The following is a 144179-nucleotide window of genomic DNA, read 5'->3' on the forward strand; positions in this document are numbered from 1 at the left end:
CACGTCCTCTCGTCCTGACCATACATAGAATCAGGCAGCCGTGATATAAATATTGAGTTGAGACATTTTGGCAGGTGAAACTGTGACCTAAATGCTGAAACTATGAGCAGTGCTGATGGGTGTTTCTTAGAAGCAAGAGAGAAAATACAACTAATTTAGTTACTGTAATCTTTTTATAGACTATCTGAGCAGTCTGGTCGGCTGTGCCATCAATCACAGATGGTGAATGGCTTCACCGGCTGGAAACTGAAGTTTGATGTGTTACACGTGTGCTGAGAGAAGCTGCTTTGGGGCGATTCTGATGGGAAACAGTGGCCATGGAGATGCTTTACCATTATTGCTTTAATCGTTCAGTTTCCTGCAGACATTTAAATGTTTTTGTGCTTTTATTTTGGAGGGCTTGATTCTAAACAGCAGAGAGGTGATGTGAAAAATCATATTTACAAACAACAACGGTTCAAACATACTAGGACCAAGACTTATCCTGTTTCCCAGTGCTGTTTTAAACTGAACTATAATCCTGGTTTGAGTTTGCTGTTTCTTTAGACTGAAAATAAATCTGTTGCCAGTTTATTAGTTGCACTAAAGTAAAATTCATGCAATCCTATAATAAATCTCTTTTTCATTAAGGTAATCAGGTCCAATTTTTTTTAAACAGTTATAGAGAGATGTTGATTTATTTTTTTTAGTCATTTTAGAGGCTGTAGTTTGTGGAGCTGCCAAATATTTTTGTGTTATACTTAGAATGATTTCTAGTATTTAGATAAGTCACACTGATATGTATTGGTGGTCAAAATAGTTGAAATAATGCTTAAAAGACTGAAAAAACATGGTTCACCTACTGGAAATGCAATAGTGTTTGAATTATTGGAGATCAAATTTAATGTAGTTAATATATATTCTTTTTTCCTTGTTTTATTTGAAATTTGTAGAAGTTATTTAATGTAGCAGCTTAATTTATGTTCATTTACTTTTAATATTTATATTAAAAGGACAAGGTCATTGTGACCTTACAAAACATGTTTTTGGCCATAGCTCAAGAATTCTTATTATTAATACAATATTTCACACAAATGTATAATTGGATAAACTGATGAAGTGACGACATAGAGTGACTCTGAGGTGACTTTTATTTTCAGTTTTCACTGGTGAGCGTGTTTCCAAACAGTAACTGACAATCCTGCACAGTAAACCTTGAAAATTACCATATACAATATTTTACTTTTCTTACTTGAGTGATAAAATGCTGAATATAAAAAATAGTCTGACATGAAAAAGAAAGACACTATTTATGACATCACATTTTGAAATACCATCCAAAGTTCGTCTTTAACACATTATAAATATCTATCCATGTGAAAGTTAAACCTGGACAGTGGATTGCTCTAGATTTGATACGTTTAACCACACAGAAATATTTACACAGTTCGATATGACGCAGCTGCTCACTTCCTAAAACATTAAAACTTCTGTCATAGCAGGTCTAATAATCCACCTCCATAAATATGCTGCATATCGGCGAGAGTTTATAGAACAGACTTGTCAGCAGAGACTTGAAGTTGTCTTTTCATTGTGTGTTCAGAGATAGAGCTCCATTATCTGCGGAGGTCCCAGCACACTCGAGCTAAAAGCATGACCTCACTGCACTGTGGGAAATGTCCATAGTGTTCTGCTTCCATAGCTGTTTAATTCAATCATGTTTTTCTCTCTGTCTCTGTGTAATGATAGGGATTCATGTGGATGTGGCTGGGATTCCCAGTGACTTTTAAAGGAGCACTCCCCTGAAAGCTTTCTTTTCATTATCAAACAACAAATCCCACCGAACTTTAAAAAAGGTGGTTCTGAAATATTTGTATGTTTCTATTTTGTGGAAGACAAAGCTATAATCAGTATGCATTCACAGCTGTTACAGTGGATTCTAAAAGCACAATTTCACAGCAAAAATGGACAAAACATCTCGAGAAACTTCTGAAACTAAATTTACGCAGCATAATCCAAACACGAAAATCAGTTTGGTTTTTTTTTTAATAAATTGATGCAGCTATAATCTGCACCTTTGGCACACCATTAATTCAACATCTGAAAACAGCTATTAAAACTTGCTCTCCATGGATTTGTTGTTTTATGCATTTGCCCAATATTGCATCATTAGCCACCATTTTATCACTTTTTGCAACAGCTCTTCTATGCACGTTGCAGCCATCATTGGTCCAATGCTGCACTGGCCTATATGGGATCTTTGTTCACAAAATTCGACAATCCTTGCTTCAAAAAGCAATCTACATTCTTCTGGAAGTGGCAAAACCATCTTGCTCTTGAGCCTGTAATCTCTTCAATTTCTTGAATTGTTAAGAACACACGCCACTTTGACTTTAAAGAGAGGAGTGTTGCACACATTTAGCAAAATGACTGCAGCTGGATTCTCCCTGTCTGTCTGTAACAATACAACAAAAGACAAAGATCTAGAGTTTATGATCAAGCACAAGAGCAAACAACAGAAATTTAAAAAAATGTCAGGAAGTCAAAAGACATTGGTTGAAATAAGCTTTTGCTCATTTCCTGTTTTGTTTTTCAACAAACAGTATCACACCATTCACCATTTTCTGGACATTTTTCTCTATTTTTTTGCTATTTTTTAAATAATCCTCCCCTTTTAAAAAAACAAATTTTCAGGGAATTTCTTGTCACCTTTTCCTAATTTCTCACATTTTGTGGAAAGATTCTTGCCAGGATGGTCATTGCCTTTCTTCCTCCTGTTTTCAAAATAAAACTGCTATCAATCCATGTTTTAAAGGGTTAATACTTCAAACCCCGAAATGGCTGTTTGTATATTGATTACTCATCCCGTGCTACGTTGAATTCAGAAAGAAAACTTTGTCAGATGCTCAATGCTACTTCCCAAACATACTTTTGCTAAAACATTATGGTTAAAAAACTTTTGCAAGAACAGCGCAGGCTTGCAACTCGTCCACGTGAGAGACTGTTCATGCTAAAGTGTTTTTAACAGTAAGGTTTGGCAAAAATGCATGTTTTCAGGAAGCACTGAGCATAAGAATAGATAAATGAGACACGGATTATATTGCACAAGTTGTGTGAGAGATTGAAAATGGGTGTTGCGATTTAGTTTGGCTGTTTTTAATTGCAGAACTGTTTCACATCAATTCATCAAGAATTTTCTCCGTTTTTAGCATCTTTGTTTAATGTGGAGGCATAAGAGACAAAGTTTCTCGACAAATTTATTGTAACATGGGGTGAGTAACAGCTATACAAATTTTGGCTCTTGGTGAAGAAATGGGACTCATGAGGTGCAACTGGGACTGTGAAGGTTATTGTGGTCAGCACTGAGACAGAGAGGTTGATTGAAGTCTGTGGGTATTTTAGAGCTCTTTGTGTTTAATTGTTATTTTGTTCCCTAACTGCGTGTCAGGGAAGACCAAATGTTATTCTTTCCACCTGCCTGTACTTATATTTTCTCCGTTATTGTTAGTAAGATCACATTGTTTGTATTATGCAAAGATTTAAGATTGCTGGGGAATTAGACTTCATAAACCCAATCAAATTGTTCGACCATGAGTTATGAATTGTAAATATGAACCACATTGCCGGCACGACATCTCATAGCAGAGGGATTTCCGATAACATGCCTGCTTCACACGCTCTGCCCTCTTCGGAAGTATGACGCAGTTTCTGCAACAGGTATTGAAAAGGATATCACCTACGTCAAACCTCAGAGTCCCATTATGAATGTTTGACGCTCCATTTAGTTGGAGTATTCACTTATAACACACACTGCACTGTACAAGGTCAGGGGGCTGGCAGCGGAGACAGGAAGAGATGATGTCACTGCCCGGGGAATATCTCTGAATCCTTCCCGACTTGGATGTTTAATTTACAGCACATTAGCCAAAGTGATACCATATTGTTACCTATGACCTACTTTAATGTTTAATGTGTGTTTGTGGTAGAACATATGGCACTGAACATGACTGGTGCTGCTACATGCAGGGTGACATAACTCAGCTGCACACTTTCCATTTAACCTCGATTTGTTAGCACCGACAATAACTGCATATATAAACATGGTATTTGCATTTTTTAACCCTTTTCACGCTGATAGCCATTTACATGTCTTCAAACATAAGGCCTGAGCAAAAATGATATTGCTTAAAAATGAATGTTTTTGCCTTTATTTCATATAAGACAGGTGAAAGGAGAGGAGAGAGAGAAGAGGGATGACATGCAGCAAAGGTCCACACCTGAACTCAAACCAATTTGCGATTGAGTGGTCAGCATCCCTGAGACTCCAAGACAAGATACCCCAACTACATTAACTTTAAAGTAAGGATCAATGTTTGGTTATTCATTTTCTGTGAGTAATCCATTATATTCTAAGTTTCCCAGTATGTGATCCACAAAAGCTGGATATTATTTTGTGCATAAACGACATGGTTAATGCCCCCCTCCCTGAGGAGCTAGTGCCCCATGTTGATGTAATAACTTTATGTCTGCCAGGGCACAAGCAGCGCCCTGTGCACACCAGCGTAAACAGAGCTTAGTGACACATTCACTCGAATGCAAAATGTGAAATAAACAGTCACTTTTATATATAATAAATAGTCGTGGCAACAAGTGTTTTTAGAGGCAGGAGAGTGAGAACCCGCTAAAACGAGACTTTGTAATGCTCTGTATGACGGAAGTGTGTCATGAAAGCCAAGGTAAAGACAGGATGTCATGTGTTGTGACAGTGTCACACTGTCAAGGAGTGGAGTTTAGGGACAGGTAAAACTCTCACCTCTGACTCAATCAAATATGAGCTGAGGGAGGAATCAGCATACATTTGAAAGGCTGTATGTTAAGGATCCTTAAATACATGAGCATTAAACATGCAATGTGTTAAGCTTGGCCACATGCCCATCAAATAGGGGGCAGCATTTGAGCTGAGCACAGCTGCGTGTCTTGCGTCTGTGCTGATTGTGTAGGTGCGACGGTACATGCTAGCAGGAGTTTAAGGGGCGCCTCGGGGTGTGGGGGGACCTGGCTTGCCCGCTTCTGACGCAACGGAGTACCCAGCTGTCTTCCAGAGATAGTAAGCTTCCCTCATTGAGGCTTAGATTATAAAAGACAAGACCACATAATGAAATTATTATTTGTGCATAGCTGTATTTCACAACAGGACCAGTTTACTTTGGCTGACAAGCTGTTGAAACTTACAAAAGTTACCATATATTGAAAAAAAAATGTACACAATGGCTTCATCTTCTTAGAAGATTGTACAGCTTTAGACTGAGTCAGTCAGTCTTAGAAATAGTTTACAAAACTCTGATTGAGAGTTTGCTAATATTCCACTTGACATCATAGTTTGGTCATGACTTCAGGCCGATGAGTCAGCTTGTTACGATACTTGGCGTGGCCGGAAAAGGTCATGACTATCTTCTCATCCTTTGTTCCCTATGAACTCTGGAGGATGCTACGGCGCTCCTTTGGCAACCGCCAATATTTTTTTAAAGTCTTTTATTCCCAGTTTAATCAACACTTTAAACTCAAGGACATAAAGCTTCATATCACACACCATAGTGTTTTGGGGTCAGTTCTGTTATTGGACCCTTTGTAGTATTTATGCAGAGTTAAGTACATTCTTAAGCCGCATTTCCACTGCACAAAAAACCCACTAACACCTGCTAACATCCGGCTTTTTAATGCAATGGGAATGTGTACATTGGTATTCACACCTGGGGTAGTAATAGGTATTTATTACCTCTAATTCAGATTGCTGCCACTAATTAACTTCCTTCTCTACCTAAGCAGTGCTCAATTATCGATCCAAATTAGTCTCCTCTGAGTTTAAGAGAGAGAGACTGAATAAGTAAGAAATATATAAAGACAAGAAACCACCTGAAAGTTTTCACAGACCTCTGTCCATGCTGCATTTTACTGTGTGCCTGTTCTCCAGCCTGTGCATATTGTTGAATGGACACACCAAAATAACCCCCACGCACACAGAAGGCGCACTCGTCTGCTGCAGTGCCGTGTACACAGCTCTCCTTTACTGGCAATGGGAAAGCAGTCTACAGCCTATTTTAGGAGGTTTAACCATGTTTAAAAAACTTGCATGCATGTGCTAATTTTGTTGGGAAAGGGGTATCATATTACATGTTTCCGGTAACTGTCTACTCTGCCAAAGTGTCTGCAAATATGTGAGGATCTATCAAGCTCACTGGGACTTGCTTAATGAGGCTTTCTAGCTGCTGATGCAGATACACGATAGCTCAGTTGAGCTCAGACCTTTGTGGAACCCAACATAAATATCTATTTATTATTGTTGGACCTAATCCAAGTTGTCAACAACAGCTCAGCTGGTGTGGTGCAGTGGACCATGGTGAACTCTGATTCACAGCAGGGGAACTTAGTGGAAGTGATTATCATGTGTGAGTTAATTATTGCGTTTCAGATGTGGTAAACACTTTTCTATGGGTGGTTCATAACCATGCTCAAGACAACAAGTTTAAGGACGGACTCTTTTTGTGTTATAGATCTTGTATTGATTTCTGAGTTCATACTTTTCACTACAGCCCGTTTGGTGTTCTGTTGCCATATTTATTTTATCCATATGTCTGAGTACACACTTTGCAAAACACCAAAGTTTTGACTCCTAGTGTAAAAAGAATAACTCATATATTCAGGCCATCTAACTGTGTGGCTTTTTGAACCCTCTGTTCAGACAACATCACTAATCTGCCACGTGCCGCTGCTTGTTGTCTCATCAGTAACTGCGGTTAAACCAACACTGAAACTGTAACAGTAATGAGGAGAACAAAAGATGAGAGAAAGCGCACAGATAGTTGGAGACAGACAGGGCCACAAGGATAACCATCTCAGTCTAATCATCACCAGCTCTGTTTAAATTTTGGCTGCAGCCTAAAAGGGGGAATACTTTCATTAACCTTAAAGTCAATCCACCATGAAAACAAACACATTAGCTCCCCACTCTATGACTCACTGCCCTTTCACATCGACTACGAATGTAAGTGCTGCCAAGGTTTTTCCTGTCCGCCATGCCTCGCCCTTCCTCGCTTTTTGCCGCCACCACTGTGCTATCTCGCTTCAACTTTTAACCCTCGGTGCTGGAAGCTGGATGAAGCTGAGACTAAGCGACCTTATCATTTTCACAGACTGCACGAGGGATGGGAATGAATATAATTATCAGCTAGACTGTATCATATCTATAAAACATGTTTTTATACATATTTTTTAGGATGATGAGGCCTCAGTCCAGCTGGTTGCCTATATCTTAAATGTAGCCAGGGGTTTTTAAAGGTCCCATATTATAAAAAGTCAGATTTCTTTTTTTTTTTTTTAAATTTAAGCATGTGTAGGTGCTGTATAAATACTGTGAAATAGCAAAATGCTCAATCCACACAGAAATGCACACGGTCTGTTTTCAGAAACTGTGCCTTTTAGCCGTTAGGATTTTCATTAAGTTGTGATGTCACAAGGGTGCCTGTGGCTCAGTGGATTGAGCAGCGCCCCCATTTATAGAGGTTGTATATTTGCCTTGGCCATTTGCTGCATGTCGCCCCCCCTCTCTCTCTCCCCCTTTCATGCTCAAGCTATCCTGTATATTAAAGGCAATAAAAGCCCCAAACAATATCTGAAAAAAATTTAAAAAAAAAAAAAAAAAAAAGCTGTGATGTCACAAATCTTCTATATAGACTGTTTTAAACTTGAGACATAAGTAAACATTATCACGGGATCCTTTTGTTTTTCCTGTTGGAGTGTTTAAAATGTGAATGACATTAGCTGAGTAGTAAAGTAAACATGCTGTTGCTTAATGCATTCTCAGTGAAACTATAACTTTCAAGATAGAAAGTGCTACTACAGTGCTGTTACAGTCAGAGCATTTTGGGAGGGGGCTTAAAGAGACAGGTGTTAAAACATAAGCCTCTTCTACACTGCCTGTTCAAGGCAGGTGTAATGTGCCATTATGCCGCCCTGCTGTTCGGGATATAATGTACAATCAAAAGGTGGGACAGCGTGGTATCACCTTTGAGCTGGGAGCAGAGGTAATAGCAGCCCCAAAACGAGGTTTGTTTAAAGCCGGAAAGACCATGGGTGGGGCGATTGTGACATTTTGACGATACGTTATGTGTGCGACCGACCGCGGGAGATTTAAAAAGTGGCTTTTAGTGGTTAGCAGCAAATTCAAAGAAAACTAACAGTGGCTGTAAATGTCCGCAAATTGAGAAAACAATGAGATTCGACAGCTCCTCCTCCTCTGAGCAGAGAACTAAATCAACCGCCATATAAGAGGGACGGTAAATGATTGTCATTGATATACTAATGCCGTTGTTATTTTGTATAAAGGTCTGCTGACACATTGTGTAAAATGCAAGTGAGGCATAAAAAAGGGACCTCGTAGCAATCCTACAGCACAATCTCTGTGTAAAAAGGACTTTAGTGTTTCAGAGACTGACTTTAGGCTATATTCAGGCAGACAGTTGGAGAAATTTAATGCCGTTTTTGAACGTGAAAGCATGTAAAAATGTTTTAGTAAAACCCCAGAATACAAGTATGAATCTTGAAATGAGTATAATTTGGGACCTTTGATGAAGTTATTCAAATATTTTAGTCCTAAAGGAAAACTTTCTCCAGCATAAAACAATGAGTCAAATTGACAAACTTTTTAAATCAACCATATCCATGCCAGCCTGTGGATATCCTCATATCAAACCAAGCTTAAGACGATTAAGACACAAAAAGAGATCAGAGAGGCAGTGGGAGGCAGCCAGGAGGAGGCTATGGTGGCAGGCTTTTTACCACGCTTTAGGGGATTGGCAGTCGGTCTTAAAACTTTTGCCCTCAGATGTGGTCAAAGCACACATCATAAACTTATCCCAACCTTGGCCCCAAGCTTAACTGAAACCATGTATAAAGCACTTCATTAGTAGAGAGTGGTAGGAGTTGTGCACAGCCTGGGTGCTGGTAGGAGACTCGTTTCAAGAAAAAAAGTCCCACATTCATCTGATTGTGGGATATTGTGACCTTTTTTTAAACTCGAAAAACAACAACACTTTCTCTCATAACCAAATCTTCCCAGAATTTCTACAATACAGTTGCTCATCTTCTCCCAGCTTTAAAAAACAACCCCATGCGCAGGTCCTAAGGGCTGATTTTAATTCAGCGATAGACTCAGTCAAAGTCATACACAAACACTCTAGTAAAACAGTCTAATCTGTTGAAAAAAGACATATCTGAAAACTAATAATTTACACGACGATGCAGGCCAATGTTACTCCAGCATGTTAATCAAGCATGAAAATATAAAATGTGCTGATTAAGAGGTCACCGTGTTATCATAGAAAACATACATGTGCAATCACACAGTCTATGTGCTATCAGGACTCTGTCTTATGTCACAGCAGCGGCGGTTTCACATGATTCAGAGCTGATAACTGACTGTGTCAGCTCTGTCATGTATAAAAACACCGGCTGCATTTGCAATAAGTGACAGTATGCATGTGATTATCTTTGGGTAAATATTTTAATACGGCCATTGAAACCATATGATATGCTCTTACCGATTTGATAAGAGGGAGAACTTATAGTAGAGCTGCTCCTGTGCTTTTTTTTTTTCATCATGAGAGTGGAATAATACAGACTTTATATTCTATAGTCCCATAAATATATGTTTTAGGATGATGGCAAGGTGAAGTGGAGCGCTGCTCAACATCAGTACAGCCTTACATTATTTGTCGGACAACAAGTTAGACAGGGAACAGTATGAAAACAGTTGGTAAAATGTGAATTGTCTCAGTGTTCTTGTATGAAGGAGACTAAAGTTGGCTAATGCTGTAATTCTGGCAGTGGTATACCAATGCTGCACTGCCTTAAATGGGAAACAGAGACCCAGACCTGTGCTTTACTACAACATGGCTCTGATTAAGACCAGATTGGTCTGCCTGTGGTTGGTTCTGAGCCGCAGCCAATTCTTACTCAGGAACAAGACTGTTAACGCTGTGGTATGAATGCATCGATGTTACACTCTCCCCCCTTTCAGCAACTTATATCTGCTTTAGCTAAGATCTCAAGGAGTCCCTGTCATTGCCATGGATAGAAACATAAGTACTGACTATTTTGTGTTCCCATCACAGAAGTCTGGAAAAAAGTAGTGCTGCAAGTAACAACTCTTTTCATTGTTGATTATTTTGTCTTTTTATTCTCATATATTGATCAGTTGTTTGGTCTATAAAATGTCAGAAAATGGTGAAAAATGTAGATCTGTGAGAGTGATTACATAGATATGAATAATTTGTGAGGCTTATTCCAGCCATGATCAGGTTCATATTTCCTGTATACATCCTGGTTTCTTCTCCAGCTAGCATTATTTGGCTTTCTGATAAACAGAATATGGTGTTTACATGCTCAAACACATAAACAGGATACTCCAAAACTTGTTCATAAATGGGTTTTTCATGTTCATGTAAACATACTCAGTGTTTCTTAAAGCCCAAGATGACGTCCTGAAATGTCATGTTTTGTCCACAACCCAAAAATATTCTGCTTACTGTCACAGAGGAGTAAAGACACAAGGAAATATTCACATTTAAGAAGCTGAAATCTGAGAGTTTTGACTTTCTATCCCAATAACTTACTCAAATTGATGAATTGATTATCACATTAGTTGGCAATTAATTTAATAGATGGCAACTAAACACTGTAGCTCGAGAATTTAAAAAAATCAATATCTAACAAGACACAACAATAAATGGAAGATTTATAATATTCCACTATTGAAGGATGCATTTTTTTTCTCTATCCTGTTATCTCAAAATCAGTTGTTGACGATTGCTTAAGAGAACTTTGGACAGTTTTTTCAAGAGAATATAATAATTATCTCGTTACCAATATAATTATATCAAGATAACAAGATAAAATTATAACTTCCTTAAAATCAGTCTTTCTCATTTAAGGAGAAGACTCTCAGGGAAATGTATTTCAGTGATCATACTGCTACCTTTGGCTATACAGATGGCTATCTTACCATTTTATTATAAACTGAAATATCGACACAAATACTAATTAAACTGTCAGGACATCTTGTACAGACAATCATGGTCCCCAGAGGAGGAATCCTACTATTACCAGGTCAAACTGAAAGTTGTGTTAGCCACTCTACAGTGTCTGTGCACACTTGCATGACAAAACAATAAGTAGAAATAACAAGAATATTTACTCGATATCTTGAGAAAACAGGATTGAAACAATTATTGCAACCAGGGTCTCCCAGCTTCTGCACCAACTTATTTTACTGTACATATTTAGCTTTTTTAACTGTTACTGCACCATTATGAGTTTTGATGTTGTTCGGTTGCTGACTGTTACCTACTTTCTCTCTCAGGACGACATGCTTTCAGAGCCTCTCACGTCTCATCAGCAGCTCTGGTGCATCAGTTACACTTTGTCTCACAGGGTAGTTTTAGGAATCCATTTGCAGCTCAGATGTCACACAGGCTGCAGTATGGTAAGAAAACATCACACTTGACCCGATGCATTAAAGGTTTCCCCTCCATGTTTAGGAGGTGATGTCTGCTACCATCTAGTGGCCAAAATGAAAATTTCATCACACAGATGAGAGCAGCTCGGGGAAAAAACTGTAACTTTAGTTTTGTTGAAAAAAGACAAACACTTTTTTTCGCAGTAACCTTACAACCTAATATATTTAAACAAGTTAACTTACAGCATATCGTCTGCCTTCAGTTCCAGGGGCAAACATCCTTTGATGATGATGATTATTTTTCTACATTACAATTTCTTAGCTCTGGACGCTCCTTTTATTTATGGAACAACAAACAAGCCATGTAAATGAAAACCATCGGCTGTAAATGATGCAAAATATTAAACAATACAGGTAATATAGAATATGACATGTATTCAGTATCTTATGACAGTAGCGGTGTATTTCAGTGGTTCTCAATTGGTGGGCCGCGGTCCAAAAATGGGTTGCAGGTCCCTTCTGAATGGACCATGAGGGACTCATGAACGTGTCAAGTTTGTAAAAAACAGCACCAAGCAAGAACAGTGAATTTCCTGCACAGAGCTTCTGTATTTTTTTTCTCAATTTTTTTTTATTTCTCGGTGTTCTAAGCCAGCTTGTTGTTTACTTTTTGTGAAATCAAAATGAATACATGGTCATTTATAATATGTGGACCTTAAACTAATGACTAAGGATGAATCTGGACTGCAGGACTGAACCAGTTGGGAACCACTGGTCTGTTCCATTAACACAAAATGTATAAGCAATTATCACAGTATAACAGAACAACCAACAGTTCATATATATGTATTTACACACAAAACCAAACAAAATACCCAAACAAAACAATGGTCTTTTTGTTTTAAAATGTTTTATGGAATGTTTTTCCTCGTGAATAATAAACTTTGCAAATAATATGTAAAAGAAATCCTGTAAAAAAAGAAAAAGATATCAGCTCTGCGCGCCATGTCCCTCGTGCCTAGCCGTAGTTTACGTCATCAATGTATGCCGACGTGAGCAGCATGGAGCAGCTGAGGCGTTTTTGACCTTCCAAAATCATTCCTTCAAAGTAGTTTCGGTGAGTTAATTCTGTCTTTACACCGAGCTTTCACTGTTTATCTTTATAAACATCAACTAAAGCCGATTTAGATTGTTATTCCTGTTTCTGTTGAATGAACGCTGCAGTAAAATGAGAGCTAGCATTAGCTGCAGCGAGGCTAATTGTAGCCCTGTTTGTCATCCTCCTGTAAGCAACGTGAATTTGACAAAACGGTAATGTTATTACTTTTGCAAAAAAAATTTAGCTTTAAATTGATGTGAATACCGATGATACAAAAGTCAGCTCAAAGTCTGAAATGTGTGTTTATCACGCATTTAACTAGACTATGTAAACTGTTATCCTTCGCCATTGATCCAACGCAATCGCAGTCATTTATTGTGTGATAGAGGCCGGTTATTATGACCTCCATTATCATGACATTTGCAAAAGAGCTGCTAAGTCTCTAGCTGCTCAGCATGTGTCAGATAAAGTGTTAACTTTCCTCGTCCTTCTGTTCCACAGGATTGAATACAGCTCTCCACCATGTTGGTCCATGCTAGATGGATCATCGGCAGAGTCATAGGGACCAAAATGCACAAAACTGCCAAAGTGAGAGTCACAAGGCTGGTGATGGACCCTTACCTGCTCAAGGTGAACTTTTTAACAGTGATCATTCACTGCTGATGCGTACAGGAAGGACAGGTGGCATGAATAAGCGTACTTTACTAACAAGAGAATACCAGATATAACTTCAGTCTTATTGTCATGTTAATTTTACTCTGTCACACATAAGACACAGAGAGGGACCGTAGAATGATAAGGCTGGGGTAACGTTTGAAATTTCATAAAACTGGTGCCATCACAATACCTGAGGTTTGGTACAGCTGCCAAAAACAATCCTTTAATTACATAGGCCAGTAAGGATAGCAAAAAAATAAGAGAATCAATATCAAAACATAAGAGTTGATATGCTTTTTTTTGAACTAAAAAAGACACACCACACACACACATATATATATATATATATATATATATATATATATATATATATGTATGTATGTATGTATGTATATTCACACATACATAGATACTTGTACATATGTGTGTGTGTGTGTGTGTGTGTGTGTGCGCGTTTATTACATATATATTGCATTAATTAAAAGTCAGACAAAATAAATACGTTTTCAGCTATTCATTGACCTCACGTCTCTCATAGGTTTTGGAAAGATACGCTATAATTCTGAAGAATAGTTTACAAAAGCTGCAATGCTTATTTTCTCTTGTGGAGAATTGTGTGTATTTAAAAACCCTGCAGTAGAAGATCTGAGAGCTCATGAGGGATTATAAAATTGCAGAAAGGCTGCAATGTAAAAGTGAATACATTTGATTGGAAGTAATATTGGGAATCTGTATGAACGTATGTTTGGCTGTAAGACAACTCATACAAGTGCTGATAGAGAGGAGATATTTTTAGCTGCCTCTAGTTTCCACACAACAACCACCACGGCAGCTACGGCTCCTGTTACTGTTCATAACACTACAGCCGCTCCTGTGTCTGTCTGTAGCTGTCTGAACCATGTATTTTCTCTTCAAGAGGAAACTTGGAAACACGGTGCACATTTTATGATGTTTTAACTTTTAAAGACTTGTTGTTTACAAATGTGAATTTTTTTTCTTGCTTATTTTTGTTCCTTTTTTATAAATTAAATACATCGGGTTGTTTGGTGGTCAGTCAGACTAAGTTTGCTGTTGGGCTGTAGTAACTTGTGAATTACATTTTTTTGACAAATAATTATTACTCATATCAATCAGTTATTAAAATCACAATAAATAATCTTGAATTATTGCCATAATAGCCAAGAACATATTAATTTGCCCACTTTGCTTATAATTTTTGAATGTAATTAAAATTCTGCACAAGTTGTTGATTCATGATCATCAGTGACTGATTGCTGTACACTGACTATGTATTTAAATGAGTGTAATGTTGTTTCTTCCTCATAGTACTACAACAAGAGGAAGACCTACTTTGCCCATGATGCTTTGCAACAGTGCACTGTGGGAGATGTCGTCCTTCTCAAGGCTCTGCCTCAGCCCAGGTCCAAGCACGTGAAGCATGAACTGTCTGAGATAGTGCATAAAGTCGGCCGGGTGGTCGACCCACTGACAGGAAAGAGAGTTGAAGCTAGTGAGTATATGGAGCCTCTGACTGACCTTCAGCTCAGCCTGGGAGAGGACGCGACGTTATCAGAAAAACTGCAGCAGCTCAACATCTCTGCCGCCTCCAGTGGAGCTGAATCCCCACCAGCACAAACTCCATCTTCATGATGGAAAACGGCTGTTTTTTCAGTAATGTTATCTTAAATGTCACTCTGCAATTTTGTTTCTGTTTCAGGTGTTAATGTAAATATAAACGTATAAACCTGTCATCAATATATACAAATGAATGTGGAAAATACATTTTCTTTGCTACCTGCTCAGGTAGTTTTGAATGAAAGACACATTTTTGAGGAATTTACAATAAAATGACAATAAGAGGGCATGGTGTCTTTCACAAACATGTATGAAATGTGGGAGTCATTACTCAGGGCCCCAGTGGAAGGGAGGGTCCTCGAAAAGCCTGGCACAGAAAGTTAAGCTTTGTTTGCAATTTTCTAATTCAAAGTAATTAGTGCCATATCTAAATTAAAACTGGCTAAAGAATTGGTATAAAAAATATTGGATTCTTCTGGGGCTTCTCTTACCCTTTAAGGCACAAAGTGGTTAAATCTGCCCAAGCAATAAGATCTATTTGTAAACACAGCTAGAGACAAGCGTGGGACTCGGCAAGAAAGGAAAGTGAAAAATATTCAAAAAGTGTGAATTGTGAGAATTTGGTGCTACGCCCCTGCATGGTGCTCATATGCGTTTACTGTCAGACCTGAGATCTATGATTGAAAGACTTTACAGTATCATTATAGTATCAAGTAATATTAAAATATTGCTACTTTTTCTTTAAACAAGGGATGTTTTTTTTCATAAATCAGCCAGTCATTGAAATGTTCATGTGTGTTTGATAAAGCACAATGAACTTTATGAAAATGTATGTAGGCCACTCTTTACTTTGAACCCTGTGTAAGTTATAGTCAGTTTAGTTTGAAATAAATAGTATTTAGAAATCGAAGGAAATTAGAAGTCAATAAAAGCTATATATCAGTCATGTGTATTGTTAAAAGCCCACAGGACAGTTCATTTTTCATGTGAGGGGAGGGCGTGGTGCTAAAAGGTGGAGGCATGTCAAATACTTTTTTAGACACCAGAGAGGGACTCATGATTTTTAGTCTGATTTTTATTCTAAGTTAAATTTAGTTTCCCTCTGCTTTTTAAAGAAATGGGCAATGTTTTCTTTAAAAGTTGCTAAAAATAGATGATTTATCAAAACCAGAAAGTAAAAACATATATATATATATCGCTATTAACACATGTGGGACTAATGCTTCCATGAAAAATCTGAGCTTCAAATATTGATATTTAATCAAAATAATTTAAAATTTTGCCAAATTCTTTTTTTTCTTTTTTGCAATTTCAAGAGTTTTGTACATTTTTGCCCTCAACTTTTAATTATCAAGCATCAAAGAACACGTTTTCTAAATCTAAAAACTAATTCATGATGAAAGGAGGGTCTTGCATTTTCCCCAAGTCAGTCAGAGAGGCTCAAGGAAAAACATTTGTCGCTTTGGGAAGAGTCAAAAAACCAAAACAAAACTTGGTGTACCACCCCAGCCACCCATCGCTCCTTATAAATAAAGAACAGTCCCTAAAAAGTAAAGACGGGCTTACGTTAATGTAAGTAACGTCAGCTGCACCGGGAGCAGCCCGGACTGCGGCTGCAGCCGAGTCAAACAACCTGCAGCTGATTACAGCTTTCACGGGAAAGATGGCGACCCGAGTCCTTCAAAGAGTGGGCAAAGGCCTGAAACAGACGAAAAATGGGCTCCCGGCGAACGGGCAGGTCACGGTTGTCGTAAGGTCGTGCTTTTGTAAATGTTACTTTTCAGTGCAGTTGTAGAAATGCGGCTAAAATGTGTTTAGCTTACGTAGAGTTTGACGCCAATGACAAAGTCCGGCAGGCTAGGTTGCTAAGCTAACGCTACGCTAACGTCGGGACGCTGGCTGCGTTCAGATCTCATGTAACGCAGCTAGCATTAGCGCCGTAGCTCCAAACTTGCTAACTTTCTGCTAATGCTAATTTTTATCCTGCTACATTACGAAGTTGTAAACCGACTTGTGTCATCACTTAACCTTACGTGCTTCACAATTTTGTGAGTGGAGTTAAAGTTGCTGTGTGCAGAAATAATATGAAAACACAACTGAGTTTCCGTCAGTCTCAAACTTCAAGGTCAAAATGCAATGAATGTCTGTACAACACTTCTTGTTTTGATTAGTGAATGGCCCAGTTTCTCACTGCGGCAGGTGTTGTTAACAGCCAAACTGTGTGAAAACAACCGAAATGCTGCGATGTATTCAAAATGTAGCTAAAATGTGACAACTGTGAATGCATTGTTTAAAACATTGTGTTGTGTTTGGGTCAGCTGGCAAACTGTCAGAGGAGTTCTTCATGATAAACAACAGCAGCGACTGCATGAAGTAGGCTATTTGTTAGCACTTTTGTATGTTTTTTTTAGCAGTCAACGAAATACTATTAAGGAGGGAAGGCTGCTTAGGAGTCCATGCAGACTAATCCTCTGGTTATGTGCAGTATGCACGGCTTATAGCCCTCTCTGTTGTTCTTGGTTGCTTCAGACATCACTGATTAGTATACAGTGCAACCTTGTGTATTTACACAGACCTCAGTTTTATTAAAAGGCACAAGGCAAGGCAGTTTTATTCATAAAGCACTATTAATAACAAGTCAGTTCTTACATCGAAGGCACACTATTAATATGCACAGAGGTATAGGCTGGCCAATACTGGATTTTTTAGGCTGATATTTATATCATTGATATGAATATATAACATTACTTATTTTAATCTCAAACAAGTAAAAATGTCAATAGTGTTAACACTTTTTAAAACTTTTTTTCATAAGGTTTCTTTTTAAAATAATTATAACCAACATATACACTGAGCAAGACATTGTTTAGTTGAAAAATAAACATGGTTTTGCTCTATGGTGAACAAACTATATGACAGAGAGTTTCTAAATGACCTCAAACTATTTTTTTTTTGGAAATTCTTCATAAATGTCTTATTTGAATTTGACCAACACACAATGAGACCAATTTATCAACAAGTCTGATGTCTTATTTGTAGATCTAGCTCAAACACAAACCACATATGTATATTAAAGAAAGCAAGACATGATTTAAGTTTGTTGAACTTGGACACAGTTGTTACAGATCTCAGGTCAGTTTGTTCCAGAGAGCAGGGCTGATCAGAAGCAGAGCAGGTTCAGTTAGAAAACCACCTCCTGATGGCCTGAGATCTCTGACTTGCCTTCAGTCAGAAAGCAGGTTTGAAATGTTCTCAGGAGCTATTTTAGAGACTTACAGAATTACAGCAGAGTACAGGCAGCATAATTATATGCTGCACTAGTTGGTCAGCTTATCTGTTGTTGTTTTCTGTTGCTGGTTGTGTGTATTCAACATTTGTTTGTTGTGTTGCCTTAGGAGCCTCTCAGCTTTCCGTGAGGACAGCTGGTTCAAGTCCCTGTTTGTTAGAAAGGTCGACCCCCGTAAAGACGCTCACTCTCATCTGCTCGCCAAGAAGGAAGACAACAACCTGTACAAAATACAGTGTAAGTGTTGTTTGACTTGCTGTGACTGTTATGGTGATGCGGTTAAAAAGATTACCGACCGTATTATTTTCATTGTTTCGAGATGGATTTAAAATGTTTTTCTCCTCTTCTGTTAGATGGTGTATTATCCACTCACGCTGTGTTGTTTTTTTGCAGTTCACAATGTCAAGCCTGAGTGCCTTGATGCTTACAATGAACTTTGGTACGAAGTCGCTGTCTCTTCTTTGACTTTATTCAGATGTTTTGTCAATGTGCTGAATTTATAAACCCTGCAGATTTTTTTAACATATTCTTTGTGTTGTGTGTGTGTTTCATTAGCGCGGACGTCTTGCCTTCCATTCACGCTGACCCCGAATACTCTTGTGAGCTTGTGGGTACCTGGAACACATGGTACGGAGAGCAGGATCAGGCAGGTAAGGGCACGCTTCGAGCTGCAGGTCTGAAGGCTGCCGTACATATATTCATAATGATTGATTGATAGGCCATTCAATTAGGTAGTCTAGATAAAACATAAACTTCCTTTTTCATGATAGAAAATGTGAATTCATAAACACAGACAAGATAGTAACGCTCAACAGATAATGAGTTGACAACAATAGTCTATCACAAATTTAACTAATTTGACATGCCAAACAGCTCTTAGATATGAGGATGTTGCTTATTTCTAGTCTTCATCATTGTAAACTGAATATTTTTTGCCTTTGGTTTGACAAAACTACAATATAAACTAAAATGGATGAGTTGAAAAAAAGAAATAATAGCAATAATGTCAAATCTAAATGCTGAAGAAGGGCCTCTGGCCTGAAACATCTGTGTGAAAATAAAAAAAGTTATTATTTGAGTGCCTTCCGGATCTTTACTGCATTGATATCCACTTTGAGGAATCACTACTAACTCCTAAAAAGTTTAATTGTGTCTTATTAGTTGTGTCTTATTTTTAGTTGGGAAAAAAATCAGCAGAATCATAGCTGACGGAAATTATTGTTAGTTGCAGTCCTATACAATATTTGCAGAAATGATTTAAACTCCTGATTGATGTGAAATATGTGAGACACACACAATCACACAAATCAATGCACATATTACAATATGTCCATTATATTATATGTACATTATACAGTCAAGTTTTCTTGAAAAATGCATCTAATTTTCGCACAGACCTGTAAGAATGCTTCTTTTTTCACTTTGCTGCTGCTGATGGGGACATTTCTCCATGTTTGACTCTGCTGATGTAAAGAGACTTTTCTGATTATTGCAGTTTCTCTCCTCCCTTGTGACACACACCAGCACTTTGACAGCTTTTATATTTTGGTTAATTATAGCTGTGACTGTATTGGACTTTTCCTGGCCGCTGTCCATTTATTCCTTGAGGTGACGTTTTTCATTCCTCAGTTGTAAACTGCCTCTAGTGTTACAGCTCAGTAATATTAGCAGCCTCAGTAAAGATCGCCTAAAGGCTGCATGAATAAAACATGTTCACATGGAAATGATATCCAGTACTATGCTGTGAGAGATTTGTTTTTTTACTTTAGGAAACCCGGTGTGCTCTCTCGGGGAGATAGCTCTCTCTCTCTCTCTCTTTTAATTTTTAACATGTTAAGTGTAATGCATTTCTTTTTTTAATGGTTAATTTTTCATCTTAATCACTGGTAGATTCATAATATTATTAATATAATATTATAATATTATCATCCTGCACCGTGTTGTGTTTTTGGTACCGATCAGGTCTAGCTGTGTCCAGCATCATGTGAAGTAGCAGAATAAATGCTTTTGTACATGATGGAGGGAACTTTTGCATTGTCTTGTTTTCATTTTACTAAATTACTACACGTGAATATATCATAGCCAGTGTTGTTGTGGAGTTTTGGGTGTTTGTTTTTTTTTTTACTGCAGCATTTTTCAGTCAGAATCTCACATTTTACCTGATTTGACCTGACTTCTGTTGTGTTTGCTCATGGAAATTTACAATAGACTGATGGCTGATACACTCGATCTCATCATGCCAGCTCAGATCACAGCCAATCTAGAGACTCTGCAGTTGTTAAAAGAATACTTCACCAACAAAATGACCATTTGTATATCACTTACTCACCACGTTATGTTGAATTTGTGAAGAAAGCTACTCTTGCACATGTATATTGTGAACGGAAAATGTAAAAAAAAAAAAAAGCTAGAGGTTGGCTATTTTAATAACAGCAATACTATTTTGACAACTTGTGCAGTATAATCCAAATCTAATTTTATTTAGTCATATGTGCAGTTCTTCCTTAACATAATTTTTTTCTAAAACATTACAATATAAACCATTTGGCTCCCTAGAAGCGTGCCCTGAGCATGAGCGTGCTTATGAGCTCTGCTCAAGCAGAGTTTAAACGCAAGTGCAAGAAGTGCATGAGATTGTTTTTACAGACATGGTGTAAATTGTAATATACAGAAAATTCATGGGTTTGGGAAGTGATAAATGAGACTTGGACTGTACTGTGCCTTTTTCGAATTATTTGTTTACCATTTGAGAAAAAAAGTTTTCTTTAAAAATCCAAGGTTACATGTGTGCAGTAACTGATATACAAATGGTCGTTTTTCAGGTGAAGTATTCCTTTAATGTAAAATAACATCTTGCCCAAAGAAATATAGGCACATCTAGATACACATTCAAGAGCTGCATTATTTTTGGCTCTTCTGCTCCTTCTATTCTAGTTCACCTGTGGAGATATCGGGGAGGATACCCGGCTCTCACCGAAGTCATGAACAAACTCAGGCAGAATAAGGTAACGGGTGCTCGGGTTAGTTCAGTCTACTGACAGTTGGTGACCTGTAGGCCAACGTTTGTGGCATTGCACCCCTCAAATAAGATCCGCTGACCACTTTTGCACCCATAATGTTTCACCATCTTTGTGTGTGATTTTCCAGCTTTGTGATTTTAGTTTTGGTGCACAGAAATGCTGTCGTACATTGGTAGGTGCAGTTAATGGACCCAAGCACCTATTGTATGTTTGTGTTTTATCTTAGGAAGTTTTTTTTTTTTGTTTGTGGTTATTGTAATTAGGCAGTTTGTCTTAAATTACAAAAGATTGTTCAAAATGAAAATAACTACAATATGTGTAATATGCAAATACATTTTAAACTATTTGGTGTCTTGCCCACATTAATGTTACCCATTAAAGTGGGCATTAACTATTTTAAATCAACAAGTTACTGCTCACAAACACAGGAAGATGACTGAGGTTAATTTCTTTTCTTTATATATATAAAAAGAAAAGAAATTAACCTCAGCCATCTTCCTGTGTTATATATATATATATATATATATATATATATATATATATATATATATATATATATATATATATATATATATATATATATATATATGAGCAACTGCAAAACATACATTTTTGGCAAGTGACAGTATCAGATATTACTCAAGAAGTTAAGATGTAATGGAATAATTAAATCACTTGTATTCCAGCAAATCGAACTAAATTAGATCATACAAAAGCTGATTGTGCTGTGCATTGGATGTGGATGCTAAACCTCTGAAACAGATGACAGAGATGATTACTATTACTATTATTATTATTATTATTATTATTATGGATGATAGAGGTATTATTGTACCCTAATTAGAAGGAGAGAAGAAGTGATTTTTTTGTTTCAGGTGTGTAAAATATTGATGCACTAAAATGGTCTGAGCTCAGCTGATATTGTGCAACCACTCTAGCTGACTTTATTGACAGATTTACGGACTAATGTGTTGCTGTTGTTTGTCGTTGCTGTAGGAGTTCATGGACTACAGGAAAGAGAGAGGGAAGATGCTGCTGTCTCGTAGGAACCAGCTGCTGCTTGAGTTCAGTTTCTGGAACGAACCCGTCCCTCGTCCAGGACCCAACATCTACGAGCTGCGATCGTACCAACTCAGGGTAACTCTTGGAAATTTATCAGCATCCTCTCGTTATGCATAAATATATTTTTCTCCTCTGCTGTAGTAAACAGTCAGACATCTTATCTTTCACATCTCTCCATTCTTCATCTTCCTATTTCAGCCAGGGACGATGATCGAGTGGGGAAATTACTGGTAAGGCATAATTAAAAAAAAATAATCCTTATTCTTTTTACATGTAGAAAAAGAAAGTCATCAATTTCAGTTTGTTTTGATAGTTATTCAGAGAAGCTCTCGAGCTTTCTCTCAGTGTTGTAGTAAATGAAGAGCTACATTTAGTATGCACATTTTTAAAATTTCCTCACCACTATTTTATTGGTTTTACAGATTGTAGCAGATGAATATGAGTCAACGGTACTTTTTGGCTACGCAATCTATGCATGACACCGACGCATGATAAGCAATATCACACATAATTTTTAAATCTCAAATAATTTACCTATGTACCCCCCATTCAATATGTGTGTTTATGATCAAATCAGTAATGACTGGGAAATTTGTTCTGTTAATGCAATAAAACCGAACATGCTTTAAAACAATTCTGACGTTACAACATCAAGATTTGATGTTTTGATTGGAGAGAAATTGTTGGGATATTTGAACATTTAAAAACCTGCAAATTAGTGCTGATGGTTTTAACTGTACAACCCTTTAATTACTTTGTGTTTTTTATGTAACGTAACGCTCTGATGCTCTGCAGGGCTCGTGCGATTGAGTTTCGCCAGCAGAACCACGAGGCGGTGGGAGGCTTTTTCTCACAGATTGGAAGTCTGTACACAGTTCACCACTTATGGGGTGAGCATTTTCTTCAAGTTTATGTCCATAATCTGCATTTTAGGGATATTTACAAATGCATCATTGTATTGCAGATAATTGCATAAATGTGTTTAAAATGTATGTACCAGTTTACTGAGTGCATATTTGAAGTCCCCTCACGTTTTTCTCCACAATTTTCTGTGTTGCTATTCAGATAACATATTGTGTACTTTTTAGTTGATGAAAGTGATAAATATAACTTAATTATCCAACTTCTAATTAACTTGTGCAAATGTTTCAGAGCTAAGAACTTTTATAAGAGTGGATATTAAAGGTATTATACTTGGATTTGAGTCAAAATTGTATAAATCTAACATTATCTTTTTATTTTCTTTCAGCTTACAAAGACCTTCAGTCCAGAGAAGACACCAGAAATTCAGCCTGGCAGCGTGAAGGCTGGGATGAGGTTGTTTATTACACAGGTGAGTCTTAGTTCGCTGTCTTATTTCTGCTTTCTTTGCACTGGACAGTATTACCAAACATTAACTTTGAGGAGAATCGTATCATGATTATGGTATGATCTCCACACGTTACCATTTTTCTAAACTCTGTTGTACAAATACGTGATTCCCATCAAACTGAAATGAAAAGAAAAAAACAACTAACAAAATATGTTACTGATGTTTTCATTTGTACAGTTTGTTGTAGAAAGCATCAGTTTGTTTAACATAAAGAAAAACAAACTTAAAGAAACAACTGTGTTGATATCAGGTCATTATTCTCTCATCCTAAAACTAGCCACAAGTTTGGCATTTAGGTGGTCTTGAGGCCTCATTGAACATAGGACCTTAATGATTTCAATGCAGAAAAAATACAACAAATTCATGACTTATTAACAAAATTAAATAAGGCTGGCTGTTAATTTGTTTTTTTTTTGTTGTTTTTGTGCATGCAAACAATACTCCATGACACTGAAATCTGTGGTTTCTTCTCCCCACAGTCCCTCTCATTCAGCACATGGAGTCTAGAATAATGATTCCCATGAAGGGTTCGCCCTTGAAGTAACCACAAACAGCGGGGGAACCTCTCGACAGCCACTGCAACTGTCGCACTGACCTGTGGAGAGTGTAACCAACAACCATCGGAGTGTGCACTGCCAGGGAAATCTGCGTAACATCCACATGCTGTTTCTGTTTTTGTTTTTGTCTTTGTTTCTTTACTCCCCTTTTTTCTGTTTGGGACTAGAATGTCTTATTTCAGGTGACGAGGTCAAATCACCAAAACCGCATCTGTTACAGCAGTTACTGTGTTACCGATCCATGACTTTGTGTAGACAAAATATAATTTAACATGCCCCTCCTATTGACTGTCTCCATCTTTCAAAGAGTCCAATTACAAGAGCCTTTGCTTATTTTATATGATGATATTAAAACATCAGTGTTTGAGTGACGAGATACCAGGAAGAGGTCACAGGGTCCGAAAATGTGTGGCGGTCTTTCAGAAAAATGGCTCATAATCCTTGTTACACTAGCAGATAATAACACAAAGAACAGTATCTGCCTCCAGTATCTCATAACAAAAACACGGTCAGAAGCTCACAGTATGATTATGAATTGGATAAGCTTCTTTAAATGTTTCAGCTGATGGTCAGTTTTGCAAAGAGGAGCAAGCTGCTTACAAATGACTGTTTTAAAATAAGACGATGAAGCTGATTGTCAGAGATGTAGGCCTGCTTCGTACGGCCACAGTCAGACTCCAGCTTTATATTCAGTAAAGGTTCACCAGGTCTACACTCATTGAGAAAATGTGATTTTATGTTTACATGGCTTTAATCCCGCCAACTGATTAGGGTGCGTTCTCACCATTTCTACCAGAATCATTTGGCTGGATGAAAAGGTTCATAACGACACTGGTACAAAGACGCACAGAAATAAAAGTTCACAAATTCACCACTGAGTGTTGGACTAGTCAGACCAGGAAGCTAGACTTTTATGGAGAGCACAGTCTTAATCCCCGCTGGATACGTGATGTCCAGTTCTCAGGGTGAAGTTGTGCTGATTTGCCAAAGGAGTCATTTTCCAAGTTTGTGTCTCCTCCGTTAAACTGACCACATCTCCAGATTCTTACCTAACTTAAACATCATGACAACGTCGGGCTCTTTTAGCTGTGGAGAGGGGGGACAAGATGATTGAAAAGATTTTTTTTTCTTGCAGAACTAATCAGTATCTACAAACTGCTGTACACTGACTGGTTTGGCCTGTCCCGCAGTCAAGCAATTAATGCCAACCGGGTGATTGTGTGCTTAAACTGAGATTAACCGGGTTTTTTAAATGGTCAGATTGTAGATAGTACATAGTGGGTTTATTGACCAAGCCAGAGATCTGGTCGATCCTGTATCTGTCAATGACGTGGGATATTCTTAACTATCTTGTATCACATGGACGGGAGAGGAGTAATATCTCAACGTGCTAAATGTAAGTTGCAGTGCTTTAATAAGATTAGTTGTACATATTGAATAAAATTCTGATGGGGGGAAAAAAAACTCCTTTTGTCATGTTTTGTTTGAAATGGTAGTGCCGTAAAGACATTTGGTTTTAATTATTTAACTTTATTGAAAAGATAGTCAGACATCATAGAAAGCACAAATTGTCAAAAAGAGAAGTGAACTGAACAATAAAGAAAAATCAAGCAAACATTTTGTATAAAAAAAACAAAGAACACTTCAAAATCATGTAGAACACCAATTACCACAGCAGGTTAAAGTGATATATGATCAATATAATTTTCTTGTTACATATTGAAGAGACTTCATTAAACAAAAAAAGAAAAAACAAACAAAAAAAAAACCAAGATCATGAGGTTTATTATAAAGTTTAATGAGTTACCATTGCTTTCGAAATGATCAATAGCATCTTTGAGATTGAATCTCACAGTGGGACCAGCATAATTTAAAATATATCATTCCAGATCTGACAAAAACTCAATAGGTTGAGTACAATTTTAAAACAAAAGTATTGATGTTTCAGGTTCAGTTTTACAACATGTACATTTTTTCATCTACATCAGCAAATCTTACAAACCCACAACATTTTAATGGTAGAAATTGTGCAAAATCTTGAAATGAATTTCTCTAATCTGGTTTGAAATGCATAATCTTCAGAGGCACAGTCACGCCCTCCGCCATTCAGTATCACATAAACAGGGTACAAGGTAGATTTATGTCTCTTTTTTTTTTTAACGTGGTTTAATTGTGTGTAAGATCGATTTCACTTAAGGCTAGATTGTCTGTTTAGGAGAAACACATTGTCTCATATGTTTATAAGTACATATTGAATTTTTGATTTCTATCTGTGCAGTTCAGATATTTTCATGATATTTCCATATCAGACACTCGCAAAGCGGACGTAACATCCTCAATCGGCGCGTCGTCTTGGGTGTGACTTATGCTGCCTTCAGGTTGTGTCGGAACTCTCACAACCCTAAAACGTACATGACAGATGCAAATGTATTTTTCAATTGATTATCCTTGAGAACGGCAGTTTTCCTCCTAAATACCTCATGTAAGCAAAAAGTCCATCAACAGCTCAATGTAAGAGAAACATAACATTTGTTGCATTTGTATTGTATATGTATTGTAGTAACAGTTTGGATTTATTTGTAGAACATAACCACAACTTTAATAAAACACCAACTTGCATGCCATCGCTGCAAGAGTTAATGTTATATTTAACCGGTACATCAACCAGAATCACTGCTGTTAAGAAAATGAACTTTTTTCACTTTGTTTGTTATACTTTTCGTGGCTGCACTGATGCTGTACCTCTGGCTCACCTTGATTGTGGTCTTGGTTGTGCTGTTGCTGTGGTCCTGTCTGAGGCTGTGCCTGTGTTGTGGGCCTTGATTGCGCAGATGCTGTGATCCTGCTCGACGCTACCTTCCACTGCTATTATTATGCATCATGCCTCCACTGTTAATATACACACGGTACTCTTATCAACACCTACAATATTTGCATGTAACATCATGTTATCATAGAGTGCATTTAGTAATTTTACGTGTATCACTATTGTTATATGGTATGTTATTGTTACCAATATTGATGTGTATCTCTCCCCCTCTCTCTTCTCCTCTCTGTTTCTCTTTTCACTTTGTCATTACTGTAATTTAATTGTTATTTACTACATCTATTGCACCTCTGTCCGTCCTGGATGAGGGATCCCTCCTCAGCCGTTCTTCCTGAGGTTTCTACCATTTTTTCCCCCTTTACGGTTTTTTGGGGGGAAGTTTTTACTTAGATGATGTGAGGATCTAAGGGCGGAGGGCTGATGTATGCTGTAAAGCCTTCTGAGGCAAACTGTGTTTAGTGATAATGGGCTTTAAAAATAAAATTGAACTGAATTTGAAGACCTGTGGAGGGAGCTGTGTTTTTAAAATCTGTTTAAAGTGAGGGGCATACAACTTTAAATGGCTGTTTTTTGTATTTATTTAACCCTGTTTTTTAAAAAAAATCACCATAGTTACACCATTTACCATAGCCTGAATCTGTAAAAACAGAAATTATCACTGTAATTTCAATTTTTCCATTGGTGCCCGAAGACATTATGTGGGATGAGATGAGGGCTTCATTTAGAGAAAAATGTAACTATATCTAAACTTAAAATAGTAATATTTCATCAAAATCATTTCAGTCCACGTGTTTCATTTAAAATATTGCAGAAAAGTAACAACAAAAAAACCCCAAAACAAAAAATATATTTGCACTGACTAACCAGCATGCACGACAAGAATGAAAAACCAAGGCTTTTTTCAACTCCAGCATTTCCTCTTTTAACTTTTAACTTTCAGTCACCAAAGGATAACTTTTTAAAATCTTACAACTGCTTTATGGTTCAGAAAGGTGTATTTTCATTCCAAAACATGAGGTTCATGAAAGGGAATGAAACTAAGTACTGAGGTCCCGGTAAGCAACAATAAAATAGGACACTAAAATCTAAAACCAGCAGAAACAACAAATAAATACAATGAAACAATACAATGGCGTAAGATTAATTAAAAAAAAAAAAAAAAGCGCAATGAGTAAAAAAAAAAAAAAAAAAAAGTAAAAATGTATATTACAGTACAAGTATTGTTGCCCATGAAGTTTTACAGCTTCTGGGAGGAAGGCTGTTTCTGGAACGTGGCTTGAAGAAAAATATTTGTAGTTTTGGGAAAGGGTCAAGAAAAAGAAAAAAGAAAACAAAACCACAAAGTCACACACCAGCCACCCCCTCCACTGATAAATTAAGAACAGTCCCTTAGAGTTTGGATTTATGTGTTAAATCTATTCTACTGAAAAGAACCGAGAACAAAAAAAAGCTAATTTGAGAAATTTAAACCATGCATAGTTTTCATAACTTTTAATTTAACATCTTAAAACACATTTTATTTTTTCACCTTACTTTTAAGGTCAGTTTTGAGTCTCACGAGTCCCCCCTCCTCTTCCGTTATTCTAAAACGGAGGGTATGACGCTTTCTCAAAACCTGTAGTTTCCGAGCCCGGACTGGTTACGTGAAGGCAGCACGAGAACACGTGTTGGAGCCTTCTGGAAACCGACCCTCCTTTCCAGAGCGTCTGAGCCCGAGCAGTGCGGACTCCACACCGGCGATACTTTTTACTTTTACTTCGCTGGTTGAGCTGCTTCGCCATGGCTGCCGTGAAAGCTCTGAACCCTAAAGCAGAGGTGGCCAGGGCCCAGGCCGCCCTGGCGGTTAACATCAGTGCCGCCCGGGGGCTTCAGGATGTGCTGAGAAGTAACCTGGGACCGAAGGGGACCATGAAAATGTGAGCGCCGCCGGAGCCCTTTGTGCAGCATGCTTGCTAAGCTAACTTTGCTAGCTAGCTAGCTAGCGTAAGATGCAGTTCACCGGTAGACTGTAGTCATCCTGCCAACACTTGACTGCCAATGTATTTAAATATTGCAAAGCTTCACTGATCTGGTACTGTGTAATCCTCCGCCACAAAGTGCTAAATCGGAATTTCTGACAGTTTTTGGCCTCCGCTGGCTACCGGTTAGCGGATTTTCCCGGCGCACGTTGCCCTGCCCAGTCATCGTCACGATCCGCTGTGACAACCACCAAGCTAACATTAGCATGTTAGCATTAGCCGGTCAGCCGATTACGCTAAGATCGTCAAAATTAATCTCTGTTTTTGCTACTCAGATTCACGAACTGTCTATTAACGCTAACTTAATCGTTAACTGGTGAATGATTTAATCACTTGTAACAGAGTTAACGTTAGTTTTTCTAAAGCGTCAGCAGGATTAATTCAGGAAGTTTAGTTAGATAAGCGTTACTGTATTTCTGTCAGTAAGCAGATATTTAGCTTGGTTATGACTGACAGAAAACTCTAACTTTTCTTGACTATCTGTAAAACAAATGTATGGGATGCCATTTTAGTCCATAGTAACTAATAAATGGTAAATGCCAGTTATTAGAACTGTATCTCTATACAAAAATGAGTATGACATAACTTAATATGACTAGATTAAATAAATACATAAATGGGGCAAAAAACTAAAAATAACTATATTTATTCCTTTTATTGATGTATTTATTTATTTATCTATTTTATATTGAGTTATAATGGCATTCCATACAGTGTGGCTGACTGTAGTTTGCAGGGATCAGCTTTTGCTTTGGTCAGTCAACATTAACCCTTCTCTGCCTGTTTGGATCCGCAGGCTGGTGTCTGGTGCAGGAGACATAAAGCTGACCAAAGATGGAAACGTCTTGTTACACGAGATGGTAAGGAAGTGCTGAGCTGTGAAATGACACTTATTTTGTCCAGCTATCCTGTCCTCTGTTGTGTATTATTGTTGGAGCGACCACACCTCTAATTCATGCTGATGCCATTTAAGCCTTTGCAGATATATTAAGCACAGTCCCATATCACCACGAAACAAAAATAATACTTATCATCTTTCGACTGTGCAGCAAGGACTGAGAGGTGCAATAATTCTTTCTAGCATTGGCTTAACTGTGCAATAATTGGTGAAATAATTCAACTACAGCAATACTCAGCAATACATATGTTGCACATATTGTATATATTTCTTATTCTCATTTTTACTTATGTATATACTCTGTTGCACTTACTAGCATTGTACTCCTATTTTATATTTCTAACTTTACATAGTTTTATGCACAATTTTGTCGCATAAAGCACCTACTTTCATGTTCTTTTACATAAATAACATTCTCAGCACATTATTCACGTTCATTCATTTGAAATCTTTTTCATACTAGAGTTACCATTGTAGCACGTTAGACACTTTTTATTGTTATACTTTACACACTTCATACTTTTTTATTTCTATTGCTATACTTTTCTATGCATTACATTTATTATTTAAACAATCTGGGTTTCTTGTTAATTAGATAGTGAGAGCAAGGTACCTGAAGTGTCATTTTGTTACCGTATTGTGGTACAAAACCACCAGTACATTTTTTGATATAGAGACAAAATGAAAGTTATTAGCACTAAAGGATTCTCCTGCACTCTTGGATGTGTGCTGCAGTTCACACTTTTGACAAGACACCACAGGCTCTGTGAAGTTATTTGACAATAATCGATGACAACCAGCATTACTTGAAGCTCTGTTTTCCTTTTATTAAATGTGAAGGGGTCTTGCATGACAACTTGCATTATTTGTTGTACTTTGCAGCAAATTCAGCACCCGACGGCCTCGCTCATTGCAAAGGTTGCCACGGCGCAGGATGACATCACGGGAGATGGAACCACCTCAAATGTCCTCATCATCGGTGAACTCCTGAAGCAGGCTGACCTCTACGTGTCAGAGGTAAAAGAGGAAGGCTTGCTGTTTAAAATATCTATATTCAGAGGCATATCTTGATATCCACGCTCAGTGTACATCTTTTATTTAACCTAAATTTGCATGTGTATCTCTTCAGAGTGCATTTCAATATTCAGTTGCTGGAGCCGGATATGTCGCCTGTTTGTAACTCCCTTTGATTTTGTGCTTCAGGGTCTTCATCCAAGAATCATCGCTGAGGGCTTTGAGGCGGCGAAAGAGAAAGCCTTGGCTGTTCTGGAGGAGGTGAAAGTGACTCGGGAAATGGATAGAGAGACGCTCATCAATGTAGCACGCACCTCCCTCAGGACCAAGGTCTACGCAGAGCTTGCAGACCTCCTCACTGAGGTGAGACAATAGCAAGTGGAGCTCAATGTACCCAAAACTGAGGGTCAGCAAGTGACCCCAGAGCTTCAAACGATGATTGTTTTCTTTGCTATTAATACTCGTGATTCACTAGTTCATCCCTTTGGCTGTAAAATGTCAAAAAAATGACAGATGTCACTTCTGAGGCAGTCAGATTGTCCCTTTGGTGGTGAGCTGATTACTTCCTGTCGGGTGTGTGTGTGTGTCTGCAGGCTGTAGTAGATGCTGTGCTGGCCATCGCCAAACCTAATGAGCCCATCGACCTGTTCATGGTGGAAATCATGGAGATGAAGCACAAGACCGACTGCGATACACAGTGAGTTTTAATAAAAAGTCATGACTTGGAACAAGAGGCACTCAGCCCTCCTGGAGTCTGACCCCTTTTTCCTCGAAGCAGATTTTTGGGGTAAAGACTGATGAGATACCTTTAATGCCCTCGTCCCTGTTTAACACCACACATGAATAAAATAAATACGAGGGCTTTTAAATACTCTTAAATTCATAGCTCACTGTAAAATAGAAATAAAATATGCACAATAAAACAAAAAATCACAATGAAATTTGGACATTAGCGGGGAAATTACCAATCGGGCACAGTGGGAGAAAGGGTTAAAAGCACCTGTGAAAATTGTGCCGTTATATTTAGATATGCTTTGTGCTCGGCTCATCTATGCTAACAAGATAACCACATTTTGTAGATGCTTAAAAGATGTGGCTGCAGACTGTCACGATCTTACACAGACATATTACATTGTATATAGTCACATCTTTAGCTCGCTCATTAAAGCAAAACGCTTGATAACTTGTTAGATAAAATATAGCTAAATCAAAAGAAATGATCCTAATGTCTGATCAGCATCTTAGCCAGCTTTGTGTGGTCCTTAAATCTGTGGTAATGTTATGTAGATTGGTAAAAAAAAAAAAAAAAAGACAGTTTGGTTGCTGACATATTTTTAAGATGACACGAGTTATTGTTTGCCAGAAAAATCAAGGCTATCTCTCTTTGTTTATCTTACATCTAACACCCGCACCACACTGCCTGCGTGTGCATTGCAAAACCTTTTGGGTTTTCTTTTAAGTTCCTTTGTTAGCAGTTTAGAGCAGCCACACCGCCCATGTGAGCAGCGCTGCTTAGCTGCGACTCAGCTGCAGCACATCTAGAGTTTCAGAGGCTTGATAATTTTTCGTGCAGTATTCAGCAAATAAAGACAGTAAAAATAGCCTTTAATCATATTGACATTATACCCTCTTTCACTACAGTTTTAATGTCTATATCTGAAAGACGTACAAATATATCTGTTTTACTCAGTCTCTCCTGTTTGAAAGTACAAGCCCTCGGTCTGTATTTCGATGTTTCTGTCAGCGACAGTCCTTTCAGTTGTTGACACAATCATTTTTGTGAAATATTGGTTTGACTCTGATGTTGACAATGCTGTGGCTTGCACTGTCCTATAAATTCCTGCAGTATTGGCTTTTAATTGTGGAAATACAGTGGTTACGGCTCTGCAGCAGTACTGCTGCAACAGTCCACACTGGACACCACAAGCGTGCCGGCTGAGCCGTGAGGTAGCTATCAAGCATTGCTCACGCATGCAGCATGTCCCAGGCGTAACAACACGCTGCCACAAAGTAACGTAAACTGTAAAAAGAAGCTAACGTTAGGTCAGCATCATGTTCATGAATACATGGTGGACTTAACTGATCCTCAGAGAGTGAAAGGGGGACACGTAACCAGCTGTGCATGAGCAGTGTTGACTTCCCCCCTTTTTCATTGAGACCAGAAGCTTACATTTATCACTCATTTTGCCCCGTTCATAAAAGTTAAGTAAATGTGTCTGGCATAACTTCACCCTCTTCCGCGGTGCGTGGAGAAGGGAAACTCCAGCAACACTTGTCGTACTTCAAGTAGGAAATATTATAAAAGCCTTTGCAGTGCACAGAGAACACCCAGGGGTGCTAGCGTAGCTCCCCCTGGTCTCTTGAATCTGTGCTACAGTAAATCTGATCTGTACCTCTGCATTAGGAGAGTCCGCTCCTCCCCTACATGTATTCAGCGGATCAGAATAAAGTTATCATCACAGAAACTGACATAAATACACAGTGAATTTTTCATGAGTCGATAATGGTGAATGGCAGTTTCATGTTTCCTCTGTGTTATTTGGAGTATTGACCTCTGCTCTCTGGATGCTCTAGCCAAGGAGGACATCGTAACCCCGCTCAGGGTTAAGAGGAATATGCCTGTATTATTTAGAATAACTTAATTGCTATTACGTTGTTCTAAATACTGCACGTTTTGCTAGAGATTTGATCCCTTTTGTTTATAAAAGTAACATCATGAATAAATCCTTCCGTCACATTTTGTTCCATGTCACGCTAATTTTTTCTCCACTGTGTAAGAAGACCTGTAAATAAGGGGGCGGGACTTTGGAATCAGCCAATGGTCAGTGATGCAGGGGTGTATAGGTGTGCCAGACGTCTGAAGGTTGTTGCTCCTTTTCTTTGTCAGGCTGATCAGAGGTCTGGTGTTGGACCACGGTGCGCGACACCCAGACATGAAGAAGAGGGTGGAGGATGCCTATGTGCTGACCTGCAACGTCTCTCTGGAGTATGAAAAGACGGAGGTCAACTCTGGCTTCTTCTACAAGAGTGCTGAGGAGAGGGAGAAGCTTGTGGCTGCAGAGAGGAAGTTCATCGAGGACCGCGTGCAGAAGATCATCAACTTTAAGAACAAAGTCTGTCCCAATGGGGAGAAGGGCTTCGTCGTCATTAACCAGAAGGTATGCTTGAGAAAGAATCATGCAGTATTGGTATTTTAACCGTGGGGCTCTTAAACTGTAGTACTTTGTCTCCCTACAATAGTACAGTTTACACTGTAAAGTTCAAAATGTGCTTTAAAAAACAAAATGAAGTGAGAAATACGAGGGTGATGGAAGCAGAACCAGTCGTATAAAAAGTGAAGGATTACAGGGAATAAGCAGACAAAGAAATGGTAGATGTTTACAGTCAGCTGTCACACCTTCATAATATGTAAACAATGCTGTCTAGAAACTACAGCATTGAGCTGATGTCATCAGGTATTAGAAAAGTAATGCCTTAAATGGCCTTTCACAACCAGCCGAAACAGAGCAATACTTGCTTGGCTTTAATTGCTGAGGCTGTGCATCATATATTAGCATCTTTTGCTACTTAAAGACCCCATCAGTAATTATTTTCACGAAGTTACAAGTCAATTTCATATAAGATTTAAGGCGAGGGTGGCCAAAATGTGGCCTGCAGGCCAACTGCGACCTACTGCCTTTTTTAAAGGGCCCTTTAAAAAAAAATAAACAAAATAAACATGTTTCTGATGAATTGCACTGTAGTGTATATAGCCCACATTTCAAAAATGTCTTCATGCACACCAAGTTTTTTAAAAATCTCGACATGTTTAAATGAAAATAAAAGCCTTTGCAGTGCACAGAGAACACCCAGGGGTGCTAGCGTAGCTCCCCCTGGTCTCTTGAATCTGTGCTACAGTAAATCTGATCTGTACCTCTGCATTAGGAGAGTCCGCTCCTCCCCTACATGTATTCAGCGGATCAGAATAAACTTAATATCGCTGAAACTGACATAAATACACAGTGAATTGTTTCTTGAGTCAATTAATGGAAGTTTCACATTTTCAATGTGTCGTTTAGGGCATTGACCCGTTCTCCCTGGATGCCCTTGCCAAGGAAGGCATCGTAGCCCTGCGCAGGGCAAAGAGGAGGAACATGGAGAGGTAAGAAAGTAACATGTTTTCCCTTTTTGTTACGAATACAAGTCTCTTTTTTCTGGAAATGGAAATGTTAGAGTTGCTCTGTTTTGGGGGGCGAGCAACCGTGTAAAAGTGGAAATTACTGCATTCTTTTAAATTTGGAAAAAGAACAAACTAAAGCGAAAGTGGTTTAAGATGTGTAGTTTAAAACATCACACAGCATCTAGAAACTATGAGGTAGCTATAGGTGAGCTGTTCCACTGGCTTTTGTTTTTACCATCTTCGGACATACTGATAGTAATAACACTGTCAGCAGTTTACCGTCATTATCGAGACTGCTGTTTTTTTCAGAGGGCACCTTGAACACATCACAGTGGTCCTGTTTCATTAACGCCCCTTCCCATTGAGAAAAAAAAAACACTACATCTGGTTTGTGTCATTAGTGGAAAAGGTTAAATTCTGCATTCATTCCCAGGATAAGTGACTGCAATATTCATGGGTATTTATTGGCTTCAGCTCTCGCCTGCAATGATGGAGACACGACACCCAGGTGGACACACTCATTTCTGCCCCTTTCCTGGTGCGCCTGCTAACACCGCTGTTACATTTTCACTGGCGTCCATGCTGCTTTCTTATGATTGATAACCTGTTCTCTGGCGTGTTCATGATGTCGAACATGACACACCAGGAAAAAAAACAAAACAGAAAGGCACATTTGTCCACGGGCTATGAGAAAGAAGTCTATCATCTATTTTTAGCAGGCTTTCCCACATTAAATAAAACTGTTATATATGCAGTAATCTTGGTGGATGATGTCATTGTATTCACCGATTCTGTGGTGGATTTAATTTGTAAAACAACAGAAGCAACTGTAAACAGTTAAATCATCCCGTACCCAGAAACCAGGGATTACCAGAACCACCGAGGATGCCGTAAACTCACTCACTGCAGTTTAGCACACGGGGCTGCAGTGTGGAAACATGGACAGTTAAAAAGCAGCAGCCTGCAGTCTAACAAGAGGCAAAAAAGGAGTAAATTCTAATCGTATTTCACCTTGTGTTATTTCATGTGACAGATGAATGAAAACCGTAAAACAGTCATACTTTACTCAGCCACAAGGGAGGGCCCTTCAGCACAAATGAGGGACCAGGGTATGGTGTGCTTTACTATCATCAGTACAATGTGTCAATTGCATCTCGATCATACTTATTATGATTTTACTGGAGAAATGAAAAAGAAGAACTTTATTTGTCATCATATGAACAAGCATACAGTGATACTGTAAACTCTATGTGGTCCACAATATATATAAATAATTTAAAAGTAGTCACAAAGTAAAGACAAGGCACTAATAGTTAAATAGACACAACAGTATTAAGTAATACAGTATGAAGGGGGCAGCGTGGAATCAGTCACACAGGATTTTATAGTGATTTGATTCATCTGCTCAACAACTGCAGTGTGTCACAAAACGTATTTTTGTTGGGGCATGGCACGTAATTCCAGTTTTACATCACTAGCACTTATTACTTATTTGTGACATCTCCACCCGTCTGGGATCATTATGGAAATATTTCCCAATTTGTGAAAACCAGAGTGGAAATGATGGGTTTCAGCCTCTGGACATAAAATGTAGTTATACTATCATTTGCGCTGATGCTTAACAAACGTTGAGAAATCCATTTGAAGAAGAGGCAGAGATGAACTTACTTCATTTTAACTTCACGAATGAGCCAACCCGATTCCCTTACATCAGGACACGCACCCCCGCACAGACAGCACTCTCTTTCCACAGCTGCATGATGTTTATCATAAATCAAAAATCTGCGTTATGCACACGGTGTGTTTTTCCTCCGCAGGCTGACCCTCGCTTGCGGAGGCATTGCCATGAATTCAGTTGATGACCTCACACCTGAGTGCTTGGGACACGCTGGGTTGGTTTTTGAACACACACTGGTGAGTGTTAATCTTGGTTTCTCTGGTAGTATTCTTTTATTTATTTATTTCATAAGATTTTGAGAGGCTATGTCCTTGCTGCAGCGGCGGCGGGTTCAATCCAAGTCATCCCCTCTCTCTCGCCCTTTCACATTTAAGCTTTCCTAGCTCCAAAAAAGGCAAAAATTAATACGATTTGGAGGCAGAGTTGTTAATGACCCCATTCCTGTTTGCAGGGAGAGGAGAAGTACACGTTCATCGAGAAGTGTGGGAACCCTCGCTCCGTTACCCTGCTGGTGAAGGGACCCAACAAACACACCCTCATACAGATCAAAGACGCTGTCAGGGACGGTTTGCGGGCAGTCAAGAACGCCATCGAAGATGGTAAGACGCTAAACCTAAAGTTTTAAGGTGTTTTCAAGGCATTTTTATGTCAATATTTACTGCTTGAATGCTTTTTATATTTTATCGCACATTCGGTACCATTTTTTAACACTTTAAAATATCAAGTTAGAAAGTAAATGTAAGTTTAAAGTACAGTACTTTTGTCCCTCTTCATAGGGTTTGGTTTTCCTGTATAAAACGACTGTAAAGCCCCTTCAGACTTTATCCTCGTGTTACTAGTATAAACAATATGTAGACACATGGAATAATGTACAAAACAACGTAAACTTGGACACTCTGCTGCCATTGTGGCCGTTTAAATGCCATATTCCAGATCTTCTTTTAATAACTGTACATTTAAGCCATACCATGTTTATTATCGCATTTTTTTATTTTGTGTTTTTTTTTTTTTTAAATGTTAACTGGTTTGCATATTAGTTATTTGTTTGCTTAGTGATTGTTTTGGGGTCTTTGTTCATGCTCGGTATGATTGAAAATTAAGGGCTCCCTCAGCTGATTTCCAGAGTCGTAAAGTTTTGAATGAACATGTCAGACGTCTTAAGATCCAGTCATTCAGTTCATGACCAGAATTTATAAGCTCATCACCCTGTCCTTCAGGACACAGCAGCTCCAGTCATTTCTCTTTATTCTAATCATCCTGATGTTAATTTTATCATAAAACTAATAACTGACAATTGGTGTCAGTTTATTCGTTGTGTGGTAAAATGCAGTTCTCATTTGCACAGCGAACACCCAGGGGTGCTATTGTAGTTCCCCCTGTTCTCCGAGCTCTGTGCCACAGTGACTCTGGTCTTTACCTCTGCGTGAGGAGAGTTCAGTCTCTCCTGCATGTATTAGCTGATCAGAACAAACTCCCCAAACCTTTGTTTTTGAATCCACTGTTTCAGTTTGCTTTGAACACATTGTCCTTGTCTTACTGAGCCGAGGTGATTATGCTTTTGTTTTTTTTCTGAAAATCTTTTCCTCTTTGTCTTTCAGGTAGTGTTGTGTCCGGTGCCGGTGCGTTTGAGGTGGCTGTGGCCGACGCTCTGGTGAAACACAAGCCCAACGTGAAAGGCAGAGCCCAGCTGGGAGTCCAAGCATTTGCAGATGCTCTCCTAGTCATCCCCAAGGTGAAGGATTTTTGAATTCCTCCCCTGGCTTTCATGTATAATAGAAATCTCCTGCTTCTGCATTGTGCTAATACTGATATCTTTCACCAAAGTTATGCATTAGACAAGGAAAAAAAGGTATAAATGAATCTGTTAGCATCCACCCTGTAGTGACCTCTGTGGATTTTAATTATGCATCCTCCTTTGCAGGTTTTGGCCCAGAACTCTGGCTACGACCCACAGGAGACCCTGCTGAAGCTGCAGATGGAGTACAAAGATTGTGGACAGCTAGTTGGAGTGGACCTCAGCACAGGTCAGAACCGCAGCACACGGTTAACAAAAGATTGTGTTTCTCAGTGTATCGACAGAAGTCCACAACAAACATGCACATCAGAATACCGCTTTTCATTTTCTCTAAAGCATCAGTAATATTAGTACCACAGAGGTGGAGCGGGACGTCCGCTAATCAGAAGATCAGCAGCTCGATTGCCGGCTGCAGTAATGTAGTGAAAAGACTTCTCCGTCCACATCGTGGTACATTTAACGGTCTCACAGACCACAGCCGGTTACAACGCCGCCTCTGTTAAATGGTACATTATTACAACCTCGTCCGCCGTCGCCTCATTTGTAGCTGTGCGAAACTTTTGACTCCGCCCTTTAGGGCTATCTATTGGCTGTATCCACGCCAACATCAAAGATGCATGGAAGTATGTCGGCAGTGAGGTCTGCAATGTTTGAAACCGGCAAATCTTTTTTGTACACAAAGTGAGTATAAATGGGCCGTATGAGTTCCTGTGGGTGGAGAAGGAGAGGACATCTGAACAAGCTGAATATATTTACAAAATAGTACTATTACTTATTACAATGTAGTGATACCTGTATAAATGGGGAGTAGTTAATTTTGTCAGGTACAAATAAATACCGGAATTAACTGACACCTGTATAAATGTAGTAAAATGCAGAGTAGGTCATTCTGTAAGGTACTAATATCTGTCAGAATACTAATCAGAAGACTAATTCCTGCATAAATGTAGTTAAATGTGGAGTAGGTCGGAGCGGCCTCTCGCTCAGTGAGTGGAGCGTGCGCCCCATGTAGGCTGAGTCCTAAGCAGCGATCTGGGTTCGATTCTGGCTTGCGGTCTTTTGCTGTGCGTCATCCCCGTTCTCTCTCCCCCTCTCCTGTCACTCTCTGACTGCACCATAATAAGGCCAAAAAAACAAATCTTTAAAAAAATGGGGAGTAGGTCATTCATTCAGGTACAAATATGTATTAGAAAGGATTACTACCTGTATAAACGAGGAATACGTCACTTTTTCCAAGTAGGAATATCTACTAGAATAGCCTACTCTTGTATAAATGAGGTTAAATGTGGAGGAGGTCATTTTGTCAGGAACAAATATCTATCAGAGGAGCCTACTTCCTGTAAAAAAGGGGAATGGGTCATTCTGTCAGGTATAAATCTCTCAGGGTTGATTAGAGTAGAAGTAAGAAATGTTTTTAGTGACAGAATCATCCTGTCTGAGTATCACGAAGGACACCGTATGAGACAGACACTTTGATTATTTGTTCCTCTGCAAGGCTGCGCATTTGTATCGAGTGTCACTCTTATGGTTATCTTTTTTTAAGTTAAGTATTTATTATGTCGCTGTTTGAGTTGCATCTGTTATCAGCCCCCAATACCTGGTTGCGCTCTAATGCTCCTCTATCACAAGCCTCTTAATCCTGTTGCTCTTCAGGGGAACCCATGGTGGCCGGAGAAGCAGGCGTTTGGGATAATTACAGCGTAAAGAAACAGCTTCTTCATTCATGGTGAGCTCACACATTTCTAAACTGCACAAAACCAATTAAATATGTGAAATTCTCCTCGTGCGCTGCTCCATCAGTCTTTGACTCGGCTCATTTTTCCGTTACAGCACGGTGATCGCCAGCAACATCTTGTTGGTGGATGAAATCATGCGAGCTGGAATGTCTTCCCTCAAAGGTTAAAGGTCAGCTGAGGAAGCTGCAGCCGTTCTCATACTCACAGGGATAGTTGTTTAGCTGAAGGTTCAGTCAACGTGTCCCCACTCTCGGGACTCCGAAGCACCCCAGTCTGATGGACGGCCCGCTGAAAACCCCACGGCATCCATCACCGCGTCTGTCAGAAACCATTGTTATACTCGTCATGGTTTTTGTTTTTTTTTTCATGGATTTGTCAAAGGCTCCCTCTGATTGGTTTATTTATGAGATTTTGTTAAAAGCACTGACCTCTGCCACTCAGTTCTGTTTCTACCCATTAAAGTTTCTTGGCTCTTGAAAAAACAGTCTGTTGTTTGTCTTTGGAGAGTTGTCGGATCCAGTGGTTGACTTGGGAGAGACAAATTGGGTTTCAACCTTAAAAACATGCGCAAATGACCCGAATCGCATCCAGACAATTCAAACAGTTACTCGGAACCAGTGGCTGGAGGTAAGTATACATTTTTGGTACTTGAACTTGAGCATTTCCATTTTTTGCGACTTTGATTCAACATCATTTCTTCGCGAAAATATACTTTTTATTCCATAAAAATACAAGCTGGAAGATTTAATGCAAGACTTAAAAGTGTAAGCAATATGCACTGTTGGAGATTGGACTGCCAAACACTCGGCTTCATCTCCACCAGCATATTTATGCTTCTCACCAGGTAATGTACAGAAACATAAATCTGCTCCTTTTAACAGGAATAAAATATTTTCTTTAACAATTCATCACATACACAAACTCACGGCCGTGAACTAAAAACTAGCTACTATGTTGCTTGAAATGTCATTTTCTAGTAAGTTTATGCATGTTTAATTTGTATTTTAAATTTCCTATTTAAAAACTACTGGATGTTTGTTCATTTAGAACAATCATACAATGAAACCACTGTATTTGAAAATTACTTAAATTAATAAAATATCTAGGATTTATTGTACTGAAATGTCAAATTATTTTACAATATTAAATGTTCTTGAGTATTGAAAGTAAAAGTACAAGTAAATGCTTTTATCAAAGAAACATGTACATACCCTGAAAATGGAGTGTACATTACACTAGAAAAAAAAAACAAGGTCTTTGTTTTTAGTAGTAAGTGACTAAATGCTTTAGGGAAATGTAGTGGAGACAAAATGGAAGTTGACAAAATACAGATACTTAAAGAAAAATACTTAAATGCTGTAATGAAATGTTTTTACTTTGTACATTACTCTCCTGGTAACATGACGACGTTTATCAGAGGCGGAAACTGTAAAAACAGAAATGATGGATTTTCATTGCTTCGGTCAGAAAACTAAGCCTGATCTTAAAATAGTGATACTTGATCGAAATAACTTTGCTCTGTATGCCTCATTTGAAATTTTGTCTTTTTTTTAAACTCTAGGATTTCATCTTCAGCCTCTAACTTTCAAACATCAAAGGGTAAGTTTCTAAAATCTGATAACTATTTTGTGGTGGAGGGAGGCTCGTTCACTTTCACAAGTCACTCAGTGAAAAGCATTTATAGCCTTTGGTAGGACAAAAATAGATAAAACTAAGTCAAACCCCAAACACCCACCTCTGATAAACTGGATTTATTTGCAAAACCTATAATGTGTTAAATCTATTCAACCCAAAGTATCGAAAACAAAAAAAGCTAATGTGAGAAAACCATGCATAGTTCCATAACTTATATTTTGACATTTAACACCTCAACTTTGTGTCATTTACTTAGTGCAACTTAATATCGTTTCTGCAGAAAAAAAAATCCATAAAAAGAAATTAAAGTTTGTGTGTTGAAGTTTAATAAAAGCGGAACCTTCCCTTTTACACGGAATCGGAAACCGTTTGTCGTTACACGCGTTTCCGTTGCAACGATGAAATGTGTCCGACAGAGAAATGTATCGGCTGCATTGAGTTTGGGAAGTTTTGCTGCTAGCTAACGCTTAGCTTGTATTTTTGTGTAGCGCTAAATATGCTCGTAACGCCACATTGATGTTAGCTGAACGTAGCCTGCAGACATGAACGTTAAAGCGCTGTGGTTGCTGTCGGCGCTGTTGTTGCAGGCAGCGGCGGGTGAGTGATCGCCTTTACACCTCTGAGCATGCCAAAATATCAGCTGTGCTAACTTTAAACCAACGTGATGGAGAAAAGTTTCCTCCTGACACACAGATGAGATGCTGAGTTTACCAGGGGGAAAGATGTTAATGGGAACCAGTGCAGCTGATGGGAGAGATGGAGAAGCTCCCAGCAGAGAGGTTCAGCTGCAGCCTTTCAGACTCGACAAATGTCCCGTCACAAACGCCGATTTCAGGTAATTAAACGTGCAACTTTTTATTAAGATGCTTTTTATAACGAGTTCAAAAAATGCTGTAACAAAAGCACCGACCTTCATTCACCACAGAGACTTTGTGAGAGCACAGAAGTACAAAACTGAAGCTGAGACGTTTGGCTGGAGTTTTGTGTTTCAGGACTTTGTGTCCGAAGAGCTGAAGAGCAAAGTCACGCAGAGAATAGAGGTACTGTCGTTGTTTATTAAGTAGCGATGATGTGCAGACGATGAAGAAACCTCCGCTGACACTGACTTGGTTGCATAAGAATCAATTTATTACAACAAAGTTCAGCATCCACCAGGCACCATGGTCTGCCTGGGAGAGGATTCAGGACCAATGTGAATCTCTCTCTCTCTTACAGCTCATGCATGTGTCTTATATAGGTACAAGCATCTACACATTTATCAGTAAACATTACTTCACCTATTGTGTTCAATCACAAAAACCCCAAGGGGACACATTTCATGTAATTTAAGCCGGGTGCCAGTACTCCGGACATCAGACCCCCAAGGCCTAACCATCCCTTAACCTCTGATCTCAAGATAAGACGCATATAAACAGAGCATAATACACCTCAGTACTGAGATTAATGCTGTGATTTAGACAAAAATAACATCAGTCAGAGCATTATTGTTAGTCTGACATCAGTTGGCCATTGAGTCATAGTTGATATGTTTTGTCTTGCTAGATAATTCACATGATGTAAACTGCAGCCTCATTTATTTATTTATTTAATTTTTTTACATTGAAAGTTTCATTTTCATTTATTTTATTTATAAGGACAACACACAATCAGCGTTTCTGTAAATGTGCCAGTGTTAGCCAGCTTTTCCACTGTAGTCCTTGGACATGAAGCAACAGTATATAGCTTTTTGGCACGAATAGTAACGCACGCAGCGTGAAGCATCAACACACACTTAGCATGCAGACATGCGGAGCAGCAACAAGAAACAGCAAAACAGCATTAGACAAAAGCAGAGATAAAATACAAGAGTGCTTTAATGCAATACAGTGGTAGAGTTAAAATATATTAGAAACTGTTTCTGTGTTGTGAATGACGTCTTTTCTTTCCCGTCCAGTCTGCTCCTTGGTGGTTGCCTATAGAACGAGTGTTTTGGAGACAGGTGAGATCATCTGTCTCCTCCTTTGTTTTTTGGAATATCTCGTAGCATGCCTTCATTGCCGACCATTAACTCCTATAACGCGCTTCTGATTAGCCTGCAGGACCTGGTTCGGGCATCCGGGAGCGGCTGAGCTTTCCGGTGGTTCAGGTGAGCTGGAACGACGCTCAGGCCTTCTGCCGATGGAAGGGCAAGAGACTGCCCACGGAGGATGAGTGGGAGTGGGCTGCACGAGGAGGGCTGCAAGGTACGCAGTTTAACACTGAGAGGAAATGCTGTTTGTGCCAGAGTTCTTCACCTTTTTGACAGCCGCATCCACTTTCGACTGACATCCATTAAACTGTGTTGAATTGTGTTTTATAGTTTTCATGACCACCTTCCTTCTTTTATCTCGTTCCCGCCTCTTGTGTTTCAGGTCGGACGTATCCGTGGGGAAACAAGTTCCAGGCCAACAGAACCAACCTGTGGCAGGTCGGCCTACAACTATAATGAATGTTGAGTAGAGGCATTGCTGCTTGTTATTTACTGTATCTTGTTAAGTGTCCCTGAGTGCTTTGAAAGGTGCCTATAAATGAAATACAGTCATATTATTATTAGTCGCCTTAACACAGTTCATTGTCCTCTTAGGCTTTATAAGCAGGGTACCCAGGGTGATGGAAAACCGGGAACAGTCATGTAATTTCACAAATACATTTTCCAGGCCTGGGGGAGTCTTGGAATTAGAAATAATCACCGTATGTTTTGGAAAAGTCATGGAATTTTGTTATGTGTAATGATATTGTTACAGTAATCTTCCTTTACGTAATGTAACATAACAGCAAATCATTTTCTGGAGCCGACGAAGTAACATAGCTTTACGTTATGTTTCCGTCTCGTATGTTTCTCCATTTTCTCCCTGCGTTTCGTCTCTCCCTCCATGTATGCCAGATAGCTGAAATCATGTTTGAACCGAGTTTGAATAGGATATATTTGGGGGAAAAAAAACACTGGTCAAGTGAGCCAATTTATATTATCGGTCCTTAAAAAGCCACGCAGGGTTCCAGCACATTTTTATGGGCAATAAAAATGTGTGGGAACCCTGTAAAAGGGATTCACCAATATGTTGTTTTTTTTAAAAACTAATCATAGCTCATTTATTTCTGTAGAAAATTATTTCAGCTAAATACAAAATTGGGGTGCAAAAGTTTTTGAGACCTGCCTGACTTGACTTTATTGCTAATTTTTATTAACTGAGAAATGTATAAAAAAATTGCTGCAGCAGGAATAATGTTTGTGTGGTATGATTTTACTCTGTCAAACAAATAATGCTACATGAATACATGAACTCTGGTAATCGAACACAAACACTGTAAACCAGCATCCTCTCAAAGACTAACTATTGTAGTTCTATTGTCACATGAAAAGTTCATGAAACCGTGTAAAAACAAAAGCGTAATAATTGGCTTCTCTGTATGTTTTAGGGTTCATTTCCAGATGTTGACACAGCAGAGGATGGATACCACGGCGTCTCTCCTGTCACAGCATTTCCTCCTCAGAACGGTTATGGTAACTGTCCCTTTGTGAAGTAAAGAAAAAAACATTAATGAGACGATAAAGAGAGTCCTGGGAATGAGTCCTAAAATCCAAAAATTGATTAGCATTTAAGCACTTGTGGTTCCTTCGTCTCAAAGTCAGTGGTTTTTTTGTTAATGGGTTTTTGATAAGAAGCCTTACGACATCAAATACGTCAATAAATACCCCAATCGTTACCTCTGAAGCTTTTATGCGTCTTATGAAAGGCGGTTGCTAACAAGTGGCAAAGTAAGACTACGGATTGTCAACAAACAAAGACCAAACACAGCTTTACAGCCTCGCAGCCGTGGCAACACTTAAAGAAATCCTAAAAGTGGTGTTTATTGTGAAGATCATCTTACTGAACAGAATGTGTAAGTATCATCAGCGTTTGTTTACCACAGAGATTATTTTCTGCAAGGATCCAAAATCCAATGGAAAAATCCCATAGACTTTTTGCCGAGGGAACCAGGGCGACATTAGCTTCTGCGTTGGCCTACAGAAAACGTCATCCCTGGGCCACTCTGAGATTAGAAGTGCTACATGGTAACAGATGTTTTTAGTCGAATGCAGTACACAGAAAAGATGTTACAGAAATATTGAAACCAAAGAGAACGTGACGTACTCGGCTGTGACGTCTCTCGCTTCCGGAAGCGTTTGATTTATCGTATCTCTATAAGGTCAAAGGAAAACCCGTGCAAATTATTATAAAAGTTAACTCTTCCTGCAGGACTGTATGACATGATGGGAAACACATGGGAATGGACATCGACACCCTTTCCAGCTGCACAACCAATGTACGTGCTGCGCGGTGGCTCCTGGATCGACACGGTGGATGGTTCAGCCAATCATAAGGCACAAATCACGACCAGGTGAGTTATAAAAAAAACCCCAAAAAACTGTGTTTTAAGACTTTGAGCCCAAAGAGCAGCTGTGCGACAGTCCTGACTGATGGTTACGACTCTGTGTCCCGCAGGATGGGCAACACTCCGGACTCTGCCTCTGATAACTTGGGATTCAGGTGTGCTGTGAGCGATGGACAGAAACAAGGAAAGAAAAAAGACAAAACTGAACTGTAGCAACACACAGGAAATCAGAAATGTTAAGTGATGGACAATAATTTTCTTTTGAACCAAACAAAGATAAAGAAAAAAGCAGGGGACCAATTAAGTATCAGTGACTAACAGTTCATTTCAGTGATGGTGACAGGAAGATGTGACACACTGTATTTCTCCCATGGAGAACTTAAACATTTTTTTATGAACTTCAAAAATGAATACTAACACCCTAATATTCAAGAAATAAATGATTTTGCAAAGAAAAAAAATTTGTTACTTTTTTTCCAAAACACAGTAGTGCACACCCTAAAACAATAAGACTGCCAGGCAGGCCTTACAAGCAGGACTGAAGAGATTCACTGAGGAATTTTACTTGACTAGAGGAAAAAGGACACTGTTTGACTGGCAGTCTTCCCTCTTCATGCCGGGATCTCTTTTGCTGACTGTTTTTACGTGACCGGAGAGTAAATCAGTTCGTCGGTTTAGTCACAGCCTCCTATAATCCCGTCTTTGTCTCTTTGTTTACTTTCTCATCTCGAGTGGCCAGCTGAGAGGTCGTTCAGACTCACTCTGTTTAACAACACAGATAAGAAGTTTTTCCCCTCAACCTCCAGTCTTGTTTAAGTATCGAGTTACTGCATTAAATAAAGAAATGATAAAGTGCTTTTGAGCTGCCCTCACAATCCAGATATTATATAAGTGAAGTGTTTTTAGTGACTTTGACAAATATTTACACAAGTCAAAATCAGAGCAGGCAGTTTTATTCTTGTTAAATACAATATGCGGAAAGGGTTGTGTTATTTTCAGATAGACAATTGGAAATTTAACATGCATTTTAGAAAAAAAAGAAGCAGCAAATTACACAAAAACTACTCCAAATTGGATTTTTTTCTCCCTTTTTTAAATGCCCTGAAATGCAGCCTCTGAATACTGATCTCATGATTTGACACTGCTGGTTAAGATTTGCTGAAACGTGTTTGTCGCATCAGAATGATTACACAACATCACCTGATCTACACGATATACTTTCCCCACATGCTTTCAATTAGGTTTGACCTATTTGGAATAAAATGTAAATGATCGGAGATGATGAAGGAGGAAAAAAAATCCAGTTTCACTCTGCAGACCGGGCCCATACACCCTGTGACAGCTTTTAGAGAGACGGTGAGAAGAAACACCTCAGCTCGTAAATCTACACAACAGTGAACCACTTCCTGTTGCTGCACATTGAGTAAAAATAGGTCTGTTATTAAAGTTTATGAGATCACATGAGATTAGGTACATAGCTGAGACAGGAACGTGACTGACAACTTAAAATGTGACACTTTAAAGCCGGCAGAATATCATATCGCCCTCTGATACAAGGAAAGAAACAGGAATTTTACTTAACAGTAAAGTAACCTGGAAAATAATTTAAAGCTTCCTCTTATGCCCCATTTAGACATAACAAAATATTCAGTTACAAAACAGGATGTCTGTCAATGACTCATCTTTGCTCATGTATGTGGGTGATTTGTCACCAAAAAATTACCCTCCTAACTGTAAGAAATAGCTACAACTGGTGTTTTCCCCCTGAGTGTTTCGATTCCAAAAATAAATTATTGACTAGGCAAAGGAAAATTTAAGTCACAACACAGATATTCAACTTGCCTTCCATTGAAATTGACTATAAAGATATGCCTATATAATTACAGCAAAGATATGCATGACACATCGCACTGCAGTAAAAAAATTAAAATAAAACAAAATCCCCAGAGTCCCCAAAGTCCCCAGAAGAATATCTCTCTGAAAAGAAAGGAAAAAAACATGTTGCTGGGGTGTCCTCGATCACATAAATTCATGCAGCACTAAATATTACAAAATTACAGAAATTCTTGTCGGTCTTTTTACATAGAGCACTCATCCAAAATAAAAGATTTCTATCTTTAGCAACATGCATCCTAGTTTTTTAAAGTTTATATTAACAACATTGATATAAACATTTAACCACTGGGATGTTATGAGAGTATGCGGAGGACTCAAATGTAAAGCCTGCATTTTTTTTTCTGCTGCGACTATAAATATATCTGTTTACTCTGGTCACCGTCTCCTCTGCTCTATATATTCACTTTCTTAATAAAAGAGCAGTTTAAATTGGGTATCATGCGTCACTCCTGAAAAATCTGACTTATCTTAAAGGATCAAACGCCCTCCTCCCTTTGTTCCCCTGCAGCTCTGGTATGTTTGCACGTCATGTGTTTAGGTAACGCCTGAAAGAGGAAGAAAACTCACGCAGGCCACATGAAGCCACAACCTCCAGTGACATCACATCATGTCATGTCGCGTCCCTGTGAAGACACATGCAGATCAGGAAAAACAAGTTTAGAGGCATTGTTTGTCATTCTCCCTTCTTAGCTCTGTCTTCTTGCTCTTCGGTGTTTGTGTACATCCTGACAGTAACCTCAGCTGGTTTGATTGAGTCTACTTCTGCGTGCGACTTCTGCCAAGCGGGTCATGGACTACTCTCAGCCTTTCTCAGCCCTCAACGAGAGGCTGAGACCTAAATTCACCACCAGCGACCAGCTCTACTCGACTCTGAACAGACTGGAGGGCTCGCTCAGGAGCAGATCTTCATCTTACCGACCTACAGTTCTGCCACCTGAACCAAAAGCCCCTGAGACCATCACAGAACCAGAAGATCCAGAGGAACCTGAAGACGACTCGGAGCAGGAAAGCTCGGTCTCTGATGAAGGAAACTGTGCTGATCTGTTGAACACGTCATGTCTCATCACTGAATTAAATTTAAAAGATTTTGGAGAAGAAGAGCTTGTTGACGAGAACAGGTGCACGTCCTCAGCTGAGGAGAAAGACAATCCGGGTGAGCTGACCTCAGAGGGGACAGATCAGTCCAAGTTGGTGGCCTCGGACAGTGAAGGTGGGAGCTCCCTCCAGAGGAGCTATGTAAACGGGACTTTACCAGACCTGATCAAGAGTGGCAGGCCGCTCAGCAGACGGCGGACACTGGGACATGTTTCAGACACGGTAGGATAACAATATTTCTATATCTGTCCAAAATGAAGGTATGTCTGTGTCTTGGAAGATGAAAATCTCTTCTGCTAAAACAGGCTTGTCAAACAAAACCTGTTATGCAGGGAGGAGGCAGACTTCCAACTGTCATACAGGAGTTTATTTACAAAGATACACAAGATAAAAGATGCAAAGTCCCCAGAATGACAAAAAAATCTTGTCCCTCGTCATAATGAAATATGATCAAAATGAGTTTGACGTCAAAGCGCAGGTTAATCCACTCTGAGGTGAACAAGTTTTATGATTTTACACCCGCTGATGGCAGTTTGATTTGTGGTTGAGTGTAAAGATGGAAACAGTGTTGGTGGGAAATGTTTTGTGCCTGACACTGGATTCATGTGTGCATATTTGTTTGTAAGTGCTGATTAACGTCTCAGCTGGTGCGACTGGATTTCTTGTCTACAGTTTCACTCAGGAATCTAGATTAGCAGTTTCTGTTTACATTGTGTAAAAAAATGCCACAATGTACTTTCTGTGTGCGGGCATCTAATTATCTCTGCAGCAAAAAGTTGTTGTGGAAAATGTACTGATATGATGTTTATTGTTTGCAGCTGAAAGAGGTGCGCAGGGAGGTGGAGCTGTCTCGGAGACGGAGCATCAAGCTCAAAGCGCAGGTGGACAAACTGCAGGAGAGCAGAGACGGGCCGGGATGGAGCCAACACAGAGAGAGGGTAAAGGTTTTACACAGTACCAGGACCTTTATGGTGCAGCTGCAGAACTCTTATTATAAATGCTTTCTGTTCGGTCTGATCTCAGGTCACAGAGGAGGTTCTGTCAGTTCTCCGCCTGCTGCGCCCGCTGACAGAGTCCGAGTCCAGCCAACCTGAACCCCCTCATGGGGAAAACAGCCTGGATGCTTCACTGGCTCAGCTGCAGAATGTGGCCCGCGAACTGGCAATCTGCCACACCAAACAGGTAAAGGCAACACCCAGTCAGATAAAGCTGCTTACCTCTATCATATTAATCTCAGCTTGAGTTGATTTTAGAGGCACGTCCCTCAGAAGAATGTTTGCTTTGCACAAACATGTGGAACCAAAGAAAAAACATTTCTGTATAAAACTATGGAAGCATATTTCCACCAGTGTGGATAAAAAGAAACAAATAAAAGATCCTGTCAGGTTATTGTAATGAAAAACTTTCTCAACATAGTGACTCAGTATTTCAAAATAATAACAAACTTTCTTAAAATAATAATGTAAAAACGATAAGAAACGATACTAAGTCATTGGGTCAATATTTTGAGACGATTTCTTATTATAATGACTCAACAGGATCAGGTTTTATGAAAAAAGGGAGATTTCCATAAAAATCTGACTTTATTAAAGTGGAAACAGACAACTTTTATACCCCTTCCCATCCTCAGCATGTCTAAGTGGTTATGTTGTTGCCGCAAAGTTGGTGTGTTGCAAAGACATCCGGGTCACTTTATACTTTCCGAGGAGCCCTGCAGCTGCCATAGTTCCCACAGTTACTTTAGTTGTTCCGAAATCTGCCTTTTCTGCTTCTGGGGATAGTAACTGCAAATAATTACACTGATATTCTTTAGTTACCAGGGAAAACAAAAGCACGACCCTGTTCCTGTTGTGAAGAGGATAGTGCACAGTGTGGTTGCACTTTATTTGTGCCTTAATTTTACTGAGAGATGACCGACACAAAATGCATAGTGAATGTGAGGCCTCATTAGCACAAACTCATGACATTTTACATTGCATAAATCATTCGACTTGTGGATTTTCCTCTGCTTATACGAAGCAAAAATAAATCACACACAGGACGTAAATTATTTTCTGGGGGCTTAAATGTCTTTACAATTGAATGTTTCTAACCTGTGAAATAAAAGTAAATGAAGGTCATGAGATCTGTGTCGCCACAACATGTAGTGACATTTCTGGTAAGCTACGGCCCACACAGAGGTCTGTGCAGAGGCGTGACGTCAATTTTACAAAGACTTATGAATCCTTTTAATAGGGAACGAATCTAAACGCTGATAGTGTCATTATTCTTTAGCTAATACAATTAATATTTACGTCATAAAGGTTGAAGAAAAAAAACATTGTCTACTGTCCATTTCGACTTTTACCTGATACAAGTAGTGGCATTTGCTATATTTAAAGACGCATTCAATGTAAGTTAAAAATGACTCAGTAATACATTTTTGGCAACGCAGACAGCTATGATATAATCCCTGAGGCCTGTATCTTGACATACTCAGTCTGGAGGCATTTATGCCCTCCTGCTGAAACATCTTCCTCGTTGTTAAGGTGTTAAAGCTCAGCTATGTGGCCCGACGGGTTTACAGGTGTCAGTGATCTGAGTCTGTCTGTTCTTCACTGTATGTCAGAGAGTCACAAGGTGTGTGACTGATGGTGGGATTAGATCAGAATCCTGTAAAAATACAGATGAGACAGAGTGAAGTCAGTGTGGTTAAAAGCAGATATGTGATAATTACATAACCTCCCTTCTTTGTTCTTTCAACAGTTCAAGTCTGGCACAGACAAAGGAGCAGAGGACAGCGCCATTCTGCAGCAGGCGTTACGGGACAGAGATGAGGCCATAGAGAAGTGAGACATGATGCACACTGTCACCTCCTCTAAATAACAGATTTATCAAGATTTAAGAGGAAAAAGGGGAAGCTGTAAGACGTTAATTCATCTTGAGCAATGCGTCATTCTTTCTGTTCCACTGTGCAGGAAGAAGGCGATGGAGGCCGAGCTGCTGCGGAGTAAAACGGAGATGATGTTACTGAACAACCAGCTGCTGGAAGCCGTGCAGAAACGTCTGGAGCTGTCGCTGGAGCTCGAGGCCTGGAAGGTAAAACCTGAGACGAGGTTTAATTTAACGAAGGGACAAAACCTGTGAATAAACTGATCAGGAAACTCTGCAATCAAACAAATAAAAATCAAACATAAATTAAAATATGGAGTTTTATTAGGTTAAAAAAGAGTCCATATGAGAGTCTAGAGAAGTAGGGCACAGAGTACACACACACACACACACACACACACACACACACACACACCTTAATTAGTGTTAAGTGCACACGTCACAATCAGGACTCAAAATGCATTCAGCTGTTAAACACACACACAACACAAACCTCAATTAACATTCACACACATTATTTCCAGTACATGCAGCGTTAGTGCCAGCTGGTATCCTGCCACGGTGTTTGGCCTCAGGCCCACGCGTTCATCCGCTGGGTGCTCAGCCTCCTGCAGGGTTAAACTAAAACAACACTGTACTTATCAAATGTTGTCAAGTTTACCGGGGAGAGCAGCAGTGTCACAAAGTGTTGGATATTTGGAGCTAAAATGCCCAAATATTTGTGTCAAAATTACACAATTTATATTGATCAAATACTTCTCTAGATACATTTTTTTCTAGCTTTCAGTGTGATTTAAAAATGGGTCACTTCTTAGAACAATATCAGAGTCAACTTGCATTCAAGTGTTAAAATAATTTTTTTTTCATTTTTCTTTGTCTTTTTTATTGTTACTTTATCTTTCGTAAAATAGTAAATAGTAGTCTTTTTATAAATTTTTTTTACATACTATACATACATTTTTATGTGACTTTTAAATGATATACTGAGTTTTTTTTTACTTTTATTGACCCGCCATAAATGAACATGCTATACTATGACTTCTTCTTTTTCTTACTTTGATAACATACATTTTGATGTACTGAATGTTTTCCAAATGTTTTATACATGTTATACTATGACTTTTTTGATATGCCATACTAAAATTTATGTACCTTTGGGAACTAAGTTTAAATATTCATTTTTTTAAATGACTTTTGTGACTTTTTTGACATGATTTTGTACAACTTTTTAGATAGTTTCTTCAACATACTGTACCAAGACTTTTTAACAGTTTTTCCCACATGCTTTTTCAATTTTTTTTAGGCATGCTATACTATGAAATTTTTCGACATGTTTTATCTAAACTTTTTCAACATGCATACAAACACTTAAAACGTTTTTTGAACATGCTGCTCTATGGCTTACAGTCCTACAGTCAAAGGCTGAAATTTATATCTTGGTGAGTTAAATGACCCTCCTCTACTTTCCCAAAAACAATCCACCCCCCTTTTTCTGACCACTAATAACTAATAATTTATGAACAGTCTCTATTTTGCCAGTGACACTGATGTGAACTGTTCTAAAAACAGCCATGTAAAAGATAAAACAAAGATCACACTCTCTCAGGTTAAAGATCTTGCTTTTCAACACATTCATTTCGCCTCTTGTTCCCACTTTACCTGTTTCTTATCACTGTTGCAGATTTTTTAAGGTCAGCGCCTTTTGTGCTCTGACAGTCTGCTTGTTTTCCTTTGACACAGGAGGACGTTCAGCTGATCGTCCACCAGCAGCTGCAGATTCAGCAGCAGGCAGAGCAGGCCCAGAAGAAGCCCTCCCGCTTGGGCATCCTGAGGAGAAACAACAAACCGCCCATCCAGCGACCAACCAACTTCCCTTTGTCTGTGCCCGTCCCTCCCACAACCAACTCCAACCAAATCTTCGTGCCAAGATCTGGGAGTTCTGCTGCTATAGCTCCCAGCACACCTCCTTCCTCCCAACGCACCTGGAGGGACAAGCTGAGGAGGACGAAAACCAGTCGTCAAGGAGACCAGGATGGAGCGGGGCAGGAGTCAGACGGCAGGGGTGATGACGGCTTTCAGGTTGTATCACTCGATTGAAATAGTTTGGACTTTGCACTGAGTGCATTCATTCTGATGCACAACACTCACACTCAAAGTTTCTCTGTGCTTTAATCAGAATTTAACACTTGTATGTCTGAGTATGATTATTGACATCACAGCTAGTAGCTAAATGTTGTCCAATATGAAGCTTACACGAGTGTGATGTGGAAACAAACACCAAGGCTGCGGTCAAATAGTCTGTTTCATAATTGAGTGAAATGACCTACAAATATCTAAGAAGCAGCCATGACAAGCACCGATTGAATTCTCTAATTCCAAATGTGCACAGGGTGTAGTGTAAAAGATGAGATTATAGCAGTCCATCTTCGGAGCATTGTAGTTTCATCACTGAATACCCACATCAGTCACATCTGCCGTCATGTAATTATATAGGACATTTTTAGCACCTTGGGGAGTCTTTTCTGAAGTACCTATAATTTTTTTTTTTTTTTTTTGACTATTTTGACTGCAGCCTAAAAATGCACTTCCTAGTAGTTTAAGAGACGTCTTGAGTCCTGCAGTTAAACCTCTGAAATGAACAATATTATTTATTCATAGATTCTGGATTCTTTAATAAGGAAAGAGCAGATGTCAAGATGTTAATGTTAAATTAAAATGATATCAGACAAGTTATTATTCCAAGCACAGTATTTCTTAAGTATTTAAACATGTTTGGAGGGATCTTTCATTTATTTTTGGGAAAACATGCTTTGGATCTTTAATGTAACTAACTGTGATTATGAACGAGCCATGCAATTGTTTAATACGTAACACTCTAATGCATTACTCAAACAGTCCAGTATGTAGGATTTAGGAGCATCTATTGGCAGTAATAGTGTATAATGAGTATGAGTAGTTTATGTCTAAACACAGAGCAGGTCCTCTTTGAAGGACACCGCTATGTTGTTCTACAGCAGCCCAAAATGGAAAAATCAACATTTGCGTCAGCCGCCATAGTTCTTAGATATGCTTGGTACGTGGGAGAATTTTAAGTTCTGCAACCTCACCACTAGATGACACTAAATCCTACACACTAGACCTTTAATTTCCTGAATATTTATGTCATGTTGTGAATAAATGTAATTGTTATGGAAAAGCTATTTTAAACTTCCTGCAGAGTCAGACTGCAGTTTGTCACTTTAGTCTGCACTTAAAAATTCAAATGAAAAACTAATAAACTTTGTTGCAGATTTATAATTTTATTGTATAATATCAGTTTGTACATTTTCAATAATATATAATCCACTCCTATATGCTTCTTGCCCACATTTAAAATTTATATATGCTATTATTTAGAATGAGCGCCACTACTGTGGCAACATATTCAACAAACAGACGTATAGCACAGCAAAGTTACATCTGATGACAAGAGAAAAGGCATGCTCATAGTGAAACAATGTACAATCATGAACAGATGATCAGTCTTAGCACAGCTTTTAAATGATTACGTTTACATGCGCACTTACATTACACTATTATTCTGAAAATGACAATACCCTGAATTTGATGCGAGCCGTGTAAACAATTTATTCTGTTAGATATTCCGAATTAGGCCTTTCTGAATTAAGCATTTTCTGCTCCAACAAATCCGCCACCGGTGGACAAATCCTATTTTGATGCAAAGAAGCAAAACGGCACAAGCAGCTCCAAGTATTCCATTTTTATGTATTTTGACATGATAAACTCCATGTTACCACGAGTTTATCGGCGTACGTACGTAAATTAGTGGAATATTCGTTTTCATGAGAAAAGTAAACAGCTTAGTAGGAATATTGTTGTTTTCAGAATTAGGGCAAAAAAAAAATTGAATATTTTGTGCAAGTAAACGTAGTCGCTGTGGTTGAATAAATTCACTTTCCTATGTTGTTGACAGAGTTCCCCCTTTGATGGACTCTTGTCCCATTACAACACTACAGAAGCTGCAGCAGGGCCTGCATATAAACGTCAGCGACACACAGCAATCTGTTTAAATGTGTAACAAGACAAATCTGCTCTGTTTTGGAGGAGGCTGAGGGAATACTTTTCCACCAATTGGAGCTTTAAAAAAAGAATTAAATCAGAAGTTTCACTCAACTAAATTCTGATCATTTAAAGCATTTTAGACTTCAAACGAACATAAAACACTGACTGTTGTAAACATCTAGTGCCATGAAGAGATACACCCTCATTTGTTAAAATTCCTTGTGAGAAAATTCACACAAAACTGGCAACCCAGCTGCCAATCTAATGTCTGCTAGGAATTATTGTAGAATAAAAGTTTTTTTGTTGTTGTTTTTCAAGTTTTACGGAAATGGAAAAGGAGCTCTCAACAAAAGAGGCACACATTTACAACACCCTGCTTATTCATACAGATGGCAGTTTCACTACTGAACAGTACTGCTTAAACCCATGGGAACAGAAATGATATAAACAAGATTACGGTTAGATAGACATACATTGTTGCAGCATATATTTATGAGATACCCATATAGCCTTGCGCCTTAGTTGTAAAGATAAGGGAGATAGGGATAATAAATCGGTAAAACATGTTTCATCAAAACACCGATTGAACTGACCAAATACAAAGACAACAACAACAACATTACCACGGCTTATTGCCAGACAGACAGGAGGGTAGTGTAAGTGTTTAATAATTAGCGTATCCACATGTAACCTGAGATATTCAGGAAACAGATTGTGACAATACTGCATTTGAGTTTATCAGCTCGGTTTTCATAGATGATAATGTTGGCGTAAAAATATAAACAGCACTCTCGATGACCTCGAGTTGTGACGGAGTCACTGACCTGTAAATCCTCATCTCTGACATTACAGCAGATACCCAGAGGAGAGGACTAGAGAAATAAATTCCAAAATATTCAATTTATCACTATTACCAACATCAAAGTAAACTTCTACAACGTGCCATCTGTACACAAAGTCTGCTTTTTTTGCAGCTAAAACCTCGACATGATAACAAACTCCCTTGTGCGAAGAAACAACTTTTATTTTGAGCATTTTTCACTCAGCTTGTCAGATTTACATGCTGTCAAAACTTTAAAATCCACACATCTTACTGCTGGTTCACTGCAGCAGTCCCAGATTGTACTTGGCCCAAAGCTACTTTTCTATCATACTAGCGTAAATGTTTAATGATAAGGAAAGCACTGTGCAAATGAGTTTCTTTGGATTAGTACATCACCTTCAAAACAGCCCCGTTAAGTTATATATTGTCAGTCTCCTAAGCTAAAAATCAATGAAAACCCATCTAGAAACCAGCTGATCTAGTTACACTACTTGTCTGGCAGAGAGACTAAACAAAAGAAAAGTTCACCTAAGCTACACAACACTTGTAATTTTAAAAGGTAAGAACTGCTGTAAAAGAGTAAGTTTGGTCCACTGTTGGCAAATATTAGCATAATTAATGGCTCCACTTGCTCTTGCTGAAGCTGCTGAATACGAACTGTCATTTCCGGTGAGGGCACGCCCAGAGGTGCGAATATTTAAAAGTTCTGAGGTGTAGGCAGTGGGCAGCTAGGACTGGAGAAAGGAGATGATGGAGCTGATGAAATCTAAGGGTTTATCTGCATGGATCCAGTGGCTCGCGTCTGGGATGTACTGGATGTCGGCGTTTGGGAACAGCCTCTCGATTTCTGGGTAATCATCAGAGCTGGATCAGGAGGGAAGACATGAAGACAGAGGATTTAGAATATCAGGTGACTTTTTTCATGATGAGTAAGTATTCTGCTGTTATGTATTTGTTTTTATCAAAAATTAACAATTTGTGTCTCTGGTGTTTCATACCTGATATAGGCAGAGCTGGCTCCACCTAAAAACAATGTAGGTCCGTTATAGGCGGTGTCAAAGTTGGGGAAGCTCATGACGTCATCAAGATGTGCTGAGATGGCCTCCAGGTTGACCCTCCAGGCATAGTGGCCATTCTGCTCCACCAGGTTAGTCAACAGGAACTGACGCACCGAGCGCTCCTGTGGGAGGTAAGAAAACATGCTTTACTATGACGTTTAAGACATACTCTACTATGACTATTTTGTGCCATTTTGAAATGCTTTACTATGACTTAATGAGTTTTTTTAGACATACTTTGTGACAGTTTTGTCAACATACTGTACTATAATATTTTTCAATATACTAAAACTATATTTGACATGGAATACTGAAAAAAAAAATATTAGCATGTCGAGAAAATAACAGAAAACGCAATAGTATAATATGTTGAAAAATGTCAAAATATGATATGTCCAAAAAAGAGCTGAAAACCACAAAACAGCATGTCAAGACACCACATAGAATAGAATGCAGAAAAGACGTCTAAAAACATCCCAGTATAGATGGCTTCCTATATTATGGTCTAAAGAAATCAAAATATGAAATGTCCACAACAGCTGAAAACATAAAATTGCGTGCTGAGATACCCCATAGCATACAATGTTGCAAAAAAGACAAACAAAGCCCAATTTGGCATGATGAAAAAACATAGAAAATGCCATACTAATGTATCACGAAAAATGTAAAATTATGACATGTCCCAAAAACAGCTAAAAACAGCTGAAAATAGAGGGTGGAGACATAGAATGTTGCAAAAACTGCCCAAAACACCATAAAATGGCATGTCGAAAAAATGACCAAAAAAGCAAGGCTATAGTATGGCAAAAATGTCAAAAAATGACATGTCTTAAAAACAGCAGAAAACAGCCGAAAACTGCATTAAATAGCCTGTCGAGACACACAATAGCATAGACAGTTACAAAAACTGCAAAAAACACCATAAAATGGCATGTTGAAAATATGACCAAAAAAGCAAGGCTATAGTATGGCAAAAATGTCAAAAAATGACATGTCTTAAAAACAGCCTAAAAACAGCCGAAAACTGCATTAAATAGCCTGTCAAGACACACACAATAGCATAGACTGTCACAAAAACGTCCCAAAACACCATAAAATGGCATGTCGAAAAAATGACCAAAAAAGCAAGGCTATAGTATGGCAAAAATGTCAAAAAATGACATGTCCTAAAAACAGCCGAAAACAGCTTCAAGATACATACAATCACGTACTGAGACACGCCATACCTTAGACTGTTCCAAAAACGAACAAAAACACCATAAAATGGCATGTTGAAAAAATGACCAAAAAAGCAAGGCTATAGTATGGCAAAAATGTCAAAAAGTGACATGTCTTAAAAACGGCTGAAAACAGCTTCAGACTACATACAATTGCGTACTGAGCTGTTCCAAAAACGATCAAAAACACCATAATATGGCATGTCGAAAAAATGAACCAAAAAGCAAGGCTATAGTATGGCAAAAATGTCAAAAAATGACATGTCCCAAAAGCTGCTAAAACAGCCAAAAACTGCATTAAATAGCCTGTCAAGACACACAATAGCATCGACTGTTACAAAAACGGCCAAAAACACCATTAAATGGCATGTCGAAAAAATGACCAAAAAAGCAAGGCTATAGTATGGCAAAAATGTCAAAAAATGACATGTCTTAAAAGCTGCTAAAAACACCCTAAAACTGCATTAAATAACCCGTCGAGACACACAATAGCATAGACAGTTACAAAAACGGTCCAAAACACCATAAAATGGCATGTTGAAAAAATGGCCAAAAAAGCAAGGCTATAGTATGGCAAAAATGTCAAAAAATGACATGTCCTAAAAACAGCCGAAAACAGCTTCAAGGTACATACAATCACGTACTGAGACACGCCATAGCTTAGACTGTTCCAAAAACGACCAAAAACACCATAATATGGCATGTCGAAAAAATGAACCAAAAAGCAAGGCTATAGTATGGCAAAAATGTCAAAAAATGACATGTCCCAAAAGCTGCTAAAAACAGCCGAAAACTGCATTAAATAGCCTGCCGAGACACACAATAGCATAGACTGTTACAAAAACGGCAAAAAACACCATAAAATGGCATGTCGAAAATATGACCAAAAAAGCAAGGCTATAGTATGGCAAAAATGTCAAAAAATGACATGTCTTAAAAACAGCTCAAAACAGCTTAAAAGCGCATACAATAGCCTGCCGAGACACACAATAGCATAGACTGTTACAAAAAACGGCAAAAAACACCATAAAATGGCATGTCGAAAATATGACCAAAAAAGCAAGGCTATAGTATGGCAAAAATGTCAAAAAATGACATGTCCTAAAAACAGCCAGCCGAAAACAGCTTCAAGATACATACAATCACGTACTGAGACACGCCATAGCTTAGACTGTTCCAAAAACGAACAAAAAACCACCATAAAATGGCATGTTGAAAAAATGACCAAAAAAGCAAGGCTATAGTATGGCAAAAATGTCAAAAAATGACATGTCTTAAAAACAGCCGAAAACAGCCTAAAACTGCATTAAATAGCCTGTCAAGACACACAATAGCATAGACTATCACAAAAACGGCAAAAAACACCATAAAATGGCATGTCGAAAAAATGACCAAAAAAGCAAGGCTATAGTATGGCAAAAATGTCAAAAAATGACATGTCTTAAAAACAGCTGAAAACAGCTTCAGACTACATACAATTGCGTACTGAGACACGCCATAGGTTAGACTGTTCCAAAAACGACCAAAAACACCATAAAATGGCATGTCGAAAAAATGAACCAAAGAGCAAGGCTATAGTATGGCAAAAATGTCAAAAAAAATGACATGTCCCAAAAACTGCTAAAAACAGCCGAAAACTGCATTAAATAGCCTGTCAAGACACACAATAGCATAGACTGTTACAAAAACGGCCAAAAACACCATAAAATGGCATGTCGAAAAAAATGCCAAAAAAGCAAGGCTATAGTATGGCAAAATTGTCAAAAAATGACATGTGTTAAAAGCTGCTAAAAAACACCCTAAAACTGCATTAAATAGCCTGTCGAGACACACAATAGCATGGACTGTTACAAAAACTGCAAAACACACCATAAAATGGCATGTCGAAAAAATGACCAAATAAGCAAGGCTATAGTATGGCAAAAATGTCAAAAAATGACGTCTTAAAAACAGCCGAAAGCAGCTTAAAACCGCATACAATAGCTTGCCGAGACACGCCATGGCACAGACAGTTACAAAAACTGCAAAAGACACCATAAAATGGCATGTTGAAAATATGACCAAAAAAGCAAGGCTATAGTATGGCAAAAATGTCAAAAAATGACATGTCCCAAAAGCTGCTAAAAACAGCCTAAAACTGCATTAAATAGCCTGTCGAGACACACAATAGCATAGACTGTTACAAAAACTGCAAAACACACCATAAAATGGCATGTCGAAAAAATGACCAAAAAAGCAAGGCTATAGTATGGCAAAAATGTCAAAAAATTACATGTCTTAAAAAAAACAGCCGAAAACAGCATTAAATAGCCTGTCAAGACACACAATAGCATAGACTGTCACAAAAAACGGCCAAAAACACCATAAAATGGCATGTCGAAAAAATGACCAAAAAAGCAAGGCTATAGTATGGCAAAAATGTCAAAAAATGACATGTCTTAAAAACAGCTGAAAACAGCTTCAGACAACATACAATTGCGTACTGAGCTGTTCCAAAAATGATCAAAAACACCATAATATGACATGTCGAAAAAAATGAACCAAAGAGCAAGGCTATAGTATGGCAAAAATGTCAAAAAATGACATGTCCCAAAAGCTGCTAAAAAAAAAACAGCCGAAAACTGCATTAAATAGCCTGTCGAGACACACAATAGCATAGACTGTTACAAAAACTGCAAAACACACCATAAAATGGCATGTCGAAAAAATGACCAAATAAGCAAGGCTATAGTATGGCAAAAATGTCAAAAAATGACATGTCTTAAAAGCTGCTAAAAACAGCCGAAAACTGCATTAAATAGCCTGTCAAGACACACAATAGCATAGACTGTTACAAAAACGGTCCAAAACACCATAAAATGGCATGTTGAAAAAATGGCCAAAAAAGCAAGGCTATAGTATGGCAAAAATGTCAAAAAATGACGTCTTAAAAACAGCCGAAAGCAGCTTAAAACCGCATACAATAGCTTGCCGAGACACGCCATGGCACAGACAGTTACAAAAACTGCAAAAGACACCATAAAATGGCATGTTGAAAATATGACCAAAAAAGCAAGGCTATAGTATGGCAAAAATGTCAAAAAATGACATGTCTTAAAAACAGCTGAAAACAGCTTCAGACTACATTAAATTGCGTACTGAGACACGCCATAGGTTAGACTGTTCCAAAAACGACCAAAAACACCATAAAATGGCATGTCGAAAAAATGAACCAAAGAGCAAGGCTATAGTATGGCAAAAATGTCAAAAAATGACATGTCCCAAAAGCTGCTAAAAACAGCCGAAAACTGCATTAAAATAGCCCGTCAAGACACACATAGCATAGACTGTTACAAAAAAACGGCCAAAAACACCATTAAATGGCATGTCGAAAAAATGAACCAAAGAGCAAGGCTATAGTATGGCAAAAATGTCAAAAAATGACATGTTAAAAAACTGCTAAAAACAGCCGAAAACTGCATTAAATAGCCTGCCGAGACACGCCATGGCACAGACAGTTACAAAAACTGCAAAAGACACCATAAAATGGCATGTTGAAAATATGACCAAAAAAGCAAGGCTATAGTATGGCAAAAATGTCAAAAAATGACATGTCCCAAAAGCTGCTAAAAACAGCCGAAAACTGCATTAAATAGCCTGTCGAGACACACAATAGCATAGACAGTTACAAAAACTGCAAAAGACACCATAAAATGGCATGTTGAAAATATGACCAAAAAAGCAAGGCTATAGTATGGCAAAAATGTCAAAAAATGACATGTCCCAAAAGCTGCTAAAAACAGCCGAAAACTGCATTAAATAGCCTGTCAAGACACACAATAGCATAGACTGTTACAAAAACGGCCAAAAACACCATTAAATGGCATGTCGAAAAAATGACCAAAAAAGCAAGGCTATAGTATGGCAAAAATGTCAAAAAATGACATGTCTTAAAAGCTGCTAAAAACAGCCGAAAACTGCATTAAATAGCCTGTCGAAACACACAATAGCATAGACAGTTACAAAAACTGCAAAAAACACCATTAAATGGCATGTCGAAAATATGACCAAAAAAGCAAGGCTATAGTATGGCAAAAATGTCAAAAAATGACATGTCTTAAAAACAGCTCAAAACAGCTTAAAAGCGCATACAATAGCCTGCCGAGACGCACAATAGCATAGACTGTTACAAAAAACGGCAAAAAACACCATAAAATGGCATGTCGAAAAAATGGCCAAAAAAGCAAGGCTATAGTATGGCAAAAATGTCAAAAAATGACATGTCTTAAAAACAGCCGAACACAGCTTCAAGGTACATACAATCGCGTACTGAGACACGCCATAGCTTAGACTGTTCCAAAAACGACCAAAAACACCATCATATGGCATGTCGAAAAAATGACCAAAAAAGCAAGGCAAAAAAAAAGTATGGCAAAAATGTCAAAAAATGACATGTCCCAAAAGCTGCTAAAAACAGCCTAAAACTGCATTAAATAGCTTGCAGAGACACGCCATAGCTTAGACTGTTCCAAAAACGACCAAAAACACCATAAAATGGCATGTCGAAAAAATGACCAAAAAAGCAAGGCTATAGTATGGCAAAAATGTCAAAAAAATGACATGTCCCAAAAGCTGCTAAAAACAGCCTAAAACTGCATTAAATAGCTTGCAGAGACACGCAATAGCATAGACTGTTACAAAAACGTCCCAAAACACCATAAAATGGCATGTCGAAAAAATGACCAAAAAAGCAAGGCTATAGTATGGCAAAAATGTCAAAAAATGACATGTCTTAAAAACAGCTCAAAACAGCTTAAAAGTGCATACAATAGCCTGCCGAGACACACAATAGCATAGACTGTTATAAAAACGGCAAAAAAACACCATAAAATGGCATGTTGAAAAAATGACCAAAAAAGCAAGGCTATAGTATGGCAAAAATGTCAAAAAATGACATGTCCCAAAAGCTGCTGAAAAAACAGCCGAAAACTGCATTAAATAGCCTGTCGAGACACACAATAGCATAGACTGTTACAAAAACTGCAAAAAACACCATTAAAATGGCATGTCAAAAAAATGACCAAAAAAGCAAGGCTATAGTATGGCAAAAATGTCAAAAAATGACACGTCTTAAAAGCTGCTAAAAACATCCTAAAACTGCATTAAATAGCCTGTCGAGACACACAATAGCATAGACAGTTACAAAAACGGTCCAAAACACCATAAAATGGCATATTGAAAAAAATGACCAAAAAAGCAAGGCTATATAGTATGGTAAAAATGTCAAAAAATGACATGTTTTAAAAACAGCCGAAAACAGCCGAAAACTGCATTAAATAGCCTGTCAAGACACACAATAGCATAGACTGTTACAAAAACAGCAAAAAACACCATAAAATGGCATGTTGAAAAAATGACCAAAAAAGCAAGGCTATAGTATGGCAAAAATGTCAAAAAATGACATGTCTTAAAAACAGCCGAAAACAGCTTCAAGGTACATACAATCACGTTCTGAGACACGCCATAGCTTAGACTGTCCAAAAACGACCAAAAACACCATAATAGGCATGTCGAAAAAATGAACAAAAAGAGCAAGGCTATAGTATGGCAAAAATGTCAAAAAATGACATGTCCCTAAAAAAGCTGCTAAAAACAGCTGAAAACTGCATTAAATAGCCTGCCGAGAGACACAATAGCATAGACTGTTACAAAAACGGCCAAAAACACCATAAAATGGCATGTTGAAAAAATGGCCAAAAAAGCAAGGCTATAGTATGGCAAAAATGTCAAAAAATGACATGTCCTAAAAACAGCCAAAACAGCTTAAAACCGCATACAATAGCTTGCAGAGACACGCCATGGTACAGACAGTTACAAAAACGTCCCAAAAACACCATAAAATGGCATGTCGAAAAAATGACCAAAAAAGCAAGGCTATAGTATGGCAAAAATGTCAAAAAATGACATGTCTTAAAAGCTGTTAAAAACACCCTAAAACTGCATTAAATAGCCTGTCGAGACACACAAAGCATAGACAGTTACAAAAACGGTCCAAAACACCAAAAATGGCATGTTGAAAAAATGGCCAAAAAAGCAAGGCTATAGTATGGCAAAAATGTCAAAAAATGACATGTCCTAAAAAACAGCAAAAAACAGCTTAAAACCGCGCATACAATAGCTTGCAGAGACACGCCATGGTACAGACAGTTACAAAAACGTCCCAAAACACCATAAAATGGCATGTCGAAAAAATGACCAAAAAAGCAAGGCTATAGTATGGCAAAAATGTCAAAAAAATGACATGTCTTAAAAACAGCTCAAAAACAGCTTAAAAGCGCATTAAATAGCCTGCTGAGACACACACAAATAGCATAAACTGTTCCAAAAAAACGGCAAAAAACACCTATAAAAATGGCATGTTGAAAAAATGACCAAAAAAGCAAGGCTATAGTAGTATGGCAAAAATGTCAAAAAATGACATGTCTTAAAAACAGCCAAAAACAGCTTAAAACTGCTACATACAATCGTGTACTGAGACATGCCCATAGCTTAGATTGTTCCAAAAACGACCAAAAACACCATAATATGGCATGTCGAAAAAATGAACCAAAAAAGCAAGGCTATAGTATGGCAAAAATGTCAAAAAATGACATGTCCTAAAAGCTGCTAAAAACAGCTTAAAAACCGCATACAATAGCTTGCAGAGACACGCCATGGCACAGACAGTTACAAAAACGTCCAAAACACCATAAAATGGCATGTCGAAAAAATGACCAAAAAAGCAAGGCTATAGTATGGCAAAAATGTCAAAAAATGACATGTCCCAAAAACTGCTAAAACAGCTTAAAACTGCATTAAATAACCTGCAGAGACACGCAATGGCATAGACTGTTTAAAATGATGGCCAAAAAACACCATAATAAGGCATGTCAAAAAAATGACCAAAAAAGCAAGGCTATAGTAGTATGGCAAAAAATGACATGTCTCAAAAACAGCCAAAAAGCGGTTAAAACCGCGTACAACAAGCTCGCTAAGACACGCCATAGCATAGAATGATGCAAAAATGGTAAAAAACACTATGAATGAAGTTCATTTCTTAACCTAGATTAGGAATTAGGACAACGCCTCAACCACGTCTTATTACCTGCTCGCCTACTTTTACCTGGCCAACCCATTCTCCTCTGTTTTACTTGGATCTCTCGGCCCACCCAACACTTCCCTTGTCTGTTTGAGGTCCTGCCTCATCCATTATCGTCTCCCATCTCGTCGAGCCTACCTCATTTCCTTCTCTCCTCAATCTCGTTGTTCATTCCTGTCCTTCCTGTTTCTCATTTTAGGCCACGGGAATCGGATCAGGTGGACACATGCAAGAAGTAACCCATTCTGAGTCTCCCTCGACCCGGCTTAAAGACATCCTCCAGGACCAGCCACACACATCCATCACCGACCAACGGAACCAAACCTTCATACCATAATAAATATTTGAATGATATATTGTTGTGATGTGGTCCTTGCTAGTGAATATGGTATGTTGAAAAAATGACTGAAAAAGCAAGGCTATAGTATGGCAAAAATGTCAAAAAATGACATGTCTTAAAAACAGCCGAAAACAGCCTAAAACTGCATTAAATAGCCTGTCAAGACACACAGTAGCATAGACTGTCACAAAAACGGCCCAAAAAACACCATAAAATGGCATGTTGAAAAAATGACCAAAAAAGCAAGGCTATAGCATGGCAAAAATGTCAAAAAATGACATGTCTTAAAAACAGCCGAAAACAGCCTAATACTGCATTAAATAGCCTGTCAAGACACACAATAGCATAGACTGTCACAAAAAACGGCCAAAAACACCATAAAATGGCATGTCGAAAAAATGACTAAAAAAGCAAGGCTATAGTATGGCAAAAATGTCAAAAAATGACATGTCCTAAAAACAGCCGAAAACAGCTTAAGACCGCATACAATAGCTTGCAGAGACACGCCATAGCTTAGACTGTTCCAAAAATGACCAAAAACACCATAATATGGCATGTCGAAAAAATGAGCAAAAAAAGCAAGGCTATAGTATGGCAAAAATGTCAAAAAATGACATGTCCCAAAAGCTGCTAAAAACAGCCGAAAACTGCATTAAATAGCTTGCAGAGACACGCAATAGCATAGACTATTACAAAAACGTCCCAAAAACACCATAAAATGGCATGTCGAAAAAATGACCAAAAAAGCAAGGCTATAGTATGGCAAAAATGTCAAAAAATGACATGTCTTAAAAACAGCCGAAAACAGATTCAAGGTACATACAATCCCGTACTGAGACACGCCATAGCATAGACTGTTCAAAAACGGCCAAAAACACCATAAAATGGCATGTCGAAAAAATTAACCAAAAAGCAAGGCTATAGTATGGCAAAAATGTCAAAAAATGACATATCTTAAAAACAGCCGAAAACAGCCTAAAACTGTATTAAATAGCCTGTCGAAACACACAATAGCATAGACTGTTACAAAAACGGCAAAAAACACCATAAAATGGCATGTCGAAAAAATGACCAAAAAAGCAAGGCTATAGTATATGGCAAAAATGTCAAAAAATGACATGTCTTAAAAAACAGCCGAAAACAGCTTCAAGGTACATACAATCGCGTACTGAGACACGCCATAGCTTAGACTGATCCAAAAACGACCAAAAACACCATAAAATGGCATGTCGAAAAAAATGACCAAAAAAGCAAGGCTATAGTATGGCAAAAATGTCAAAAAATGACATGTCCCAAAAGCTGCTAAAAACAGCCGAAAACTGCATTAAATAGCTTGCAGAGACACGCAATAGCATAGACTGTTACAAAAACGTCCAAAAACACCATAAAATGGCATGTCGAAAAAATGACCAAAAAAGCAAGGCTATAGTATGGCAAAAATGTCAAAAAATGACATGTCTTAAAAACAGCCGAAAACAGATTCAAGGTACATACAATCCCGTACTGAGACACGCCATAGCATAGACTGTTCCAAAAAACGGCCAAAAACACCATAAAATGGCATGTCGAAAAAATGAACCAAAAAGCAAGGCTATAGTATGGCAAAAATGTCAAAAAATGACATATCTTAAAAACAGCCGAAAACAGCCTAAAACTGTATTAAATAGCCTGTCGAAACACACAATAGCATAGACTGTTACAAAAACGGCAAAAAACACCATAAAATGGCATGTCGAAAAAATGACCAAAAAAGCAAGGCTATAGTATGGCAAAAATGTCAAAAAATGACATGTCTTAAAAACAGCCGAAAACAGCTTCAAAAAGGTACATACAATCGCGTACTGAGACACGCCATAGCTTAGACTGTTCCAAAAACGACCAAAAACACCATAAAATGGCATGTCGAAAAAATGACCAAAAAAGCAAGGCTATAGTATGGCAAAAATGTCAAAAAATGACATGTCTTAAAAAAACAGCTCAAAACAGCTTAAAAGCGCATACAATAGCCTGCCGAGACACACAATAGCATAGACTGTTAAAAAAAAAACGGCAAAAAACACCATAAAATGGCATGTCGAAAAAATGACCAAAAAAGCAAGGCTATAGTACGGCAAAAATGTCAAAAAATGACATGTCCCAAAAGCTGCTAAAAACAGCCTAAAACTGCATTAAATAGCTTGCCGAGACACGCAATAGCATAGACTGTTACAAAAACGTCCCAAAACACCATAAAAATGGCATGTTGAAAAAATGACCAAAAAGCAAGGCTAAGTATGGCAAAAATGTCAAAAAATGACATGTCTTAAAAAAAAAAAACAGCCGAAAACAGCTTCAAGGTACATACAATCGCGTACTGAGACACGCCATAGCTTAGACTTTTCCAAAAACGGCAAAAAACACCATAAAAATGGCATGTTGAAAAAAATGACCAAAAAAGCAAGGCTATAGTATGGCAAAAATGTCAAAAAATGACATGTCCCAAAAGCTGCTAAAAAACAGCCTAAAACTGCATTAAATAGCTTGCAGAGACACGCCATAGCTTAGACTGTTCCAAAAACGACCAAAAACACCAAAAAATGGCATGTGTGAAAAAAATGACCAAAAAAGCAAGGCTATAGTATGGCAAAAATGTCAAAAAATGACATGTCCCAAAAGCTGCTAAAAAAAACAGCCGAAAACTGCATTAAATAGCTTGCAGAGACACGCAATAGCATAGACTGTTACAAAAACGTCCCAAAACACCATAAAATGGCATGTTCGAAAAAATGACCAAAAAAGCAAGGCTATAGTATGGCAAAAATGTCAAAAAATGACATGTCTTAAAAACAGCCGAAAACAGCTTCAAACTACATAAATCGCGTACTGACACACGCCATAGTTAGACTGTTCCAAAAACGACCAAAAACACCAAAAAAATGCATGTCGAAAAAATGACCAAAAAAGCAAGGCTATAGTATGGCAAAAATGTCAAAAAATGACATGTCTCAAAAAACTGCTAAAAACACCCTAAAACTGCATAAAATAGCCTGTCGAGACACACAATAGCATAGACTGTTACAAAAACGGCAAAAAACACCATAAAATGGCATGTCGAAAAAATGACCAAAAAAGCAAGGCTATAGTATGGCAAAAAATGTCAAAAAATGACATGTCTTAAAAACAGCCGAAAACAGCTTCAAGGTACATACAATCGCGTACTGAGACACGCCATAGCTTAGACTGTTTCCAAAAACGACCAAAAACACCATAATATGGCATGTCGAAAAAATGACCAAAAAAGCAAGGCTATAGTATGGCAAAAATGTCAAAAAATGACATGTCTTAAAAACAGCTCAAAACAGCTTAAAAGCGCATAAATAGCCTGCCGAGACACACACAATAGCATAGACTGTTACAAAAAAAACGGCCAAAAACACCATAAAATGGCATGTTGAAAAAAATGACCAAAAAAGCAAGGCTATAGTATGGCAAAAATGTCAAAAAATGACATGTCCCAAAAGCTGCTAAAAACATCCTAAAACTGCATTAAATAGCCTGCCGAGACACGCAATAGCATAGACTGTTACAAAAACGTCCCAAAACACCATAAAATGGCATGTTGAAAAAAATGACCAAAAAAGCAAGGCTATAGTATGGCAAAAATGTCAAAAAATGACATGTCTTAAAAACAGCCGAAAAACAGCTTGAAGGTACATAAAAATCGCGTACTGAGACACGCCATAGCATAGACTGTTCCAAAAAACGGCAAAAAACACCATAAAATGGCATGTTGAAAAAATGACCAAAAAAGCAAGGCTATAGTATGGCAAAAATGTCAAAAAATGACATGTCCCAAAAAAGCTGCTAAAAACAGCCGAAAACTGCATTAAATAGCTTGCAGAGACACGCAATAGCATAGACTGTTACAAAAAAAACGTCCCAAAACACCATAAAATGGCATGTCGAAAAAATGACCAAAAAAGCAAGGCTATAGTATGGCAAAAATGTCAAAAAATGACATGTCTTAAAAACAGCCGAAAACAGATTTAAAAGGTACATAAAATCCCGTACTGAGACACGCCATAGCATAGACTGTTCCAAAAACGGCCAAAAACACCATAAAATGGCATGTCGAAAAAATGAACCAAAAAGAGCAAGGCTATAGTATGGCAAAAATGTCAAAAAATGACATATCTTAAAAACAGCCGAAAACAGCCTAAAACTGCATTAAATAGCCTGTCGAAACACACAATAGCATAGACTGTTACAAAAACGGCAAAAAAAACACCATAAAATGGCATGTTGAAAAAATGACCAAAAAAGCAAGGCTATAGTATGGCAAAAATGTCAAAAAATGACATGTCTTAAAAACAGCCGAAAACAGCTTCAAGGTACATACAATCGCGTACTGAGACACGCCATAGCTTAGACTGTTCCAAAAACGACCAAAAAACACCATAAAATGGCATGTCGAAAAAATGACCAAAAAAGCAAGGCTATAGTATGGCAAAAATGTCAAAAAATGACATGTCTTAAAAACAGCTCAAAACAGCTTAAAACGCATAAATAGCCTGCCGAGACACACAATAGCATAGACTGTTACAAAAACGCAAAAAACACCATAAAATGGCATGTCGAAAAAATGACCAAAAAAGCAAGGCTATAGTATGGCAAAAATGTCAAAAAATGACATGTCCCAAAAGCAGCTAAAAACAGCCTAAAACTGCATTAAATAGCTTGCCGAGACACGCAATAGCATAGACTGTTGCAAAAAAACGTCCCAAAAACACCATAAAATGGCATGTTGAAAAAATGACCAAAAAAGCAAGGCTATAGTATGGCAAAAATGTCAAAAAATGACATGTCCCAAAAAAACAGCTGAAAACAGCTAAAAGGTACATAAAATAGCGTACTGAGACACGCCATAGCTTAGACTGTTCAAAAAAACGGCAAAAACACCATAAAATGGCATGTTGAAAAAATGACCAAAAAAGCAAGGCTATAGTATGGCAAAAATGTCAAAAAATGACATGTCCCAAAAAGCTGCTAAAAACAGCCTAAAACTGCATTAAATAGCTTGCAGAGACACGCAATAGCATAGACTGTTACAAAAACGTCCCAAAAAACACCATAAAATGGCATGTCGAAAAAATGACCAAAAAAGCAAGGCTATAGTATGGCAAAAATGTCAAAAAATGACATGTCTTAAAAACAGCCTAAAAAAAACAGCTTAAAGACTACATACAATAGCGTACTGACACACGCCATAGTTAGACTGTTCCAAAAACGACCAAAAACACCATAAAATGGCATGTCGAAAAAATGAACCAAAGAGCAAGGCTATAGTATGGCAAAAATGTCAAAAAATGACATGTCTCAAAAGCTGCTAAAAAACACCCTAAAACTGCATTAAATAGCCTGTCGAGAACACACAATAGCATAGACTGTTACAAAAACGGCAAAAAACACCATAAAATGGCATGTCGAAAAAATGACCAAAAAAGCAAGGCTATAGTATGGCAAAAATGTCAAAAAATGACATGTCTTAAAAACAGCCGAAAACAGCTTAAAAGGTACATACAATCGCGTACTGAGACACGCCATAGCATAGACTGTTCCAAAAACGGCAAAAAACACCATAAAATGGCATGTTGAAAAATGACCAAAAAAGCAAGGCTATAGTATGGCAAAAATGTCAAAAAATGACATGTCCCAAAAGCTGCTAAAAACAGCCTAAAACTGCATTAAATAGCTTGCAGAGACACGCCATAGCATAGACTGTTCCAAAAACGACCAAAAAAAACACCATAAAATGGCATGTCGAAAAAATGACCAAAAAAGCAAGGCTATAGTATGGCAAAAATGTCAAAAAATGACATGTCTTAAAAAACAGCCGAAAACAGATTCAAGGTACATACAATAGTGCTGAGACACGCCATAGCATAGACTGTTCCAAAAACGGCCAAAAACACCATAAAATGGCATGTCGAAAAAATGACCAAAAAAGAGCAAGGCTATAGTATGGCAAAAATGTCAAAAAATGACATGTAAAAAAACAGCGAAAACAGCCTAAAACTGCATTAAATAGCCTGTCGAAACACACAATAGCATAGACTGTTACAAAAACGGCAAAAAACACCATAAAATGGCATGTCGAAAAAATGACCAAAAAAGCAAGGCTATAGTATGGCAAAAATGTCAAAAAATGACATGTCCCAAAAAACAGCCGAAAACAGCTTCAAGGTACATAAAATAGCGTACTGAGACACGCCATAGCTTAGACTGTTCCAAAAACGACCAAAAACACCATAAAATGGCATGTCGAAAAAATGACCAAAAAAGCAAGGCTATAGTATGGCAAAAATGTCAAAAAATGACATGTCTTAAAAACAGCTCAAAACAGCTTAAAAGCGCATAAAATAGCCTGCCGAGACACACAATAGCATAGACTGTTGCAAAAAACGGCAAAAAACACCATAAAATGGCATGTCGAAAAAATGACCAAAAAAGCAAGGCTATAGTATGGCAAAAATGTCAAAAAATGACATGTCCCAAAAGCTGCTAAAAACAGCCGAAAACTGCATTAAATAGCTTGCCGAGACACGCAATAGCATAGACTGTTACAAAAACGTCCCAAAACACCATAAAATGGCATGTTGAAAAAATGACCAAAAAAGCAAGGCTATAGTATGGCAAAAATGTCAAAAAATGACATGTCTTAAAAACAGCCGAAAACAGCTTCAAACATACATTAAATAGCGTACTGAGACACGCCATAGCTTAGACTGTTCCAAAAAAAACGGCAAAAAACACCATAAAATGGCATGTTGAAAAAATGACCAAAAAAGCAAGGCTATAGTATGGCAAAAATGTCAAAAAATGACATGTCCAAAAAAGCTGCTAAAAACAGCCTAAAACTGCATTAAATAGCTTGCAGAGACACGCAATAGCATAGACTGTTACAAAAACGTCCAAAAAACACCATAAAATGGCATGTCGAAAAAATGACCAAAAAAGCAAGGCTATAGTATGGCAAAAATGTCAAAAAATGACATGTCCAAAAACAGCCGAAAACAGCTTAAAACTACATAAATCGCGTGCTGACACACGCCATAGCATAGACTGTTCCAAAAACGACCAAAAACACCATAAAATGGCATGTCGAAAAAATGACCAAAAAGCAAGGCTATAGTATGGCAAAAATGTCAAAAAATGACATGTCTCAAAAAAAAGCTGCTAAAAACACCCTAAAACTGCATTAAATAGCCTGCCGAGACACACAACAGCATAGACTGTTACAAAAACGGCAAAAAACACACCAAAAATGGCATGTTGAAAAAATGACCAAAAAAGCAAGGCTATAGTATGGCAAAAATGTCAAAAAATGACATGTCCCAAAAAAGCTTAAAAAAACAGCCGAAAAACTGCATTAAATAGCTTGCAGAGACACGCCATAGCTTAGACTGTTCCAAAAACGACCAAAAAACACCATAAAATGGCATGTCGAAAAAAATGACCAAAAAAGCAAGGCTATAGTATGGCAAAAATGTCAAAAAATGACATGTCTTAAAAAAAACAGCCGAAAACAGATTCAAGGTACATACAATAGCGTTGCTGAGACACGCCATAGCATAGACTGTTCCAAAAACGGCCAAAAACACCATAAAATGGCATGTCGAAAAAATGACCAAAAAAGCAAGGCTATAGTATGGCAAAAATGTCAAAAAATGACATATCTTAAAAACAGCCGAAAACAGCCTAAAAAACTGTATTAAATAGCCTGTCGAAACACACAATAGCATAGACTGTTACAAAAACGGCAAAAAACACCATAAAATGGCATGTCGAAAAAAATGACCAAAAAAGCAAGGCTATAGTATGGCAAAAATGTCAAAAAATGACATGTCTTAAAAACAGCCGAAAACAGCTTAAAAGGTACATACAAATAGCGTACTGCCGAGACACGCCATAGCATAGACTGTTCCAAAAACGACCAAAAACACCATAAAATGGCATGTCGAAAAAATGACCAAAAAAGCAAGGCTATAGTATGGCAAAAATGTCAAAAAATGACATGTCTTAAAAAACAGCTAAAAACAGCTTAAAAGCGCATAAATAGCCTGCCGAGACACACAATAGCATAGACTGTTACAAAAACGGCAAAAAACACCAAAAATGGCATGTCGAAAAAATGACCAAAAAAGCAAGGCTATAGTATGGCAAAAATGTCAAAAAATGACATGTCCCAAAAAAAGCTGCTAAAAACAGCCGAAAACTGCATTAAATAGCTTGCCGAGACACGCAATAGCATAGACTGTACAAAAAACGTCCCAAAACACCATAAAATGGCATGTTGAAAAAATGACCAAAAAGCAAGGCTATAGTATGGCAAAAATGTCAAAAAATGACATGTCTTAAAAACAGCCGAAAACAGCTCAAAAAAGGTACATAAATAGCGTGCTGAGACACGCCATAGCATAGACTGTTCCAAAAAAACGGCAAAAAACACCATAAAATGGCATGTTGAAAAAATGACCAAAAAAGCAAGGCTATAGTATGGCAAAAAATGTCAAAAAATGACATGTCCCAAAAACTGCTAAAAACAGCCTAAAACTGCATTAAATAGCTTGCAGAGACACGCCATAGCATAGACTGTTTACAAAAACGTCCCAAAAACACCATAAAATGGCATGTCGAAAAAATGACCAAAAAAGCAAGGCTATAGTATGGCAAAAATGTCAAAAAATGACATGTCCTTAAAAACAGCCGAAAACAGCTTCAAAAACTACATAAATCGCGTACTGACACACGCCATAGCATAGACTGTTCCAAAAACGACCAAAAACACCATAAAATGGCATGTCGAAAAAATGACCAAAAAGCAAGGCTATAGTATGGCAAAAATGTCAAAAAATGACATGTCTAAAAAAGCTGCTAAAAACACCCTAAAACTGCATTAAATAGCCTGTCGAGACACACAATAGCATAGACTGTTACAAAAACGGCAAAAAACACCATAAAATGGCATGTCGAAAAAATGACCAAAAAAGCAAGGCTATAGTATGGCAAAAATGTCAAAAAATGACATGTCCAAAAAGCAGCTAAAAACAGCCTAAAACTGCATTAAATAGCTTGCAGAGACACGCCATAGCATAGACTGTTCCAAAAACGACCAAAAACACCATAAAATGGCATGTCGAAAAAATGACCAAAAAAGCAAGGCTATAGTATGGCAAAAATGTCAAAAAATGACATGTCTTAAAAACAGCCGAAAACAGATTCAAGGTACATACAATAGCGTTCTGAGACACGCCATAGCATAGACTGTTCCAAAAAAACGGCCAAAAACACCATAAAATGGCATGTCGAAAAAATGACCAAAGAGCAAGGCTATAGTATGGCAAAAATGTCAAAAAATGACATGTCTTAAAAACAGCCGAAAACAGCTAAAACTGCATTAAATAGCCTGTCGAAACACACAATAGCATAGACTGTTACAAAAAACGGCAAAAAACACCATAAAATGGCATGTCGAAAAAATGACCAAAAAAGCAAGGCTATAGTATGGCAAAAATGTCAAAAAATGACATGTCTTAAAAACAGCTAAAAAACAGCTAAAAGGTACATACAAATAGCGTACTGAGACACGCCATAGCATAGACTGTTCCAAAAACGGCAAAAAACACCATAAAATGGCATGTTGAAAAAATGACCAAAAAAGCAAGGCTATAGTATGGCAAAAATGTCAAAAAATGACATGTCCCAAAAGCTGCTAAAAACAGCCTAAAACTGCATGAAATAGCTTGCAGAGACACGCAATAGCATAGACTATAAGTTTGTTACAAAAACGCCCAAAACACCATAAAATGGCATGTCAAAAAAATGACCAAAAAAGCAAGGCTATAGTATGGCAAAAATGTCAAAAAATGACATGTCCCTTAAAAACAGCCGAAAACAGCTTCAAACTACATAAAATCGCGTGCTGACACACGCCAATAGCATAGACTGTTCCAAAAACGACCAAAAAACACCATAAAATGGCATGTCGAAAAAATGACAAAAAAGCAAGGCTATAGTAGTATGGCAAAAATGTCAAAAAATGACATGTCCCAAAAGCAGCTAAAAACACCCTAAAACTGCATTAAATAGCCTGCCGAGAAACACAATAGCATAGACTGTTACAAAAACGGCAAAAAAACACCATAAAATGGCATGTCGAAAAAATGACCAAAAAAGCAAGGCTATAGTATGGCAAAAATGTCAAAAAATGACATGTCCCAAAAGCTGCTAAAAACAGCCTAAAACTGCATTAAATAGCTTGCAGAGACACGCAATAGCATATGGCAAAAATGTCAAAAAATGACATGTGAAAAAATCCAAAAAACAGGCTATAGTAAAAAATGTCAAAAAAAGGACATGTCCCAAAAACATAAAAACACTAAAACGCATCCCGTACTGAGAGACACGCCATAGCATAGACTGTTCCAAAAACGGCAAAAAACACCATAAAATGGCATGTCGAAAAAATGACCCAAAGAGCAAGGCTATAGTATGGCAAAAATGTCAAAAAATGACATATCTTAAAAACAGCCGAAAACAGCCTAAAACTGCATTAAATAGCCTGTCGAAACACACAATAGCATAGACTGTTACAAAAACGGCAAAAAACACCATAAAATGGCATGTCGAAAAAATGACCAAAAAAGCAAGGCTATAGTATGGCAAAAATGTCAAAAAATGACATGTCCCAAATGTCTTAAAAACAGCCGAAAACAGCTTCAAGGTACATACAATCGCGTACTGAGACACGCCATAGCTTAGACTGTTCCAAAAAACGACCAAAAACACCATAAAATGGCATGTCGAAAAAATGACCAAAAAAGCAAGGCTATAGTATGGCAAAAATGTCAAAAAATGACATGTCTTAAAAACAGCTCAAAACAGCTAAAAGCGCATACAATAGCCTGCCGAGACACACACAATAGCATAGACTGTTACAAAAACGGCAAAAAAACACCATGAAATGGCATGTCGAAAAAATGACCAAAAAAGCAAGGCTATAGTATGGCAAAAATGTCAAAAACTGACATGTCCCAAAAGCTGCTAAAAAACAGCCTAAAACTGCATTAAATAGCCTGCCGAGACACGCAATAGCATAGACTGTTACAAAAACGTCCAAAAAAACACCATAAAAATGGCATGTTGAAAAAATGACCAAAAAAGCAAGGCTATAGTATGGCAAAAATGTCAAAAAATGACATGTCTTAAAAACAACCGAAAACAGCTTAAAAGCATTAAATACAATCGCGTACTGAGACACGCCATAGCTTAGACTGTTCCAAAAACGGCAAAAAACACCATAAAATGGCATGTTGAAAAAATGACCAAAAAAGCAAGGCTATAGTATGGCAAAAATGTCAAAAAATGACATGTCTTAAAAACAGCTCAAAACAGCTTAAAAGCGCATACAATAGCCTGCCGAGACACACAATAGCATAGACTGTCACAAAAACGGCCAAAAAACACCAAAAAATGGCATGTCGAAAAAATGACCAAAAAAGCAAGGCTATAGTATGGCAAAAATGTCAAAAAATGACATGTCCCAAAAGCTGCTAAAAACAGCCTAAAACTGCATTAAATAGCTTGCAGAGACACGCCATAGCTTAGACTGTTCCAAAAACGACCAAAAACACCACCAAAATGGCATGTCGAAAAAATGACCAAAAAAGCAAGGCTATAGTATGGCAAAAATGTCAAAAAATGACATGTCCCAAAAGCTGCTAAAAAACAGCCTAAAACTGCATTAAATAGCTTGCAGAGACACGCAATAGCATAGACTGTTACAAAAACGTCCAAAAACACCATAAAATGGCATGTCGAAAAAATGACCAAAAAAGCAAGGCTATAGTATGGCAAAAATGTCAAAAAATGACATGTCTTAAAAATAGCTAAAAACAGCTTCAGACTACAAACAATCGCGTACTGACACACGCCATAGCAGGTTAGACTGTTCCAAAAACGACCAAAAACACCATAAAATGGCATGTCGAAAAAATGAACCAAAAAGCAAGGCTATAGTATGGCAAAAATGTCAAAAAATGACATGTCTCAAAAGCTGCTAAAAACACCCTAAAACTGCATTAAATAGCCTGTCGAGAAACACAATAGCATAGACTGTTACAAAAACGGCAAAAAACACCATAAAATGGCATGTCGAAAAAATGACCAAAAAAGCAAGGCTATAGTATGGCAAAAATGTCAAAAAATGACATGTCTTAAAAACAGCCGAAAACAGCTTAAAGGTACATACAATCGCGTACTGAGACACGCCATAGCTTAGACTGTTCCAAAAACGACCAAAAACACCATAATATGGCATGTCGAAAAAATGACCAAAAAAGCAAGGCTATAGTATGGCAAAAATGTCAAAAAATGACATGTCTTAAAAACAGCTCAAAACAGCTTAAAAGCGCATACAATAGCCTGCCGAGACACACAATAGCATAGACTGTTACAAAAACGGCAAAAAAACACCATGAAATGGCATGTTGAAAAAATGACCAAAAAAGCAAGGCTATAGTATGGCAAAAATGTCAAAAAATGACATGTCTCAAAAACAGCTGCTAAAAAACCCCTAAAATGCATTAAATAGCCTGTCGAGACACACAATAGCATAGACTGTTACAAAAACGGCAAAAACACACCATAAAATGGCATGTCGAAAAAATGACCAAAAAAGCAAGGCTATAGTATGGCAAAAATGTCAAAAAATGACATGTCTGAAAAACAGCTCAAAACAGCTTAAAAGCGCATACAATAGCCTGCCGAGACACACACAATAGCATAGACTGTTACAAAAACGGCAAAAAAACACCATAAAATGGCATGTCGAAAAAATGACCAAAAAAGCAAGGCTATAGTATGGCAAAAATGTCAAAAAATGACATGTCCCAAAAAAGCTCTAAAAACAGCCGAAAACTGCATTAAATAGCCTGTCGAGACACACAATAGCATAGACAGTTACACAAAAACGGTCCAAAAACACCATAAAATGGCATGTCGAAAAAATGACCAAAAAAGCAAGGCTATAGTATGGCAAAAATGTCAAAAAATGACATGTCTCAAAAGCAGCTAAAAACACCCTAAAACTGCATTAAATAGCCTGTCGAGACACACAATAGCATAGACTGTTACAAAAAACGGCAAAAAACACCATAAAATGGCATGTCGAAAAAAATGACCAAAAAAAGCAAGGCTATAGTATGGCAAAAATGTCAAAAAATGACATGTCTCAAAAAAGCTGCTAAAAACACCCTAAAAACTGCATTAAATAGCTGTCGAGACACACAATAGCATAGACTGTTTAAAAAAACGGCAAAAAACACCATAAAATGGCATGTTGAAAAAATGACCAAAAAAGCAAGGCTATAGTATGGCAAAAATGTCAAAAAATGACATGTCCCAAAAGCTGCTAAAAACACCCTAAAACTGCATTAAATAGCCTGTTGAGACACACAATAGCATAGACAGTTACAAAAACGGCCCAAAACACCATAAAATGGCATGTCGAAAAAATGACCAAAAAAGCAAGGCTATAGTATGGCAAAAATGTCAAAAAATGACATGTCTTAAAAACAGCTCAAAACAGCTTAAAAGCGCATACAATAGCCTGCCGAGACACACAATAGCATAGACTGTTACAAAAACGGCAAAAAACACCATAAAATGGCATGTCGAAAAAATGACCAAAAAAGCAAGGCTATAGTATGGCAAAAATGTCAAAAATGACATGTCCCAAAAGCTGCTAAAAACAGCCTAAAACTGCATTAAATAGCCTGCCGAGACACGCAATAGCATAGACTGTTACAAAAACGTCCCAAAAACACCATAAAATGGCATGTCGAAAAAATGACCAAAAAAGCAAGGCTATAGTATGGCAAAAATGTCAAAAAATGACATGTCTTAAAAACAGCCGAAAACAGCTTAAAACTGCATAAATAGCTGCTGAGACACGCCATAGCATAGACTGTTGACAAAAACGGCAAAAAACACCATAAAATGGCATGTTGAAAAAATGACCAAAAAAGCAAGGCTATAGTATGGCAAAAATGTCAAAAAATGACATGTCTTAAAAACAGCTCAAAACAGCTTAAAAGCGCATACAATAGCCTGCAGAGACACACAATAGCATAGACTGTCACAAAAACGGCCAAAAACACCATAAAATGGCATGTCGAAAAAATGACCAAAAAAGCAAGGCTATAGTATGGCAAAAATGTCAAAAAATGACATGTCCCAAAAGCTGCTAAAAACAGCCTAAAACTGCATTAAATAGCTTGCAGAGACACGCCATAGCTTAGACTGTTCCAAAAACGACCAAAAACACCATAAAATGGCATGTCGAAAAAAATGACCAAAAAAGCAAGGCTATAGTATGGCAAAAATGTCAAAAAATGACATGTCCCAAAAACAGCTAAAAACAGCCTAAAACTGCATTAAATAGCTTGCAGAGACACGCAATAGCATAGACTGTTACAAAAACGTCCAAAAACACCATAAAATGGCATGTCGAAAAAATGACCAAAAAAGCAAGGCTATAGTATGGCAAAAATGTCAAAAAATGACATGTCTTAAAAACAGCAAAAACAGCTTAAAACTACATACAATAGCGTACTGACACACGCCATAGTTAGACTGTTCCAAAAACGACCAAAAACACCATAAAAATGGCATGTCGAAAAAATGAACCAAAAAGAGCAAGGCTATAGTATGGCAAAAATGTCAAAAAATGACATGTCTCAAAAGCTGCTAAAAACACCCTAAAACTGCATTAAATAGCCTGTCGAGAAACACAATAGCATAGACTGTTACAAAAACGGCCAAAAAAACACCATAAAATGGCATGTCGAAAAAATGACCAAAAAAGCAAGGCTATAGTATGGCAAAAATGTCAAAAAAATGACATGTCTTAAAAACAGCCGAAAACAGCTTCAAGGTACATACAATCGCTGCTGAGACACGCCATAGCATAGACTGTTCCAAAAAACGACCAAAAACACCATAATATGGCATGTCGAAAAAATGACCAAAAAAGCAAGGCTATAGTATGGCAAAAATGTCAAAAAATGACATGTCTTAAAAACAGCTCAAAACAGCTTAAAAGCGCATACAATAGCCTGCCGAGACACACAATAGCATAGACTGTTACAAAAACGGCAAAAAACACCATAAAATGGCATGTTGAAAAAATGACCAAAAAAGCAAGGCTATAGTATGGCAAAAATGTCAAAAAATGACATGTCCAAAAGCTGCTAAAAACACCCTAAAACTGCATTAAATAGCCTGTCGAGACACACAATAGCATAGACTGTTACAAAAACGGCAAAAAACACCATAAAATGGCATGTCGAAAAAATGACCAAAAAAGCAAGGCTATAGTATGGCAAAAATGTCAAAAAATGACATGTCCCTGAAAAACAGCTCAAAACAGCTTAAAAGCGCATTAAATAGCCTGCCGAGACACACAATAGCATAGACTGTTACAAAAACGGCAAAAAAACACCATAAAATGGCATGTCGAAAAAATGACCAAAAAAGCAAGGCTATAGTATGGCAAAAATGTCAAAAAATGACATGTCTTAAAAGCTGCTAAAAAACAGCCGAAAACTGCATTAAATAGCCTGTCGAGACACACAATAGCATAGACAGTTACAAAAACGGTCCAAAACACCATAAAATGGCATGTCGAAAAAAATGACCAAAAAAGCAAGGCTATAGTATGGCAAAAATGTCAAAAAATGACATGTCTCAAAAAAGCTGATAAAAACACCCTAAAACTGTATTAAATAGCCTGTCGAGAAACACAATAGCATAGACTGTTACAAAAACGGCAAAAAAACACCATAAAATGGCATGTCGAAAAAAATGACCAAAAAAGCAAGGCTATAGTATGGCAAAAATGTCAAAAAATGACATGTCTCAAAAGCTGCTAAAAAACACCCTAAAACTGCATTAAATAGCCTGTCGAGACACACAATAGCATAGACTGTTACAAAAACGGCAAAAAACACCATAAAATGGCATGTTGAAAAAATGGCCAAAAAAGCAAGGCTATAGTATGGCAAAAATGTCAAAAAATGACATGTCCCAAAAGCTGCTAAAAACACCCTAAAACTGCATTAAATAGCCTGTTGAGACACACAATAGCATAGACAGTTACAAAAACGGTCCAAAAACACCATAAAATGGCATTTCGAAAAAATGACCAAAAAAGCAAGGCTATAGTATGGCAAAAATGTCAAAAAATGACATGTCTTAAAAACAGCTCAAAACAGCTTAAAAGCGCATACAATAGCCTGCCGAGACACACAATAGCATAGACTGTTACAAAAACTGCAAAACACCATAAAATGGCATGTTGAAAAAATGACCAAAAAAGCAAGGCTATAGTATGGCAAAAATGTCAAAAAATGACATGTCTTAAAAACAGCCGAAAACAGATAAAAGGTACATACAATCCCGTACTGAGACACGCCATAGCATAGACTGTTCCAAAAAAAACGACCAAAACACCATAAAATGGCATGTCGAAAAAATAACCAAAAAAAGCAAGGCTATAGTATGGCAAAAATGTCAAAAAATGACATGTCTTAAAAACAGCTCAAAACAGCTTAAAAGCGCATTAAATAGCCTGCCGAGACACACAATAGCATAGACTGTGACAAAAACGGCAAAAAACACCATAAAATGGCATGTTGAAAAAAAAAATGACCAAAAAAAGCAAGGCTATAGTATGGCAAAAATGTCAAAAAATGACATGTCTTAAAAACAGCCGCAAAAAACAGCCTAAGCCTAAACTGCATTAAATAGCCTGTCAAGACACACAATAGCATAGACTGTTACAAAAACGGCAAAAAACACCATTAAATGGCATGTCGAAAAAAATGGCCAAAAAAGCAAGGCTATAGTATGGCAAAAATGTCAAAAAATGACATGTCACAAAAGCTGCTAAAAACAGCCTAAAACTGCATTAAATAGCCTGTCGAGACACACAACAGCATCGACTGTTACAAAAACGGCAAAAAAACACCATAAAATGGCATGTCGAAAAAATGACCAAAAAAGCAAGGCTATAGTATGGCAAAAATGTCAAAAAATGACATGTCTTAAAAACAGCTCAAAACAGCTTAAAAGCGCATACAATAGCCTGCCGAGACACACAATAGCATAGACTTACAAAAACGGCAAAAAAACACCATAAAATGGCATGTCGAAAAAATGACCAAAAAAAGCAAGGCTATAGTATGGCAAAAATGTCAAAAAATGACATGTCTTAAAAACAGCCGAAAAAAGCTTAAAACTACATACAATACGTACTGAGACACGCCATAGCATAGACTGTTCCAAAAACGACCAAAAACACCATAAATGGCATGTCGAAAAAAATACCCAAAAAGCAAGGCTATAGTATGGCAAAAATGTCAAAAAATGACATGTCTCAAAAGCTGATAAAAACACCCTAAAAACTGTATTAAATAGCCTGCCGAGAAACACAATAGCATAGACTGTTACAAAAACGGCAAAAAACACCATAAAATGGCATGTTGAAAAAATGACCAAAAAGCAAGGCTATAGTATGGCAAAAATGTCAAAAAATGACATCTCTTAAAAACAGCCGAAAACAGCCTAAAACTGCATTAAATAGCCTGCCAAGACACACAATAGCATAGACTGTCACAAAAACGGCCAAAAACACCATAAAATGGCATGTCGAAAAAAATGACCAAAAAAGCAAGGCTATAGTATGGCAAAAATGTCAAAAAATGACATGTCCCAAAAGCTGCTAAAAACAGCTTAAACCGCATAAAATAGCCTGCCGAGACACACAATAGCATAGACTGTTACAAAAACAGCAAAAAACACCATAAAATGGCATGTCGAAAAAATGAACCAAAAAGAGCAAGGCTATAGTATGGCAAAAATGTCAAAAAATGACATGTCCAAAAACAGCCGAAAACAGCCTAAAACTGCATTAAATAGCCTGTCAAAACACACAATAGCATAGACTGTTACAAAAACGGCAAAAAAACACCATAAAATGGCATGTCGAAAAAATGACCAAAAAAAGCAAGGCTATAGTATGGCAAAAATGTCAAAAAATGACATGTCCCAAAAGCTGCTAAAAACAGCCGAAAACTGCATTAAATAGCCTGTCGAGACACACAATAGCATAGACTGTTACAAAAACGGCAAAAAACACCATAAAATGGCATGTCGAAAAAATGACCAAAAAAGCAAGGCTATAGTATGGCAAAAATGTCAAAAAATGACATGTCTCAAAAGCTGCTAAAAACACCCTAAAACTGCATTAAATAGCCTGTCGAGACACACAATAGCATAGACTGTTACAAAAACGGCAAAAACACCATAAAATGGCATGTTGAAAAAATGACCAAAAAAGCAAGGCTATAGTATGGCAAAAATGTCAAAAAATGACAAGTCTTAAAAACAGCTGAAAACAGCCGAAAACTGCATTAAATACCCTGTCGAGACACACAATAGCATAGACTGTTACAAAAACGGCAAAAAACACCATAAAATGGCATGTCGAAAAAATGACCAAAAAAAGCAAGGCTATAGTATGGCAAAAATGTCAAAAAATGACATGTCTTAAAAACAGCTCAAAACAGCTTAAAAGCGCATACAATAGCCTGCCGAGACACACAATAGCATAGACTGTTACAAAAACGGCAAAAAAAACACCATAAAATGGCATGTCGAAAAAATGACCAAAAAAGCAAGGCTATAGTATGGCAAAAATGTCAAAAAATGACATGTCTTAAAAACAGCCGAAAAAAGCTTAAAACTACATACAATGACGTACTGAGAGACACGCCATAGCATAGACTGTTCCAAAAACGACCAAAAACACCATAAAATGGCATGTCGAAAAAATTACCCAAAGAGCAAGGCTATAGTATGGCAAAAATGTCAAAAAATGACATGTCTTAAAAACAGCTAAAAAAAAAAGCTTAAAACTACATACAATGACGTACTGAGAGACACGCCATAGCATAGACTGTTCCAAAAACGACCAAAAACACCATAAAATGGCATGTCGAAAAAATGAACCAAAAAGCAAGGCTATAGTATGGCAAAAATATCAAAAAATGACATGTCTTAAAAACAGCCGAAAACAGCCTAAAACTGCATTAAATAGCCTGTCGAAACACACAATAGCTTAGACTGTTATAAAAACGGCAAAAAACACCATAAAATGGCATGTCGAAAAAATGACCAAAAAAAGCAAGGCTATAGTATGGCAAAAATGTCAAAAAATGACATGTCTTAAAAACGCTGCTAAAAACAGCCTAAAACTGCATTAAATAGCCTGCTGAGACACACAATAGCATAGATTGTTACAAAAACGGCCAAAAAACACCATAATATGGCATGTTGAAAAAAATGACCCAAAAAGCAAGGCTATATAGTATGGCAAAAATGTCAAAAAATGACATGTCTTAAAAACAGCCGAAAAAAGCTTAAAACTGCATTACATACAAGAGACGTACTGAGAGACGCCATAGCATAGACTGTTCCAAAAACGACCAAAAAACACCATAAAATGGCATGTCGAAAAAAACAGCCGAAAACAGCTTAAAACTGCATACAATAGCCTGCCAAGACACACAATAGCATAGACTGTTACAAAAAATTGCAAAAAACACCATAAAATGGCATGTCGAAAAAAATGACCAAAAAAGCAAGGCTATAGTATGGCAAAAATGTTAAAAAATGACATGTCCCAAAAACAGCCGAAAACAGCTGAAAACCGCATACAATAGTATACTGAGACACCCCATAGCATAGATTGTTAAAAAACAGCCAAAAAACACCATAATATGGCATGTTGAAAAAAATGACCAAAAAAGCAAGGCTATAGTATGGCAAAAATGTCAAAAAATGATATGTCCCAAAAGCTGCTAAAAACAGCCTAAAACTGCATTAAATAGCCTGCCGAGACACACAATAGTATAGACTGTTACAAAAACGGCAAAAACACCATAAAATGGTATGTCGAAAAAATGACCAAAAAAGCAAGGCTATAGTATGGCAAAAATGTCAAAAAATGACATGTCTTAAAAACAGCTGAGAAACACTTCAAATAGCATCCCAAGACATGTCATAGCATAGAATTCTGCAAAAACGGCTTATATCCCAAAAACTGCTGAAAACTGCATAAAATAGCGTGTTGAGATATCCCATGGCATACCACCGTGATATGGTATGTCAGAAAAAAAAAGACCCAAAAAGCAAGGCCCCGTGATATGGTAATACAGAAAAAAAAGACCCAAAAAGCAAGACTTAAGTATGGCAAAAATGTCAAAATATGATATGTCCCAAAAACTGCTGAAAACCACATAAAACACCAGCATAAAATAGCATGCTGTGACATGCCATAGCATAGAAGGCTGTAAAAACAGCCAAAAACACCCTAATATTGCACGCAGAAAATAACACCAAAAAATGGCATATTATAGTGTTATAAAGGATGTCAAAATATGACTCACATCATACTATGCCTTATTCCTGTTTTTCCAACATGCTTTACTATGACTTTTTGTTTATAACATACTATAGTATGGCTTTTTTTCAACAGTTTTATCAACATGCTATGCTGTGAATATTTTGAGATATGATAACATAACTTTGTCAACAGTTCTTTTGATATGGAATTATATGACTATCAAAACTACTATACAATAGCTTTATAAACAGTTGTTTAAACCTGGTATACTACTACTTTTTCAAATGTTTTTGACATGCTATACCATGTCATTTTTTCATGTAGTATACTATGACTTTTTAAAAAGTGTTTTAGACATGACTGTTATGACGTTTTTCTATATGCAATAATATTACCATAGTTCGACATACATAACTGACATGACTTCAAAGTTTTATCAAGGTGCTGTTCTGTGACTGTGACTGTGTCCTTTTCAGCGTGCTATGCTATGAAACTTTTTTAACATACCATACTGAAACTTTTTCAGCAGTTTTTCCCCATGCTCTTCTGTTTTCTATTTCGAGATGCTGTACTATGACCTCTTTTGGCATACCATACTATGATTTAACAGTTTTTTCGACATGGTATACTATGACATCTACAGTCTTTTGAATTTTCCAACATTCTTTTGACATGCTAAATCATAACTTTATTCCACATACTACACAAAGACTTTTCAGCAGTATTTTCTACATAGTCTATTATGCAGCACTATGACTTTTTCAACAGATTTGTTGATAACTCTAATGATAACAACAAAAATAATAATAATAATACATCGGACTTGCATAGCACTTTGCTATACTTGTACATTTTAACTTTTTTTTTTAAAAATGCAATAATATGGCTTTTTTCAATACACTATACTATGATGTTTTCAGCAGGGTTTTTTTTCGAAATGCTAGAATACGATTTTTATGACATGCTATACAATGACTTTTTCAGCAGTACTTTCTAAAGGATATGACTTTTGAAATACATTTTTACATGCTATACTGTTACGTTTTTTGACATATCATACCATGTTTTCAGTAGTTCTTTCGACATGCTATACTATGACTTTTCAACAGTTTTCGTGACATGCTATAATATGTTTTTATCAACATACTGTACCATGACATTTCCAGCAGTTTTTTCAACATGATTTGATATAACTAATTTAAACTTTTTGGGGGATAGTACACTATAACATTTTTCCACACACATACACACACATGCACAAGCATACATGCATATAAAACAGAGTTCTGACCTTGACCAGAGATCGCAGCTGATCCTCAGCCATCCGCCTGGCAGTGGAACGTGGGATGTCACTGGAGATCTTCACCTCCTGCATGGCTTGGATATAATAGCGAAAGTTGGTGCGTGTGGTGGACTGGGCTGGGCTGATGTCCACTACCACCAGCCTTTCCACTAAATCAGACTACAAACAGAGGCAGACAAATTGGGATTAACAGACGAGGAAAGAGATGTCATTTGGAAAAAAAAGCATTGACAAAACAGAAACAGGACATCAAGGTGCGGCTTTAGGAGCGGGTGTGATTATCAAATTCAGAGAGGACAGGAATGTACAGTCAAAAAGGTCAGGTGACATCCTGCAAAAGTACTGCAGCTCCACCATTAATTCATGGTAACATTTTCTGCTGCTAACCTGTGTCAGGGCGGTCGTCATGGCTGTTTTCCCTCCCATGCTGTGGCCAATAAGGATGCACTTCTCAATGCGCAGCTTTGCGAGGAGATGTTTCAAATCATCGGCCATCGCTTCATAGGTCAGCTCTGGGCTGTGGGGGCTGTTGCCATGGTTACGGGCATCTACAGTCAGCACCTAACTGGACAAAGGACAGTTAGGATACTTGAAATGGTGGGGGGGCGGGGGACAAAAACACTTTTATGTTGGCTGCATGGGGTTTTTTTGGCCCCAGCTCAGGAAGGTGGCAGCACAAACAAAGACTGTTTTGTGCACATGAGGTGATGAGTTTCTTTAAGCAAGCCAAAGAGCAGATTATCTCTCAGTATTTATTACAACAGCACAGACTTCTTGGATGTTGTATCAATGCCTGGAAGCACACTGGTTGATTGTGCGTTCCCATGTCTGCTTTTGTAAAAGTACCAGTGTCAGGCTGCTGGGAACAGACACAAACACATAGCAGTGAATTGTTTTCTTTGTAACAGCAGACAGGTGTGATGTCTTCATCGCTGCATTACCTTTCGGCCTGTGCGCTGCACCAGGGACTTAGCTATTGAGTGGAAGTTAGATTTGCTGCCAAAAAGGCCGTGAAGAAACACCAGGGGAGTGCTCTCTCCCTTCCCATCGAAGACATCATAGGTCAAGTTGACTGGGCTGAGGAAAAAAACATTCATAAGTTAGAATCTGCTAGTGAGACTTATGTTACAATGACAGCAACAGTAATAAATCTCATAAATAAAACTCTGCAGACTGATTAAACTGCCAGAGAGTGGAATTGATGACAATCAATTGCTTCAAATCAGTGAAAAAGAAAATGCAGGGACTCTTGCTTTCCTTTTTTCACCCCTTCAAATAGGATATCAGGGGAAATTATTCAGAGGATAATAAGGTAGTGGCAGCATTGTTGAATGATTTGTGACTTATTTAGGTGAAAATGATTTCCTTCCACCTACTGGTACATTTGGTAACCATGTAGAGAGACATTGTTTTTTAAAATGTTTTAGTAATCTTTCACATAAAAACAAAACATTTGATTTAATTGTTTATCATTATATGAATGTGTGACATTAGAAAAGACTTTTCAGGAGCAGTGTCTAAGATTTAGTGACATCTAGCAGCAAAGATTGCATATTGCAACCAGCTAAAAAATTCCCACGTGCCAAGCGTTAACTTCAGGTTAGGATTTCTTTATTTCTGAGAAGGTTTTTACCAGCCATTATCCACAAAGGTCTCTTTCTCTGCAAAAAAATGGCAGTGCTTATATTTGTTATTATTAATAATAACAATGTTAGATTCTTGTGTGTTTAGAAATTCAGTCTGTAATATGTGGAAATTGTGAAAAGTTCTCATCACAAAGTCTCTGAGCCTAAGGTGACACATTTATATGCCTTTTGTTGTTCAATCAGGAGCCCAAAACCCCAAAACAATCAATTTAAAGACAGAAAACACCATAAAATATTCACATTTGAGAAACTCCAAACACTTGGCCTATTACTTGATATATGACTATGATTATTATTTTGCTCTCAACATTGTATTTTTTGTCAATTAGCAGATAGATCAACTAATCATCAAAACAGCAAATATTATCACGATTTTAAGGCCCATATTGTGTTTGTGTTGTACTGTGTTACAGGCTAAACTATCTGTGTATCCAGTCTCTCCAAAAACTCAACATTGTACTCTTTACAGATCCAGAACTAGCTATTAATATATGACTTCATTAGCTACACTCCTAGTACACCAAGATAAATATAAAGCTCCGCAATTTATCTCACTTTCATACTAAGAGGTGTTTTTATGTTTTTCTAACCCAGAGCAGTGTGACATTCATAGATATAGGATTTATCAAAGGGGGTGTGGTATTAGACAGCATTCATTTTAGCTAGGCTTATCTAATGGTCCGGTGGCTTGGCGTATATGTAGCAGGGCATACCATACAGTAAATATACATATATAATAATTATCGTTCAATTTAGTAATATTACCAAATAAGATAGAGGGACAGAGGGTCTATAACTAAAATCCTGTGTGATAATAGCTCAAGTCAAACCTCTTGCTAACCAGACGTCTGAATGTCATTTATGTAAACCGTGTGAAGTAAACAGTCGACTAAGATACAAAGACACGACATGGTGAGATGTACCAACGATTGAATGACTGGCTTTTTAAAAGGGCAACATTTAGCCGTCATGTCCACCCAGCGCCACCACACCACAGCTCAGGCAGACAGAGAGGGCATCAGTTAGCCGGGGAGCTAGTAGGGATACCTGGATGAGCAGGCTGTCCGGACCATGGGAGCCACCCCGCTAACATCCTGCTGTCCGGGGAATAAACGACATAACGGCCGGCTGCTCAGCAGTCCTCTCTGGATAACGCGACACAAAGCACTCATGGCAGCATATGCTCCCTGACCGGGCAGTGGACAAACAGCATGTGCGTGTAAAGACGGCCACAGTGACAGCAGGGACTCGGCGAGTGAGCACGCACGAAGCACCGGAGGTTGAGATTGAAGGAACTTCTGTCAACAGCTGAGCCGCTGCGTCATGACGCACGCACGTACAGGGACTGCATGTTCCTTTCCCTGAGTTCAGTCTCTCAGGCTGCGTAAACAATGACCTTGGCTGCGGTCGAAAAGTTCAAATAATTTTCTTTACTAACCACTTTTTCCTTAACCTCCAGAGAAAACGTCACGAGGTCGAGGGAGGTTGTGAAGGAGAATTCATAAGGACCTAGGAAAAGACGATCGCGGTGTTTAGAGAATCCGACTGTACTTCTCCTCGCCTCTGTGATGATGCGACGGCTAATGTTATTGACGTGATGACGTACTGTGATGAAACTACAATGTTCACATGATGGACTACAAAAAACACATCCTCACTGGATTGGTTTTTATGCAGCAAAAAGGTTTTTTTTTACGGTAATTGTTTTTTTTTTTTTTCCTTAAAAAAAAAAAAAATTGCTGCCTTCTTCAAGCCCTTTGTAATGTGGATCTTAAAAAGTGTGCCATAAACTCTGAGTATTAATATTGTGATCATGACTCTAATTATTGTTATTATCAATACTATGAATATTATCATCGTTATTATCTTAATCAGGCCTACTTCGCCCCGTGCCTACTCGTCACGTTGTTTAATGCCAGGATTAAAGCTTAAAAGAGGACAACCTGGTGAAAAATATTACATCATTACCAAAGTGGGAATTAGAATAAAGAGGAATATAGGCTGCCAGTCACACAAGTGAAATGTAACGTTGTGACACGAGATGGTTGCTCACACTCACCCTCCTTTCCCCTCATATTTCATGAATCCTTATACGACTTCAAAGCTCTGTTAGAGAACAGTTAATAGTAAATTTTAAATATGCAGAAAACATGATTAAAAAAAATAACAAGAGAATATAAGAAGCAATAACAAATTTTGATAACTATAGGCCTATAGCCTAAATTTAGGGCAAAGATCCGATTATAAGCCTGTGTATATAAAAACTTAATAAGCAGCACACAGCTCAGTAAACAGCTCCATGTTGATGTGAAGAGGTATTGGACCGCAGCCACTTGTGTTGAGCAGCTTGTCTATTTTAAAGCAGAAATACAAATTTGGCTTTGCCTGAGGGCCGCTTTTGTAAAATGACAGGTCGCCAGGGGACACTTAATAAACCAACATTAATATATTCATCAGTAAAAAATTAATAGACAAGGCAAATCCATTCTCAGGAGACCTTCACAGGTCTGGTGTCAACAGGGACGTTTCTAGAATTTGACGACATTCGAGACCCAGCCCAGCCCCCCCGAAACCTTTAGCATTAGCATAGGCTACATGATGTATGCTGTTGGTTCTAGGATGGAAATTATATGACACATACTGGTTTATAACACCGCAAACAGATACATCATTAGAGGCCCTTGCTGATATATCAAATATTGATTTATTTCCAAATAGGAATTTTTGTTTGCATGCTGGAATTTCTGACATATTTTGATGTAAAATTGGTTTTTAATGATGTACTGTTAACTGCACCTCCCCTCCCTCTGGGGTGCACAATGAATCGTTGTTGTTGTTTACCTTTCCAAAGATGAAATTGTTTCTGATGGTTAGAGCCGATGTCTGATAAATATTATTACTGGTGGCCTGTGTTCGGCAAATTGATATGTTTGATGAATTTAGGGTTTTTTTGTGAAGTCTGCTGATGGGTTCAACAAGAGATTACTGGTTATTTTATGTATTTTAAGTCTGTATCGAGCATCCAAAGCTTTATCTTGCTGTTTTGTTGTCATTGCTGTTGTTTGTTTAATGATTGTTCTGGGGTTTTTTTTCATACTGTATGTGTTGTTGTTGTTGTTTGTGGTTGTGATGGACTCTAACTGATATTGTTGTTGCTGATGTTATGTTTTATGTATTGTGTCCCCTATTGTTTATGAATATAAAAAAGATAATTTAAAAAATCCAGCCCCACACAGGTCTGGTGTATACAGGGGCGTTTCTAAAATTTTAGGATATTTGGGGCTCAGCCCAGCCCCCAAAACAATCCCCAGCAGTATAACCTATTTAGGATTTTAAAATGCTGTGTCTTTGATTTTTGTCCCCCCCCTCCCCCCCATTTTTGACAACATTACCCAAAACTTAAAACAAACACATTGACTTTTTTGATCCATTAGGTGGCGCCACAGTGGCACGATGTAGGCCTCTCACCCACACAACAAAATGATTTCCTTACTGCGCAGAATAAATAGAGCTGCTAACACAGTGAGAACAGCTGGTGAGACATTATCAGGTCATTCTTTGTCTTATAGAGGACAAACAAGTCTGTGTGGATCAAACCCTTGATTGTTTCGATGCGCGGATATCCCCCTTATCAGGCTTCTCTGGTTTTTGGAGAAATATAAATGTTTGGGACCATTGTGACATTGCATATTGTTTTTCCACTGCAAAACATACATGTTTAACGTGTTTTGTATGTTATTATTTTTGTTCTGTTTTCTTGTATTGTCCTTGTGTGTGGGGCTCCTGCCATAAACAGGAACATAAAAACAACCCATCAGTTGATGACGGGCTTAGAGAACCTGGCCTCCCTTGGTGGGACTCCAGACATTCATTGCTATGGGAGACATGTCTGTTGGGATAAAGCATGCTGGGAACTGTCACCATAGTAATGGCATGAGGCCGGGAAGAGGAAACAAGAACGACCCAACCAAGAGAAGAATAGGAAGATGGTGGCTGAGGAAGCATTTTTTATTCTATCCAACCTTGTGTCTCAACAGAGGTTCTTCTCAAACCAAATATTAAATGATGACAGCAAGATGTTTACTGAACTGAGTTTTTTCCTCCGTCTCAAGTGATGCAATTATTTGAAATGCTGCCTTTACTTCAAGATATTTCGAATGATATTGTATGAGCAGAATGCTGGAAAATTGCACCAAGATAGCAGATTCAGTGTTTATTCACACAGCAAAAAAAACCCAAAAAAACAACATTGTAAGATACAGACAATACACATCAAACTTAAAAAAAGAAATGGATGCCGGCGGAAAGATGAGGCTAATTGGTTTAAAAAATCTAAATAATAATCTGAAATGTTACAAACATTTGGTCAATAAATAAAACAAACAAGGATTAAAAGACTGTTTTGAATGTGGAACTAAATCTGTGTCAGTAAAGACCTAGGAGGTCAGTGACAGTTTTAAAGTTAAGGCTGTTTTTTCATTTGAGTTGGAAAATAAACAGATTTTGCTGACCTGGCAGCCCTGAGTAAATACTGTGGTTCAACGTCTTCACTGTGTAATGAAGCTGAGTGTCCAGACAGTAAACGTCAGCTTGTCTTCATGCTACACAGAGCATGTCCCTGTCTTTGTTCTCAGCCCGCTCTTTTCCAAGTGCCTGCAAATGCGCACAGCATGCAGTCATGAAGTCAGTGATGTTTTTTTTCTTTTAGTTTTAAACTATAAGAGAAACATCTGAAATGATGAAACATCTTATTCTATTAAGAGTATATGGAAAGTATTTTCTATGCTTGACCACTTAAAAATGAAGGATTAAAGTTTTTTTAATTCTAATTTGATTTATTAGGTCTTTATTGGACATGGGCAATATTCATTGATTAACTTAACAAAAAAAAAAGAACAAAAGGCTATTTTTCATCTCTTTACTGAGTCAGATGTTAAAATGGCACCCTAATAATAGAACAAAATGACATATCTAAATAAATCTACATCTATAACATAATATACCGTCCATGCACAAGACAGTATGGCATCACAAAGGCAAAGAAAAACATGCAAGAGAAGCAACAGAGAGGCATAACATGGGAACATTTATTTAATGACCAGTGTAGGCCTACCTATTTAATTTTATTGTTTATTTTTGCAGGGGATTACGCCCAGTTACAAGCAATTGCACCAGAGTTAGCTAGTTGCTCATCTGTATGTGTTTTCCCTGGAAAGCTAAAAAAAACAACAACAAACAAAAAAACCCAAACAAAAGCAAGTAGCTGACATGACCAAAAATAGGTCAATACATAAAAATCCATGAGTATAAAATTTGTATGATTGACAAGCTACGTTAACACAAAATGGATTATGACCCTTTAAATCATAATTCGGGTTTCAGTTGAAGATGGCTGCAAAACTGTCCAATCAACCAAAATGTTGTTTGCCTTCAGTGCCGTTGTGTATTAACTTACATCGTCCCACAAATGTTCAGAATCTTTTAGCTCAAAGTGAAGATTACAGAAGTTGAAAAAGTTGCTTAAAAATAATAGCACAACATTTAGCCTAAGCCTAACCCACAAGTTGTATCTAATTTAATGCAGAACAGGAATCAAATTTCTGCTTATTCACAAAACCAGCATTTTTCACTTCTGCTTCACAGATACTTCTGCTTTCACATGTGGACTGCAACAATTTCCCTGTCTGTCACCTCTATGAACCTTTGCCCCCCTTATATGTTTTCATTTATGAGGAATGTAGCAACAAATTACAAATCCATCCACATTTATAAGTGAAAGGCACTTTTTCTTTATATTCTTCGCCATTTTTGTAGTCACATTATTTGTATTTTGTCTTTAAAAAAGAAAAATATACAAAGAAAAGTCAGACACTTTCCTGGAAAGCTCTTTCTCAGGCAGGATTTGATACCAGTGAAATGATATTAAAACAGAGACGGGTATTTATCAGCAAGCATTTATTGTTTATTCTCCTCATGACATAAATGATGATACTAAAATATTTCTGTCCAATTAGTCGCTATTTTGGTCTTTCACAACAGCTCCAATTTATCTGAGTTTACAGATATAAATAGTTAGACGACTCATTAGGTCATAAAAGACAGCTCAAAGCTCCCTGATAAGAGCTGCAGGATTATCAGGATACTCTGTGAGAGAAGAGGAATGTTCTGATTTCAGGAAAAACACTCAGGAGTCAGAAAACAGGAGTCAGTGCACAACAGCCGCATCTTAAAGGTGAGGGGGGAAGGTATACTAGAGTCCATGTTGTCAACATCTTACAACTACCACCAACACTACAGCAGGGCATCACTGCAGAGACTTTCCAAACCATTTGTTATCTGTGGAGGCTTAGGTCATGTTTAGGTTTTTGGCTCTGGCGCTGGAATATAACTGATATCCAGTGAGTTCCTGTAAGGTGGAAACTCTAATTTAGAATTTTTTAAGGACTTACTGAAACTCCTCCTCCCAAACCACCAGAGATCCATATCTTCTTACACAGGCATGCACAACATAGAGGGTTTTTTCTAACACAAAAGTAATACGATATGTAACAGATGAATAGGTAGATTGTGTTTACTTTGCTCACTTTAATATCTTATTTATTCATTTAATGTTGTGCATGTTGTGTGGTAGTATTGCCTAATCACATCTAACCCGCAAAATGACCATTTCTATAGCAAATACTCACTGTGTGTTACCTTGAATTTGTAATTCCTCCACAGTGAACGAAGAATCCAAAAAAGGCAAACATTCTTCATGAATTGATGTAAACAGCAGCTAAACTTTATCAACGGCTTAATGTTATCAAACATCCGTTGAAGAATTTTCACACAACCAGTGCAGTATAATTCAAGTCTCCTTTATCCAGTTGTATGCGCAGTACTTCTCAAACAGATTTCGCTAACATTGCCATTAAAAACACATCAGCACAAACAGTCTAATGCAAGGACGAGGAGCGGGCCTGTTTGAACTCAGCACAGTTTTAGACTCTAATGTGTTAATGCAAATGCAGGTGTTTGTGAAGTACTGAGCATAACACTGGATAAAGGAGACTTGGATTATACCGCACAAGTTGTTGACTAAATGTTTGCCTTTTTTTGGATTCTTCATTCACTGAGGAGGCATGCGAGAAAAAAAAGAGTTTTCTTGAATTCAAAGTAACATGCAGTGAGAAATTGATGGTCATTTTGCAGGTAAGGTATTCTATAAGCTTTTTAATGGATGATTACATTTAAAATACAGCATATTTGTAGATACATGCCAAAAGAAAGTGTTTGCAACAGACAGCTCATCTGCTTTACACAACTTTACTGTCCATCAGTCAGTGAGGTTAAAAAATCTGTGATAACCTGAGCTCTGAGTCTCTATCAGGTGCTTGTTGGACTTTGCTGTTCTGTCATCATCTTGTTTGTGAGACATCTGCTACCTGTCAACCTCACGTGTTCCTGCTGGAAAGAGAAGTTGACATTCAAATGTTCTTACTTCGGATCCCAAAAGTACACTGGCCTTTATTCTCTTCTCATGGCATTGTTTTGACCTTTCCTTTGTCTCTCAACTCTAGTTCTCATTTTGTTCACTTCAGTTCAACATCAGCTAATAAACTTCACATTGAGAGTCTATCAATAATAATGTTTTAAGTGGTTTATTTCCTGATCTTTATTCATACTTAAACATTTTATTGAATAGATAAGCTCATTAAAGATACCCCGTAGTTTTTTTGTATTGCATACCGACATGGGCATGCAAGTAAAATGAATGACATGGTGAATTGAGCTAACTCATTAGTGGATTCAGTTAAGCAATATCAACGCAATGCCTGTGCGCATTGCATGTGGACGCATACACTACCACCCTGCCCCTCACCAGGGTATGATAACATGGCCTCCGGTTCTGTCTGACCGTGTTATCATCTGACGCTACCCCGTGTGTTGCATGTGGACGCAGAAGGTTGTACGCTGTACGCTGAAAGAACTGACAGAGCTGCACTATTTGACGAGTTTGGAATGAGAACGGTTTGAACCATAACACTGTGGGTACCGCTCAAGTGTAATTTCTGGACACTCACGAACGCCTTGTCAAGTTATGCATGCTACATTGTGTCTTTTCAAAATAATCTCCAGTTTTCACAGGCAATGTACATTTTCTGCCTGCTAAATGCATGCAGTATGTAGGTGTCAGGAACTGAAAACTAGTTAAAAACTTTGTTTTTAGGTCTATTCTCTTGGGTTTAGGCAACAAAAGCATGTGGTTGGGTTTAGAAAAAAAACATGAAATGAGCAAGACATGAGAGCAAATAGTTTATATGCTACACATACTAGTACACTACATTGTTATTAAATACCTCGATTGACTTTTGGTTTCACTAATGACTAGCAGGTTCCTAGGTTAAAGTCTTTATAATATAGCAGTTGCTCAAAGCATCAAAACATGCCACCACCAGGTCCGTCTCCTACCCTTTGATAAAGGGTGACTCTGTGCGTTGGTGTTTGACGCTAAGGGCCACTAACCAAGTGTTGGTATTTAAGGAATTTGGTTGGAATCGTCCAAAAAATCTTTAACATCTCATATTATTATAAAACTCGTTATTTCCATCTTTACTTTTTCAAACTACTCTGAAAAGTGCCCATCCCAGTTTCCCAAAGTGTTTTGTTTGACTAATAGTCCAACGGTTTTTAAACAATTAAAGAAAACAGAAAGAAGTAAAACCTTTATTAAAATAATGTTTGCAATTAATGCTTGATTAATGGCATAAACCAGTTATCACAGCTGATTTTAGATCATCTCATTGTTTCAGCACAACATTAATAACCTGCTATGATTTGTGGCTTTGTTGTGTTACGGAAACTATTTGCATCACTGTCTTCTCTATTATACACTTCTGCCAGCGTAATTGTTTTGTGTCAGCACACACTGATGAATACAGAGATAAAGCCTTTATCAGAGGAACTGAAAACTAAAACCTCATATTAAACACTGTCTGTGTAAATAAGGACCAACTACACTAGTCAAGACAAGAACACTGAAAGGACAATGACTGTATTTTTAATATCAAAAGGTCAACATATTTCTATGCTGAATTCCATTTGCTGATCCACCTCGTCATTGTCCTTTGAGATTACAGGTGTACAGCAGTGTGGCAGGGGTGTTACAAGGCTGATGAAGTACCTTTGGTTCTATTTTCTACAGATAAGGCTGTAAAATGATAAGTCAGTGGTTCAAACCCCTCATGGGACCCTGCAACACTTCTTGACTCAGTATCAGCATGGATAATATCGATATTGATACTGATTAGTCAGTCCAGTGTCTTTTAGCACGTTGTACTTTACCCAACAGATACACAACAACATGATGCTTTAATTAATTATTTGCAACATTTATTTATTATTTTAATTTAGAAATAATGTGCAAAAATTCATTGATATTATAGCGGTACATTAGAAGTGGAACAAGGAACTCATTTAGTAAAGAAACTATTAACGGTCACAGGGGTAGATTTTGGGAGAAATACAGGTGACCCGTCCGTCTCAATATTCAAGTGTTCAAGTGCTGAAAAGGTCTGTTTTCTTCTGTTCCTCTCCGTGTCTCTTGCCTTTAAGGCTGATTTAGTCCTTTTGCCTGTTTATATAGCTCACAGGCAAACATCCTTGGCAGGTGTGTGGCAGCCCAAAGAAGCCCACAGCACCTGCCACACCTTAGCGTTATTAAGCTCTGGCTAAACTGAGAGATGGATTTAACTCTATAACACTGGCAAAACAAAGACACCCAACTCCCAAAGCCAAACCCGACTTTCAGCTTTTTGAATTATTTGATTTAGACTGATCCTTGTTTGTTTTAGTAGCACATGCTTTGTGATGTGCCTGCTGCGATCTTATAGCACTCTACAAAGGGTTAAGCCATCTTTCTCGAGGAAAGAGGGAGACAAAAAAACCAACATCATTCTTTAAATGACTTTTATTAAAATGTTCAAACATCTGAAGTTCCAGCACTACTGTAAAACATCTGACAAAGCATTTTATGTCATAAATCAGCTCTTTTAACAATGTTTGAGTAACAATAAAGTAACAAAGTTTTTAACACAAAATCTATCTAAAATATTTAAAGGAGATGAAGATGAATTTGTAAGATTTTTCATTTGACCACACAAAACACATCCTGCTGATGTGGAAACAAACATCCTACAACAGCCTGTTCCCTCAGGCTGTGTTTTACACACACACACACACACACACACACACACACACACACACACACACACACACACACACACTCTAAAGAGGTCCTTAATTTTTTTTTTTTTGTTTGACCCACAGAGGATAGTACAGACTGTTGCTTGACAGAAATAAAAGATACAAAAAATAAAAAATAAAAACACAATACAAATCTATCTGAAACATAGACACACAATAGAGTTTATAGTACAAATACAATTTATTACAGAAATATAAAATAAACTCACACATATGGACACATAAAAATGTTTGCGTGGCAACTGAAACAGTCTTTTCTATGACCTCAAACAGTGAAACTGTGAGAAAGAAGTTGTTTTTACCTGGGGTCGTATCATGGAGCCATCTTTAGTTTCAGTCTCGGCAGAAACTCTCCTAGGCAAATATTACATGCAAAACACACACACACACACACACACACACACACGCAAAACCAAATCCATGTAAAATGAGAGCTGGCTTTTCCTTGTCATTGTCAGTGACACACAGCATTTTAACTGAAAGCTTCAGTGAAACACGACACCAGCAGTCCAACAGCTAATGATAGAGCCACACACACACACACACACACATGCACACACACAAGAGGCAGGTGTTTTTTAGATTCAAATAATGCTACAGACGTTAGGGTATAAATACAAAAAGGTCTCAAAGAGACGTGGTTTGACATTTCAAAATTTATGTTTTTCTTAAAAACAGGCTCTAATGTTCATATAATGGAAATAGGAGCATCTTTAAAAACGCACCTGCTGGATTACAGCAGAGCAAGGACCTTTAAATGACATAATAATGAACATGTCAGCCAAAAGCAAAACAGAAAAGTCAATATTTGTACACACATCTTCATCTCGGAGTCTTGTTGTGGGGTTCACCCTGTGGTTTCAGACAGCAAAATACAACACAGACACACAAAAACACTCATGTGCAACAGACATTTCCATTGTACCCTATTTTCCAAATGTCGGACACTTCTGTTCAGACATAGTCTTTCCTGTCGTATCCTCCGCCTGCACTGGTGCTGCGTGGGGCGGAGTAGGCCATCCGGGGCGGCTTGTACTTCTGCTCTTTCGGCGGGCAGCTGGTGCACAGCATCGCCCCACCAATCAGGAGCAGGGCCGCCGCTGCCCAGCCGATGTAGAGCGATGCCCCCAGCTCCCTCCTCTGCCCGCTGGTAAGAAGGGGATTGTAGAAATCACGGATGACGACGCTGGCTGTCCAAGAGACGGGGATGAGAACCAAAAGGCCACCAAGGATGAAGAAGATTCCAGCGATGATCATCACTTTGGCTTTGGACGCCTCGTCGTCAATGCAGTTGGTACACTTGGCACCGACGATGGAGATCATGACTCCCAGTACCCCAAGAATGATGGCGATGATCATCATCGCTCTGGAGGCTTGCAGCTCCTGAGGCAAGGCCAGCAACGAGTCGTATACCTTGCACTGCATCTGGCCGGTGCTCTGGGTGACACAGTTCATCCATAAACCTTCCCAGATGGTCTGAGCAGTTACAATGTTGGCTCCGATGAAGGCCGACACCCTCCACATCGGCAGGGCGCATGTTACAATTGCAATAATAAAACCAATGACTCCAAGGGCAATGCCCACGATCTCCATGCCCATCGACATGGCTGACCCTTTGTGTAATGACAAGAGCAAGCCTTTCAGATCGCAGTAAAGATCTTCCTCTGCTGTTCAGGCGTTCTTGAAAAGTGTGACCACCTGAAAGAGGGTGTGATGTCGCTATGAGATGCTGCCACGGAAACATGTGGTCCTTTATACCTCAGGGGAGCGAGGAGGAGTCCCCTGGTGATGATGTCAACAGGAGGCTGTCTTCACTAAAACACCACCTGTGCACATATAGTGGAGGAGGGGAGCTGGAGGCACCGCGGGTGAGGAGGGATGTGATGGCGGGAGGGTGTGGCTGTGGTTGGTGGGGGTTGGTCACTGGTAAAATGGTTGTTTTCTTGAGAAAAGGGAAGTTTTGTTAAAAACAGTCAAAAAACAACAAGCATAGTTCGTTAAATCTAAATACTGACTTACATACATACAGCATTTAACTACGATGGAGAGCAGAGAGGGAGCTTCAGCCTCAGGATACTTAGAGAGCTTGTTGTGAGTAAGCATGGAAACGTAAACACACACACACACACACACACACACACACACACACACACACACACACACACACACACACACACAGATGCAAACACACTCTCGGGCTATAAGCAGGCTCTGATACTGTTGATCTATTGTTGCTTCCTGGTTCCAGTTGTGTGAGTTTCTCAAACAGTCAAGATTCGGTGTTAGGAAAACAATCCTAAAAAGCTCAGCTGGAAACCGGAATAACTGCACCCAGAGCAAATATGAGCAGGGAGAAAACATAATAGGCCAATTCTCAGACACCTTTAGCATACAGACAGCATGATCTTCTCAGTATCGGTTAGACGCTGACCAAACATTTCCTGGAGACACATGTGGTTTAGAGTACTGTATAAAAGCAAAAAAAAAAAAAAAAAAAAAAAAATACTGTTGCTGTTTTTTTTAACCCCATGTTGAAATTGTCAAGCAAGCGTTTTGTGTGTTCTAAAAAGTTTAAATAAAAAATAACATTGATTTTAGTAATGATAAAAGTGCCGTTACACTTTCAGGCACCTTGTCATTTACTGTAAATAGGTGAAATGTGTGTGACGATACCAGACTGACATTGTTGGTAATGCTGTGGAAACACTGAGCAACTTTCACAGGAATGAACGTGTGTAAATGTCTCTTTAAACATTTATTGTTTGCCTCTTCAAGGACATTAATAGCAAACAGCACCACTTTTATTTTAATGTGGGATGTTCTTTGATCACAGTCATATTTTTGAGGTGGCAATCTGGATTATTTGCAAGGGCCCATTTTAAAGATTATTTTGGGGAATTAGTAGGAAAGCGATAGCATTAAAGGAGGAGAGAGATAGGATGATATGCAGCAAAGAGCCGACAGCAGAATCGAACCCGCTGCTGTTATGTTAAGGACATAGCCTTTGTACATGGGGTGCCTGCAATACCGGTTGAGCTAACGGGCGCCCAAAAACAGGGCAACTTTAATCTTTTTTTTCAACAAATCACTCACCCACAAACCAAAATCTCAAAGATCTACAGTCTGATTCAATGTTTTAGTCAAACACACACACACACACACACACACACACACGTTACAAAAAACTGTCCTCACATTCGGAGTGTGGAGCCCAAAATAATTTTCACAGAGATATAAACACATAAACAAACCCTTAAGGCTGAACGGGGGGCCTGTTTGTCCTTCCATCGTGTTTATGTAACAACGTCAACTGACGCATCACTACTGAGATAACAGTGATAACCTGTAGCCTACCTGTATCAGCACACCTGTGTCCACCAGCTGCTTGTGTTGCTAAAACAAAAGGTGCATGCGTCCCTTGTCATGTTAAACCATTTTAATTACTATCACAGTGGCTAAAACTAAGACACACTCATTAGCCTCTTAATTATAATATAGGAGATGTAAAGTAATCCAGTACGTTTCTCAAATATCCTAACATTCTATTACTTTAGTATACTACATTTTAGAGGGGTATTTTTAAAGGATTCAGACAGTTACTATAATGGAATCGAATTATAAATGATTATATTATTATAGGTCAAGATAAGACTTTATTGATCCCCCATTCACAAGTTGCAGTTTATAAAGTAATTAAAAATATCCCCACCTTCACCAGCTGCAATATTTATGGGATGTACAAATTAATTCATCAATAATTAATCCAATAAATAATAAATAAATGGAGCGTTCTGTTTGATGAGTAGGCCTACTTTCGCTTTAGTACTTACATTTTAATGCTAATGGTTATGTATTATTTAGTAGAAATTTTATTTTGCTTTATTTGTAACAGAGTAACTGTGATTTGCTATTTTTCACTGAGCAAAAGTACTTATTCCTGGTACTTATTCCTTAGTACTGGGTGTTACTGTTAGTATATTCACAGAGGAGTTTCAAAAAGAGGTTTGTTCAATGTTGCTCAGATGAGCAGAAATGTAGGTCATGCGTAGTTATGCTGCTGATGCAAAGTTGCTCTGCTACCTGAGCACACCTGCCAGAACACAGAGGGATAATTTGACTATTCAAAAATGGGAAAAGCTTTTATCTGTGGTTCAGACACTAAACAGAGGGGCCTGCCCTTACCGTCACATCAGAAACCTAATCGAAAATCATCTGTCAAACGCAACTCTGACATATGTTGGGAAGTTGTCACAACACTTTTTCAATGCTGGATTTGTTAAAGAAAAAACCCAAGAAGGTAAAAACAAACAAAAACAAAAATCTGTCATGCAACCTCTTTCAACATTAAGAATTGAATGAATTAGGGTGAAACATGAAAAGTTAAGCCTGCATAATGTGCCATGGTAAAAAAAAAAATGTATTCCTATATTACTTAAGTTATTTTAATCATTTCAGTAGATCTCAAAACAAAACATTTGCATTCATAAAGTAAACTCTCATTATTGCCAAACACATACAATATTAATACAACAAAAGCCTTGTTATATAAAAGCAGAAAAAGTAGAAACTCAGCCTCGTAAAGCACTGCATGTAAAATGGGATAGAGATAGGAAATCACTAACGTATCACCCAACTAATGTTCATTTTACATAACTTATTCTTACAGTTCTCTCTGCCATGTTGACCTTGCTTTGAGCGCCATTTTGCTTGACTGACTAATGTTTCACATCTGTGACTGCATCTGCATTTTGTGATAATAGCAAGAAAAATATCACTTGGCACACAACAAAAAAGTCATTTTGCTTTACAATAGTACTATATGTACACACTGATCAGTAGAATGAGGAACACAACACAACATGTTAAAAGCACAAATAATAAATATATATAGGATAAAGTCTCCTCATTGAACTGACCACATAGACCAAATGCTCTACTAAATTTTCTAACTACTCTATATCTGGCCACTTCCTCTTAAACTTGCTTAAGACCAATGCTAATTGTAAACATTACCATCAAATATCTGTATAGAGCTTCCTCATCAAAAAAAATATCAAAAAAACTGTCTTTATTTTTACACTTATTTATGTTCGGAAATATATACGAACTAGTTTGGCCCTTTTGTGGTGATCTGTTCCACTTCACCCTCTGAAACCCGAGCAAATTGGTTTGATTTCTCTCAAAAACACAGGTAGAAGGCAGAAGCCTGTTCCCAAAAAAGTGCTGAATTTTCTAATTTAAAAAAAAAGTTGTTTTTTCTCTACCATAATTTAAATATAAAATTATTAAAACTTATTCATAAAATATTAATATACTTTTGTGGATATTTTTACCTAGTTTCTTTTTAATATATATATTTTTTCCTCTGCCCTCCTTTTTCCCAACTAATTTTGAGGTAATTTCCTTGTCAACTTTTACTTATTTCTTGAAATTTGTGGGACATTTACCACCAAGTTGGTCATTGCCTTTTCCCATGTTTGTTTGTTTTTTTTACCTCCAAAAATCAAGCCCACTTTCCCTTAGTTTCAAGGGTTTAAAAATGTAATCATTATTAAGCTACATTTTTGTACATGTTTCCTTACAACGTACACGTAAGCAGGATAAAAGTGAAAACAGCATGTCACTACTTCTCCTGCTCCCCCCTCAGTCCTGTCCTCTTCCTCAAACGTAGTCCCTCCTGTTGTAGGAGCTCGGAGCGTTTGACCTCGGCGCGGCGGAGTATGCCACACGACTCTGGGGGTGCACGCTGTACCTCAGTGGTTTCTCTTCCCTGGGAGGGCAACTGCAGCAGAGGATGGACCCTCCAATTAGCAGCAGGGCCGCAGCGGCCCAGCCAAGATACAGCGCCGCCCCGATCTCCATCTTCTGACCAGAGGGGATGACTGGACTGTAGAACTCAACCACGATGGTGTGCGCCGACCAGGAAACGGGCACCAGCTGGGTCAGTGCTGCTGTGACGAACGAGCCGCCTGAGGCGACCATCACCCTGGCTTTAACCACTTCATCCTCGATGCAGTTGGTGCACTTTGCTCCCGCTACAGAGATGAGGAGAGCCACCACGCCAATGATGATGGAGACGACGGTGAGCGCCCTGGCGGCCTGCAGGTCCTGAGGCAAGGCTAGCATGGAGTCGTAGACCTTACACTGCATCTGCCCCGTGCTCTGGAACACACAGTTCATCCACAGGCCCTCCCAGTACACCTGAGCTGTGACAATGTTGGACCCAATGAATGCAGTGACCCTCCACATCGGCAAAGCACAGCTGGTCACACTCAGCACCAAGCCGAGCACTGACAGAATGACGCCAACTAATTCAAGTCCAAAAGACGCCATCGTTCACTCAGAGAGGCGTACGCTCTTTACATCAAAAGCTCCTTTATTTGTCCTTTCTCTCCTCTTGGTTCCTCTTTTATAGAACTTTCTCTTTCTCACCGTTTTCTTTGCTTCCCTTTCCCCTTTTTTACTGTCCAGCAAATGTCTACAGGCCTTCTTGTTTTTGCCCTCACAGCTCCTCTTTGTGGACTCTTCTTTCCACCAGGTACGCCTCCTCTTCAAGCCGTAGCTCCTGCACCAGCTGCTGAATCCAGAAGTGACGATTTGTCACAGTGTGTTTCCTCCCCTCTGCTGCGTGTACGTGTCTGCTCAGATGTTACTTTCCTGTGTTCTGCTGCTCTTAAGGAGTTGATGACCCTTATCCATGTATCGTTTTATTACTAAGTGGTCAGGCCCTCCTGAAAGGTGACATCACTCGTCAGTCCAAGCCAATCAGGCAAGTCCTGGGCATTGGCCTCGTTTACCACCTGGGCGTGTTGGTGCTCGTTTGTGTGCTTTTTCAAATGAAGAGTAGTTTTATGGGTTAACCTTTTGCCCATGGTAGCGCTGGGTGTGTCTGCTTTATTGCTGTCAGGAGGTAATGAGTGGCCAGGCAGAGCTTGTTATGTGGTTGATAGGTGACCACACAAGACTGTAACGGATTTACAAACACGTATTGGATGTGTGTGTGTGTGTGTATATGTGTGTGTGTATGTTTGCATAGAGTTGGATTGTGTTTGACAGAAACTGGGGGAAGAGAAAATGAGAACTATAATATTTTAGCTTTCTCAATCTGCTTTCTTTCTTTAAATATTTGTTGTGATGTGTCACGTTTTTTATTGCCTCGACAAAAACATAATGTGGCCATTTTTATGTTACTTTTTATGACATATACCATTCCCACTGGGTCACACAGTCTATGGGTGATTATACAATAAAATTCGAGTTAATGACAAACTGGAAATGCTGTGAATATATTTTATAGATTTGTGACTGCAGCTTCTGTGAACCTACCCTTTTCCAGCTTTAAAAAGTGGAGCAAACAAGTTCTTTGGTTTCATGTTTGGGAGGATTTATGATAGAAACTGCGGTGCAAACTAAAGCTTAAGCAAAAACAGTGTGATAAACACATAAAACTGAAACATGAGTCGAATGAAAAGACTAAAACCAACAATGTGTTAGTTGGTCTTTCTGTACCGTTTGATCTCTCCTCTTGTTTGTGACACACAGAGAGCCCATTTGTACATACTGAAAACATAAATATTTAAGAAAAGTCATGGATGAATGTGTTTTGTTTTGTTTTTTTAATACTTAATTTCTGCTGGGCAATGTTACTTCTAGCAGTGTATATTATAAAAGTGGAGCAAACTGAACGTACAATTTATCTACGAGGCAGACTGAGTGAGGTACAATTCCTGTTTATTATCAATATCACACTCTGACACACTTTTATCTTGAACAGTATATGTGTACTGTACATATTATCGCACTTCAATATTAATCAAACACGTCTACAATAGAATAGCTATCCCAGTAACCATAAGATAAAGCCCGATAAAAGGCTATTCATTGAGATTATCTGCGTGTTTAGGAAGGAAACAAATAATCTTCCAACAATTCAAATCATATCTGACTGTCAGCGCTATCAAACTCTTTGTTTACATGCTTAAACAAGAAATATTTGATGCCGTAGTCTCTGCTGGACAGCACTACTACAGTTTGTTCTCCAGCAAAGACTGTCTTGTGCAAAAGTGAGAAAGACAAACACAATTGTTATAGCAAACATTGTCTTTATGGCAGATGATATTTGAATCCAGGTGTCTGTCCCTAACCATGCTTTTAGAAACCAGGGTGCAAACAGCCAATGTTGCTATTTACAACCGGGTGTATAATCGCGGGAAAGGATTATACCGGTGTCAGGTTGAAACGCCGTCGGTAACAATGTAATATAAGGAACTGGAAAGTCCCTCTTAGTGGGGCTGGAGCAGTGGTGGGTTGATCCAACAAACCCCAAACTTTCACCCAGGAACCCACTGTTTGCTTCTTTTTTTCAAACCTACCCACATGCTTTTGTTGCACGGAGAAATTAACATAAAAAGGTGTTTTACCGATGTTGTAAGTTTATTAGGGATGGACCCAAATATTTGGCGATTCGGATATTCGTTAATTGGGTAGGTATCAATGAGCCTAATGAGTTTCTCATTAGGCTCAATATAGGCATTCTGATACTGTAAATGATGAATGTCATTTCAGTTTTGTAATCTTGTTGCTTCGCCTGTTACGCACACAGTGACCGGAATGATCATTTTACCCAACGATTACCCAGCAGAGTCAAGCCTTTTCGGTATCGGTGTGAAAAGCACCAGAGTGGAGTGCTTTCCTGCAGCACAGAGCAGGTGAATTTTAGTGTCTTCTATAATGAGGACACTTATAACAGACACACAGCTGAATTTAACAGACTAATTTAGAGCACTGGACAGATTGTTGTACTGATAACCGTCAGGGTTTTTCTTGACTTTATAAATTACTAAAAAGTGTCACAACCACTGTCAAACAGTTTGGAGGCACAGCAGGTTCTCTCCTTCTCTCTCTCTCCAGACACAGAAAACTGTCACAGTCCGCCCATTACGTAAAATTGACACGGCCTCCCCAGAACGTCATCAAGATACCTAGTGGGCCATACGTAGACGTGAAAGTCCACTGACCAAGCAGCAATATTTGAGAAGTTTGAATAAGAATGTTTCGACATTACTGGTACAAAAAAATTGTAAATCAACTCTGAATAATATCCATATCAGAATTATTTCTATCATCTGTTTTAGATTTTACATAATGAAACTTTAATGCCAGCTATACAAGTTTTAGCCATACGTGTTTGGTCTTTCCACATTTATAAATACTGTAACAGTTTCACATATATTTGTGTTGTTTAAGTTTCACTTGAAAGCTATATCTCTCACGAGTCAATGAATGAGTTTCAGTTCCCTGTTGATTTTTTCTGTGTGTCAATTTGTGAGTGTGAGCTCTTCCTCGTCTCCAGCTGCAGAGCAAATACACAAACGATCTATCATCATATACAACTGGGTGTGTGGAGAGGGTATTTCACAGGACACGCTGTATGAATAACAGGTTTATCTATTTGGTTAGCTGCCAAAGGAAATTCAGTCAATAGGTGCAGGGGTCAGCAACTCCTGCCAACACACTGATTATACTTTAGTAACCTAAATACAGAAGGGAAGACAGAAAGTTATTTTAAAAAATGCAGGAAGTAGGCTACTGATAATGTCCTACTGGAAGAGTTTTAAAAATCTGAAGTTAAAGTACAATACATGTAGACATACAAAAATATGTTATTGTTATTTTTTCATAACTTTACTTTTGATTCAGTGTTTCAGAGATAAACAGCTCATACTCTAGGAGAGTGACTTAAATGCGTTTTGGATCTGACCCACTAACCCTAACACTGGTATGGGATGAGTTTAGCTGCAAGTATGTGGTGTGTTGTTTAGCATAAATGTTAAATTAAAGAATTATTTCATTGTAAATATGGCTGACCTGATGGTAAAATGAAGCGGCAATCTCCTTGACTGAAAAATGAAGCCAACATGAAGTGCCAAAAACTTCAGTTCCCTAATGGCAGTGTGAAGCTGGCTCTAAAAGCATGTAGATCCTCATAGAAGCCCATGTTATAATGTCTGTAATTTACAATATACAATGTAACAGCAGAAATAAACATGTTTACAGACTGATACAAAAAACAGCGTTGGTCTCTAGCAACATTTATCATTAATGACAACAGCAGGGGTGGTTTTTTTTTTTAATTACTCACCTGTTCAAATGTTATTTAGGCTTAAAGATACACATACTTAAAGGTGTGGCCACTTTGACAGGCTGTCTGTGAGGTTTCAGTGCAGTCTAAGAGTCAGATCCACCCCAACACAACCCTTATCGTAATATGGTCATTCCTTGCTCCAAAAAACAAACTGCCAATAGCTGAATTTGAGGCTTCAAAACGGCAGTCCACGAATCAATAGGTAATGTCAGGGTAGCTATGTCCATTACTTTATACAGTCTGTGGGTAAAATTGGGGGGGGGCACAACTAACTAAGGGACAACAATTACAAGACAAATACAAGCTCTTTGTTACCTCAGTAATAATGTAACAATTACTGTCTATCTATTGCTGCTGCTGTACTTATTTATTTGGACTTTCACCTAGGAGACTAATGTTTGTGTCCTGTGTGAAACCAAAGGTCAAGGTGACAGAGATGGCAAGACGTACTGCATGTCAAATTACATATGTCACTTACTCGTTAACTTCAGAAAGTGAAGTTATAAAACAAATGTAGTTATTTTAACCAAAATTATGATGTTTTTTTTCCTCTGGGGATGAGAGCCCCGTTTTCTGTGAACATGGAAGTTTATTTCGAAAAAACAAAGCGTTGATGGAGCGGAAGCTGACACATCCAAACATTCAGTCGAGGGGTACGTAGAGCGTCATAGTTTGATGTGTAGGACCATTGACCATGCTGCTGTATTTGATTAGTTGAGAGTGAAAACATGCTGACAACAGAAACTAAAACTCCTTTTTTTAAGTGTATGAATGATAGCAAGTAAACATTCGAGAAAAGGTAGGGCTCATTTATGCTCAATTTAAGATATCTGTGTGCTGACACGAACAGACCCTTATTCCATATTCTGCGCTCATTTTTTCTGCATTCGTGAATGTTTTTTTAAGCTTATGAATAGTGGCGAAATGAAGCAGTGCTACCAGAGATTGTGTGGGCAGTGTAGTGTCGTAGTTAAATTCAGCTGTAGGAGACAACAAATACATTTTAAAAATGGGGGATCTAAAAGAATTGGCACTATAGTGAAACTAATTCTCTGTCCACGTCATGACGTATTTAATAATCTGTAAGGCTAGAATGCTGCCACCGTTAAAAGGTACATTATTAAGGAGGACCTCATAAACATGTTGCATACCGTATTTGAAGACCGTACAGTCAATACTAGTTTTATGTTGAATAGATTCACTGCATCAAATGAATATTTTCTCTGCCAAAATCTCAAGTTTATCTGTATTTATTTTTTTAAAATATCTCTCAACCAATCACAGCCTTTCATTTCAAACTGCTTGTTTCAAAGACAAACGGGGATTTTCGCCATCAGCCCTCACAAGGTCAATGGTCAGTGTCAGTACCGCTCTATAAACGGACCCTCAGTTACTTAGTAATAAGTCCTTTGAAAGAGGTATGGAGCCTTGGATTTAATGGCTGCTCAGAGATTTATGAACACATTGAAAACTGCCGTTAGAAGCTCTTTGATGACACACTGTCACAACCACACAGCTATCCTTCTGTCTCTGTGCGCACAGAAAACTCCAGAGTACATCAAACAAACCCAAGATGTATATTTCACTGGTGCATCAAAGCCATTATATAACTAAAAAAAGTACAACAAACAGCATGGAATAATTATATGAGATTAAGATATCAGTTTGGGTCCTCTTAAACCTCCAAGTGACTCTGTATGGGATATTTAGGTCAGATTATGGCACAGTACAGACACAGTGAAATGACAAACATTTCAAGAGTAGAAAGTGCTGCCTCCCTTTGGGCAGAGCAGTGAACAGCACACAGAAGGGCAAAACTTTAGAAAGTTCAGCACTTTCGTTTTCTGTCAGGGTTATAACATTTAAAAGTTTCAAAACCCCGACTGCCGTATATCATAGCACTTGCCCTTGCACTGACCCCTCTTTGTTGCCCTTCCCGACTCCCTCCACATCAATTTCACATAAATAGCTCTGTGATCTTCTTTGAACATGAAAACCTTGCATGTTCACTTTTACAATCGGCCTTCAGTCTGATTCAAAGAACACACACAGACCGAACATAACAGATTCTTGAGCTTCTCTCAAAGCTGACCTCAGCCTTTATTTCACGACCTCTTCAGCTTTCACTAACTTGTTTCAAATATTCTCTATTTGTTTTAAGAAAGTCATTCTAATTATTAAAGTAAGACAATGACTAAATGCATATTGAACTCTGTAATTTTCTAACCTCACAGTGTCATGAAATCATGGTGCTGCCTCAGATTTCTTGTGGGAGGAACCACCTGCATTAAATCAGTGGTCAAAGGCCTTGCATCTTGTGCATTTCCTTGGTAAACTGATTTCACTGGAAATATGTGACAAAGTGAGCCAGGAGTTTCACCCTCTGTTGAAATCAACAACAGCACTGAGGAATGCAGAAGGCCTGCTATAAAACTGAACACAACCTCAATGAAGCACCTAGATCTGCTTTTTACTCAGATACCCCTCTAAGACAAGACAGTGGACACACTTGAAATTTCGATTTGCAGTGGTGTTAGAAATGAAAAAATTTGTTAATGTCACAAAGAAAGTCATAAATAATATAAATTGCAATATCTTCCTGTAGGTATTTTGTTACTGTTAAATCAAGCAACATGTTGAATGTTTTCCCAGTTTCAAATACAGTTTCAGTTCCACGAAGTGCCAACCTCTGTCCTCAGGGCTGCAAATTTGGGTCAGTTTGTGTGTAATGATAATAATAATAATACTAATGAAAGACAGAAAGAATCATGAAAGTGCCAATGAATTGTGACTTCAGGGTTCAAAAACTAGCCAGATTTCCTCAGCATGATTATGATTTAATTTTAAAACAAGGCTACAAAACCTGAGCACAAATGTTGTCTCTTTATGTCTAATTTAGCATCCAACATTTTATTTATCACCCACAGTACAGTCACTGCGATCAACATCAAAATGTATCCCTTGAAACCTGAAAGAAAGGTCTATCAAAAATAAAAGACAAAGTTGAACTGAGGATACAGACACACACACACACACAATTATTCTCATTCTCTTTGATGAGATACATTATTAAGATGCATTAAATTGGTGAAAAAGGTCAGATCAAAAGGGATTCTCAAGACTGAGGTTAATATTTTGCGTGATACATGGAATCGTGCAGCCTTAACAAAAGGTAGCTTAAACAATCGATATTGAGCTTTGGACATGTCTTGACTGAAGCCTGGTGTAAATACACCCGCAGATTGGTATTGTAAATATCATATTGTCTGCCCAAGAGATCTCAAGACATGTTAAGTGGAAAAGTTAATTTAAGTTCACACTAAATACTTTCAAATTTAGCCTGTTGAAGCTGTTTGATAAAGACTACTGAGAAATAAATATGTGTGATCTTTATAACCTTGCTTAAATATCAAAGTTTAATGTGGCCTATGACTCTTGCACAGTACTGTAATTTGGCTGTACGTAACTGCTTCCTGTCTCACTGTCAAGGAGAAAGTAGCAGTTTTTCTGAGAGGGGTCTGGTACACAACGCCTCATGACAACGATAGGGGATTAATATGCATTATCCAGAACAGCAAAAAAAAAAAATCGTACGTTTGGGTCCTGCATATGTTTGCCATCAAGGTATCAATACATTTTTTAAATATTTGTTGTTTTAAACGTAGTTACGCCAACGGTGGCTAGTGTTAGCCTCTGAAGTTTTATGGTAGGATTTGCTTTTTTCTGTGGATAATATAAGCTAAATGTTGATATATGACTGTGTGTTCGGCTTTATTAAAGGTTTTTAGAAAGAGTGACACAAGGACATAGGTCTAAAATTGTCTTAATATGTTGACTATAAAGCTCAGGTAGATTATTTGTTTTAAAGAAGATCAAATATGGATTTGAAGTTTTTCTATTGTGCATGCCATTTGGTGCAACTTATACAGAAATGTATACTGAAATAAGCTGTTTACAGCTGAGAAAAACATTTTTGTTGACGTTAACTGAATTTAAAATAAAAACTAGAATAAAACAAAAATAAAAACAAAAACTCAACTTTTTACATTTGATTTAGGCTTGAAGTTATACATCAATAAGGGCACAGCAGCTTGAGTGACAGGCTTTCTGCCTTAAGTGTCCTCAGCTTCTTAGTCAGATCCACCCCTCGCCCTTATATGGTCACTTCCAGCTCCAAAAAAAAACAAGATGGCAACAGCAGAAAAGCTAAACTTGAGGCTTCTAAATGGCAGCCCACAAACCAATAGGCTGTGTCAAGGTAGCTACACTTGAAGTTTCAGTTCTGTAATTTCGCTGCTAGATAGCACTAAATCCAATAAAAAAGATTGTGGTCTTGATTAAATAATGAAAATGTCCAGACAGACGAGATATGTTTACTCAGTTTACATTAAATCATCATAATGCGGTGGAACCGACACAGTTGATTGAGGACATTCTTCACATTACGACTTCAGCAGCATGTCATCCATAGTTTGTGAAGGAGTAATGCAGGAAAATCGCTGAGCGCAAGACCATATTTGGTCCGTCTGAAGTTTTCGTCACAGGTACTGATATTCAAAACAGACTGAGTCACCTGTCATTCAGGACATTACTCCACCCTCCTGCTGCTTGAGGTGAAACTGAAAATGGGGAGGTGGTAATTAAGAGAGGGAATATGAACTGAATAAATGTTATTTCTTTATTTTTTCTTCAATAAGAATTTTACATTGTGCCAAAGTTGGGTGTTTTATTGTGCATGTGGTGCCACACGCAAAGCAGTTACAGGTCTCCTTCAGTTATACTTAATGAGACTGGATGGGTGGGGGAGGGTAAACAGGTTATGTGTTTGGGAGGTTTGGGGGAGTGGACCTGAAGAGGAAGCACTGATGACGGTTAGCTGTTTTTTCCTCCATCGCCCCTCCTCTCTCAGAGGGAGGAGATCATATGTACCTGTTCTTCTGAATCCTCTCCCATTCAGCAAACTCTCTTGACTAACAGAGCACTTGCCTCCATCACAGAGGAGGACAAACAACCCAAAGGCTTACGTCACTGCCACAGAGGAGCTACAGTCTGCAGAAAGGCCTTTCAAGTCAGGACTGAAAAGAGAACAAATAGGTTGTCCACAATGGTGTCCACTGGGCTACAAATTCTGGGCGCAGCTCTGGGAACCCTGGGCTGGATTGGTGCCATTATCGTGTGCGCCCTTCCCATGTGGAAGGTCACTGCCTTCATCGGCAGCAACATCGTGACCTCGCAGACTTCATGGGAAGGTATTTGGATGAGCTGCGTGGTTCAGAGCACAGGCCAGATGCAGTGCAAGGTTTACGACTCCATGCTGGCCCTCAGCCCTGACCTCCAGGCCGCCCGGGCCCTGACGATCGTCGCCATCGTGGTGGGCATCATGGCTATCCTGCTCTCTGTAGCTGGAGGGCAATGCACCAACTGTGTGGAGGATCCATCATCCAAGACCAAGGTGGGCATTGCAGCCGGAGTTCTGTTCATCATTGCTGGGATCCTCTGCGCCATCCCTGTCTGCTGGACGGCCCACACCATCATCCGAGACTTCTACAATCCGCTGATGGTCAACGCCCAGAAGAGAGAGCTGGGAGCTGCGCTCTACATCGGGTGGGGAGCAGCCGCCTTGATGCTGATCGGAGGTGGGATGCTTTGCTGCCACTGCCCCTCTAAGGATGAAGGCTCCTACACTGCAAAGTACAAAGCTGCCAGATCTGAGGCCTCAGCACCAGCGTCCGGAAAAGATTACGTCTAGAAGGCAGTAAAAAAGCGGTGTTTACCGGGACAGATGAACTGGTGCTTCTGGGTTATGATTGTTGATATTTTAGGTTGTTACTTGTGCAAAAAGTATTCCTGAGTTTCACTCCTCATGAGAGTGTTTAAGTGGAATAAACAGCAAGAAGGGAACCACACCCAAGGAGGAGTTTTAATTTTCATATGCATTCATTTGTATTTGTGCGATTGTTAATATGAGTATTAGTCATTTGCAAGTTTTTTCTGAGCGGTATGAATATTCTATAATTACAAAAGTTGAAATGCTGTATGTGGGTTGTTTTTATAAGCCATATGTATGTAATTCATGATGTGTCAGTTGAACTGTAAATAAATATTTTGTTTACAAATGAGAGATTACTTACTTTTTATTTTCACACACATTCACAGAGCAGCTGTGTTCGACTTCATCCAGTTGTTTTTAAAATGGAGCAAATCAATATATCATTCAAAATCTTTTATTGTTTTCCCTGTTTTAATGTTCTTTTTACACATTTAGTCATACATAAATGTCTTTTCACCACTGTGTTCAACCAAAATAAGTATCCTTTTTGAAACAGAACACCTTCACAGCATTTGAGAGGCACCTATTGTCTGACAGACTTGTAGATCAGGTTTAGGTGTGGCAGAAAAAGGAGGCGAGGTGGTTGGAAACTGGTCTTTGTTCAAACTGTGAGCCTATAGGCAACAGTGTTTGTACTTCATACAGACTCACAGGACCAATTTTTCATCTCTTCAGAGATTAAATATTAAAAATGCCAGGAAATATTCATATCACTTTGCTATGATCTTTAAAAGTCAACATTTCCTTTCTCTGTCAATCTATTTTGACCGATGTGATTAAAGTCCCTTAATTGAACATTCTAACCTAGAGTTAATAGTTCACACTGTATGTCTGAATAAACAAGCTCATTAACTTAAACTTTTAAAGTTTGCCTCCATGTGTGCTAGCTGTATATATGGAGGTGACAATGAACTGATTCTGATTCTTAATTGGATTACACAACTGTTGTTAACTTTTTCCACTTAATGGTCTGTTTTTAGTTGAACATGCTGACCCAAAATCTGAAATCTTGAGTTTGTGTTTGCTCAAGGCTGGATCTGTGTGGTGTGTGTGTGTGTGTGTGTGTGTGTGTGTGTGTGTGTGTGTGTGTGTGTGTGTGAGCACAGGTGGGATCTGGAGCCATTGTTCCCAGTCTCAAAGTCTTGCTTGAGGTAACAAAGCTTGTATGTGTGGGAACAATGAACAGAGAGAGGACAAGGTTTGTGGATATCAGATCTCGGCTTTCCCCTTTTGTGTGGGAGCACAGAAACTCCACCCTGAAAGTTTGAACCACAATGGGAAGCAGTTATCTTCTCACAGTGCGACCTCAGAGCATCAGAGCACAGCAAACACTTCCTCAAGCAGGTGTAAGAGTGGAGGAGTACATGAGAGCAGTAATAACCCCTGTTGAGTTTTAATCTTTTAGACGTGAAAGTTTCTTTAAAAGCAACCTCTTCCGGTGTAGAAGTTCAGTCCTGGCTGCGGTGGCTTTATCATGGCTTCTCAGGGCCTCCAGATCATGGGCGTGCTGCTGGCCTTCATTGGCTGGCTGGGCACCATCATCACCTGTGCTTTGCCCATGTGGAGAGTCACTGCTTTCGTTGGGGCGAACATTGTCACCGCCCAAGTGATCTGGGAAGGCCTGTGGATGAACTGTGTGGTCCAGAGCACAGGCCAGATGCAGTGTAAGGTGTATGACTCCATGCTGGCTCTACCTCAAGACCTGCAGGCTGCCAGGGCCATGGTGGTCGTCTCCGTGATCGTTGGGGTGTTTGGCATCCTCATGGCCGTGGTTGGAGGAAAGTGCACCAACTGCATGGAAGACGAAGTGGCCAAAGCCAAAGCCTGCATCGTGTCCGGAGTGATCTTCATAATAGCCGCCTTGTTGATCATGATCCCAGTATCGTGGTCGGCTCACGCGGTCATCAGGGATTTTTATAACCCCCTGGTAGTCGCGGCTCAGAGGAGAGAGCTGGGGTCTGCACTTTATATTGGTTGGGGCTCCGCTGGGCTGCTGCTGCTGGGAGGAGGCCTGCTCTGCAACAACTGCCCCCCAAAAGACGGCTCAAGACCCTACATGCCTGCCAAGTTTGCCCCTGTGAGAACCGTGTCTTCAAACGTGGACTATGTGTGAGTGTTTAGACTGCAGCAAGTAATGTCTCGACAATTTTCATATTTGTTAATGCTCTCACTGAAAGTGTCACAGAGGGATCTATTTCTCAAAAATGTTGATGCTAAGGCTGACACAAACAAGAACTTGGTCTATTGGGTTGGTTTGAAAATAATATACACTCGGACTTTGAAATACTTTAACCCAAGAAATAATGTGGAGCACTGAAGTGACAAAAGACAGCCCAGTAAAGTATTTTATCCAGTTGTTGTTTTTTTTTTGTTTCTGGAGGAAAGTTGTACCTACTAAAGATTGACATTTGCTGTCAATTGTCAGTTTTCACATGGAATTGTTTTTTTTTTGTTACAAATAGACATTGTCTTTATTGTGAATCTAAGGAGTGAAAACCTGTAACATTTTTCACAGAAAAAATACTATTTTACCTACATACCTACTATTAATTGTTTTATTCATAGAGAGAGTGGTGCAATACATACATCTTTTATTACATTTTTAGGATGTATAAGTTATTGTATAGATTGCTGCCTAGAGACGTTTTGAAATTTTAACAATTATGAAGAATGGAGATTTTTTTTAAAGCTCATTGTAATCTTTGACAGTGTGTGCTTGAAATGGGTTTTGTAGTTTTTTAGTCGACGATATAATTATATAATGATCACTGTCTTTTAACCGTAAAAAATAAAGCTTCTTTGTTCACACGTTCCTTTCTCATGTTCACTTCGCACCTGCAGAAAACACTATAATAAAACTGAAACTTAACTTCTCAATAAGCACTGGTGATAAGGCACTCAGGAATTTGGGGGAGTAGACTCCTGGGAATTTACTGTATCTGCCCGAGATGTTTGCCATGGTGTAATCCGCTGCCCTTGTATTAAGATAGTAATTTACCGTTTCTGTCCTGAGTAAAATGGACCTCGCTGCCAGAGACAACACTGCGCTGTGTATGCTCGGATTCATGTTGCTAAGGAACTGTTTTATATCTCCAAAGAATGGATATTTACAGTTTGCCCAGTGAGAGCACTTCTGCCAAGTCCTTTCAGCCTGATGTATCCCGAACCTCTTTAATGGTTTTCTTTTTGTTTACACACATTTTCAATTGAAACCAGTCTGACAAGAAAAACAATACACCCCTGTAATTTTTCACTTTTGTGTCCGTTTCCATTTTGGCCTCTCAGATGAGATACGGCCAGTGGTGGAGAAAGTATTCAGATTACGTTGGTTGAAGCATCAGTACCACAATGTATAAATTAGGGCTGGAAATCACAGGAAGCCCCGCAATATAATGATAATAAATAAGTAATGATACAATATTATTGCAATTTTAAATGTTTTGCAGTACAGTAATAATGCAATAACATGGACTGTGATGTATTCAGGTTTATTACCCTTTTAAACTGCAAAATATGTCCCAGAAGGAAACTTTGTCAACATTTGTGTTATCTTTTAAGAAAGTTTTTTTAGTCTGTAGATCTCATTTGTCATGAACTGATCTTTATTTTCTAGTAGGCTACCAAAAGTTTAATCTGTATTTGCAATATTAAAAAAAAGTTATAAAAATAGATACTTATCACCCATGTACTGATACAATCACACACTATCCTGACATTATGCTATATCAAAAATGTCCCCTCATCCCCTGGTTAAAATAGTTTGTTACTTTATTGTAGGTCAAAGTGCAGAAATATTATCAATAAAGTGTACTTATAAAAAAGTATAAGTACACAGCAGAATGACCACCTTCAATGCTAGAGTATATGATGGATTATAATGTGAGTGTGTGAGAAACATTTGAATGTTTTAGCTGGTCAAGCTGGAGCTGTATTTAACTATTTTATACAGTAAGTCTTGAATAATCTCGTACAGTTAATTTAGTTAGTTAATTTTATTCATAAAGTGCAATATCACACACCAGGGGCTTTACAATCTCTACAGCATATGACACCCTCTGTCCCACTGTTTCATAGTTTCATCAATGCATCATTTTTTATGAACTGATCACATTTTTGTGTGTAAAATCTTAATCATTTAAGTATAGCAGTCAAATAAGTAATATCTTCAAAGTGCAATAATACCTCTCAAGGTAAGTATCTCAAAATATGTACTTAAAAATAATACCATGATTAATGTACTTTATGTTTCACCAAATTAGACATCTCAAAAAAACATTGCTGACAAAAAATCTGTTTATTGTCTGAATGACAAACATGACACATTATGAATACATACGAGTCTTTCTGAAGTGCTTATGCTGCAAAAAACATCAGAAGAGTCTTAGACTGAATTAATATTGAAATTATAACACAAAAAAGAAATGAATAAGCCTCGATCTTAACTCCATGTTGCATTTTGGTAACAGGCAACATACCTTGTAGAGTCTATTGCATGTTTCGGAAACAAAAGGTCGCAGTGTGTTAGTAAAAGAAATGTTAATCACAATGCAAATCACAACTTGATAACCAACAGGTTTGTGCTGTATGTAAAGTCAGTTGCCTTTTAAAGGGTTCCCATTTAATGCAGCAACTCAGACGAATTCCTTCCCGGGAGTTGTGGATTTAGGCGCCGAGTACTTTGCTCCATTATAGCGGTCTCCTCCTGATGGGCACTGACAGCAGAGAAGAGTACCACCTATCAGCAGCAGTCCTGATGCTCCCCAGCCCATGTACAAACATGCACCCAGCTCCCTCCTCTGGGCGTCAGGGACCAAGGGGTTGTAGAAGTCCTTTATGATAGTATTAGCAGGCAGAGACACAGTGACCAGACACAGAGCTCCACTCAGGACAAAGAAAACACCTGCGGAGATTGCCACTCTGGCTTTTGCTGCTTTGTCCCCGACACAGGTGGTGCATTTCCCTCCGACCACAGAGAGCAGCAGGCCAAACAGAGAGAAGAGGATGGCGATGACCACCATAGCTCGAGCCGCCTGGAGGTCCGGAGGCAGGGCCAGCAGGGAGTCGTAGACCTTGCACTGCATCTGTCCGGTGCTCTGCACTACACAGGTCATCCACAGTCCCTCCCAGATAGTCTGAGCCACCACGATGTTGTTCCCAATGAAAGCAGACACTTTCCACAGAGGCAGCATACAGATCAGTATGTTTCCAATCCATCCAAGCACCGCCAGCCCGACGCCCAGAATCTGCAGCCCTAAAGATGCCATTGCTGTTTGGTGGTGGTCCTTCTCCTTCTTGCTCCGTCTCAGTTCTTTACTGGCTGCCAACTGAAAACTCTACCTCTGCAGGCAAGTTTTATATGACCCACAGATGCCTCAGAGCAGCCCCCCTCCTCTGGGTGGGCTTTGGCTTCATTGCTCAGATATAAAACATCCATCACGCTGCCTTTGAGGTCAGAGGTGTTTCTCCACTACAAAGAGGCCCTGTGGTGCCCAGGCAGAGCTCTGAGAAAGAAAGGGAGCTTGAACAGTGTGCCTCAGTCAAAAGCTTGCTGCAGGAAATGTCTGATGTTGTGAAGTTGTGAAAGTTTGCAAAATGTGAGCAAACCAATAACAGGTAATAAATTGAGCAGCGATTCCCAAGCAGTTAGTATAGTATGTTGAGAAACTGAGAAACGTTGTGCCAGTATATACAGTAAATATAAAAATATATACACATTACTGTACAGTATACTGCAACATGCCCAAGCAACCAGATGGAATTTTCATAAAAGCTGGTGATTTTAATCTACTCATCCTTCAACTCCAAAGGTGAGGCAGTATCAAGGACAATTTTTAATTTAATTTTGTAAAACTCTGTTTAAAAAAATGACTGATAAATTCACCTTGTACCTTTATACAAATAAGGCTGTAGTTAACAGCTATGTCACAGTTGTTGGCAACTATTTTAAGCACTTCTCATGTAATACTATGTTCCAATGTATTAATCCTATGGACAGTGTCAGTAGAAGTCCAATCCATTTACCATTGCGAAAAGAGGGGAAATAACACAGACAGAAAAACAGCATAACCTCACAAGGCTGTTGCCAAGTTTATCCTGACAGACTTACAGCCATTCACTTCAGTGGAGTGAAGTTCGTTTAGGTATGCTGGATAACTGCTGATAAGTATGCCACGTATGAAGTTCAAGCTGCTCTAATAAGGTTATATGCAAATTAACAAGGACTATAGTTATGGTTTGTTTGTTTTTTTACTCAAAGGAAAGTGAATATTCTAACATAATAACTGTGAATATGTGAATAAATACTGCGGTTAAACCTTATAGTTCACTTAGTTTATTGATCTAGGTTGGGTCAAAGAAAAAGCCGCATGATAAGTCACACGGGATAGGTGAGAAACCTCAGTGCATGTCAGTTTGTGGAGATTGCATAGAGTTTGTGTCAAAAAGAAAATAATGTGGTGTCTTTTTTTCTGCACCAAATTATGGAGAGAAGTACCGGTGAGAGTATCAATTAGTATCGCTATTTATAAGGAATAGCTGTAACAGTATTGATTACATCCTAAAGATAGCCATCCCCATTTAAAATTCCACATGAATTCCACTGCAATAAAATACATAAAGTTCAGTCCTACCATGATCCAGATGTGTGAATCAGTGTCTTTATCCTTGAAGCATGGGTTGCCATCGTCCTTGACCAGCTTTGGGTGTGCAAACTCCAAACGATCCTCACAATTAAAACCAGGCCTGTTGTAAAACAAGGCAAATGTTTTTGTCTTTCAATTTTTTATATTATGACAATCAAATTAAAACTTGAGACAGATAAGATTTCACAAATATCAAACTGTGTTTTAAATAATAGTTAGCCTCGCTGGGATAATCTAGTTAAGGTCTGACCTGTCCATGTAAAATGATTTTTGATCTAGAACTGGTCTAATGTGGTCAACATGTGAAAAAGCAGTAAAATCTCCCTTTTTTGCATATTCCTAAATAAAATAAAAGTTTTATAAATGTGAAAGTGGGTTTCAGACAGTCAGTCGGTGCTTTACCTTAATTATCTAACATGCTTTCACAACAGTAAGAGCTGCAAAAACCTTGGATCTGTCACTAAGCAGTGCAGGTTACTTTTCCTTAACTCTCCCCTCATTAACTGCTGAATCAGAAGCTACAAATCGGAAGCTAACTTCACAGTCATATCTGAACCGCACGCAAAACATGGCGACTGCGGTCACCTCATTTAACTTTACCTCATTTAACTTTTAACTATACTGAAGTTAAACTTGACCACTCCTGTTAAACGGAGTTTCTCAATTCGCTTTACAAACAAAGACAGACCACAACACTCAATAAATGTCTTAGCTGAGCTTCGGACAATTTTAGCTTTACATTTAGCTTGAAAATAGCATGCTAGTCAACACAGGGAGAATACATTTTCAACTCACCAAATCCCGGTTAAAAACTGACACAAAAAAAACAGACTCCAGGAACGTAAACGTAAAGTGAACACAAATCCTCCAAAAATCATGGAAAAACACAAATGTATATTGTCTTACTTTTAGTTTCCCTTTTTCCTCGCTCCTGTTAGCCACGCCCCCCTCGGTGGGCTCGTGCGTTTTACTTCGCTCTGATAGGTCCTCTCTGGCCAGCACGCGGCGCTACAGCCACAGTGATTGGCTGTTATCGCCGCATCGGTTAAAGCAACAGTACATAAATTAAAACAGACCTTTTTCCCGGCAGACATGTTGACATTTCCTAGTAAGAAAAGCATGGGTGAAATTGATAATATTAATGATGGCTTGGTTCCATTAAGTGTTCCAGTAAGATATTCAAGTGAGCCAGCATGCACAATGCCAGCACCTCCCCAGAGTGGAATGCAGCCATCATTAATGTTAAAAATCCCAACTGTGTATTTCCTATAATGACAAGTCAAAGTGTCTGTTGTGAAAGGGGTCTGTATCAAAAATAATCAAAACTACCATTATTAAGATGGCCAACAGGGGCAAACGCGCTGCAAGTGTATTTATTTGTTTTATAATGTATACAACCTAAAAAACATGCAGACAAACAAAGCACAAGCAAATTGTGGGAAGATCAGCATTTGGAAAACCTGCTGCAAATCCCTAACAGTTGGGCTTTTGTGCAGAAATATGGAAGTTATATAGATAGAAAATGTAGTGCCAAAGCAAAGGGCTGTCTGACAGCAAGGCAAAGCAGTGAAAATACTCCAAATATAGTGTCCACTCCACCACAGAGAAATACTGAGCGTTGGAGTGCAAACAGGGAGTGCAGCGTCCTCTATCTACTGTCCACAGATAAGTGGGCTATCATGTACAGTACCACTTCAAATATCCTGAACTATCCCTATCAGATCACTGTTGCTCACAGATTGATGGGAAAAGGTAATCAATTTACATGTTTTAAAGATGATGGTGTTGATGTAGGGCCACAGGAGCTAATCTGAAAGAGCTGAAAGTTTGTTTGTTTGTTTGTTTGTTTTAACGGCTGGGAACCACTGTGTATCTAATTCTTTACTGTTACATTTTATTCTGCAAAAAGTGAAAATTGAATTTATAAAATATATTGTAAACCGTAACTCATTTTTATTTTGGTTAAATATTGACATCTATACTACATCTTTATTCCTGTAAGAATTTAAAGTTCTGATATGATCAAATATTTTCTCTAATATCTTTGGGAATATCCTTTACTCCTGTCTTTGTTTGATCTGTTTTGGTTCATTTTAGTATGGATGTTTGGCAACATGTCTGATCATTATGAGGAAAAACAAGCAAACTCAACAGTTCAGCTGAGCCTCACTGTTAATCAGTGCAAGTGGAAACACTCTGCCTGATTGCTGCACTGGGAAAAAAAGCATGAAATAAGGTGGCAACTAGGCAGACATCAATAAAAATGTGAAGATGAATCTCTCTGTGTCTTTTTTCTTCTCATGATTCAGATAAAAACATGACAGTGAAATGATGACTGCACTTTAACCCTTTAACAACTGGATCAATATCTGTTTTCTTGAGCTGCATTCAGATGCTTTTCACTACCATTTAAACCTCTGAAACCTGAGAAAATTGGTTTGATTTCTTTCAAAAACACCCCAAAAACATGATGAGCAACTTGACAAGAAATGTTCTGAGAACTGCAAAACATTAGTAAGAGGTGGCAAGAAAATGTTCTGAAAAGTAGCTTAGGAGGATTGTCAGAAAACAAGGGAAAATGACCAGAAAACTATAATTATATTTAAAATTTTGTTATGGTCTTTATTTAATTTTTTTTTTTTTTTAAAATACTGTCTTGATGTCATTTTCTCTTTTTCATGTTATTTTTCTTGTTTTGTTTTGTTTTTTTAAATGAAGTGAATCGATTGGGATATTTCAAAAGCGAGTGTTTCACTTTCTATTTTTATTTAAGGTAAAACATTTGGTGTGTGAAGAGCTGCAGTCTCAACTTCTACCACTGTGTGTGGTTGACAATACAGAACTGACTAAATGACCTCAGGTGGTTTCAATGTGAACAATTTCGAACAACCAATCAGAGGAGCCCACAGCCTGCCATGTGAGCACAAAAGCTGCAGGTAAAAAAATCACATCTCTGTATTTCATTGCTGTCGCTCAGTGTGAGACAAATATGGCGTCTGCAGGCCTCCAGATTTTGGGCATTTTTCTGGGCACGATTGGCTTCCTGGGAGACATCATCATCTGCGCCCTGCCCATGTGGAAGGTGTCCGCTTTCATCGGGAACAATATTGTGACAGCGCAGACTTTTTGGGAGGGCCTGTGGATGAACTGTGTGAAACAGAGCACCGGACAGATGCAGTGCAAGGTCTACGACTCCCTGCTGGCCCTGCCACGTGACCTGCAAGCAGCCCGCGCTCTGGTTGTCATCTCCATTCTGATCGTCTTCATGGGAATCCTGCTTGCCGTCGCAGGGGGGAAGTGCACCAACTGCATTGAAGATGAAGGAGCCAAGAGCAAGGTAGCCATTGCTGCGGGGGTGTTCTTCATTGTCGGTGGTATCCTGTGCCTGATCCCCGTGTGCTGGTCTGCTCATGAAGTCATCAGGAACTTCTACAACCCCATTTTGAGCGACCCACAGAGGAGAGAGCTCGGTGCATCGATGTTCATCGGTTGGGGATCAGCAGGGCTCCTGTTAATCGGAGGAGCACTTCTCTGCTGCCAGTGTCCGCAGAATAAGGACAGCAGATACTCTGTGAAATATTCCGCCCCTCGCTCCGCAGCAAGCACAGGAGCATACGTCTAAAATGTCCACATGCTCATCACGGTCCAAGAAACTGGACTGAACTCTTTAATGTTTTTATGGTCTTGACTTTGAGTTAAAAGTGTTTTCTAATTGTTTTTAATAAATTAACCTTTTATACAACCACTGCCTTATCTTGTTCTTATGGGGGGTGAATGCTGATTTGTTGAAGTGAATACGACAAAGGTTTTAACATGGTAGTTTGCTGACAATGCATTAATTCTTGGCTGAGTTTTAACTTGGTGATATGGGTGCCTCCAAGTTTTTACTTTTAAAACTGTTTAGTAAATGCCAACATCCAGCAGGAACTATTTTGCAGTTCATTTTAGGCTATCAAGTTTTCTTAAGTCACACTGAGGCTAGTGCTTGAACTTCTGTGTTTGGGTGAAAATCTGTTGCATACCTTCAAGATGTTGCACATGCAGTGTTTGCGACCGAATTGGGTTTTTGAAACCTGTTGGGATATGGTAGAAGTACAGGTGTTGCAGTGTCCATCATATTGAAGTTTTCCAGTGAACTAGCTTGCAGAATAAAGATCCTGTATCTGAAATCAGTTCCCATTTACCTTAAGTGAGCAGTAAGTTGATTTGTTGTAATGTAGCTGCAAAGTCACAGCACTTGTAGCATGTCTAAGTGTGTTAGCCTTATCCTTTGAATTTTTGCTGATTTTTTTTTTTTTTTTTAAGGTGGATGGGGTGTGTGAATATCTTAAGTGTTAACAAAATCCATTATGGCTCACAAGACTATCCATACATTTGACATAATAAAGCTAATTGGCTAAAAGTTTTTTTTTGTTTTGTTTTGGGTTTTTTTTAAAGCATTTTAGCATTAACTAGTTCAAGGATTCATGGGTGTAACAGTTAGCCTATCATTACAGTACTTTACATAAATGGGCTCCACTAGTATGTTGAGATGTTCATATGTATTTTCAGACACATTTTAATATTTGAAGAAAATTATATATAAAAACACTTAAATTATCAAGGGGTAATTTGGCAGCCCCTCAACAGTAACTTGAGGAATCCCTATGGGGTCACGGACTCCATGTTGAAGACCAAGGGTTTACAGATTAAACATTTCACTCCAGTATTCATGAAGTTTAGGACAGGCAGTACATCTGATTAATCTATATTCCATTTATTAAATCAGGATGACACAAATCTTCCACTTTTTGACTCTTGTCAATATTATAACAACCAAAATTGCCAGAAAAAAAAATGTTGGAATTGTACATTTCTGTAAACCACAGATAGGTTATGCTGTGATTAACACGCGGTTAGATTTAGGTACAAAAACCACCTAGTTATGGTCAAGAAAAGGTCATGTTTTAGCCTAAAATACCCACTTTACCGGGCACAGTCCCTGCAGGAAAAGCAGTGATATCCCAATAAAAAACTGAAAACACAGCAATGACAATGGGTTTTATTGTTGGCATTATTTATAGCTGCCATGCCATCCATCAAACCCTTCACCTTCAGATATCAAAGTCATCTCATATACTAAGTGGCTTTAGAAACATTGATATAAGTGTGAAACGTGCAAACTGAATGTATTTGGGGCTGCAGAAATGTACAATGCCAACATATTCTTCTGAAGACTAGGCAGGTTATAATCTGAGCATGATAGTTGAATCACACTGGTGAGCATTCACTGAAAAGGTGCTGATGCACTTTGCTCTTAATGTATCAGTGTGCATGTCTTTCTACCTGCTCAAGTATGATGTCTTTTTTTAGAAACTGTTCATGCAGTCTTTTACTGTCCTGTCAGGTTTAAAATGATTCTCATGTAAAGTTTGAAGATATGTAAAAGTGTTCCTTTGCTGAAAATGGTTACAATTAGTGTCTGAATCCATTTAAAATTTATGATGTGAGCCTTTTGTTTTTGGTCACAAAGCAGTCTTTCATGCATGAGCGCTTTTGTTAACAGCGTTCTCCTCCTATTTATCACAGTGAGCAAGAATCAGGACAAGCAGGAAACCTGATCCACAAACTAGCAGAGTCCCCTCCCTGTTGCCATTCTTTCTTACACCTGCAGCACAAAAAACACACAGCGAAACACAACCAAAGCTGCGTTTACTACAGAGTGAAAGCTTGATTGAAAAATGATTTTCAGACCAACTGAAGGTGGACTCTGTTGCTGTCTTTGACTTTTAAGTTTTAATTTAAATACGTACCTTGGATTTGATTTTTTTGCAACATGCAGACTCAGATAGTTGGCGTGTGTTTGGCAATCATCGGCTTTCTTGGCACCATCCTAATCTGCGGACTGCCTATGTGGAAGGTGACAGCCTTTATTGGGGCAAACATCGTCACCTCTCAGGTCTTCTGGGAAGGCTTATGGATGAACTGTGTGATCCAGAGCACGGGTCACATGCAGTGTAAGGCCTACGACTCTATTCTGGCTTTACCACAGGATCTACAGGCTTCCAGGGCTCTGATCTGCGTCTCCATTGCTGTCAGCGTGGTGGCTATTGGGCTCACTGTGGTCGGGGCCCACTGCACCAACTTCTTTCATCACGACTGGCTGACCAAAGCTAATGTTGGCCTGGCTGGAGGTCTGGTGTTTATATTAGCAGGGCTCCTGTGTGTTATTCCTGTCAGCTTGTCGGCTCACAACATCATTACAGGTTTCTACAATCCCCTGCCCACCACGGAGCGGAGAGGAGAGCTCGGGGCTTCCATATATGTGGGCTGGGCATCTGGAGCTCTGCTCATTATTGGAGGAGGTGTGTTGTGTAGCACCTACAGATGCTGCAGATGAGGAGAAGAGACAGAGGAGGACAGTGCATGACGTCAAATGCATACTGCAGTTGAAAATGTGCAGTGGTGTGTTAACTGATGGACTTTCTTTGTTTCAGTCTTTGATTAAAGCTCCTTTTTCAACATTAATTTCAACCTTGCTTAAATGCACTATACCAACATTTTACAGCTAATCTGTGTAAAATATTAAAATATGTTGCATACTGAAGTTTACAGTGAACTGCAGGACCAGGATATGAAGTGTTTAGGATTGTTTTTAAAGTGAAGAATGAAAAATGAAGTTGAAATAGATGAGCCAGTAGTTGTACAATGTGATATTATAAGACGCTAACTGAAGAAAAAATATGTTAAATGCAGAGATGTGAGTTTGTATGATGTTTTTTTTTATAGAGCACATTATGAATTCTGCAAAAACAATCAGTTTTTAAGACCTTTAAAGACCAATGATGAAGTTTAATCATAATCTTGAACAGTATATTTTAACAGCCAGTGCAGCGTATCTTAATTCTTTGTTTGCAAGAAGACAGTTTTACTTGATGTCAGTGGTGCCCCCAAGGGGGGACGGGGGGACATGGCCACACAGGTACAAATAATTGGAGGCCGATATTAAGAGACTGTGGCACACTAATTTTTTAAGCTAGCAGGAAGGTGAAGTCTGGCTTTATTGTATATTATATTTGCTTGAATAATTATCACTGAAATCTATTTTTATACTTTTTACATAAAATGTATTTCTGTCATTTTTATTTTGTTTTCATGTTCTTAGGGATGTCTTTTTATGTATTTTATTGTGAAACTGAAGGCAAATTTTCACATTTGTGAACAATAAAGTTTTCGTAATCGTAAGGCGTCTATGGGTACTAACCATGTTGGCATAGGATTGTTTTGGAACTCAAAATGTTAAGTTGTACCTTTTACTGGTATAGGTCTATGCACATCACATAATTCATAATATTAATTTGAAAAAAACAAAACAAAACCATACTATATCAGTATTTGGTTCCTAAACACTAGTTTTCAGCTAGCGTTTATACTTCCTATCCTGAAATTAAGTTAAGGCTTTTGGTTTTGATGTGTCATCCAAAGATTTTAAGTGTCCCTGTCTGGTCACCCCTATGAAAAATTTCTGGGGGTGCAAATGCATGTTTAGGAATTTCAGAGACAACTTTCAAGAGCTTGAATCAGAATGAGGTGAAGAAACAGGCTAAATAAAAAATTATTATCATTTTATCACAAGAGTTGTGAAAGAAGTTGAATTGTACTTAAAACAACTAAAATGTCTAAGATCACTGGGTTTGTTTCCTCACTTTTTTATAACTGAACAATATGTTTTCTGTTTATGGGCATGTTTTGACATGTCAGATTTATTCAATTTATTGTTTATCTTAAAACAATAAATTGACCTTGTATATTTGTATTTTTGTACAGGTGTTAAGCATTTCTTAGGTCTCTCTTTTAGCCCTTTACAAGCAACAAAATAGCTTGGAGCATTGCTTAAATTATCTACAGAGATATATGATGCCAAGAAAAGAGAAAAACATCTCTACTTCAGCCGTTTCAGTGTGGATAAAAGCCTGAAAAACTTGATTTGGGTCTAGCTCAGGGCTGTTTGAATACTCTCTGATATTTACAGATGGCTCCCAACCCAGGACCTTGTTTGCATATTTCTGTTGATCTTTGCGTCATCTGACAACTGAACGTAAGAGCAAAACATAACAGCTGACGATAGCAGCTCTCTATTTCAGAAGCAACAAGACAAGAAAATGCCTCTTCTGGAGTCACAGTGGATGTTTAATTAGCTTTGTGGTTTTACCTTATACCTGCATAATTGAATATTTTTAAATGGGAGGGCAGGGCAGGCAGATCGGGGGTCTAGCACTGGTTCTGATTGGTGTTTTAGGAGTGTGTCTGACATGTGGACTGCCAATGTGGCGTGAGACGTCTTTTGTTGGAGCAAATATTGTGACAGCTCAATCGGTAAGTTTATTCCTCATCACAGAGAAAATCATTGCACATGAATTTGAATTTGATCATGTTGTGTCCATAACAACAAATACAACAGACTGGTTGTATTGAAGAGTGAAGAGTATATAACTTGAGAGTCATGTACAGTTATGTTTGTAAATGTTGGATTACACTGAAATGCTTGGTTTCCTCATATAAATTTATATATCTAAACACTAGAAAATAAAATACCAAAGGCTTTTAAAGGGATAGTTCACCCCTAAATCATATAAACCTATTTTAATATCTTAGCTTGTGATGCTATAAGCACAAAAAAATAAAAAAAGTAAAAAAACTGACAAACTCAATGCCAAGCCCTTTCCAGAAACCATGACCTGTTGAGTTTTTGCTTTGAGCACTACAAGCCCAGTGCCATATAGCTTCATCATAATGGAGAGATGGCAGACATCTCTACAGACGATATCTCCAACACTCTAGACTGACAAAAAGCTCTACAGGTACGAGGAAATCGGTACTTTAATTTGTTGGTGAACTGTCCCTTTAAAATTATTTTTAAATTCTGCAATAACAAGGAGCATAGTTACATATAAAGGCAGCTTCTCACCACAAAACATCTTGTCCAGTTTGTTTGTATCCCGTTGAAGGTTCCCTCCGTCTCTGTTTTAGGTGTGGGATGGTCTGTGGTTACACTGTATTGTTCAGGCCACAGGTCAGATGCAGTGCAAGAGACACACAACATCCATCACTATGACCTCTGACATCCAGGCTGGACGTGCCCTCACACTGATTTCCATCATCGCCGGCCTCCTCGGCTTCATTGTCACCCTCCTCGGAGGAGGCGTAGTCAACTGTAGTGGCGCTCCACCTGATCCTTTAGAGCCTCCGACCAACTCTTCCTCCAGAAAAAAGGTGCTGAATTTGTATTCATATTTTGTAGACTGGGTGTTTTGGGATCTGGATGGAAACACTGCAGGAATATACACAGTGACTGTAAGCGGGTTTCCATTAATGCTCAAACTGCACACATTGAAATTGCGAATACAAAATACGCCTAATGGAAACACGTCAATTTCTATGACAGTGAGTGGCTGCAATAGAAATAAACCTGAAAATGTTTTGGACATCCATCGCCATGGTTACTGGAATGTTATCGCGAGAGAAGAGTCGCATAAAATCATGAAAGAAGTTGCATAACATCACGTTTTATCAATGGAAACGCGGTCATCTCGCAATTGTGTTTTATCAAAATTTTAAAAATATTGCTTAAATTTTGTGCAAATCTCTAATGGAAACCTACCTAATGACTTTATTTCTGTTTTTAAAAATTTTTACTGCGCTGCAACACTTTCTCATCCCAAGCCGTCATATAGCTTAAGAGGTATTCACGCTTTGTTTTACGAAATAAAATATGTCAGTCAATACCCCACTCGCAAACTTTTAAGCTTTTATTTGTCCTAAAAAAGACTGTTGCTAATATGTGGCTAAATGAGACTACAGAATAACATCAACCGAGCTGCACTGAACACGAACACACACACACACACACACACACACACACACACACACACACACACGTATATAGATAGATAGATAGATAGATTAAAGAAGGGTGTAACTGGTTTCTACCTTTACAATCCTGAAATGGGCAGGAACAGGCATTCGCCCCTTTACCTTCAGCATTCAAAACCCAGGAAGTGTGATGGCCATCAAATGAAAGTCTGACCTACAAAAATCACATCATCAGTTAAATCACATATTACTCACATACAGCACCAATGCATACAAATAAAGAAACAAAGAACACCCCAGAGCATCACAATAACTCACCACAGGAATGAAGGACAGTGTCTTTGCAGCCTGAGAGTTGCATGGTGTATATATAGACTGAGCTACACCCATTGAGACCTAATCAGGATCACTTAAGGTGGGCTTGCCATTAAGGTGGCCCAGACAACCCTTCTTCAATAGTATCACTGATATCCTCTGGTTTTAGGTGTGTCTGCTGGGTGGAGCTCTGTGTATCCTGGCCGGCATCCTCTGCCTGGTATCAGTCAGCTGGTCGGCAGCAGCAACCATCTCAATCTACAATGACCCCTTTGTGACGGCAGCCCTGAAGAGAGAGGTGGGCTCCTCCATATACATAGGCTGGGTTGCCTCTGTGTTGCTCCTGCTCGGCGGCGCTCTGATCTGCTTCGTCTGTGGGGAGAAGGAGAGACCACCACCCTCAAACTACTCCTACATGCCATACAGCACCAACGCTCTATACAGCGACTCTGCATCCCACATGGCCACTCTGAGGTCTGATGTTATAGGACCAAACACCTCGAGGATGTTAGACCGTCATACGCCAAGCAGGATGTTAGAGCACGTAGCCCAAGTACATGAACATAATCAAGCTCAGAGCGGGCCGTATAATCAGCCGCAGCGGACACAAGCAGCATCTGAGCAGGGGACGTATGGCCGTAATCCGTCAAACAGATCAGGGACACCAGACAAGGGGAAGGGCTTAGTTTTGGAAATGAATCCATATCTGGTGCGTGACATTCCCAGCAGGACCACGACTGTGCCCAGTGAATATTATTATAATACGGCCTAAATCTGGATGGATCACTGGTCTGAGAATGACTGAACACAGAAATCACTCAACTGTGGTCGCTGATTGTCTCTGTTGACATGTAAATGCTCACTGTCTCAATACCTTTCTTCGGATTGATCAATAAAGTTTGATGCCATTTTGATTTTGATGCCATTGTTATCATCACTCGAGATATCTGAATTTACAAGCAGCTGTTATTACAAACTCATACTGTGAAGCTAGACATTTTTCAAACTCGAAGAATTTAATTTCTAACTCTATATGGCTGCACAATAAATGTTAACCAGATATTTTGAACATATTTTGTATATTTTGAAACTCCAGCAAGGTAAGGTAAGGTAAGGTAAGGTAGATTTATTGGTCAACTTAAATGACCATAAATGTACTCTACCTTACCTTATTGGAGTTTCAAAATATACAAAATATGTTCAAAATATCTGGTTTACATTTATAGTGCAGTCATAAATTAAATGGAGTCTTATGTCTGAACATTATGAACATCATAAGCTTAAATGAAGAGCTGGTGCCAGATGATACAAGACTTCTGAATATCAGAAGTTGTACTGCTACTTCAACACAGAATTTATCAAATGGAGTTATTAGGTTTCTCATTTCCTTTTATCTTCATCGAGATAACAAACGCGCACACATTTTGAAGATAAATGTAATTTCCTCTGGAGAATATCATCTTCCTCCAGAGATAAATGTTGTCATTACAAAATGCAGATTAAGGACTGCATGCCCTTACAGAAATGTAATATGTGCACATATAGTAATTTTCCATTTAAATCATATATGTACATAAAAAGTAGAAACAGTAAACACATTTCATGTATAGACATATATGTCTAGCTTACACAAATGTGTACGTTTATGTATGTATAATATTATACTGTAGGTAATTATACATATAACACGTGTATTTGTATAAATGTGCGATATAAAAGTTATTTAAAAAAAAAACATATTGCACATATGCAAACGTTAGCTTACTTTCTTAACCACTCTTACTCTTTCTGAAGTCTTGTCCAAACGAGTACTTGAACCCCAATCTCCGGCTGTAAAAAAATAAACAAAACGTATACAACTGTAAACATACAGAATTTTTTAAAACATGTTGTTTTCATAAACTTGCACACACACACACACACACACATAGACATACAGTATATATATGTAAATAATGAATGAATGAAGCTCAGCTATGAACTTTAAGAGTCACAATGTTAGCAAAGAGCTTAAGTTTTAGACTTTCGCAGCACATTTTAGTAAATATCTGCTGCGTCACTCAGCAACATGGTGAATACTGACCATATCCACAGGTGGTGCTCTGCTGACCTCCATCTGCTGGGAGAAGAACAGGAGGGAATTTCCCTGCAGGGATGTTGTCATGTGAGCATTCAAATACCTACATGCCGCTAAACTCAACTAGTATCGATAGTCGTGAGAGTGATCACTCAGGGAATCATTTTAAAGCTATTGATCTCTGCCAAACAGAAGAGTACTGGAAAATGTACATACACCATAAATGACTGTCACATATTTTTAGTGACACTGTGAGAGTTCTGACTTCTTAAGAGGAACGTCTTAATGTGAGGATTTAAGAAGTGACTGGTATTTAAATATTATATATAATAATATACATGACACAAGTAACAAATCACAACTGGATGATGTTACAGGTTTGAAAAGTCTCATTTCATTTAAAATGAATCAAAGTTGAAATTAACACTGAAACTGAGGTTCCTGCAGTGGATTGTTTTGAATGTTGATCACTAAATACCTAATTGCATAATCTGTATCCTTGAAGTAAGCTCTCTACTGCTGATAAATAATTTTAGAATCAATTTTAAATGTACAGAACAATCGCACGTGTGCGCTGATGAGACACACTGTTTATCTGTGCTAGATTTTAGTGATTTTGACCATTTGGGGCCTCTGTTTGCATCTGTGCTGAGAAGCAATCTGGTCAGGTGAGATTTCTCCACAAACCAGTTTCAGCTGAGAGGCAAAGGCGGCAAACTCCTCCTCTGACTTCTCCAACAAAACCTGTAAGTGAGGCAGCCACAGTCAGCTTCCCCTGTGGGTGGGCAATAAAAACCTTTGCCCGCTCCTCACAAACAAATTACTCCAGTTCCCTGCAGCCCACAGTCTCGCCTCTTTGAAGGGACCGACAGAGCTTCAGCATGGTGTCTGGTGGAAGACAGATTCTGGGTTTGGCCCTGGCCATCATCGGCTTTCTGGGGAGCATCATCGTCTGCGCTCTCCCCATGTGGAAAGTCACAGCCTTCATTGGTGCCAACATCGTCACTTCGCAGGTGATCTGGGAGGGTTTGTGGATGAACTGTGTGACCCAGAGTACGGGACAGATGCAGTGCAAAGTCTACGACTCTCTCCTGGCCTTACCCCAAGACCTGCAGGCTGCCAGAGCACTCGTCGTCATTGCCATTATCGTCGGGGTCTTTGGGATCCTTCTCGGCGTGGTCGGGGGCAAGTGCACCAACTTTGTGGAGGACGAAAGGCAAAAGTGCAAAGTGGCCATCGCTGCTGGAATCATCTTTATCATCGCAGGCCTCATGGTGCTGATCCCTGTCTGCTGGACCGCCAACACCATCATTCGTGATTTCTACAACCCCATCATGACCAACGCTCAGAGAAGGGAGCTGGGGGCCTCGCTCTACATCGGGTGGGGCACCGCAGCACTGTTGTTTCTGGGTGGGGGCCTCCTCTGCAGCTCCTGTCCCCCCGGAGACGAAAATGACTATGACGTGAAGTATTCCAAGGCTCGCTCTACAAACAGCAGCAAGGCCTACGTTTAGATCTTCACCGAGAAGTGGAACTGGGACAGTCTGTCAGAAAGAGATAAGATAAAGAGTTTATGAAAGTGCTGCCTTCTGTTTACAATGTGTGTTTTAGTCTTAGAAACTTCCATAAGACTCATAAATGATGTTTTCTTTTACAACCTTTCAATGTGAATATACAGTATTTTTTTACACCATAATGGACAATGTGTCCCAAAAACTCAAATATGATTTTTTCTGGCATTTGAGATTCTAAACATGGCTGCTTTATATGAAAAATAAGTGTATATTTATGGGAAATCAACCTATGCAGTGACTGTTTTGTATCTATCTATTATTGTATACCATTAACATTAAAGTCATTGTTAAGACATGTATTTGTGAGCATGTGAGACTTTTTTTCTTTGAGTCCTTTTCACTGTGGGGTGTTTTTTCTTTTTTCAAAAGAAGAACAGTTATAGTGATGACAGGTGCCAAAAACAGTGGATCTGGTTTTTCCAGTGTACATGAAAAAATCCTTACAAACAGGTTGTGTGACAATGTGTTCCTACTGTCAAAGAAATGTTGCTCAATAAACAAAGAAACTAAGCGGTAACCTCCTGTTGTGTATGTGTATATTTCCTTGTAATCCCTCTTTTTGTCTTTTAAGACTGATGAGGTCTGTAAACTTTTGCACAAGAAAAAGAGATTTCTTGATTTGTTGTGTCTTTTAAACATGAGTACAGAATTGTGCAAAAATCACAATGGTAGGCACAAAAAGTATCCCTTTGAACTTTACAAGGACAGCAAGATTAAAGATTATTGTGAGCCTGATTAAACGGTTAGGCAGTGTGTGTGTGTGTGTGTTTGTGTGTGTGTGTGTGTGTGTGTGTGTGTGTGTGTGTGTGTGTGTGTGTAGGAGAGGTTTGGCATGTTTCAAACAGGTTTTTCTGCGCAGTAACTGCTGCTAGAATGAAACTGGTTTTCCCTCAGGAGATTGTGTTCCACATTATTCTCCTTTTGTTACACGAATAAATTCTGCATGCACGCATTATTCACATGCATAAAAGCATTGCCAGAGGATGCACAAACACAAACACACACACACACACACACACACACACACACACACACACACACATGCACGCACTAAGCCCACAAAACACTGAGCTCACACAAGTATTAACTTTTGAGTCAAATAAATTCCCTCTTTTTTAAATTTGCAATCCAATTCAGCGTTTCTACACAAAGGTGGCGTGTGACAGAATAAAGATGATGCCTCATGAGTATGCATCTTAAAAACATGTGGCCCAGAGGCCTATCTTTCTTTCCCAAGCTTACCGTTTCCAAAATAATCTCGTCAGACAAAGATAATGAGGGAGGGAATATGATGTCACGGTTTCACAGCTACCTCTCTCTCTCTCCCTCGCTGGTTATGAAAACCTCCTCCTCTTTTGTTTCCCTATAGAGAAGGTGTGGTGCGTGTACACCTGACTAGTAGCGCACAGGCAGCCGCTCAGGTGACAGAAAAGAAAGAGCACTCCCAGGTAGAGAAATAAAGAGAAAGGGGGACAGAGGGAGAGAGAGGGGGAGGAGAGGACAGCAGTTAGGGACATGAAGGGGGAGGGACAGAGACAGAGGAAAAGTAGGTTGTAAACAAATGAACTGAGGCTGAACAGAGACACACCTGGAGTCAAGTAAAAGCTACTGGAGGCATGACGGACTAGTCAGAGAGAGCTCTGCGTTCCTGGGACAGATACTTTCACATCACTGCAACTGTTGCAAGGAAAAATGGAGAGAATGAAAACGGCAACACTAAACACTGAGAAAGACTGAGAAAGAAAAGCTCACAGAGAGATACAAGAAAGGAGAGAAGAGAAAGTCAAAGAAGCTCCACAGAGAGGAATAAAATCATCAGAGCACCTTTTCTGCAGGTCTGTGAGGATTTCTCAGCTAGCGTCTATACGTCATGGCCTCGATGGGGATGCAGATGCTGGCCAGCGCCCTGTGCCTCCTGGGTTGGGCAGGGGTCATCATCAGCTGCATTATGCCCATGTGGCGGGTCACGGCTTTTGTGGGAAGCACCATCGTCACCTCCCAGACCATCTGGGAGGGCATCTGGATGACCTGTGTGGTCCAGAGCACAGGGCAGATCCAGTGTAAACCGTACGAGTCTCTCCTTGCTCTCAGCGCAGACCTGCAGGCCGCCAGGGCTCTCATCGTGCTCGCCATCATTACAGGCAGCATAGGCCTCATTCTGGCCTTCATTGGAGGGAAGTGCACTCGCTTTTTGGATGAAGAAGGAGGCGGAATTAAGGGCAAGGTGGCTGTAGCAGCAGGGGCGGTTTTGATTGCCACAGGACTGCTGTGTTTGATTCCCACATCGTGGGCGGCCGGATCTGTGGTGAGGAAGTTCTACAGCGCCTCCTTAGATGCTCAGCGGAGGGAGATTGGAGCCTGCCTCTACATCGGCTGGGGAGCATCCATCCTGCTTATTCTGGGAGGGGGTTTGTTCATCAGCTCAACGTGCCCCCTCAAAGCCCACGATGCAGATAAGAGCCCTTCTGTCCGTTACCTGGTGGTCCGCTCCTCCAACGGGTCCAACCAGGCTGGTTCTCAGCACAGCAGAGCAACGTCTCAGCCGGTCGGAGCAGTGTTCCCCAGGTCCCAGAGCTACGATGGAGCTTCAACGAAGCCCCCTCTGTACACAAGGCCACCCCAGGAGGACGGGTCTGCGCAGGGCTCGAGGCTGGAGTCGGAGAGGTCATGGGCACCATCGACAAAGTCTCAGATGAAAAGACTGGAGTCGATTAAGTCTGAGTACAGTGAGGCGCCCTCTACAAAGTCTCAGCTGAAACGAGCAGAAATGGAAGAGAAAACATCAGTCAAGAGTGACAATGAGGATGCGTCCTCAAATCCAGCGAGGACATACCTATAAAATGGACACTGACACACACACTCACACATACAGTATATGTACCTAAGTTTACACATGCAATATAAAGGTTTTACACACTATGGGTTATTTAGAAGTAGTAGTTTACTTATTTTGTGACTGTTAACTGATGCAAAGAAGTCCATTATTTTTTATGTAAAATCATCTTTATAATTCATCATGTTGCTTTGATTAAAGGACAGAGGGGAAAAGGTCTGGAATACATTCATCAATATGAAGGACAATCGCAGTTTTACATGTCTTGTGCACTTTAACAGAAACTGGATCCAAGCACACGTGAAGTATCTTCTTGTTGTCATCTTTTTACAAAATGGCCTTTAATTAAAAATCATTCATTTTGGCATGTTAATGTGGAGCATTACACTAGTGACAGCTTTTTTTCTCACTATCTAAATGCACTGAATGAGGATGAATCCGTCCGCATTAAGAATTTTACCTCAGGCTTTTTAGCTTTTTTGTCTCTGCTGGACGTTCACCATCCTGAATGCAACATAAGTAATGAAGCAGCAACATATTATATCTTATTTTCCATCATTACTCTAAATTGATATCACTGCATTTTTTTTTCCAAGTACGTGCTTGTTTGATGAGCTGTACAGCCATGAAAAACTAAAATAATAAGTTACACTTTTTTGTCATAACTGTGAAATGTGATTTTATTTTGTTGAAGAGATTTTGCTGACAGATGTCTTTGTGTTGACCTCTTAATAAACGACTAAATGTAAAACTGACAGAGTAAATCTTTTTCATTCATTTAAATGCAAACACGTCGCAAACAACCTGAAAAGAACCTTTCATTGATAGTTTACGGCATCCCCCTGGACTTTCAGTCTTCTTTCTGGCTATTAAAATCTACAGGACAAACTGGTTTGACAGAGAGTGTGTTTGCAGCGCAGGTGTGCAGGGTTAGTGCAGGGAGGCACAGTGTGATTGTGGAGGATTCAAACTCAGTTTCAGTGAATGTTTCATGTTTAGTTTGGGGTTTGTATAGTCAAATGTGCAGTAACATCATCATGTAGGCACAATCTAATGCTGCCAATTCTGTTCTGAAGACTGTGATGGATAGATACATGACATAAACCTGTAAAGTTGTTTTAACAAGTGACACAACAAAACTAAGTAGGCATAACAGAAAAAAACTACAATAACAAAAGCACTTCAGACAAATATCTGTGGGTTTTAACCAGCATTTCAGCACCAAAGTCAAGAGTTTTTAATGGGTTTTTGATTACAGGCCATACATATGGTCTGTGGTTAACACAGGTTTAAGATACTTTCATGTTTTGTTCTTTGACATAAAACACATCAGTAAATACCCCACTGGTAAACTTAGAAGTCTTTATGTGTCCTAAAAAAGGCGGTTGAGAGGCTAAATGAGACTACAGGAGGTCCTCACATAGAGCCGCGCTGAACGCAGCTTTGTAACTATGGCGACGCAACTCCAAAGTAGCTCCTTTTAGCTTAACATTAGCTTTTTACTACTGGCGACTGCATTTAGGCTTTAAAAATACTTTAAAAGGGTGTTCATTTGTGAAGATTATCTTACTGAACAACGTGTGTAAGTGTCATAATTGTTTGTTTACCACAGAGTTTATTTCAGCAATGATCCAAAATCCAGAGGGAATCCAAGGCTGTTTCTGACAGAGCGACGTGAGCTTCCGGGTTGGCCTACGCACAAGCATCATCTCCGGGGCCCATCAACACTGACTGCCAAGAAGAAACCCTGCTTTCTTTACTGTTCATCCGAAACAGTACTGCACCTCAATCCTCAATTTAGTATTTGAAGAGCAAAAAGCTACAAAGACAAGGAAATTCATTTAGGCTGAACTAGGCTGATGAAGAACTCATAAATTAAGGACAACAGACCACTGTTCAAAAGTTGTACTCTTTTTCTTTTTTTAAAATTTTTAAGTATGAGAATAATGCCTTTTTGGTGTTTTTATGAACAAAGTTTTTTTAATAATAATAATAATAATAATAATAATAATAATAAGAGTAAAAATAATCTTATAGTACCCCCATCAGGGCACTTTTTATGGCTGTACAGCATGACCATAGACTGCATATAAAAATCTATATACGGTTTTAAAATAATAATAATAATAATAATAATAATAATAATAATAATAATAATAATAATAATAATAATAATAATAAAGAAGAAGAAGAAGAAGAAGAAGAAATTAATAAAGTAATCATATTTTTTATAGTACATGACCCACCATCAGGGCACTTATACAGAGCGCTCTTTCTTGTCTGATAATATTGTGAAACACTGCCATCTCGTGGTCAGTGGTTCACATAAACATACTGTGCACTGTTAAGTCTTCTGGATTCTTCATTGTTATGATGGAGATCTTTAAAATGTACTTACTCCACTGCAATTGTAGTTATCGCACTTGAAATAAAGGTATCTGCTAAAAGTCCAGCTTTGTTGTCATTTATCTGCAAAAAAAAAAAGAAAAAACAGCTTATGCTGGTAGCTGGTTTTAGTTGGTTTTAGCTTATTGAAGATAGTCTTAGATGGTCCTGAACCACTCCTCACTGGTGGTGTGACCAGCTTATTAAGCTGTGCACATTCATCTTTATGCATAACACATGACAGGAGACTTAAGTGATTTATGCACTTTGCTTTTTATACTTCCCTCTCATGACACCGTTACTTATCCATACTTGAGGAGATTGATTTGGTTTCAATTTTACAGCAACTTCAATGGCTAAAAACAGCTAGAGTGACCGTCACAGACCAGCTAAACCATCAAAAAGTATCCAAAAACATACCTTAAGCTTAAGGTGGTCAACCAGCTTAACCATCTTAAACTGGTCAAGCTGTTTTTTTCAGCAGAGTTGAAAGAAGTATGCATTAGCATGGCCAATACTGTTCAGTTGTATTTCAATTGGTTAATAACTCTTTCCTGCAGGCACCCTGAATTTGAAGCTTCTTACCCAAGTGGCAGCTTCATTATAACCTCCAAAGGTAAAAAATAAAGCCAATGCTGAAGTGCCAAAACTGCAGTTAATTATCTATATGCACAGCATGTTAAAACCACATTTATGTAAAAATTGCTTAAATAGACAGACTTTCATCCTCATAAATAATAGTCATGATTAAAATAGTGGATGATAGAAATACAGTGTTCTAGTTCTACCTGACAATGGAGTACATAAAGGTTGTCCATATTATATTATATTATTATATACAACAGTTTTCACTGTTTTTCATTAAAGCTGCTGTAATGATGGTATGCAGAGTACAAAAGTGGGATGGCACTTAGGCAAGGACACAGAAAGTCTGTCATTTGGGTAGAGTTTTTCCCAATAATTTCTTCAAAAAATTTTTTTTTTTTTTACAATTTGTTGAAGACCAAGGCTGATGGGTTCATTCACTCTAACCTCTCCATTCTATATTGTTTTATTTACTTTGTAAATATAAAATGTACATCTTGTCTCACTATCTATACCTTGCTGATTTATTATCAGTTAATAATAATAATAATAATAATAATAATAATAATAATAATAATAATTATTTATTTATGAAATTCCTTTTCAAGTACTGTCCTATCCATTTGGTAAATATTTATATATACTTTCTATGTGCACTGATAATAATGGTAAATCTAATCAAATGCAATGTTTATCTCAGTTCAGATCTTTAAATTATTTTTGCAACAATTAAAACAATAAAACCACAACAAAAAATTGATCATATAAGACATGAGTGGTGGTGTATGTGTATTGATTTCTGTTTTTAGTCTATTTTTATGATAAATACTTTCTTTTCACTCCTTTTCTCCTCTTTGAGAGGACATTAATACATATTTTAAGGTCAACTCTGTAACAACAATCATATTACTTAGCCCGAAGAAATGTCCGATTGCACAAATGGCGACATTGCAGTGACTAACATAAATTTCAACTTTTTAATCTTCAACTTTTGGAGTGTGTCAAAAAAAAACCTCCTCAGGCTTTGTAGCATAATTTGATCCATTTTTTTTTTTTTATCTATAAGTCAATGGAATTGTCTCACATAAAATCTCTATGTGAATATCTACAAACAGTGATAACAAACAGAACTTCAGTGAATCTTTAATTTATCTGAATGTCTCCATATGATGACAGAAGAAGGAGGTCAGATTCAGAATCACATTATTTGATACAGGCAGTAAATGTACAGGCATTTGTCTTAGCATTCAATAAAAACAGAGTTTATGATAAATCAATAACAGCAGCCCAAACAGTTCTTACAGTGTGAAGAGAAGAGAGCCACTGAAGCTGTTTTGGTTATCTGTATTGTCATAGACAGAATGACTTAATGGGAGAACCAGGTGAACTGTATCTCCTGCAATCAGCTCCAAGACAACAGAGTGAGTCAAAAAACTACCACCTCCATTAATCACGTTGTAATTATACATAATCCCCTGGTTGTTTTTGTACAA

At 38.4% G+C, this 144179-nt stretch overlaps 13 protein-coding genes, 2 non-coding genes and 1 pseudogene across 15 annotated transcripts in view; 12 read left to right on the top strand and 4 right to left on the bottom strand.

Moving 5' to 3' along the window:
- The first annotated feature begins 12524 nt into the window (after positions 1-12524).
- Positions 12525-15109, top strand: mrps17 (mitochondrial ribosomal protein S17). The gene is made up of 3 exons (XM_042499734.1): positions 12525-12608; positions 13092-13220; positions 14574-15109. Exons 2-3 carry the CDS (start codon positions 13113-13115, stop codon positions 14895-14897), a joined length of 432 nt encoding a protein of 143 aa, XP_042355668.1. The 5' UTR covers positions 12525-12608; positions 13092-13112; the 3' UTR covers positions 14898-15109.
- Positions 15110-16422: 1313 nt separating this feature from the next.
- On the top strand, positions 16423-25583 carry LOC121952441 (protein NipSnap homolog 2-like). Its single transcript, XM_042499125.1, has 10 exons — positions 16423-16577; positions 18218-18345; positions 18502-18547; positions 18664-18758; positions 21043-21113; positions 22125-22265; positions 22389-22420; positions 22986-23080; positions 23440-23523; positions 24042-25583. The coding sequence occupies exons 1-10, from the start codon at positions 16486-16488 to the stop codon at positions 24104-24106; spliced, it is 849 nt and encodes a 282-aa protein (XP_042355059.1). The 5' UTR covers positions 16423-16485; the 3' UTR covers positions 24107-25583.
- A 3046-nt stretch (positions 25584-28629) lies between these two features.
- On the top strand, positions 28630-40726 carry cct6a (chaperonin containing TCP1, subunit 6A (zeta 1)). Its single transcript, XM_042498850.1, has 13 exons — positions 28630-28862; positions 29761-29824; positions 30745-30879; positions 31066-31239; positions 31470-31573; positions 33764-34034; positions 34935-35017; positions 36853-36949; positions 37165-37312; positions 38312-38445; positions 38635-38737; positions 40162-40234; positions 40339-40726. The coding sequence occupies exons 1-13, from the start codon at positions 28726-28728 to the stop codon at positions 40409-40411; spliced, it is 1596 nt and encodes a 531-aa protein (XP_042354784.1). The 5' UTR covers positions 28630-28725; the 3' UTR covers positions 40412-40726.
- LOC121953108 lies at positions 33190-33326 on the top strand. Its single transcript, XR_006106481.1, has one exon. It is a non-coding gene; the product is annotated as a small nucleolar RNA SNORA22 (small nucleolar RNA).
- On the top strand, positions 34710-34846 carry LOC121953107. Its single transcript, XR_006106480.1, has one exon. It is a non-coding gene; the product is annotated as a small nucleolar RNA SNORA22 (small nucleolar RNA).
- Positions 40727-42250: 1524 nt separating the features above from the next.
- Positions 42251-46943, top strand: sumf2 (sulfatase modifying factor 2). The gene is made up of 9 exons (XM_042498851.1): positions 42251-42476; positions 42573-42714; positions 42805-42919; positions 43813-43857; positions 43951-44101; positions 44270-44325; positions 45315-45399; positions 46136-46277; positions 46382-46943. The coding sequence occupies exons 1-9, from the start codon at positions 42422-42424 to the stop codon at positions 46482-46484; spliced, it is 894 nt and encodes a 297-aa protein (XP_042354785.1). The 5' UTR covers positions 42251-42421; the 3' UTR covers positions 46485-46943.
- Positions 46944-48798: 1855 nt separating this feature from the next.
- On the top strand, positions 48799-55430 carry bicdl2l (bicaudal-D-related protein 2-like). The gene is made up of 6 exons (XM_042499280.1): positions 48799-49484; positions 50081-50200; positions 50286-50444; positions 52008-52090; positions 52220-52340; positions 53874-55430. Exons 1-6 carry the CDS (start codon positions 48957-48959, stop codon positions 54228-54230), a joined length of 1368 nt encoding a protein of 455 aa, XP_042355214.1. The 5' UTR covers positions 48799-48956; the 3' UTR covers positions 54231-55430.
- Positions 55431-56434: 1004 nt separating this feature from the next.
- On the bottom strand, positions 56435-91602 carry abhd11 (abhydrolase domain containing 11). The gene is made up of 6 exons (XM_042499282.1): positions 91253-91602; positions 89501-89636; positions 88947-89120; positions 88548-88718; positions 58017-58198; positions 56435-57882 (listed from the first exon to the last, which is right to left on the bottom strand). Exons 1-6 carry the CDS (start codon positions 91375-91377, stop codon positions 57747-57749), a joined length of 924 nt encoding a protein of 307 aa, XP_042355216.1. The 5' UTR covers positions 91378-91602; the 3' UTR covers positions 56435-57746.
- An 8831-nt stretch (positions 91603-100433) lies between these two features.
- Positions 100434-106783, bottom strand: LOC121952184 (claudin-4-like). Its single transcript, XM_042498710.1, has 2 exons — positions 106285-106783; positions 100434-102057 (listed from the first exon to the last, which is right to left on the bottom strand). Exons 1-2 carry the CDS (start codon positions 106781-106783, stop codon positions 101405-101407), a joined length of 1152 nt encoding a protein of 383 aa, XP_042354644.1. The 3' UTR covers positions 100434-101404.
- Positions 106784-115513: 8730 nt separating this feature from the next.
- On the top strand, positions 115514-118537 carry LOC121952164 (claudin-4-like). The gene is made up of 2 exons (XM_042498682.1): positions 115514-116177; positions 117892-118537. The coding sequence occupies exons 1-2, from the start codon at positions 115699-115701 to the stop codon at positions 118535-118537; spliced, it is 1125 nt and encodes a 374-aa protein (XP_042354616.1). The 5' UTR covers positions 115514-115698.
- A 1916-nt stretch (positions 118538-120453) lies between these two features.
- On the bottom strand, positions 120454-128929 carry LOC121952345 (claudin-4-like). Its single transcript, XM_042498963.1, has 4 exons — positions 128858-128929; positions 123972-124092; positions 123054-123165; positions 120454-121925 (listed from the first exon to the last, which is right to left on the bottom strand). Exon 4 carries the CDS (start codon positions 121686-121688, stop codon positions 121056-121058), a length of 633 nt encoding a protein of 210 aa, XP_042354897.1. The 5' UTR covers positions 121689-121925; positions 123054-123165; positions 123972-124092; positions 128858-128929; the 3' UTR covers positions 120454-121055.
- LOC121952346 (claudin-like protein ZF-A89) lies at positions 126009-126780 on the top strand. Its single transcript, XM_042498964.1, has one exon. The coding sequence runs from the start codon at positions 126055-126057 to the stop codon at positions 126685-126687; it is 633 nt and encodes a 210-aa protein (XP_042354898.1). The 5' UTR covers positions 126009-126054; the 3' UTR covers positions 126688-126780.
- LOC121952347 (claudin-4-like) lies at positions 128727-130195 on the top strand. Its single transcript, XM_042498965.1, has one exon. It carries the CDS (start codon positions 128881-128883, stop codon positions 129442-129444), a length of 564 nt encoding a protein of 187 aa, XP_042354899.1. The 5' UTR covers positions 128727-128880; the 3' UTR covers positions 129445-130195.
- A 1001-nt stretch (positions 130196-131196) lies between these two features.
- On the top strand, positions 131197-134089 carry LOC121952344 (claudin-4-like). The gene is made up of 3 exons (XM_042498962.1): positions 131197-131420; positions 132075-132317; positions 133402-134089. The coding sequence occupies exons 1-3, from the start codon at positions 131286-131288 to the stop codon at positions 134002-134004; spliced, it is 981 nt and encodes a 326-aa protein (XP_042354896.1). The 5' UTR covers positions 131197-131285; the 3' UTR covers positions 134005-134089.
- A 2101-nt stretch (positions 134090-136190) lies between these two features.
- LOC121952230 lies at positions 136191-140471 on the top strand (annotated as a pseudogene).
- A 3342-nt stretch (positions 140472-143813) lies between these two features.
- The window catches only part of LOC121952112, a 2168-nt gene continuing 1802 nt past the window's right edge, over positions 143814-144179 (bottom strand). The window contains exon 5 of the mRNA XM_042498599.1: positions 143814-144179. This exon is cut by the window's right edge and continues 83 nt beyond it. Within this exon, the coding sequence (XP_042354533.1) occupies positions 143985-144179 (195 nt within the window). The 3' untranslated portion in view covers positions 143814-143984.

Source organism: Plectropomus leopardus, chromosome 13, assembly GCF_008729295.1.
Source record: "Plectropomus leopardus isolate mb chromosome 13, YSFRI_Pleo_2.0, whole genome shotgun sequence".
NCBI lineage: Eukaryota > Metazoa > Chordata > Actinopteri > Perciformes > Serranidae > Plectropomus > Plectropomus leopardus.

Coding starts and splice junctions, on each gene's coding strand:
- mrps17 (XM_042499734.1), top strand. CDS start 13,113: ATGTTGGTCCATGCTAGATGGATCATCGGCAGAGTCATAGGGACCAAA. Junction 13,221..14,573: donor TGGACCCTTACCTGCTCAAG/GTGAACTTTTTA, acceptor TCTTCCTCATAG/TACTACAACAAGAGGAAGAC.
- LOC121952441 (XM_042499125.1), top strand. CDS start 16,486: ATGGCGACCCGAGTCCTTCAAAGAGTGGGCAAAGGCCTGAAACAGACG. Junction 22,266..22,388: donor TGCGATCGTACCAACTCAGG/GTAACTCTTGGA, acceptor TTCCTATTTCAG/CCAGGGACGATGATCGAGTG. Junction 23,081..23,439: donor CACAGTTCACCACTTATGGG/GTGAGCATTTTC, acceptor ATTTTCTTTCAG/CTTACAAAGACCTTCAGTCC.
- cct6a (XM_042498850.1), top strand. CDS start 28,726: ATGGCTGCCGTGAAAGCTCTGAACCCTAAAGCAGAGGTGGCCAGGGCC. Junction 37,313..38,311: donor CAAGAACGCCATCGAAGATG/GTAAGACGCTAA, acceptor TTTGTCTTTCAG/GTAGTGTTGTGTCCGGTGCC. Junction 38,446..38,634: donor CTCTCCTAGTCATCCCCAAG/GTGAAGGATTTT, acceptor CCTCCTTTGCAG/GTTTTGGCCCAGAACTCTGG.
- sumf2 (XM_042498851.1), top strand. CDS start 42,422: ATGAACGTTAAAGCGCTGTGGTTGCTGTCGGCGCTGTTGTTGCAGGCA. Junction 42,920..43,812: donor AAGTCACGCAGAGAATAGAG/GTACTGTCGTTG, acceptor TTTCCCGTCCAG/TCTGCTCCTTGGTGGTTGCC. Junction 44,102..44,269: donor TGCACGAGGAGGGCTGCAAG/GTACGCAGTTTA, acceptor CTTGTGTTTCAG/GTCGGACGTATCCGTGGGGA.
- bicdl2l (XM_042499280.1), top strand. CDS start 48,957: ATGGACTACTCTCAGCCTTTCTCAGCCCTCAACGAGAGGCTGAGACCT. Junction 49,485..50,080: donor TGGGACATGTTTCAGACACG/GTAGGATAACAA, acceptor TATTGTTTGCAG/CTGAAAGAGGTGCGCAGGGA. Junction 50,445..52,007: donor CAATCTGCCACACCAAACAG/GTAAAGGCAACA, acceptor TTCTTTCAACAG/TTCAAGTCTGGCACAGACAA.
- abhd11 (XM_042499282.1), bottom strand. CDS start 91,377: ATGAGTGCTTTGTGTCGCGTTATCCAGAGAGGACTGCTGAGCAGCCGG. Junction 89,637..91,252: donor CGGACAGCCTGCTCATCCAG/GTATCCCTACTA, acceptor TTTTTTCCTCAG/CCCAGTCAACTTGACCTATG. Junction 58,199..88,547: donor AGCTGCGATCTCTGGTCAAG/GTCAGAACTCTG, acceptor TACCTCCCACAG/GAGCGCTCGGTGCGTCAGTT.
- LOC121952184 (XM_042498710.1), bottom strand. CDS start 106,783: ATGGCGTCTTTTGGACTTGAATTAGTTGGCGTCATTCTGTCAGTGCTC. Junction 102,058..106,284: donor CGGGGCGGCGCTGTATCTTG/GCTGGGCCGCTG, acceptor ACAAAGGGTCAG/CCATGTCGATGGGCATGGAG.
- LOC121952164 (XM_042498682.1), top strand. CDS start 115,699: ATGGTGTCCACTGGGCTACAAATTCTGGGCGCAGCTCTGGGAACCCTG. Junction 116,178..117,891: donor AACGCCCAGAAGAGAGAGCT/GGGAGCTGCGCT, acceptor TGGCTGCGGTGG/CTTTATCATGGCTTCTCAGG.
- LOC121952345 (XM_042498963.1), bottom strand. CDS start 121,688: ATGGCATCTTTAGGGCTGCAGATTCTGGGCGTCGGGCTGGCGGTGCTT.
- LOC121952346 (XM_042498964.1), top strand. CDS start 126,055: ATGGCGTCTGCAGGCCTCCAGATTTTGGGCATTTTTCTGGGCACGATT.
- LOC121952347 (XM_042498965.1), top strand. CDS start 128,881: ATGCAGACTCAGATAGTTGGCGTGTGTTTGGCAATCATCGGCTTTCTT.
- LOC121952344 (XM_042498962.1), top strand. CDS start 131,286: ATGGGAGGGCAGGGCAGGCAGATCGGGGGTCTAGCACTGGTTCTGATT. Junction 131,421..132,074: donor ATATTGTGACAGCTCAATCG/GTAAGTTTATTC, acceptor TCTCTGTTTTAG/GTGTGGGATGGTCTGTGGTT. Junction 132,318..133,401: donor ACTCTTCCTCCAGAAAAAAG/GTGCTGAATTTG, acceptor CTCTGGTTTTAG/GTGTGTCTGCTGGGTGGAGC.